The sequence below is a fragment of the Perca flavescens genome, chromosome 17 (genome assembly GCF_004354835.1).
Source record: "Perca flavescens isolate YP-PL-M2 chromosome 17, PFLA_1.0, whole genome shotgun sequence".
NCBI lineage: Eukaryota > Metazoa > Chordata > Actinopteri > Perciformes > Percidae > Perca > Perca flavescens.
The window spans coordinates 17,682,526-17,826,704 of record NC_041347.1 but is presented as its reverse complement, the minus strand read 5'-3'; the positions used below and the strand labels follow the sequence as shown (position 1 = coordinate 17,826,704).

Here is a 144,179-nt window from a genome sequence, read left to right as displayed (position 1 = left end):
GCAGTGTGGGGAAACCATATGAGCCTCACAGCCATTAGGCTCTCACTGTTTCTGACTCTGCAGGCTCTCGGGACACTGATCTGTCTCAGTAATGGTATTAGCGGGAGTCCTGAAATAAACAAACTATTTTTATAGTGTTATTTTTGCATTTGGCAACACAAGTCATAGTATAGCAATGATTTTGTATTTTTATTGTTTTTTTAATTGTTGCATTTTTAACCCATGTATAATTTTAAATACTTGCTTATTATATATTATATACATTCTTGATATTGCTTACTGAAATGCACGTGTTATACCTTATCATTAAAAACTGGTTTGTACAATATAAACTATGTTTTGCACAGATTAATAACAAGCTGTTAGCATGATTTTTATGCTGGAAAAGATTTCTATTTTTAATTTGTATTTATTGATTTATTCAACTTGAATTGATTGTAATGTGGTACTGAGCTTGTCACTTTTGTATTTTGAAAGGACATTAAAATGAAAATGTCAAGCTAACATTTTAACTTCTGTATAAGCATTAATTCAACTTCTTTAGTACTATTTACACTATTGTGGACTTGTATGTGTGCATAGCTGATTTTGTGTGTGTGTGAGTATGCTTGAATGAAGGTGTGTGTTGGAGTGGATGTATGTGCACATAGCTGCCCTACCTGGTGGCTGGGTTGCGTGGTTCCCAGTGAACTGCATGGGGATGCAGAGGTCGTTATCAATGGGAAACTTATCACAGGTCAGCATCTCTGGCCAGGGGAAGCCGTAGGTCTCCATCACCGGAGCACAGCTGTCCCTCACAGCTTCACACAGCGAGCGGCAGGGATAGATGGGCCTGTCCAGGCACACCGGTGCAAACAGCGAGCACAGGAAGACCTGGGTATCAGCATGGCAGCGTTTGGCCAGGAGGGGTACCCAGCTGCCCGCCTGCTGCTTGACCTCTGGCATGGTCTCATGGTCCAGGAGGTTGGGAAGCCTCATCTTCTTGTAGCCCACATTGTGGCACAGGCGCAGGTCAGCTGGTATGTCCACACACTGGGGCTGCTTGGTGTAGAAGCGACCATTGTGGAAGTTGTCCGACTGCCAGCTGTAGTAGTCGTACTCATCTGCAGCTGAGACGGTGAGGAGGAGGAGGAAGAGAGAGAAGAGCGACAGGCCCAGTGCCAAGCTGAAGGAGCCCTGGGTTAATGCCCACCTGGGGCTCTTTTGTCCGTGTGCCATGCCTCTCTGAGCCCAAACCAACAATTCAAGAATGTTGTATCCAAAGTCTCCAAAGTTAAGACAAAATGCAGAGAGAAGAGAGGAACAAGTGGGGCAGGCGTACAAGCTGTAATCCCTTTTTTTGTCCTGAGTATGGACGCCGTGGATTGAAAATGAAGTGTTTAATTCCCTTCTTCCCTGGAGAGTCGGCCCTCTAAGCCTCCCTGAAACAACTCCTGTGTGTGTGTGTGTGTGTGTGTGTGTGTGTGTGTGTGTGTGTGTGTGTGTGTGCGCGCCTCAGGTAGTGGAGTGGGGAGGCAGCAGTCAAAGAAGAGTGAGCGCACAAGTAGGACTGCTTAACTAACTTTCCCTGTTAATAATGTCTCACTCTCCTTCCCTCTCCCTGTCTTAGAAGTGTCTCCAGCCCTCCCCTGCTCTCTGTCTATTAGACTGCAGCTGTAATGAGGAGTACCTTAGGTTTTAAGAGGCAGTGGTGGCTGCTTTCTGCAGCTGCCTGCCCCCTAGCAGGCTCCCAGACCACTCACCTTCCTACTGGCCTCCCCTGCACTCACTCACAACAGCCTGAGCCAATCACAACCCTGGGGGAGGCTCCCACTGGCCTTCAGGACACTCCTACAACCCCTTGTCCTTGACAAAACCCCTCCTTTACAACAAGTTAACATGAGAGAGAGAGAAAGAGAGAGAAAGAGAGAGAGAGAGAAAACTAAGTCAATAATCATTTCTCTAATATGCACAAGATTCTTTTGTCAGAAACAGCCACAAACACACAGACATAACAGACACTGTCACCCTCTTAATCATGCTGTTTTTGTCATACATTAATAAACTTTCTACCCCTATTACATTTACTCATCAAAGGCTCAACAAGCTCCCTGCACATGTCTGCTTGCCATTCAGGCCTACTCACTTCATTACCTCAAAACAGTCTGGCGTAACGGGATTCTGCTGGCATCAACAGTGTGAAAACGTTCACACACACACACACACACACACACACACACACACACACACACACACACACACAAACACACACATATACTCGAGCACAAATCTAAGTGCAAGAAATCCAGGAGAAGCAAGTGAATGAAGTGGGTGGGAAGGAGCTGCAATGAGGTTACTGAGTGTGGGTTGTGCAGCTACAGGTGGCTAGGTGGTTTACCCGTGCTATGGGAGTTATGCTAATGTGTATGTTGGCTGTGAATAGAGGCTCGCTGCCCCTCTGTCTCTTTCGATCAGTGCCACTGACACAGTGAGGGCCTTTGCCTTGGCAGCAAATTCACTAGAAGGGTCACATTCAGATTCAAAGGGCTGTAGCTGTGTGAGCAGGATGTGGGATCGGTGGCTCACATGGAGGGTGTTCTTGCATCTTGCATTTGATCTAGGTCACGCATTAATGCTTCTCCTCATTGGGCTGTATATGCAGGTTCATGCAAATGATTGGAACGAGTTTGTTTGTCGGTGCAAGCTGACATTTTATCATGATATAGAAGGACCGTCAGGACAAAATTTGCAGCTGAATACTGCTGACACTGATATGAAGTAATAGGACATGAGATTTTGGAATATTATTATTATCTGTATGTGGCAGTACAAACAAGGACAGTAGGAATGCATGTGTGAGTGTGTGTTTTGCAAACAGTCGGAGGTGTACTTGGATGAGAATCAGGGACAGTATTGTTCTTCGCCTGTAGCGTAGAAGATAAAATTCCAGAAACAGCAGTCAGTCCATAAAATCTAATTCAATGAGATGAAATCAAATAGATAAAAACGTGGCTCAATATCAGGCGACCAGGCACATCAATAAAACCCTCCACATTATCAAAGCACCCATATAGTTTTACCGTATCTTGACCACATTTGTTTCCAAAGCCAGGGGATTGTGAATAAGATTACTGCACCATCTAATCATTTTTTTTTACTTGAAAATGGAGTCTAACATGTTTCAACCTTATCTTCCCGAGCTACATTTCAAATCCCTGTCTGTTGACTCTTATTGGTGGGTTGCAGACACTGTGGAGTGATTTTTCTGGGAATCGAAAAGCTGCCAGCAGAAAAATACAAGCTCAATCTTCTCTTGGAGCACTTCTCATAACCGGCAATGTGGAAATGATGAAATGATATGGCAGTGAGCTGAAGTCACCCCTAAAATATCGTCATCATTACTAAAAGCATCGTTGAGTAGATATAAAGAGCTGTTGTAGTTTGATAAGTCAATAGCCAAGGCTTATTGACTACATTTCCTCACCTCTTCTCTTCCATCACTCTGCTCCTGCGTTTATTCTGTTATGTTATTCATGGATAGAAACTACACTGCTAACCTTTGCACTACAGCTAATCAATTTTACTCACAGCTAATAATCTGTGTGAACCTTACTCTTTCATGAAGGGGTGTTGAGATTGTCTTGTGCACACCTTACTATCTCTGTGACATATTTTGTATACACGTTTGTTCAATAGTGACCTATTTTAAGACTGCTAGCGTTTCCTCTTGATACAGGCACAATGTGCTGCCTTTAAGTCTGTAACAAAAGTGTCTTTCATGGTAATCAATCAACAATGGTTGTCTCCTCTTGTTCTCCTTCCCCTAACTGGCCCCTGTGGCCACCGGCCAATCAATTCCACTCTTCGGTTTCCAGCCCTCTGATTGGGCAAGGGCTATAAGATTAGGACCAGCCTGTATTGTTGGGCCTAAAGGTTTAGCATGGTTTGAAAAGGGTGTCTCAGCAATTGTCTGTGTGTGTGTGTGTGTGTGTGTGTGTGTGTGTGTGTGTGTGTGTGTGTGTGTGTGTGTGTGTGTGTGTGTGTGTGTGTGTGTGTGTGTGTGTTAGGAGATGGTGGTGGTGGGTACAGGCAGTTGTGTGTGTGTGTCAGAGAGATTCTAAAGAGGAAAGGCTGGAGGGTGTGGGTGAGGTGGCCAGACGCCCAGATATGTCCTCCAAGCAGAGTTTGAATTCCAAACCACACAAGAAGATGGAGGGGATGATGTGAACGACAACAGACACATCCACATGTTGCACGCTTTCTCTGACTGAACTCGTACACAAACAGCAAAGTGCAGAAAAATTTACTTTATTGTACTAGAACAATATACATATGACCTACTGTGTATTCGCGGCAGCTCAGTATTTCTTCTTTTTTAATCAAGTCTGAGTAAATAAAACCAGATCACTGAAATGTTTCTTAGATGCAGTGAATTCCAGCTGCTTTTTAAATAAATTAATTGTATTCATTGCAATGAGCAGAAAGTAGACACATTTAAAAGTCAAAGTAGACGCATCTATGCAAATTTATTTAACTATAGTGTACAACAAGGAAATGGATCAGTTGTGTAGGAGGTAAAAGGTTTTCTCCAAGAGGAAACCCCTACCTCCTCACCACACACAAACACACACACACACACACACACACACACACACACACACACATACACACTCCTCCCAAAGCAACAATAGGGATTAGTTTGCAGAACTTTCAAAACATGTGTGAAACACATAGAACAGTGTCTCCCACAAATACTTTTTCTTTCTTTTTCTATTCATCTGTCTTTCTCTTGCGCGCCATGAGACATAACTATGATTTGTAGAGACAGAATCGCTGAACAAGACACTGCAGTAGTGTAGTTGAGAGACGTTGATACTTGCGTGGTTCTCGACCTGGGGGGCGGGCTCTAACTTACGCAATGGCATGCAAATTACCCAATCCAAAATGAAAGAAACAAAATCTCTTCACTGGTGAATCGAAGCCCAGACTCCTGGGGCCATAGCTCACTGTTCTAAACACTCATCTAGCAGTTGTTGTGGAATGTCATACAACCGTTGACCACTTGGTGTCTTTAAGCCTATGATGCTAGGTAACCATATACCAAAAATATGTACTAACAAACTTGTATGCTTTCACTGAAGACAGAAAGCACAACTGTAGTATCCATTTTCCGCTAGAAATTCAATTGGTGTAAACTTTCTTAATATGCCAGTTTCTGCTGTCAAGTAAGATGAATGTCGGCCATGATTTTGGTGCAATTGTTACGTCACAGGGTGTGAATAGCTCAGCTGTGTGGCCTATGTTATTTGTACCGGGGATGAAAATAGACACTCTGAATTTGGTATGCAATCCATGAGCGATTAAGGCTTGTTCGTAATCTGCCACCTTATCCTGCTTGTTTGCAAACAATGTTAGCAGGGTCAGTCGGTGCACAGACCAGAGTGGATAAAGATCCTACACATGCAGACACACAAACAAACAAAATAAATCAGCAGACAGCTTTACAGCAGTTCTCCAAGAATGTCACATACTTACACAAAAACTGGCAGCTAGAGTGCCACCAGGAAATATCAGGATTATACGCTATGACGGATTTCTGCCTCAGCTCAGCTTGTTCACTGAGCCTTGGGCCAGGAATGACTTCGTCAGTGGGGACTATTGCACATAGTTGCTGAAATGTGATGACTTTAGCACCACAGTCACATAGTGTTAAACCCGTAGATGCCTGTCACAGCGGGCAGTGGTGAAGAGATATGCTGACAAGTGTTTGCTCTCTCCTGTCTTTGACCCTCACTATCACCTCAAGTATTTTTTTGCTTGATACTTTGCTCGTGTTCTGTTTCCATCTTCACTCCTGCTTCTGTTGTTCTTGTTCCCGCCATGTGTGCTTCTCCTTTAGATGTCAAGGACAGCACACGGGGTCAGAAGGTACATTCAGTCACACAATGTGACAATTTCTCCTCCCTCTGCCTGCCCGCCACACACACTCAGGCCCAGAGACAGACAGACAGACAGACAGACAGACACACACACACACACACACACACACACACACACACACACACACACACACCTCCTTTCAATGTCAACTTAAACCTTTACAACTGGCTTCAGCTTCCCCCAATCCCTTCCCCCAGTCTTTGTAAAGGCGCTTTGACCAGATCACGGTCATGGAACCCAATGTAAAGAGACAGAGAGGAGAAAGGGATACCCAAGGGCGGAGGTTTTTTTTTCAGTGTGTGGCCAATATCTAGTCAGTTTCCAGTAAAAAACCTTTGAGTGATGGGAGACCCTCTCTTAATCTTGTGACATACACGTACATGTACTTATAAACACAAGCAGCAGCAGACTGGACTTCCAACAGACCAGGTATAATGGCTCTCGTCAGCATTTTGGGTAAAACTTGCTACCACTAGGTGCTAGAATTCACACGATTGGTACATGTGTGTAAGCGTGAGCATGCTTGCATATCCAGTTAAATATCTCTATATGGGAAAAATGTGTTTCCTCCAACTGGGGTATGTAAGTATCGGCTTTAGTCTCGTCAGTCAGCACATCTCAAGCAGCACATCGACGAATGTTTGATCCTGGGATCTCGATTACATCCACGTGTGTGACAGGAAATGAGATGGTGAAAAACGTTAAAAGAACAATGGCGAAGTAAGTACATCCCCCTAAAGAAAATAATTTTTCACAGACAAAGCACAGCATGTGGCACATTTAGTCCACTTTACCTGTCAAAAAGCAGAAACTTATTGTTTTATTGATTTATCTTATTTCACTAACTTCATTACAAGCTGGACAACGTTGATAGTAACCTTTCCCCTGTGACGTTTTTTACTATTTGATCTGTGTATTTTTAAGAAAATGGGAAGGGATTGCTTTAAAGTCGAGATTTAATTTAGTTTTAAAGATTCAACACAGGCTCGGTGAGTGCCAGGCAGTAAAACCTCACTGTAGGAGGGGAGTGAACCTAAAGTTAAATGCTCAAAGCAACCACAGGTCAGGCTGAGCCCCAGCAATTCCAGCTACATTCACATAATTGGATATGTAGAATAAATAAATGTGGGGCTTTTTGAAACGCTGATTTATTTAAATAAAGGATGTTGACTATTTTGAAGCTCTCCAGGTTCCTCTTTGACCCCATCCATTTGACTCACAACCTGTATGTGAGCTACTGTATGGCTGAGTATTTTAGCACAGCTCTTAGTTGTTGGTGGTGTTCCAAGTGTTACTGTTCGTAATGTGAACCCAAGTGTGTGTGAGTTTTGCATTTTGGCCATTAGTGCACAATCTGCTGTGATTTATGAGCTGTGCACTTCCTGGTTAAACACTTTCTTGTCACTTGATCTGTTTATGTGTATGTGCGTGTTTATCGCTCCATCTGCTTGTCTTTCAACATATAATCCCAAATATGTCAGCGAGGACAGTGGGAACCCATTTCTCCTTTTCACACTATCTCTTCATCTTTTTCTGTGTGTGTGTGTGTGTGTGTGTGTGTGTGTGTGTGTGTTTTTATGTGTGTCCACATGCCCTCTCTGCTCATCTCTGTAATGGCTGGGGTCATCAGTTAAGGATCGGACCTCACCTCTGTTGAGAAATAGAGAGATAGGAGTTTCAACAAACAGGGAAGGATTTTCACATATCTTAGTGAAAGATCGCATGATAACATTTTTGGCTGATGAGAGAAAACATCTTGGCATTAATGTTAGCCTTCAGCAGTCATTATTTTGAAACTTTTAAAAAGGTCTCCATCCAACTCACTGGCCTACTAAAAGCCTAACACACATGACAGTTTAGAGAGAGATAGGTTTTTTATTGTGTAATATATTTGTTGATTGTCCAGAGATGTATAGTCGTCTGTGCACCTGGAGCCTGACATTCCACGGCAAGGAAGTTCAAAAGGGTCGCTCTCTTAAATGAGCTGTAACAAGAGACACCATCTAAATGTAACTGATATAACAAATACGTTTCATGAGGTTTAACAAACTTGGCTCAAACTTTAGCATCACTATCCAAGTATCTATTGTAATAGATTTCTGTGACATCTTGAAAGTTGTTTGATACATTGCTCAGGCCAGCAACATTGTGTATCCTGCACTGTTTTATGAGTAGTTTGTAATTTAAATTGTCATCTGCAGAAGAGCCATTCACAAGGTTTTTTTCACAAACCTTCCACATTTATCAATGTGATCAATTCTGACACAAATATCAAAACAAGTGTGTAAGGGCTCCTTTTATGGTGCCATCGCAATAAAACATTCTGGATGTTCTCCAGTAATCAATTTTATGAACACAGTGACAGCACTCAGGGTCATTCTAGTTAAAGATAACAATGAAATGAATCTCATTAAAAAAACGAGTCATTTGTAACTCAGGCAGACAAAACAGCAAGTTTAAAAGGTTACTTTATATTATAATACTTTATTTTAATCCCCTCTTGTTTACCATTTACAAGCAGCATATAAACCATTAATAAACTACATTACATGTATTTGGCAGATGCTTTTGTCCAAAAATAACAAGTTCCTTCAAACTCAAAAGGAGCGATAGCTGGATGTAATTTTCTTTGTAAATGCAGTGTTTATTGTCTTTGTTAGCAACTATAACCTATGAAGCATTTATAAGTGGTGTATAAACAGTTAAGGAATGTTTCATAACACCCTCACACTATAATATAATTGTAAATATATAGTCATACTGTATGTCTTCAGTATTTTTAGATACATTTATAAATGTTTTAAATCAACCTGTGAATGTTTTTGTACACTTGTATAAACAGTTAATACATATGATACCAACTTTGTAATATTACAGAAGTCTAATGGGTGGGTAGTAAAAATAATATGCACATTATTTAGACAGTGGGCAACGTAGACTGGGATTAATCCATTACTTATGTTTTTCCATAGCAACTACTGTATATTTTAGCGGTTCTTGAGCAAAGCACATAATTGGAGCAGTTAGAGGCCAGCAGCAGTAGACGACTGAAGTACAAGTGAACTGGGCATAACTGAAAGAATGTGACATATTGCGTAAGACCATGTGTCCTGAACAAACTCTGCCCAGATAAATGAAGGTAAGAACAAACTAGTTAATTGTTAAGTACAATGGTGCTTTTCACTAATCCAGTGGGCAGACATGCTACTGTACTGTGTTAATGGAAGGACAGCAGTCTCATATTGGCAGCGAGACCGCTGTTCCAAACCACTTCATCTGTCCTCTTCCAGTCTGGTTACCATACACCTATGCTAGTTTTGGACAATACAAACTTTGGAATAGGAAAAGCATAATTCTCTCCTCTCTCTCTCACTTACTCACTGTGTCTCTCTCTCATGCACATTTACCCCACACATACCAATTTGCACAGATGAAAAATGTCAAGGGCAGACCACCTGGCTATTCCATGCCTGGTCAAAGGAAAATCTTCCCGTCTTCATCAATGAGGCACAGTGTGCAGAGCGTGCTCTGTCCCACTCACATATCACCGCCATTAGACAGGCATGTGTTGGGCTGGCTCCAGGGCACTGCCTGCTGCTCTGCTCACTGAAGTCCCATTCAAGGTAATCTACACCAACCCAACCAATTTCACAGGTGCAAAAATGTGTAATAAGGAGAACTTGAAACATTATTGCACTGTTCAGATGATCTTTGGGTAAATTCAGCAGCGCGGAAAGGTCTATTTGTGTCGAGTGTGTAAAAGCAATAAAGTTCATCATGGGTTCTGAAACTTTTCCACTCAATGACCTGACACCCCGCCTCATTCAGATATACGACTGTCATATAGGCCCCTACAGGAAACTACATAGAAACTACAAATGAAGTTTATTTTGCCATGACCAAAACAATTCCCAAACCATAACCAAATTATTACAAAAATATTGATAGCCACTTTAAGTTAACATTTTAGCAATAACAACAATGTATGAAAAGTCAATGTGTCAGTGTGAATGGGGTTGTTCATAGTGATGAACAGAGAAATATCTGAATCTGCAGCTCCCCTGTGGCTTTAGCTTTGGACTCCAAATACTGCTGGATATGTAAATAAGCAACTTTTTGCTAACATAGCAACTTTAAAGGTGATACGTATGTCAATGGTGTGTTTACAACTTAGTTTCACTGCCCCCAAGCAGGCAACAAAGAAACCTTTAACTAGAGGTTTGTTGTTGTCAAAATTGCCTAAACTTAAACATAAATCAACACAAATCTGCATATCATATTAGAGTTTATTTCAGTAAATTTGACAAGATCTTGATTTTTATGATGCCCTCCATGTCTTCACCCAGTTTAAGAATTATCGCTACACTAAACTTTCTTGACATATTGCATTCACATTTATTTATTTATTTTTATTGTATATGTTGGTAACAAGGATTTGATACTGTAATGTGTCCTGTGACTCATACTGCCCGCTGTCAGGGTATGATTCCTTTTTTTGTGGGCAAGCACAGATACTCATACAGACAGACACACTAACATTTTCCTTTCCCCCACTCATTTGAATCTACATCATGGGTGACCTGAATAAGTCAGGAACACAAAGAATAATGAAAACAATTTATCTTGGTAAGAAAGTCTGTGTTTTTGATTGCATGAAAATCTTTCTGTGTGCATGTACTGTATGTGCGTTGATTTAACGATGACCCCCACACTGTATGGTGTTCTGTCCCTACAGTCACAAAAGTCACCACAGTGTGCCCATAGAGAACAGAGTGTGTAGATGTAGAGAAAGACCTGCTGGCTGTAATGTGTGTGAGCCAGAAGTCCTGGTTGTAAACAGACCTGTCTCAGCGAGGTGAGAAAACAACCTGAGCAGCTGTGGTTTCTTCTACAGTAGAAACAGACCCTTTAAAGTGCCAATGATCATACAAAATGAGCTGTTTTTGGATGGAATTACAATATAGCTTTTGTTGTGGCAATGTTGGCATTTCCCAGACAAAAGTTTAAGAATTCCTTTCTCTCTCTCTGTGCTGTGTCATTTTAGATTAGCAGGCTAAACTCCGTACTTACTATAATTAATCTAAATCCATCCAGATGGGGAATGGTTTCAGTTTCATCTACTACAAGCAAGAGCTATTAGACTCTGTATCCTTTGGGTCTATTCCTTCATTCTCTCTTTCTTTTTAGTGACAGCACAATTTTCCTTCTCGTGACAGCAGTTTTGAGGACAGGCTCCTTCCTCCATTTATTCAGGTCCACTCTGGGTGCTGACAGATACTATCTCTGTCCTTTTCTTTTGTCAGGTGCTGAAGCGCTCAGTTGATCTTTCTATTCACCTTCATTCCTGACCTCATCCTTCTGTGATTGTCTCCATCTCCATGTTTGTTTCCTGGGTCACTGTTCTGATTATTGCTACAGCCTGGTTACACTTTGTGCCCTTTGACAGCTTTAATTTCCAAACAGACTCCTCCCTTCCTGTACCCGACGGCTGTAATGCTGTATGTATGTTTTTTTTATTGAACTAATTGTTTCCATTGGATGCGGTATATTATACATTAGCCATGGTACTATGGAGCTATGAACATACAGTAACAACTTTGTCCTGTCTTTACAGAATTGTAAAATGTTCAGAACCATATACAACCATTAATAAATCAAGGCTAGCATTTCTCTACCTGGAAATAAACCAGAAATACATTTGCTTGTTTTGCGTTTGCTCAAACTCAAAAAGAGGATTCTGACAACTTCATTGATTAGATCGATCATCACTGCTGGAAACGGAGGATTGGCTTCTATAAAAACTCATTCTTTCACTTTAAAGTGGAGTCTTGGCAAACGTGAACCCCTGCACAGCTACAGAACCACATTCAATAACCACTTTTCATATTCTGCAAGATCCAAGACATATTTATTAAGGACTGTCTGTGTCTGTGATTACACATGAAATGGTCTCAGTGTTGGATCGTCAAACCATCCCACAGTTTGTATGCATTATCCTGCTCCTCTTGTCCATCAAATGCAAACCATCTTTTCTGACACGTGGATGCTGACACTTTGCTGCCAAAACACAAATTGGTCTCCTCCTCACAATAGTTCCCTTTCTTTCTACTCCCACCCTCTCACTCCCTATGTGTTCTCAGCTCCCCCCCCCCGAAAACATCATATGGATTTCTGCTGATGGCTGACAAGATTGCTAGTTTGTCTCCATCACTGTCGGGAGGTGATGGGACATTTGGAGGACAGTTAGAGCTCATATTCCTTTGAGTCAGAGAACAGAAGAAGGAGTAATTTCCTGAGTCCAAGACCCAGGTGGGCTCTAAAAAAATCTGGGATTGGCGCTCTTACAGTTTGGAAAATGACTGGTTGATTAAAGGTACTTGAGCCAAGAAATTCTGTGATCTGGTCTGGGGCCACCCTGTGTAGCTCATTGGGTAGACTGTGGCAGTAAGACGGCCAAGTTTATGGATCATTATACTAGAGCCACCGCAGAAAAAAAAGAAGAATGTTAAAATACATTTCTATGATGATCCAGGAATCACAAGAAGTGACACAAGAAGACATGATATAGTGTAATTAGACTTAGCGAGGCTTGGAAATTGATGAACATACACACTTCTGTAATTAGCAGCATTCTTTTGTATTTGGCCCTTCCTTTCCAGAGCTCAGCACAGGGCAGGAAGGCTGTCTGAGTCTGGAAAGCACAAAGCACTTCAAAGCAACAGAAGACTGGCAGAGACAGCAAGATGACTGGGGAGATAGAGAGGCAGGCAGCACATGAGGAGAAACAAGGGAAGAAGAATATCTCTCCAAATTGCACTCCAGGGAGAGAAAGAAGGAAAGACAGCAGTGGAGAAAACTGAATGCACGTCTTATCATGTTTCTTTACATTTGTGCCCTGTGAGAATTGATTTCATATGATTAGGGGAAGCTTTCTGGTGAATTATTATTGTGTCTTGAAGAGGTTTTTAATGATACAAAATGACTGAAATTACCATTAATGTTAATGCATGTCTGCCTCTTTCTCTCTCACACTCACACACTTCAGCTCCTCTGATTAGGCTCAAATAAAGTAGCCAGCAGTTCTGGGAAGAAGTGGGCAGTGTTCTGCTCTGTGTGGCTGATTCCAAGTATCTGTAGAAACCCTGTGTGTGGGAGTCTTTGCAGGTGTTTATGTGTGCATTATTGTGTGCACTTATTCAATCATTCCTTTGTGTGTGTGTGTGTGTGTGTGTGTGTGTGTGTGTGTGTGTGTGTAAGGCTAATACTTTTTTCCTCATTATCTTAGATTAGAGGTGGATGAGGATTTGTCTGTTGTTTTCTCCATCCCTTTCTGACTGATTTGATAAGAGCTTTCTCTGGGCAGAGTAGTATCTCTCCATACTGGTGTACAACAGAATAAAAGTAAAACATCTACCACACCCAGGTTCCTTTCAGAACAAGTTTGATAACACAAATTTGCTCACTTGTCAAACAAAGTATTCAGTAACCCTGGCTCATATGCTCCACCATTTCCCCTCAGAACCGAGGCACTGTTTCCCTTTAATTGTTCAAAATGTATGTTTTGATTAAATCATTAACTTTCCGTTATTAGTCTCAAGTTCGCTCTTGTTGCTCATTTCCCAAATGCTAATGCATTGAAAAATAATTACATATATTGTGTATCAGATAATCAATCACTGATAAAGTTTCTCTTTTTAACAAACATGCAAACTACAGCTCTAAATTTTAGTGTTGCTCAAAGGAAAAGGCATACACTTTTCATTACTCTACCTTTAACTGTTGATGTCCACTAGAGGGGGCAGTGGACACAGTTGATCTTTGGCCTCCTTGGCTGACCTGGACCCTGGATCTGACTCTTTCCTACAATGTAAAATGACCTTGATACCTCTAAAACAGTGGAAAGGAATTACTTATTCCTGTCAGAATTAAATGATCATGCCTGGTGCTTTATGAAGCAAACAGACCTTGACTGGTATCATATGTTTTAGTGTGCATTTTTAAACACCTTAAGCTGTAAGTAAGAAGTGTCATACCTGCTACCACTAAATGACGAGGAAGTGAGTGCTTCTGATGTAGAGTTGGATGACAGGCTGTTTCATCGGCCCTCGCCATCTGCTCTACCATCTGAAGGCAGGAAACTGGCTGGCTTCATCTTACCTTCTACTATTAACTCCACCAGCCTGTTCTGTACTTCAGCCACAGCAAGAAATAAGCTTCCCAACAGCCTGAAATTCTGCTCTCATTGTGGGCTTCAACAAGGCACGCTTGGCATACGACCCAAACCCTCACTTTCATTTATGATTACAGTCATTTTCATATGGTAAGAGTGAGAGTGGTGTTACTGTCTGATTTAATGTAGGAGACGTGCATTAGTCTATTTCTCTGAAAACGGATTACTTGCAATTATGAGGCTCATTTAGTAAAATGAACATTACCGTGACAGTAATAAAAATGTCTTCTGTTCTACCAGTTCTACACCTGGTGTTTGTTGTTGTATGCTCTTAGTCCTCATTCAGAAGGAACAGGATCCTTCCACCCTGTAAACAAACAGCAGCCAGATAACTGGCAGGCTGCTTCGCTGGATGTTTGATGGAATAAATTCATTTTAATCTGTGCAGAGACTTGGCTGCGAAAAGCAGATCTACAGCCAAACAGCACATCAGAATTTTGAGGGGTGATTTTTCGGGTTTTTTTCTGTCTTTTTCTTTTCTTTCTCCTGACAAGCCCATTTTTCTTCTCTCAGTGGGACGACTGCTGGTGGTGGTATCATTACACTCCACTACATTACAGAGCACTCTATCTTGGGGCTCAATCCAACAGCTTTCACACTCGTTGCTGTCAGTATCAATGACAGAGCTTTACTGTGCAAAGTCCTGAAAGCTCATAAATTCTGTATGTTTAACAAGTCAACCTTTTGTGTCTGGTGTTTCACTGTGTGCTGTGTGCGCTGCCAATATTTTCATTGCACCATACTAAGACAGAAGGTCTATGTACACAAAATGTTTTAAAGCCATGACTGTCATCAAGCGAGTGAGAACTCTTTTATTTCAGTTTTTATGTCCTCTGCTCACCCCAGCATCCATTTAAAATGGACTGGACATGGGAGTCTCAAACCTCTTAAAATCACCTATTATGTAAGAAGAACAGAGTCTTCTCTCTTTTTCTCTCTCTCTCTCTTTCTCCACCATCTCTCCTTCCTGTCTGTGAAGACTAATGCAGTGTCATCTGGCTCCTGGCAGGACCCTCTCTCTTCATTATAGGAATAAGGCCCTTTTTCCTGTCATGTTTTCACTTCTCTGTGAGTGGAGCTTTGTGTGTGCGTGTGTGTGTGTGTGTGTGTGTGTGTGTGTGTGTGTGTGTGTGTCTTTGTGTGTTTGTGTGTCTGGATAATTGACTCACTTCCTCTTATCAATACTGCTTAGCATAATCTGGGTTAATACCAGCGGACGGAAAATGATAGATAGCGTTCATGTAAACTCAGCTCTATTGAAATTATTCATATTTGTTTTTGATCATTGTATAAAAACTAAGATATGAGGAAAACTGTTAATATTGATAAAGTAGCAGTGTATCAAGCTGTATTTTGTTGGCCTATGTATCACAAATCTTTCTCCACATTTATTTCTTTTGTTTTCTGAAACCAACTATTATGTAATAAAGTCAGTTCTCTGATCCAGAACAAATGGCACAGGAATTCAAAACAGCTTCTTCAGATTGCACGGCTTTGTAAATAAAAAGCAGATTTTTTCGACATCACCATGTAAAAAAGCTAATTTAGTGGAATCCTCAATTAGCACTTACAAGCTTAAGAATCTCCCAACCAGAGCATGAAATCACATCATTGCATTAAAGCCATTAATATGGCTTTTTGTGAGCCCATGGCTGCTGTTTAATAATCATGCACGGTAGCTTTGATGCTTGGCTCTGAGGGAGCATCTGATCAAACGGCACTATACGAGCAAAGACAGTGCAGACACAAATCATTTATTTTAGTTGTTATGCCTCAAATGAAATGGTCCTGAAAATAGTGTAACATAACAGACAAAAAGACCGAAATGTAAGGTTGCAGAGCAACACCCGAGTGAATATTTTTCTGAGAAAGTGAACTTATTGATTATTCATAAATATATTTCCACTGCAATAGGAACTATTTTTAAAAGGAAAAATCTCCTCATGCCTCAGTAATAACTTCTAGTTTCGGGACTATTTTTTACAAGACACAGTAGCAGGCACTAAGGTGAATGAAACCATGGCAACTAACCAGACATATACGTATGTAAGCGTGCTGTGCGTTCCACTAGCTCAGGGGGAAGCTATGTGAGCAGACTGGGATGTTTTCTCTGCTATTAAAGCCTTTCCACATGTGCCCATCTTAAACCTGCAGGAGCTGAGAGACCTGTCAACCATTTTACATAGCTGTTTTCTGAACATAGCTAGCGAGGTCATCATTTACAGTTTTTTTCCCAATTGATAACATACTAAAATGACATGCATAGAACAATTATTTAAACTGATACACAGAGAGCAAAACCTCTTCTCAAGTCTCCAAAAGTCTAAACACATTTTCTGCTTTACACACATGGCACTTTTTAAATGCACTGAACACGGTTCTCTGCATAAGACACAGCAATCTGATATAAAGTCACATGTTTGCCATTTCAAAACACTGCCATTCAAAATGACGCTACATGAGCTAATTGGCCGATATATGTGCCACCTGGCCAAACACCTCAATGGTTAATTGTTACCACTTCAATCAGGAAGTAAGCACTATGATGCATCTTTTTTTATATATATATATATTTTTTTTTTTTTTCTGCACATTTTTCTACAAATATTTTTTTTCAGTCCAATATAAATACTGTATATCTGCTGTCTGACTTGTTTGGTGAAAAATAAAAAAAATAATATTTGTGTGTATCTGCAAATATTTATTTGCATGTGAACAATCTGAAGAATTTTCTACAATTTGAACTATTTTAGTATTATGGCAAAGTAAGATGAGAGTGCTTTTCATTATGCCCAACAGGTTAGACAAAAATCTGGTAATATGAATGAAGTTTGTGCCATTTGGTGCAAAAGTTTGATTTTTATAATGCTATATGTAGTTTTGGTTGCAGTGCTTCATTTTGCAGGATATATAAGATATTTTGCAGTTTGGGTGTGTGGTTTTGTGAATTGTGTTAAGTATTTTGATAAAAACCAGCCTAGTATGCAAAATTGTGTTTTAGCAATTGGAAAAAACTGTAATTGGAACCTATAGTGAGACAACAAGCCTTGTGGATTTGGGGTTTTACTCTACTCTAAGCTTGTTTACAAATCTAGCTTTATGATTTTGCAAAGCTACAGATTAAAGCTGGATAAACATTAGGCGCTGAATAATGACAAGCCAAGACTTGCATGTTAACTGTGTGTGTGTGTGTGTGTGTGTGTGTGTGTGTGTGTGTGTGTGTGTGTGTGTGTGTGTGTGCGTGTGTGTGTGCCAAAGCAACTCAGCTGAGAGGGGCAGCTATTCTCTTTAAACAAAAATGAATGTGACTTTATATGGCAGTGCGGCCGTGTGCATATGAACCATCTAGGCAGGAATCTGTTGGCTCATCTCATTTCTCTCATCCCTTTCCCTCTGGCAGTGGGAATACTGAAGAACCACAGTTGTCACCACAGTATACAGTGAGAATATAAGTATTCAGTAAGACAGGGAAAAGCCTGTGAACCATCACTTTAATGGGATTGCATTTTAAAGTGGGAACAATATAAAGTGTTTGTGTCAGTCTCTATCATAATATGGAGTCATAACCATTGCTTGTCATGTGTCATTATTAAAGGGAGAATGCCGATCTTATAAACCATGCCTTCACAGTGCAATGTGCAACAAGCGCTACAGTAATATTTATATGCCTATAACTGAGGTCAGTTTGTGACAAAAGCATTTAAATCATTTTTACTCCTGATGTACTTCATTTATTCCTACAAAATTTGCATAATGTCAGTTCCTCCTGGAGCTGTAAACTACCTCGAACTGGCAGGAGATATTTCATGTCTTGCATGTTATTATCTTCCTCACTGCTAAATTAACTAGCTAAGCTAAATATTGTCACTCACAAGGGATTACGTGCACACAAATCACATCCTCTCTATCTTTCTATATTTGTGTTTTTATCTCTCTCGTACCTCATTTTTTCTTCTGTTGCAAACCCTGCCTGATAGCCCAGAGGAACTAAATCCTGCTGATGTCTCTCTCTTGATCTGAAATTTATTAGAGGAAGATCTGTTTTGCCTCCAGCGTGTCACTCTGCCATTCCAGCTGCCCTATTTAATTGCATTGTAATATTTTTAGCCAGGCTTGGAATGAATACATAGTTATAATACAGTTGGATTATTATACAGTACAGTTGGTATTTTTCTTTTTAGTGTCTAATTTCGACTTTTCAGGAGCTATTAAAGAGCAGTCATTGATTTTTACAAAGAGGAAGTTTCTGATTGTGTTTTGGCTCACGTAAGACATAACAGGGAACAGAGATGTCGGCCTTTTTGGTTTATCTGTCTGCCATAGCTGCAGCCAGCTCTTCCCTCTTATTCCTCAAACAAGCACTCAAATGTTCAATGTAACTCCTCAAACACAGGTCTTCCTCGTCTATGCAGACGTCCTACATTCCTTTCTCTTTCTAATATATCTCATAATTAGCGTCTTACTTTCTTGCCATCTATTCATCCTTTTCATCAACCCCTTTTTTTAACTGTGAATGTGGCTCTTTAGTCAGTATGAGCAGACTATTCTCTTACAAATGTCTTCTTCATTTCTTTTCAGAGGTTTCTTCCTGTAATGACATCTGAATCACAATGTTGAAGTTGCTTTGTGTCCGTAGCAAACCAATATCCCAGCTGGTATGCAAAATTTAACCAGCCAGCGATATATCAGAAAATCTAATGAGATAACGAGAACATCCGCTGGCTCTAAAATAAAAAAAAGTCTTCTACTCAGATTTGATTGCCAGCAAGAGGGACATATCAACATTCCTGCAAGACCGGACCAACTGTTTACAGGCCAACCAGACACACAAACAGACACCAAATAATCCAGCCTGTACTTATGAAAGATGGAGGATGTGTTGCAGACAGATCCAAAATGCAGATTTGAAAAAACTGGTTGAGTTTTATTTAGTTCGACTTTGGTATCCAAAATGTTAGAAGGCATTTGAGGAGATGTTTATTTGCTTTTAAAGATTCCAAGTTGATATATTTTTTGGTTCGAGAGTTCTCATTTCCAGTCATGTTGGAAGAGAACAAGATCTCTTTCAATGTGCTCCTCTGACAGTATCTGTATATTTGTGTGTGTGAGAGATTCTCAACTTGTGGTTAAGTCAATAGGAGAAGGGTGTTTGCTGTGGCACAATGCCCAGATGACTTGGAGATAGAAAACACAGTACGCATGAACGCAAATCTCATGCATCACTGCCTTGTACAGGTAGCATGTGCATGCAAAAGAAAAGCTGATGACACCATAAGACACATACAAGCTGTACTACATAAACAGATCTGCTCCAGTACTCAAATCTCATCAACAGAGATCATTTAGCCTGCGAACCTCCCAGGAAATACAATCCAAACCTCCCAGGAAATACAATCTAAACTTTTTCAGCTCTGATTTGATTTCCAAGAAGAGGGACAAGACAACATTCCAGGACGGCACAGTCACACACAAAGATAAGAGTTTTCATGACGACAACCAAACACTCAAACAAACATATTTGTGTTATTATGGGGGGATGTCAAAGATCACAGTACATTAATTTCTGAATATCTAATGCGCCAATGTGAACAAACACACATACAGATACATGAAAGGGATAGTTCAGATCTTATGAAGTGGCGTTGTATGTGTATAGTCAGTGTATTACCTATAATAGATGGCAGTCGACACGTCCCCATTTTGGAGAAGCAGAAAGAAGTATGACATGGAAGCTAAGCAATGTTCCGCTCTGGACGGGGACAGCAGCAAAACGCATTTTTATTTTTTGGGACCACCCAAAAACATCTATATCAGTTCAAGTGTACACAATATTTAGAATATTTTCGTCGCTTTACCCTGCTATCAAACAGCCCTTTACGACAGGGAACTGAAGCCGTTATGTCGCTCTCATCAAAGCCACCTGACTCCTTTGACAAAAACAGCTTACCTCACAGAACACGGGAGTCTACCGCTGCCTCAATTGTTTGTTAGTTTTGTTAGTTTCTAATTTTTTCAAAACACCAAAGTCAAACAAGAACACAAACCAACTAACCAATCCAGACCAGCAACTCCTGTTTTCTGGGAGGTAAAATTACTGTTTTTGTCTTAGGAGTCTTATGGCTTTGACGAGAGAATTGATGTATACAACGGCAAGGTTGTTTACAAGCGATGAAAATATTATTTTTTGTGATTAACTTTTTAACAACATACAAAACATACAATTCGCAACATAAACATATCCCCAACCAAAACTCCGTTAACCAAGAAACTCTGCTTATTGCTACCTTAACACTGCAAGTCTAAGAACATGAGAGCAGAGAAACCTCAGTTATAGTTGGTGTTTTCTTTGGTTCTTTTTTTACTTTTTCATTGCGGGGTCAGTATCACCATCTTTTACAGCACAAGCTTCAAATAGAAACTGGCAGTTTTGGGAGTGAAGTGGAAACCAAGAATGTTTTTTCTGAAATAAATATTTTCATGAAGTATGAAATGTAAAAAAAGGGTGTGTGTGTGTGTGTGTGTGTGTGTGTGTGTGTGTGTGTGTGTGTGGTGCTATGGGTCATTATGATAATTTAAGGCTGTGGCAAAGTTATTATTTTCTGCTGAAGTGCAGATTCAGACACACCAGACCAGAATGAGATGTAATATGAAGGCATCTTCTTTCATTACATTCTCAATATGAATAGGAATGCATATGTTCAGCCTTGATGGAAGTTTGAATGTAACAACCCAGTAATTTTCTTCAGTCTGCTTGCTTCTGCTGGAAACCGAAAAGACAATCAAACCAAAACCAAGACCCAATATCTTTCCTATTTCACTCGAATAACCATACAGTATATACATTTCTGTGTCAATCTTGTGACCAAATATAAATATCTGTGACAACCCTACACACACACACACACACACACACATACACACATACATACATACAGACTACTGTAACTAGCTGAAGCTACAGTTTTATCGCAGACCCCAGCTGCTCCTTTTCATACCACTGCCCTAAAATATACTTCCTTCTTAGCAATGCTAGCAGCGTGGCTTGGGTGATGGCGATGTCAGTCCGTTCAAATGAATGAATTATCTCAACAACTCTTGGATGGATTGGATGAAATTGGGTACAGACATTCATGGTCCCTAGTGGTAAAATCCTAATGACTTTAGGGACTTCCGTAGATGACAGGATACCTCTAAAATGAATGATTGCATTATTGTCAGATTTAGCTGCTTTGAGATTACCACGAACATAGCATGGCAAAATATTACGTTTACATTTACCTGACAAGGACCTCTCTTTGTCGTGTGAATAATTAGTCTGTCTGACAGAAGCAATGGCAGATGTAGCATGACATCATACTGCTGCAGAAAACTTAGGGATGGAGGAAGTGTGTGGCTTTCACTCGGTACACCATGCATCCCGTTTCCTACCAACAGATAACGTGGGTTTCTTTTTTCTCTAAACCCAAACCAAGTAGATCTTCTTTGACGACCATGACAGAAAAGATTTCCTAACCCTTAAACAAATAGTTTTTGTGCCTAAACCTAACTAAACCTTAACCTATGGTGACAGATCATAAACTTTCATATTAAAGGTCCCATGACATGGTCCTCTTTGGATGCTTTCATATAGGCCTTAGTGGTCCCCTAATACTGTATCTGAAGTCTCTTTCCCGAAATTCAGCCTTGGTGTAGAATTACAGCCACTAGAGTCAGTCCCACAATGAGCTTTCCTTAGTATGTACCATTTCTGTGTCTGTAGCTACTGAGGAGGAGAGGGGGGGGGCAAGGTGGAGGGTGGGGGTGTGACCTTCACCAAATGCCACTTTGCTCGTTTGAAAGCCATGATGTCTTATGACCTCATAAGGCTGGGGAAACTCATATTAATGTTAAAAAACCTCATAAAGTGAAATTTCCATGCCATGTGACCTTTAAACATTTTTATTTTCATGAGTTATTTGAAACGTTTTTGGAAGGCACTGACCAAAGAAATTTTTGCTAACCAGTGTATGATGAAGGCATGTTGGGTGGGTGAAATTAGAAAGCTAATGTTAGCTAACGAGCATCAGCCGGCCATTTGGTCGCTTCGCTCCCATTGTAGGGAGACTCATTTACCGAGAGAACAGCTGACAGCCCGGGAGAGGCACTGTCTGGTTAACACAAGTTTTTAGCTATGACGGTCCTTCCTTTGCCGTACCTGAAGTTGCTGCATTTTGGCTGCTATCTTTAGATTCTTTCATGCACATGTTTCATATGCAGATGTTTTAACAGCGACGATGTTGTGTATTGTTTAGGGTCCTTGCCACCACGAGACCAATCAGCATTGCAAAATGAACATGTAGCTCGACTTAAGTTGCCTTCTTTTGACTGAAAAGTACTGCCAAACAACACTTTTTCTGCTCACGAGTTCCATTTTCACTTTCTCACAGCCTACTGCATTGAACGCTCCACCTATGTAAACACCTCCCCGTAATCAACGGCGGGGGCAGTACGTCGACCAGTGTAGCGCGCCTAATGCAAGTGTAGGGCAGAAAACCGAATGGCATCAAAAAGCCTAATATTCAGCCGAATCCGAAGCCTGGATTCGGTGCATCCCTATCCAATAGTTTTGTTTTTTTGTATGTAATGAGCATTACAGCCTTTAGAGATTTTCAGTTCCACTTCCTATATATAATGCACAAAATCTGCTGAAGACTCAAGGTTCCTTAGGCTTAGGTTTATGTGATGTGGTGTGGGTGTATGACTCAAAGCCTTGAAGAGAAAATACACTGGAGAATGTTGATTGGGGAATAAACACACATGCATACGAAAATAAGTGATTAGATACGCATCTTTTCAAGGGATCTGGAGCAAGCAGCAGGATCCTGGCAAATAATATTAGTTCTGCATAATTCTCATTTTGTCTACATTTTGTTTGTAGAGTTGGATGCTGCCGGGTCTATGTGTATATATTTGTGCATGCATTTAAGCATCTCTTCCAGAAATGTGATCTAAGCATACCTCGGCAAATGTGTATTGTAGTGAGAGGAAAAGTGGCTAATTTCAGCACATGTCATGACTATTGATGTCAAACAAGTAACATGAGCTTTTATCTGGGCTCCAACATTCTTTTGAGCCATATTTGTGAGTTTTAAGTCAACCTTGTAAAAAATTTAAACCAAGTTAGACCTTGATCTGGTGGTGAACTGGAAGAATGTTCTATTCTTAAAATGAAAAAGTGGCAATATAGAACAGCCAAGTGGGCTCTGATAAATGTTTAATATGAGCACTTTTTCTAATGGTGCAATAAACATATGGGCTACAGTATGAGTCACCGCAGGATGACCACTTTGCACCAGAACCAAAGGATAGCAGTGTTGGCAACAGTAAACACAGGATGACTGCACAGTATTAGCCTATATGAAAACAGGCTTGAATTCATTTGAGCTTCACTGCACCCTGGCAGTAAGAAGTGATTCATGCTTTAGAATAAATTAATATTTCCCATGGGGCTCACATTATCATTGACCTGTGATTTAATAAAGATCTAATAAATGTAGCCTATTACATATTTTTATGCCTTTTCGGACATTCCATTAATCTTTTGCCTTTTAGTGAAGAAATGGCAGTTGTTATTTTGCTTGGAGTGGTCTAAACGGAAACCATATGGCACTTTATTTGAATTATTGATAATCAATGAAATTATTGATAGCCCACAAAAAGAAACACCAACCTTAATAAACAGCTAATACTTGGGAACTCACTCATTGCGTTTTGAAAGCCTGAGTTTGAGGACTAATTCTGAGCGCAAATTATTCGAACATAACCCCCCTTCCGCGATAACACTCGCAGGGTGCGCGCTCAGTCACGCACATGCACGCGCTCTCGTGCTTCCAGTCTTCCTGCCAAAGCTTTATACTCGCGTTGTCCCACACAGCACCAGCAAACGGTTGCCGTTTTCAGCACGGGACAGAACCTGCACCCTCTTACTGCAATATGGCGACAGAGGTAAGGAATTCAGCTCTTCCGCTACCTTTTGAAGAAAACCCGAAATGATTCTGTACCTCCGTTTGTTCTTTTTTCCCTAAGAAATGCAGTCTTTTAAACTGACTGCTTCTTCTGCCTCCGATTTCTGTGGTTTATTGTGAATGTTGCCTTAATTCAATCCAATCAACCGACTAGACCTGGCTTATTGTGAATTTGAAGAAGAGTAGTAGGACAGAGTCATGTCACGTTATCTTCACGCAAGAAAATATTGTTGCAGGATCTTCAATTTCATTTACTTTCATCACACTTTATACTTTATTACCATACATAATGTTTTGTTTTTTCATGCCTTGTCTAGTAAGAAACAGAAACCAATGTCATTCAGGTAGAGATATTCTGTACCCAAAGCTGAGGAGCCTAATGAGAGTAATGATGATGGAGAACTCAGCACCATGGACAGGGACAGTCTCTCTCTCTCTCTCTCTCTCTCTCTCTCTCTCTCTCTCTCTCTCTCTCTCTCTCTCTCTGTTCCTCTGTCATACTTTTAAATTAGCTTGACAAGGCTTTGTCCTTGGCCACATAGTGAATCAGCTTTCCATACTCTCATCATGCCTGTAATAAATGTAGTCAACATGATTGACAACTCTATACAGCACCAAGCAAAAGATGCACAGAGCCCATGACAGAAATGGTGTTTTTCAGGCAGTCACATAGTACAACTCATAACTCCAACTAGTGTTTTCTGATGTATATATAGCCTCGGTAATGCCAAGTAGCTGTCAGGCCAGCAGCACATCTTCCTCTCTCCTCCTTTGTGTCCTCTGTGTATGTCACCATAATGCTGAAGACATGGCTGCCTTATTTATCATAATAATGATCTCACTAGAGGAGATAGCCATTACTTTGCAAGTTTGAGCTAGCTTACACTCGACCAAGCAATACAGTATGTGCATGCATGAGTGTAGGTTTGTGTGTGTGTGTGTGTGTGTGTGTGTGTGTGTGTGTGTGTATGTATGTGTGTGTGTGTGTGTGTGTTCATATGTATTTTGGATACAGCTAAAAGCATCCAATTTATGAGTGAGTGAAGTTGTAATTCAAGCTTAATGGTGCTGCAGGTAAAGTGCAATGGACAGTAAGCTCGGCAGGATTCATGATTGTGTTTTTTCTTTTTTCTGAGCCTGCAAGACATTGGCAGAGTGACCCTGATTTCCTTTGGTGGTCTGCCAGTATCCCTGTCCAAGCCCCATCAATTACACGCAAACACACATACAGTACACGCGCGTGCACACAAACACATCCGGTGTGTACAACCAGGACCAATTTTATGTCCAAGGCCCATCAATTATCCATGGCATATTTAATGTGAACACACTGCTGCAGTTTGTAACCATCGGTGATTGGTGTTTGAGATGAGCAGCACAGTTTGCTTCCCATCCATGCTTTTATGTCTCTCTCTTTTCTCTCTCTCTCTCTCTCTCTCTCTCTCTCTCTCTCTCTCTCTCTCTCTCTCTCTCTCTCTCTCTTTCTTTCTCTCTCTCTCAATCTCACTGTCTCAAATTTTATTAGAACTCATTGATATTTATTCCAAGTCAGCAAATGACTATGTTAAGTGACTAACACTCAGCTCATACTGCAGACTGCTAGTGCTGCATGGACGGTCTCTGGATCCATTAAATCCACTACTGCCAGATCCTCATCTCAGTCTGTATCGTAGCCCTGGCTCGAGTACTACACAATGTTGACGAATAATGTGTCCAAGCACAGGAATCATCTCAGAGGCTGGCACAGGCTCAGCTTTCTACTGAAACAATGCTACACCTTTATCCACAAGAGATTTCCTCTTCCAGCTTTGGCCACAGTCACTGATCTTCCACCTAGATCTCATGGAAATTTGACTGTTTTGTCAACACTGTCTAAACTGTATATGATTTATAGACCTCTGGCTAGCCTAGCTTGGCAGCAAAAATGCTGCTTCCAATGGCAGAAAACCAGTTATATTATGAAGAGATGAAAAGAGAGAGCTGAAAGTTAGAAGAATGCTGAAAGAGCTTTGGAGCGAGACTGAAATGTCTAACTCTGAATGTATTTACTGTGTGTGCTGTAATTGTGTGTGTGTGTGTGTGTGTGTGTGTGTGTGTGTGTGTGTGTGTGTGTGTGTGTGTGTGTGTGTATGTGCGTGTGCCTTTTGCAATGTCTGCCCACTGGCAGCACTCACCCTTGCTGTCACTATGTGTTCCTTAAGTCGAAGTGACTAGACTACGAAACATGTCAAGGCAATGCCAGTAACACAGACCCTTAGATCCAAGCTGGAGGAAATAGATAGGGGGAGGCTAACAGAGTTGGAATGACAAAGAAAATATGTTAAAAGTGCTATTCTTTTTTTCATTTTAGCCACATCCTTGGTCATGAGAGGTCATTGATGCATCCTATGTCATCTTTTACTTCTGGTTTAAATTAACATTGAGTAGTTTAGTTCTTCACCTTTTATTTTTCTGGTCAACCAGTGGCTATTTCTGCACCTAAAATATGAAATGCATCATTTCTTTGTACTTTGCTGTTTTGTTCATTAGTCGCTATCTTTTGTTTGCTTAAGGAAATGTGTTTTTATGAGCCTCTTAACTGGTGACACGTCCTCCTTCTTTAACTTATCTTGTCTGTGTTTACTTCACTTCTGCATTGAATCAATGTGCAAACAAATGTAAACCAATCTAAAAGTGATAGATGTGTGGGTGGAAGGAGAAGTCAGATTGCATAGTGAAGAGCTTCTTATTAGAGTCACATGTGATCAGTATGACATTTTACCATTGCTGTCTGCTTGTGTACTATATTTAGAAACAGTAATAGGCTGGATTTGAACCCATATCTCCCACGCAGGAGAGTAAACATGAGCACTCTGCCAACAGAAAACATTTATCTTAAAGGCTTAAATGGACACAGACAAGACCGCAATGCCAGTACCATCAACACCACATGACTAAAGAAATATTTGATGGAATTCTCTTCAAAGCAGACCTACTGTTGGCGAACTTTGGCATTTTTAAGTAAATTGTTATTGGTTATTTAGGGTGAGGTCAATTAACATTGAGCTGCAGAGAAGTACACATTTGATTGAGAGGAAGGACCAAATTGAGGATCAAATTCTCACAACTGCCGCTACAACCCACGTCTACAAACCACCCAATCAGAGCATTACATGAAATGACGCAGAATACACTTGCTGGCACAACATTTTTCAGTTTTGACCTTTAACCACGACTTCCCCATTAGACCAATCCATTTTAAACTCTGAAACACAAGTTTATAAGTTCATTAAAATCAGGGGAGTGGTATGTCCTCTCAGATGCTGTGTTTGGACAAACAAATGGACTCAGTGTTTGATTGGCTGCCACAGAGACACATGACTCCTGCCTGCTTTGCTCAGCTGTGAGCTCCATGTAGCACAGAGATGTAAGACAGAGGGCAGTAGGTCAACAACAAGCCAAAACACACCGTGATGTCCCACTGTCCTGAATGCAGTGCATGTGACAGTGCAAGGCAAGCTGGCCAGTTTCACTCAGATGCCTCTGAACTTGACTCCTCTCAGGACCCCTGTCTACTAAAATATTGGCATCCTTTCTTCTTCTTTTTTCATTTTTCTTTCTACATCCTCTTACTTTGATACTTGAGTACTTTTTACAGCTAATATCTGTTAAAGTAAAAAAGGTTTAACCTACTCAAGTTGCAGGACCTCTATTTTTAATAGAGCACTTCCCCTGTGGTATGGCTGCTTAAACATATACTTCCGTATATACTGTTTATACGCACATACATTCAGCACATACACCCACACGCATTCTTACAGTAACGAACAAAGAACCTGTATAATCTTAATTAACCTGGGGGCGGGGCAGTATGTTAGAGAGATGGAGGAGGCAAAAAGAAGGATATTAAAAGCTTTGGCAGACAGAAAGATCTAGTGGCTGTGAGATGATTTTGGCTCTCGGCTGACAAAAATAGCAGCTTGGATGTTATTCTTGGTTGTGAGAGATAGAGATGAAAGGCTGACACTGTACTATGTCTGCTTACTTGGCGCTCATACAGTACATTCAGGTAACCTCATAAACAGAGGCTCTTCTTGCTTTCATTTATAGCAACACTGCAGTAGCTAGCCAAACTATCCATGGAATAAAATTAAGTGAATATAATAAGGGAACAACTGCACAGATGTTAAACACATTCTGTGAAACATGGAGTTTTTCTAAAATTATTTGAGGCTCTGAAATGAATACATGACTCTTATACTGTTTCTCACTCTATTTTCTCACCCCCTTTTTGTTCATCCCTCTCTCCCTACTGTTAAACTCCTACTGTATCTCTTATTACCATCCTCTTCTGAGGAGTCATTTAGATCGGCAGGGGGCAAGTTACACTGGCCCACTTGCTTGCTGCTGTATTCTTCCCTGAATAAAACACACCACTCAGCACCACATTGCTGTAACGGGGGTGTCTTTCATTGTGATCGTTATTACTGCTATTGGGCCTGATGATGCTGGAGGAATGCAGTGAGAGTGCTCACTGTGCCTGCACTGCTGTTTATGTTGTAGCATAGTACCATTCTCTCACTGTGTAGCCCTGTTGCACCTCTGTTGTCAGGTAAAAAATACAACTCAAAACTTGGACATTTGGATAACTTGTATTGAGATGGTTTTTGGTCAGACTGGAATTTCTGAGAATTAAGTTCTCTGTGTCTGGTCTGGAGTCACAGTATATTGCCGGATCAAAAACACTACACAGAAGAAAATCACATGCTACTCTTGCACTTGCTTGAATATAAATGTATTTATGCAGCACAAATTTAACATGTGTGTATTTCCTCCGCTCAGTTTCACAACCTTCAGGAGCTGAGGCACAGTGCATCGCTGGTAACAAAGGTGTTTGTACAGAGAGACTACAGCGAAGGAACCGTGTGCCGCTTCCAGAACAAATTCCCCTCAGAGCTCGACAACAGGGTGAGCACAAACACACACTTACACACCCAGGCTAATGTAATATGCTGGCAAAATCCCAACTCACCTGACACAACACCTACTCTCCAGCACAGAAAGGGTGATGGCTCAATATATCTTAATAACATTACTACAGTAGTGCACCCTGGATGACAGAACACGTGAATGATTTGATATTTGCTTGTGCATTAACTTAAACTTGTTAGTAAATGAACAGACACAAGTACAGTAGAATAAGTAAATATTACAACTATATTAAAACATCTGTCTGTGCTCAGAAGCCCTTAAAAAAGGCCTCATGCTGTTATGTTCAAACACTTTGGGCTCTAGGAGAGAATGTGCTGTTTATTTGCCCTTTTTACCTTGCTGTATTAGCATCTGTGAATAATGTTATGTTGGAGTATTATTGTAGATGTGTCTAGCAAATAGCATCTGAAGCAGACAGTCCACACACACAGCAAGAAAGAAACATAAACAGAGAGAGAAACACACAGGGAGTCAGTGCAAAGGGATCATTAGTAAACATTTTAAATGTAAATGTTGTCTGTCAGATGCTCAAACCACTACCCAATGCTCTAACACTTATGAGTAATTTTTAATGTTAGCCTCATGTTTCTTCTTCTTCTTCAAGTGAGGTGTGTTGATAAATTGACAAAGTAGGAGTACTTTGGGTTGAGCAGAATGCAGCTGGTATGTTTGGCAGGCTGTTTTATAGCTGAACAGCTTGCTCCCACGGTTATGCCAGAGCACTTTTCATTTTCACAGTCCTTATGTTGTGTGCATGCCTCCATATCTCTACCTGGACATTTGTTTGTGTTTGTAAGTAGATTGAGCGAACCTTGCTTGAGGAGACAGTGAAGACCCTGAACTCTTATTATGTGGAGGCCGAAAAAATTGGAGGTCAGTCGTACCTGGAAGGATGTCTGGCTTGTGCAACAGCTTATATCGTCTTCCTCTGCATGGAGACACGCTATGAGAAGGTAATAAACCTGTGCGCACCTAAATACCAGCACACAAAATGGCCAAATATACGGTGGCCGAGACGGTTCAACACAAATACAAAAGCCACGACACAAACGCAAAAGCTAAAACACAAATACAAAAGCTACAACTCAAACACAAAAGCCACAACACAAACGCAAAAGCCACAACACAAACAAAAGCTAAAACACAAATACAAAAGGCACAACACAAATACATAAGCTGGAAGCGAAAGTGAGAATGAGGAGGAAAGTTCTTGTGTATTTGAGAAGTAAATGAAACATGGTTCCTTGCTAATTATGATTACTGTCGCAACGTAATTGTCACAAATAAGCAGCGTTGTTCAATATCTTTTTTATTTTCATATGTACTCTGCCATTTAGGCTACGAAGCTACAGCTATAACGTTATCTAAATGGCGCCCAGCGTCTTTTACCCGCGGGTCCTACATTTAAAGTCTATAGTTTGTCACATTTAGTGAAGCTGTTTAAATCACACAAATATTATATCCCACTGTTACGTGCTTCTAACCGTATCTATCTGGTTAGCGATCAGATCCCAGTGGCAAATGCCCTCGGTACGGTTGGTTTGGAAAGTGTGTGTGTGTGTGTGTGTGTGGGGGGGGGTTATGTTTAGATGTTTAAAGTGAATGCTAATTGTGTTACCTTCAATATTCTGCCTATTATAGTGTTAGGGGCGTTATATGTCATACATACACACATACATGGGTTGGTCTGAATGAAATAAACCCAGCATTTTAACCATGACCTTGCTTCGTGCTTACTACTGGAAAATAAAATAAGTAAATAAATAGAATTCAGACTGTGGACTCCTGTGTTTACACTGTATTTAAAGCCATGTAAAAGGGTTTGTTCATAGACTGTATATTACCATTTGTACAGTCTATGGTTTTGTTGCATGTCCTCAGTCTTACCCCTACAAATAGGCACACACACACTTTCCTTCGTAGCCTATATGGAGAGTACATACAGTAAATACATATGAAAATACAAAGATATTGAACAACATTAGCAAGGAACCATGTTTCACATACTTCTCAAACATACAAGAACTTTCCTCCTGCTCATACGCTCACTTCTGTTGTCGCTTATGTATTTGTGTTGTAGCTTTTGCGTTTGTGTTGTGGCTTTTGCATTTGTGTTGTGGCTTTTGCGTTTGTGTTGTGGCTTTTGCATTTGTGTTGTGGCTTTTGCGTTTGTGTTGTGGCTTTTGCGTTTGTGTTGTGGCTTCTGTATTTGTGTTGTGGCTTTTGCGTTTGTGTTGTGACTTTTGCATTTGTGTTGAACCGTCTTTGCCACCGTACAAATAGCATTTGTGGACCAGAAAGATAATTAAACAAAGAGGTTTTATCAATGCAAAACAAAACAACAAACAAAGTTTTGGGAAATATGCTAATTTTCTTTCTCTCTAAGAATTAGATGAGATTATACCACTAACCAAAAAAAACAATTTCTTAAATTTTTTATTAGAATTTGTTTTGGTATAGCTACTCAGAGTTTCTGCAGCTTTCTGCAGCTAAAATACATCTATAGAAAACTCAATCATTATTCCAGAGGCCACAGTCTCATAACAGTCTGTTAGGAAGTTATGGATCGCAGAGCAAATCTGATGAAGCATGAATAGGAAGAAACAATGGACTGTTGCTGTAAATGTAGAAAAATATCCATCCTCTTTCTTTCCAGCTGTCCTGATGAGGCTAGAAGAGGGGCTATAGAGTATTTTCTAGCTTTTATTGGGGGAGAGAGTACACCCTGGACAGGTCACCAGTCTTTCACACAACCATTACATATAGACAAACAAAAATTCACACCCATAGGCAATTTACAAACCTTGCAAATATGCATGTGAGCAGGAAACCATAACACCTGGTAGAAACCCACGCAGGCCCTGCTATCTCCACAGAGAAAGGCCCCACTGTGCTGCCATGATAAATATGCAAACATTAAATAATTAATAAAAAAATTAATATAAAAAATATCAAGGTAATTGATTGGATCTGGATCCTCTTAGTGTGCGTCGTCGTAGGAATATTTCAGCTTAACCATTACTCATTCACAACGGGTTTTTATAAACTTCACTGCCCATCCATAAGACTTATTTACGGCCATATTTATCCATTTTTATGGAAGCCAGCTCTATCTCACACAAAAGCATTCCATTGTGTGTCCTAATGCACTATGGCTCTCTGATGTCAGAACACAAAGTTATTTACACCCACTGACACAGAGCAGCAGAGCCAAAAAACAGGAGATACGATCTGATTCTCTCGTGCACAATATTCCCCTCAGCTGCTAAACCGGTGTTTAAGTCCACAGCTGTGTGCCGGTGGGCACAGCATGGCACGCCAAACGCAACATGACATTTACCTTCAGCAGAACCAAGATGTCTATCTTGAGAAAGGGCAGGTGATTAAACGTCTGCGCCGCAGTGTTGCAGCTTGTCACTACGTGAGATTGAACAAGAGCGCACGCATACAGAACACAATCAAGTGACCAACCAAGTGAGTTTGATTAATCCTTTTGTGTCTGTGTAGCTACCTGCCGGTGTTTAGATGAAACTGCAGTGGCGTGAAGTCAGCATGGCTATGTGTCAACATTCATCTCCCTAGTCTTGTTGCATTTGTAAACATTTCTTTATCAAAGCAGTACAGAGGTACTGGGAGCTTGACCGAGAAACACAAAAGGACTTGTTGCCGTGTTGAAGCCATGCACAAACGGCCTGGTCTGAGGCTCCTTTCATCTCCTTGTCAGCTGGGAGCCGCTCCATTGAGACGCTGAGATGCTATCAGCCCCGCAGGAGAGTTGTTTATTTACTTCTGTAACTTAATCATCTTGGTTGAATGACGTTATGACTGCACATGATCAAATATACCCACCCAAGTTGATGCTGTTTGTGGGCGCACATGCGTGTGTGCTGATAAAGAGGCCACACACCAGTGAGCATGGATCAGTGTGCAGATTCATTGGAGCACCCAGACCCCTTGATGCTTACTTCTCACCCTATCAAAGGACACTGATTGCTCCCAGCATGTCAGAACAGATACATGTGCGCACAAGCATTCATAAAGCGTCCCTCATGCAGACAATGTGCCCTCCATCTCCTATTTTTTGTTCTTCTATTATTCACAAGAATGTGGCTGCACAAATGGGACTTACTAAGACACATGTATACACACATTATTCCTTTTATATTGCACTTGGTGACATGAACCGCTTTTATTCTAACAGAGGAATAAACACTTGCGGCATGCATGTGAAACAGACTGCGACACCTTTGCTTCTTAGGCGATATGCACACACTCACAAAGCTTTTCCCAGAATGGTTGTCACAGACATGCCAGTACAGCAGCGCCACAGCTTGTATACTAGACTGTCATATTGTTACACTGAAGAGGATTGAGCTGCCCTGAGGGCTCTCTAGCAGTGAAAGGATTGGCCTTTTCCCTTGACCACAATAAACCTATTAGTCAGGGCTCTGTGTGTCTCTTCTTTTTCTCTATGATACTTCCTTCTCTTTGATGGCATTTATAACAAAAGACAGTTTGTATTGTGTTTGTGGAGATACTATCATTGTTCCAAGCCGAATATTTATTGCGTTCTGCTTAGGTGTACTTGACATAGATGTGACTGATTTAAAGCAGCGCAATAGAGCAAACCACTGCCTTTTGATGGCTTCTTAAATGGCTTTTCACTGAGGAATTTCATGTCTTGTTTGCTCCCCGATTATAACATTTTCCAAATAATTTTATTGAAAAAATGTCTTTTTTTCTTCATCTTCTTCCAGTGGGAGACAGAAAGATGTATTTTCTGTGGTTAAGTCTCCACTAGCAGGGGTTACTATATTAGCAGCTGTGCCTGCAGCTGTAACAGGCCTCTGACATCCCAGAGGAGCGCTGCTCAGTGTGTTACTCAGTTTCTATTGTTTTAATCTCTCAAGCCCGAGTGCTGCAGTGACCTTTAGTTAACTTACAAAAGAGGAAGTGAATCTGTCATATTCAACCAATCAGACGCAAAAGTGTCCATCTCAATACAGCATACTTCTAAGGATAATTGTAACTTGTAACATGGATCCTCTTTTTGTAGTTTTGTAAGTAATTGCTAAAATGGCTGACTGGGAAAGATAAACAAGTGGTCAGACAATCCTACAGGTTTTAAACAAACACCAAGGTTAGCCAGACTTCCAGGTGCTGTCAATTTTGGTTTTACATCCTAATAAAGTTGTAAATAATATTACTTGTTTACAATTGTACAACAATTGTCTGACCACTTATGTTTCTCACCCAAATGGACTTCATTTTAGCCGTGTTCCCAGATCTCAACCATTAACTTGGTGACTAGAAACGAATTGCAAAGCTACAAAAATAAGACCAAAGTTGTAATAAACCTTTTCCTTTTGTTATACAGTAGAATATACAGTATGCAATGCTGTAATTTCTTTCTTTAAGTGATATAAATGTGTGTTGTTCTAGTACAGACACACAGATGTGCTAAAGTTTGCACCTCCTTTTTAGTAGTGGTGACAGCTCTCTCAGTGTACATGAGGCCCAGTGGAGCGCGGTTAGCTGATTGACATGTTTAAACAGAGTGTAGGAGAGGCATGGCACATCAGCATTGTTGGTGTCCGCAGAAGCATAGCTGAGGCTGAATAAGCTGCTCTAATGATGCCACTTTAGCTAATATCTGTCCATTTAGCATTACCGGGCATCAGTCAGCAGTCATTTGGTTGCTATCAGCAGCAACATGGGACTACATCACAGTGCACTCTCCTAGTCTCCAGGGCAAACTGTGTGTGTAGTTGTAATGCGTAGGAGAGTGTATACAGGCATGCCTGTTTGAATTTGTGTGCCAAGGCATGGTCTGAACTTAGTGCTCAGCTTCACTCCACTGCTGCTCTGTGGTTTTTGCACATTTGATGCAATACTCACTTGCAAAACTGAGAAATAAGTCCAGTGCCAATGCAATCCAAATAAACTGTCCACCTCACATTTGAGAGTGTTTCCAAATTGCCCCGACAGTTAACCAAGGCATGACATTTAGCCTGAGAGGGCCATCTTTGGAATTAGGAACTAAAGCTTCCAAATGGAAAACTTCAAAAAGAGAAAAGCTCATGCTCGTCAATTTTAGTAATTCAATTCATACAGCCTTGCTTAACATGAGTGGCTTGGAACTATGTATAAAAATAACTGCCGTACTTAGAGCATAATGGAATTACTTTGAGTTTAGATTATAATGTTCAGGAAAAATAAAGACGGGCAATGACTCGAGAGAGTTAGTATCGTATGCCATATGCTAACTATGCGCAGAAGGACTGCAAACTCATTTCTTCCATTTTTCATTTTTTTCCACCCAAGACAGCACAGGGGGAGGTTAAAGTTGCTGCAGTCCTGCCCTTGTTTAGCCTCTTTTAGGTACATGGTTATTACATGTAACACAGAATGCACTTGAAAAGTAATATGCAGTTAATGATCCACAGTTGTAATATCATTTTCTGCTAGATCACATGTTCTGCTTATGTTTTTAAGGTTTTCGTTATGCCTCCAATGGTTCTAAACAAATCTGGATTATCTCCAAATGTACCTCTGTCCTCCTCTCCACCCCTCTGTTTTTACTCCAGGTGCTGAAGAAGATATCAGGCTACGTCCAGGAGCAGAATGAGAAGATCTATGCTCCTAGAGGTCTGCTGCTAACAGACCCCGTAGAGAGAGGAATGAGGGTTGTATCCTTTGCTCATCTGCTGCTTTAAGTGTGCAACAAAAAGGACAGTCAGACATATAAAAGAGTCAGAGGAGCTGGAAGTAGTTTAGAGGTTGAAGAAACCAGGGTCCATGAGTGGAAGGTCTCCACTTAGAATTACTGGAACTGCTAAAAACATCTGGGTTGGATACATGAATAAGAAGTACCTTCTCCTCCTCATAAATTACCATCAAGGTGCCCTTGAACAAGGCACTTAAACTCCAGCTGCTGCAGAGGAGCTGTTCAATGGCTAACTGTCATTCCCAGGAGTAAAGCTGAAGCAGGACGGGGCTGAAAAAAGCATGGATGCTACCTTCAAATGTCCTTTTGATAAGAAATGTGAAAAAGAAAAAAGGGAATGTGATGAATCAGCAGCCTAAGGTGTATATGCACTTCTGATGTTGTGCTGATCTTGTTCTGTTTAGTCATTCCAAAATAAGGTGCTCTATTTATCACAATATTTCCTCTTCACACTCATTGTATGTTTTTTTATTGTTATTTTAAGTGGCCAGATGTGTGTATCTCTTTGTCAGCCGGAGTGTTCCTTCACAGTTCCTCATGTCAGTTCCTTATGTCCTCATCCGAGAGAATGTGTCCAGTAGACCATCACACAGACCTGGCTCAAATAACAGGCTCCAAGTCACAGGGCCAACCGATTACCAACACTTATTAGTCAATGCATTCCTATACAATATGGTCTCTGTTTATGAAGGCTAGTTAGAGACCTCATTCTCTCAACAAACTGCATAGCATGCATCTCACTTGTATCACCTTGAGATCACAATTTAAATTTAAACACATTGAGATTTGATCAGATCAGTTGTTTAAGTTGTGCACCCCCACATGGTATGAAAAGTTAGAGCAGTACAGAAACATGTAGATTTCAAAAGTCTTGCAGTCTGGTCTAGCTTTACACATCTAGTATAAGTGAGCAGAGGGTTTGGATATGAAAAGATCAAGGCCTAGAGCTGTTGTCGGGGGTTGTGGAATTGTATCCACCAGCACTTTCTCAACCCTGTATTTTAATACGTGATGATCCTTGACATTTTTCATTTCCTCAGCTAGAGATCAGTGTGTTTGAAGACCGGGGCTCGGGCAGCTCCAGTCCCAGCAGCAGCATGTCGTCGGCAGGCAGCAGCGCCCGGTGACTGGAGGGGCAGCGCCAGGATTACGGGTACCACCACAGGGGCAGCGGGACACTTACCAACATCCGCATGCTGAAACATGAGAGCACCAGGTTCTAAGACTAAGAGTGGAGAGCAAAAAGGCAAGGAGGTGATCCACAGCACTCACACTCTCCATGCTGGGGCCTACGACATACCACCACGAGAATAGGAACTGGTTTACACAAACACACTGGATAACAGAACAAACACAAGTGCAACAGAACCCACACACAGGCAGTAGACACATATACGAGCCAATATTCAGTGTCTGTGAGGGAATATCTTTCACTCTCCAACAGTTATCCAAACCAAACTAATCATGATTTCTTTTGTTCCAATTTTTCCATTCACCTTTTTTCTCATTCCATCACGTCTGTTTCCATGAGTCACAGCATCTCTGTCGTATATCTGATTCAGCAGGCTTATCCTTGATTAAACTGGATGTCAGTGCTTGATTGTTTTCAGGGGGGTCACCGTCACTATGTCTATCTGCTGACGCATTGACAGTGTAGTCTTAGGTCTGTGCTTCAGCTCTAAAATCTGGAAGTAGGAAAACTGCCGGGCTCCTGGGAGACCCAATGTTCCCCGGTCTGGCTGAATGATTGCATTCATGTCAGCTGGTTGGGGTCAAGCCACTTTGAATGCTGGCAAATTGGGCCTGCTGTGGGACTGCGCGGTTATATGCTCTGTTCATATGCGTTGGCTTCGATATCAAACAGCTAACAGAGAGCACCTTGGATTATTTATCCTTATTCACAGCAGTGGATACTAGTGAACCACATCACAGCTGTAGGTCACACTCCTACACACACCTGTGGCTAGTGACCAAGCATTCCTGCACACAGATTCTGGCAGCCGTAGAGTTGGAGTCGACCTAGCCAGTCAATATTCTCTGTGGTCTTAGCTCATTGAGAACGCGAGCAATCCCAGGCCCTGTAAGCCTGCGCTAGTGTCCCTGGTAGTGTGTACATGTATCTGGTGTGTTGTGTATGTGTCTGTTCCATTAGTCCCAGCCTCACCTACGTTGAGATGAAAGCTTGCTGATCATTAAGGAGACGTCAAAGAGGAAAGATCAGTAGCCCAAATAATAACCGAACACACAATGTATGGTAACCAGTAGGGTGTTAATGATATGTGTGTTTGGATTCAAATATAGGTGTGTGTGTAGGAGAATCAGCATGTACAGAGTTCAATACCTGATACTCTATTCTAGTCTGTCTCTGCTGCTCATGTAGATGCAGATTATTTCTAATTATAGAAAATGCAAAACAGCATTAATCAAAAAAGAACGTCTAGAACATAAAAGAACGTCTAGAACATATTTGGCATTAAGACATACACAGTAATGTTGATGCAGATACATATTTTAGATTAAAATTGTCTCAGACATCAAATGCTTTATGTTCATTGGTGTCATCTGTTAGTTATTTATTATCAGAAATGTAGGGGGCAGTTGTATGTCATTTTGCCGTAAAACACAGTTTTAGCTCCCTCTAGTGACAGACTGAGGAAGTTCTGCATTTCTGAATTAAAAAATACTACAGGAATTTTAGTGTAAAGACAAAGTCTGATTCATAGTCTTATTCAAATAATTTATAGTACTACTTATTTACTCACACTGCCCTGCAGCTTCCTTTCTTCTTATCTTCAGTACCTGAGGAGCATACAATCTGTCTCTCTTGTGGGAAATAGTGCATCCTGTCTGTCTTATTTGTGTGTGGAGGCATTATGTAGCAACAATGTTGATGTCATTAGACAGCACACCCACACAGGGTCAAACAAAACCTGAAAAAACTTAAGCAATGTTTGGGTGTCTGCATATTTTCTTTCTGTTCCCACAGTTTCTGTCTTCTTCTTTCTTTTACCATTTTCAGTTTTGTTGTCTTTAAACCCTCCTCATAACATGATCTTTAAATCAACTCTGAGAATGTAGCCCTTTGCCTCTTTTTTAGCCTCATAGTTAGTTTTGAGCAAATCCCTCAGCAGAGCCCCTGCCCTGCAACCAGCCTTGTGTACTTTTACCAGAGCAGTGTCAAGTTGTAGTTAAACCACTTGCTGGAAAGTCGTTTTGCTTCAGCCTCAGTAGATAAGATTAATTTCAACTCAATGTTTTACTGCCTGGATGAGTGAGATGAACCTACAAAGACTGTTTACCACAGCAGTTGAGTTCAGTTGTGCTTGTGTTCAGCCTCCTATTCTTTTTGATGCCTTCATGTTTCATCCCAGTGGAATGGATACCCAACCTGGGGCTGATGGACTGACCAATTAAAAACTCAGCACTCAGACTCAACACTGTCAATAAGCGAATAAAGGAGCTCATTGGAAAATGTATAAAGAAAAAAACAATGAGTGTGTATAAACTGTAAAAGAACTGCACTGTACATGTTTGTCAATGACTACTGAGTTTGTGAAGTGTAAAGAAGTGGATGGGAATGCCATTATGCTATATAATTCCAAAACATCACTGTTGCCCAGTACTAGTCCCTAAATACGTTTTTATGTTTTGGTATATCTTTAATTTGGGCATCAAGTGATAGAGCAGCTATGAAAGCACATTGTCTGTACAGCTGTGAGCTGCTTTGCAGTATCTTCTGTAAAATGAGGATTTCATTTTGTCCACAATTGTGTTGATAATGTAGCTTATGATATTGTTAGTAATATCAACAATGTCAGTTATTATTGTGGAGGTAAAAAGAGGGGTAATGATGATGACCCTCGGGGGGAAGTCTGAAATGTGCCAAATTCAAAGTATAAAGTTCCTAAAGGATTAGTTCACATTTTTAACCATGCTAACCTCTCTAGGGATGACTGCGTTGGTCTGTCAGTTGGTCTACCACTTTTTAGACTAAAAATAAAATATCTCTACAAATATTGGAGGGATTGACATTGAGCCTAGGGAATGAAAGATTCTGAATCTTAGTCCTGCTTTAAGTATCCCCTTGCCATATATACATTGAAAGAGCAGAAACAATTACAGGAGAAATGTTTACAGTAGCAAATAACTCTTTCTACGAATATATGGGCATGAGTAGTGTATACATGTAAACTAGAAAAAAATCTGAACCTATCCCTTTGCTGAGGTGAAAAAGAAGCACTGTGTGCCATATTATAAGGCATTATGTAGCTTGTTCTTTCAAGAATGACTTGATTAATGAAGACCAAGGGAGTGAAGATTATCACATAAAAAGATGTGCATTGATATACAATGACACTATCACGGAGCAGATTAAACTTTGAGTCCTTGAGCCTCTATCATACTGACTATCAAGATAACCTCTGTGCCAACACTTGTCTTTGAAGGAGAAGCGGAGATGATGTATAGTCCATATCTGTATGTAAATTCCCAAGTCATACTGTATATTTATCTTGTACTGTATGTGAGAGTGCAGCAAGTTTGTTCAGACATGTGGAGTCATCTGTATTGTATGTGTGTTATGCTGTTACAAATGAGAGAATATTCATTTCTAAAACTGTATAAGATGATGTGTAGAGTCTTGGTACTACACTCTTTGAGTTGCTTTGAGTCCTTGGGGAGACTCAAACTTCATTGATGTTTAATGCTACAAGGTGTTTGTGTGTGTGTGTGTGTGTGTGTGTGTGTGTGTGTGTGTGTGTGTGTGTAAGTACCAGATAACAGGAAGTAAAATCCCTGATCAACAAAGTCCCTTGGTTATGCTGCTAAGAGAGAGGAATTTATATTTTATCTTGATGCTATTTGTGTTTACATCTGATTGTTTTCATATTTATTGAAATGAATTTGTGTATTTTCTTCTCAAAGTTTATTATTATTCAAAGCCTGTAGAGAAGAGTTTCAACTGTCTCCAATACATGAATAAAGTGTCTGATGAAGATGATGGAAAGAGAATCATTGTGACTGCAGGCTGCTGTTGGTATCTAACAGATCAATTCAGTGTTTAGAAACTCGATCACTGCATATGTCTCTCTCTTATACAGTTCTCAGGATGTCCACAGCAGGAAACTACCAAGGCATGTCACCTTGCAGCAGGATCTCCAGGCGGTCGGTACTAGAAGGTAAACTTTTGATTTAAGGTTTGTGGTCTATTCACTCAAGTAATAAAGTGCAAATTTGAGGTACTTATACTTTACTCGAGTATTTCCAGTTTATACTACTTTATCCTTGTACTTTGGAAACCAAATAATGTACTTTTTACATTTATTTGATAACATTTGTTACTTTGCAGATTCAGATTATTAATACAAAACATAAATCAACTAATGAATTATGTTGTATTATTGTGGTTTTATGCTACCGGCAGTATCTAAAGAATGTACTACTAGTGCCAATCTCAGTGATTTCTAAGTGCATTTTTGGCCATTTATTTGCATCACAGGATATATAGCCTCGGAAAGTGTAAGTCAATCTAAAATGAAGTGTAGAATGTCAGTGTTCAGATTTGATGAGTTAGAAGAGTATAATTTGTGTGCTCCCTCTGAGCTGCCTCACTGTTGGAAAACCTCTGCTGCAGACAAACAGGGTTCAAAACTATCTTGTGAACATGGTGAAGCATTTAGCAGCTTAAGAGCCAGATATTTCCCAGAGGAGTTGGTGCCGACCAAAACAGAGTTAACAGAGAGTGAATGTTGTCTTAGATTCACCAGTGGACAGAAACACAACTCCAAATCAATAATAATAATCCTGTTTCATGTTTGCTAGATGTGTAAATGGGCAACTGTTTGCTAACACTATTGCCATATCAACTTTATAAGGTGAAAATATGTCAATGTTTTGTTTGCTGGTTGTTGCTCTGGCCCAGTGCCCAGCAATTAATTTAATGTAGGTTTAGTTTTTGCAGCGGTGACAACCCAAACTGCTTTTTGTACCTGTGTGTATGTGTGTCTGTGTGTGTAAAATAGGTGTACAGTAGATCCATCATAGCCTGCTGATAAGGCCAAAAGTGAGTGATAACTTTCTGGCAGATATTGAGGCTTAGTGTTGATCACACGAGTGGAGACAGGAGGAGCGGTGAGAGTGAACTGATATTTTCTCAAAGACAGCAGAGGACTGAAGAAACATCTCAACACCTGTGGGGAAAGGTCATTCTCACGCTAACAAGCTACTCTCTTCCTCTACACAGACCTCCTTTGTTGCTTAAAATTATTTCCCCCACCTCCTGCTACAGATTGTTGCTGCAATTGTTTTGAGTTTCCAAGTTTTAAAATTCCTCTTTCTTTGGCTGCACGACACTTTCTCTGTCCGTTCTATTTCCTCCACACCCTTCCTGCTCTTATATTCCTTGTTCTCTAAACAGGGGAAAAAAGTGGCCTGCTTTACCTTTTCCACAATTTCTTTTCAGTCTGAGTCACGGCCTCCCAGAAGGGGAAAAAGTCACTTTCTGGTATTGATTTGTTAAAATGTTTATTCCTGCAAATGACAGAAAATCAGTATCCCACCACAGCCTCTGTGTTCCAGAAATATTTTGACTGGCAGCGGTGCCTGGCAAACGCAACAGTCAATATAGTGAAGTTTACAATTGTGTGCTTGCATGTAATGCATCAAACACAAAGCCCCTCTGAGAAGCACATGGCATGAGAGAAAAGTCAGGTCTGTATTAGTCTCGCTTTGCCAGACCTTCCTCCACAAGCGCTGCGGAGCATTACGGGATGATGCTCTGGTTTATTGACATTTCTTTAAACCAATCTCAATCGTCATGGGCAGCGCTACGCTCCGCACGGAGCCGCTGCAAAATAGCCTCAGGAAGGAACTTGTTCAAAGTTTTACTCGTGCAATAGAAAACTCAGATTGGACAGCTAGTCTAGCTAGCTGTCTGGATTTAGCCTGCAGAGATCTGAGGAGCAGTTTACCATAGTCCTCATAAATCCACCGGAGTTTAAAATTACAACACAAAGAAAGCGGAAGGAAACGGACATCGGCGAAAAAGACAGGCATCCTGTTGGAATTTCCTGCAGCACCGGAGCAATCTCGGAAGTGGAACGTCAAGTATATACGTAGACTAGGTCTGTAGTGACATTAGAAGAGGGTGTTCGCTCCTATATTCTGCTCTTGATGGTCATCTCTTACTGGAATCACACACAAATACACATTTAGTTTATTCCCCTCAGCAAACACAACTAAACAACAGAAATTCAGTTAAATAGAATCATTTGTTAACTCTGGTAGTCTACCGGAGAGTCTTATGAGGCATAAAAACTCTGGCTGTGCTCACTCAGGCCGATCAAACATGTATTCACATCCTCCCAAATTCAAGATCACGGTGAGTTATGATTGTGCATTAAACCACTGTGAGGCAACAAACAGAGAGATTCAGACGCAGACATTCTGTACACAAAACCCCACCCACACACAGACCCTTACATGTGTATGGATGTTGTATCTGATTTTCAACATTTGTTTTGAACTACTGCCGTCAAAACACCTTGTGCTGAGTCGCTCAATGAAGAGACACGAAAAACGATGCAATATTGCTTACCGCTGCCCTGCCTGTTGGGTTTGGCACGACCATCTGCTCAGTTTATTTAACCTCAGCGTGATTGACAGCCTTTGTGTTGTGTTTGCCACTGACTGGACCTCCCCCAAGTGCAGCCCAGAATGCTACATAAAAACAATGTTAAACATGTGGTTCAAGTTAAAATGTCACTTCTGATCACCTTGGTTAATCGTGAAACAAAGGTTATTGTGTGTATTACGGTGGCCGACAGGGGCAAACGCCCTGCAACTTCAGAAAACACATGCAAATAGACAAAACACAAGCAAATTAAGAAAACAACTTCATTAATTTGACAACACATTCACATTCAGCAAACGCAAACTGCAAATACACACAACACAACCAAATACATAAATGCGCTGTGAATAAAAAACTATGCAAAAAGAAAAGCACACTAACCCCGAAAGAAAGCATGAGACGGGAGCATAGACTGTATATTACTAATATATTATGTTATTAATAATAATAATAATAATAATAATATGAATTTAATATACAGTCTATGGAAGGGAGGGCATGAGAATAAAAAGGCAGAGTGCTCTCTCCCCGTGGAGTCGAAAATCAAGCTGTTCCACTTAGCTGCTCCCTCTAGAGGCCTGGAGAACTTGTGTAATCTGGATGCAGTGTTTTTTTGTTGCATTTGTTTTCGGGGTTTGTGTGCTTTTCTTTTTGCATAATTTTTTATTTGCAGCGCGTTTGTGTATTTGGTTGTGTTGTGTGTATTTGCATCGCGTTTATGTATTTGGTTGTGTTGTGTGTATTTGCATCGCGTTTATGTATTTGGTTGTGTTGTGTGTATTTGCATCGCGTTTATGTATTTGGTTGTGTTGTGTGTATTTGCATCGCGTTTATGTATTTGGTTGTGTTGTGTGTATTAGCGCGTTTGCAGAATGCTGCGCATGTGTTGTCAAATTAATGAAGATGTTTTCTTAATTTGCTTGTGTTTTGTCTATTTGCATGTGTTTTCTGAAGTTGCAGGGTGTTTGCCCCTGTCGGCCACCGTATGTAGTGCATCTTAGATCTGTTGCTTGGGGCAAATAAATGGTGCTGTGTCAGTCACTGTCCTCCTAACTGCGAAAAATGTGGAACAGAAGCAGTGAGGAGATCCTGCAGAGAGCAGGGATGAAACAGGAATAAAGGCTGACTACAAATATAAGTTGAAAAACTGAACATAATTTTCTTTAAACTATACATGTATGCCCATTGCATACTGAGATTTGTTCCAGACCATGTACGTAGGGAAAGAAATAAAATGGCTTGAAATTAGCAATTGCAATAACCAACAACCTACTTAACAGCCATCTGTGTGATGCTATTCATGCTCAAGTGGTTGTTAAAGTAGTTTAATCTGTAATGTTGTTGACTTGTTTCAGTGTTTGGGCACGGTGAAATTGGTCAAATAAATTTAAATCAAATGACTTGAGATGTTTTTAGGCAGGGATGATGGAGCATTCATTTGATCCCAGGCTGCAACGAACCCCAAATGCATTAGTATAATTAGGTCTGTACTGGCCTGAAAACACACGAGTCAAGAGTTTGCACACAGCACCACTCTCCACTCTCTGAAAAGCCTGCTCGGTTGTTAGCATCAGGGACAAGCTCGTTTTCACAAAACTAAAGAAAAAGTAAACATGCATACCATCTGCAGCTAAAAATAAATGGCCACTAAAGTATATACATCCACATTTATACAGCTTTTTCTTCTGGTCTCCTTCTGCTCCTTTTTTTTCTTAACATATCCGTCTACTGTATATCTGTTCTGTCATTTTTGTGGCATGTATATATTGTGCTGTTTGTGGGGCATTCTGTGATTAGTGGTCTGAAGCACGCAAAAAAAAAAAAAAAGGCATTTGGGTTAGTTTTCCACATGGAGCACATGTCCACACACAAACACACTGGCCCAAACTCCCCTGAAACATACACATTGAGCATTGTGTTCCAGGTTTTATTTTGTACAGGGACATCTCCAATTGCAGTTCATTTCAGCAGAAAGAAACACAGCTGGAGCCTCTGGGGCGCAAAACAATGCCGTGGCAGTGACCATGCCAGGCACGCACGCACACACACACACACACACACACACACACACACACACACAGCATCCATTCTGCAGGTCGTTGGACATCTTTCAATGACACTGTTAAGGTACATTACACAGTTTAAGAATCCCAGAGTGAAAGGCTTACCTTGCTCTTAGTGGATTCTATTCTGTAATTGTAGTTACTGATGAATGTGTCATTTCGCTACCTTTTTGTAGCCATGAACTTCCAATCTAGCCCAAAAATATGTAACTCTATTTTCAGCTATGTTTGAAGTGGTAGGGCGTTGTAATCCATCACTGTGGATATTGGGCTTTCATTTATTTTCTTCAGCATTGCCTCATATTTTGAATAAACTCAAGTTTCACCTGACACAGAAAAGCTTATCTCGAGTTGAGTCTTATATAATGACCTGTGATTTCAATGGCCAGAGTAGATACAGTAAATACTGTGACTGGTATGTTTGGTTGCATATTGCATGTACATATAGTTAAGAGCTGTCAAATAGCCAACAATCGTCAGTGTTATCCTTTCTTTGTTTACAAACATCAGAATTAGCTGAAATGGCACAACCCATTTCAACACATGTATAGGAAAAGATACAAACTAGATTCACACAACCATGTCTTTGACAACAGATAACTACATTGTTATAAGGATTGTGGAGATTAAGTAGAAGAACGTGAGCAAAAGGATCAATAACACCGGTATGTCCTTTAAAAGCGTGCAATTTTGATAAACACCTGTGGATTTCATTGTTCATGCAAACTGTGAGCTTAAATATCAGTTCAAGTCTGACCCAAGAGTGTGATTCAAATTACAAAAAAGTTTCCATTCTGTCCTTACAATCACATCATTACAGCAACCTCAGTTGAACCTATTTGACATATCTGTTATTGAACATTTCTGAGCAAACATTCAAATATTTGACTTGAGTGGACATGATGTTGCTAAACCCTTGGTCTCTCTCTTCCACAGAGTCTCTGGCTTACACAGAGAGCATGACAACATTGTCGACGTGAATCCAACACAGATCAGTAGCGAGTAACTGTAATTTCTTTAACACATCCATCAGTGTTTGTTTATTAGTTTTTCATGCTCCGATGCCACTTAGTTTTCATTACAAATGTCTCTGAGAGAAATACGTTCAGTCTCTAATTCTCAGCTGAAATGTTTGATATTTACAGGTGGCTTGATCTGTGGTTTGGGTCCAGCTCATTAGCAGGCTCGGGGACTGATGTCAAGGGGCCCAGTCTGGTGCTGTTTATTAAATGGAATGTGTGAGGTTTTTTGGCCAAATATTTCCAAAATATATAACACTTGCCTCAGTGAGTGAATATGGAGAAATCCATGAATCACACATTTACACGCATACACGCACACACACACACACACACACAGTCACTACTCTGGATAACTTTACTTGCCAACACTTGATGAATCTATCCTCTGCTATGACAGTGATCATGGTCTAACTCTGGATAAGATGATTGTGTTGTGCATTTTCTGTAGTGGGATTGCTGAGGAGAGCTGATTCTTCCCTGCAGAATAATGTGGAAGCAAAAATGTGTGTCAATATCTTGTAGACGACAATGTTTTCACTTTTTGGTCAACTTTTCTGCCAAAATATTTATTCATTTCCTGTAAAGTTGCAAGAAACACATGGGAATGTGACAATAATGATGTATGTAGTGTTAAATAGAAAATGAAGGGTTCCATGTGCTTTATGCATTTTACTTCACCACAGCATTTCAAGGGCTTCACTATGAACACTACTGTGTTTACAACCTAAAAAAAAAAGATCACCTCACACACATTACAGTAATGTAGGACAAGTGAGGTTTGTTTTAATTTAATGCAGAAAATCACAGCCCCCCACATAGCCACACATCTTCCTTTAGTCTCTGCTTCTTGATATTTATTTAATTTTAATGGGAAAGGGTGCCAAGTTATCAATAACCTTAAATATTGTGAGTTGACGTTCATTTAATATTCTCAATTCAAAGGATACATCTGGTGATATTTTAGATTTTATTTACTGTCAACAAATTCCTTAAAAAGACCAAAATCAACAATGAATTGACCCTACTGACAAGTTTCTTCCTCTGTGCCACAGACCTCCATCGCTGTTCAAACATCACCAGCGCTACGTTAAATGAACTGGTAAGTTTTGTTTGAAGTATTTTTCAAGAACATTAATTTCCATGGTCCATGAAAATCCACAACCTCTTTTGTCTTCATGCTCTTGTTGAAAATGAGCAATTAGTACTAAATTAGGGATTACTATTAGCAGTAAATAATGTAGGCTGATGAAAAAGATGAAGAAAATGTGCAGTTCTGCATTATGTGAAAAATGATTACAAAATGGCTATGTAAATTATGTTTCAAGTACACCTTCCGGCTATTGTACTTACATTTTTTGAATTTGTTCCCGCCTATTCTTGTGCATACACACACATACACGTGTGTTTATTTTTCACTGTGCTGTTGTATTATTCATAGGTATAGTAACTTGATGTGACCTACCATCGAAGACAGATGGTCTGGCATATGTTCCTCACACACACAAACACACACAGAAGCCTAAAGCTTGGATACCTGGTGTTCCTACGCATCCCAGTAAGCCCATAATAAGAATGAGAGTGACATTGCAAGGATTACCATAGTGGCATTGTGGAGATACAGATGGGGTCTCAGCGTGTCTCTAATAAATGTGGTGTGTGAAGCCAGAAGATCGGTCTGCTGTAAAGTATGAGCAGTTGTTTATACGCTGCAGGTCCACTTATTGACTTGGCCTCAGTTCAGGTCCCACTAAGATAAGTGCCAGGTGATGACGTGAGGGCTCTGCGAGTTTGACACAGTCAGTCCTGAACCCCGTAGTTCCCAGCGAGCATGCTCCCTGTGTGTTTCTTTATAGTCCAGAGGGTGCTGGGAGCCAAGAGGTGACACATAGCAGCAGTGAGGAGGGGGCAAGGCTGTAAATAACTGATGGAAATAGATAGCAGACATCCACATAGGAGAAGAAGTAGTAGATGATTCAGTGAAAAGTTTGATCTGATAGGTTCTGTACATCCCCATTTACCAGTGGAGAGAGTTATGAAGGGTAGAAGACTGAGACCGCTACAGTAGTCCAGTCTGAAGATGGATAGAAACAAGTGGTAGCACAGAGACAGGGAGCATCCAGAAAGAAAGGCCCGAACGCTTGCGTTCTCCAGAAGACCGCGTCCCCCCAAAGTAAGCCACCTGGGCTGCAGAATAAGAGGCAAAAGAGAGGGCAGGGAAAAGTTAGCCAACATCTGCGTCTTTATGGCTAAAAGAGAGTTCATTCTCATGGGGGAGTTAGTCATGCAAGACAGCAGGGTGCAAAGAGGGGACAAGGTCAGAGGAATGTTAGCACCTCTAAGCCTTTACTCAAAACCAGAGTAATTAAGGCAGCTTAAGGCATCTCGTTCTCTTGCAGTGCTTCCTTTGTTCTCCTGATCTTGGTAATCCAGCTAAGTCTACCCTGACTCTGCCAGGACCACTCACCCACACAGGCTGACCCATCATCGTTGGGCTCAAAGCCCTGGTTGCATCTCCTCTTGGCACGGCACTTATAGCTGCCATAGGTGTTGGTGCAGACAGGGCGGTCAGAGGGACACACAGTGGGAAACTGGGTACACTCATCTTTATCTGAGGGAGGGGGAGGCGAGGGAAGGAAAGACACTTTGATTTTAAGCGACACAAGCATAGAGTGGTCAACAAAAACATCTTTGCAACTTACCTGTGCAACGGCCATTCTCATTCAGAGCAAACCCATGACCACACTGTAAGACACAGTCAGTCTGATTAGAAACAAGCATGTTTTTGAATGAAAAGTGTAGATGTTTGTATGTGATTATACAGGCGGGTGAGAAATAATGGAAACACCTGATAAAATAGCTCAAGACTTAACTAATGCCCTGATCCACAGGACACGAGGAGTCACTGAATGGCTTGGCATTATAGAAATTGTGTTAATGATGTTAGACAGCACTCTCAACCACCATCATCCAAATACCAAATGAGGGAATAATAAATCTACGACAACAAACATGGAAGCTGCTCTGGAGAGCCCAACACATTACTAAGACACTTTATTTTTATTTTTTTTGTTTTTCATTTCATTTGTCACCCATCTGTAGCATCTTTAAATTATTGTGATGCATACAATTTTTGATTTGTAGAAAAATTACATAATCCCAGTGAAAATGTGTGCATGGCCAGATTAACCTGGTAGGGTCCAAAAATGAGCTGCTGATCCCCCATTAACCCCATGTTCTTCCCACTTTCTGTGCATTGTGTACAGTCTTTCTATGCTAAAATACTACCTGACCTCAATGTTGCAGTGTTGTTAATTTACCAAAAACAAATTTATTGTGAAATTTGCTAAATATAAGCACACAACTTAAATAATCAAGGTGGCAAAACTAGTATTTGATTCAGGGATTCTCTTCCAAACACAAGATCAGGTAATAAAGCAGATAGTGCACTTATCATATTACTGTATGCTCCTGTTCCTAAAATACATTTTCAATTTAATTGGCACAAACCAGGTAACACATTGTTAGCCTAGAGTCTATGTGTTCTTTTGAGCCCTCTCATCCTAGAGCAATTCTTAAAATACTTGTTTGACATTACCACTGGGAGCGCCAGCCAATTCTACAAATCTTAACAACTTTTGAGATGATGCGAATTGAGGATTATTATGAAGCACTGTTGTACCTCTATTTCCACAGTAGGAGTGACTTCTTCCTCATCTCTTGGATAGTGGATCTCCAGCACTGTATTGACGTCTGAAGGCTCCAGGGGTCGGGCCGCTGAACGACCATCTGGCCAGTACACCTCAACATTGGTGGCAACATCCTTACCTGGTCAGACGTACAACACACAGAGGAACATTTGTAAGTCCTTTAGTGATTCTTGAGGGCTCATAAAGCTTTCTCCTTTTTCTCTTTTTCACTAGTCTCGCATTGCCAGACCTGGTTGGGCTAGTCCACACAGCATTCTGTGATGGGAGAAAACGTGCTCTGGTTTATTGCCATTTCTTTAAACCAATCACAATCATCTTAGGCGGCGCTAAGCGCCAGACGGAGCAACGATACCTTCAAAGGTTTTTTAGTAGTCCAACAGAAAACTCAAATTGGACAGATAGTCTAGCTAGCTGACTGGATTTACCCAGCAGATATCTGAGGAACAGTTAACCATAGTCCTCTTAAATTGACCGGAGTTTAAAATGCCAACAAAAAAGAAGTGGAAGGTGACGGACATCCAGCCGAAATGAGGGACATCAGGCGGAATTTCCGGCGGCACCTGAACAATCCCGGAAATGAAACGTGGTCAAAATAAGACTACTTTTTCACTGACACAGACACAGTGAGAGTCAGAGTGGCACGTGCCTCTTCTCTCTTCATTAACTATTTTAATCAGGCATATAGAAAGCCCCTCTCCAGAGGGCCTCTGCAGCCCTTAATTAAAGTGGCATTTCTAATGTAAACAGATCTTGAGTTACCTTGCCAGACAGCGATCTACTCAGCAGGTGTGCTTCCTGAGAGCCAAAGAATATTACAGTGGAGTTTAGAGGAGTATATCTCACATGTCTACCAGTAGTGAAGCTTTTGCTAATATGGAGGTATGTCCTGAAGCCACTGTGGGGTGGAAAGTTTGCATTAAAATTGAGGCCCTAGTTGATCTGTGCTTGGACAGTCCTAATACAGAACATGGTCACGAAGCAGCAGGGACTGAGCTACCAGGCCTGGGTGACCACCAGTTGATACTAAGGCAGAAGGTTACGGTGAGCTGGTTCCTTACAAACCAGGCCAGCTTCCAGCTGCAGCACCTGTCTGCTATCTCTTCCCACTTTGTCCACTTAGCTCCCTCCCACAGTCTCCCATGAGTGTCCAATCAGGCTGGAGGTATTAAAACAATGCTTTCCACATGGATCTTTCATTTCACATCTCACTGCAACAGGTTTTTTTGTCCTTTAATTGTTGAAATAAAAGCTTACCAAGGCCAAAGTGCGCAACAGGCTCCATCTCACACAAGTACCCTGAGCCACCGTCAATGATCCGTGTGTGTGGGCCACTCTTTTTAGTGTATAACACCACTTTAGCTCCTCTGGCGAAAGCACCAAACTTGGTCCGGGGAATCACTCGCAGCCAGGTGTTAGTGGTCCCCTAAGACACAGACAGAATCAGAAAAGGGAGGATTTTGGTTAACATTACACTACACAGAGTGACAAACTGATTTTGCGACTTTTAAGGTCTCACAAACACTCACCTGATTGACTTTGTAGACAGAGAGCGGCTGTGCAGCACTTTCACCATGAGATATCAGCAGTTCCAGACGGCCATCACCGTCAAAGTCTGTGGCTACAGCTCCTGTAATAATGCTCAACACTTCAGGAAACGGCCTACATAACATTTATTATCCTCATGCAGGGAAACTTAATGTTTTAACAGTCATAGAACTAAATATGTGAAAGTCTTTTTTTATTATTAATTTATAAAGTGCATGAGGAAACCCCAGTGGAGCTCTGGTGCCATCTAATGGTAAAAAGTTGGAATAGCAGATGTGAGGCTTTGTTCTTGCACTGCTCATCATCATTGTCAGACAGCCGTCTCTTCTGCCACACTCACCGGTTCCTCGTCCTTCAGGCTCTGATGCTTCCCCAACATTCAACTCTTCTATCTGGGGGTCTCCATGCTCTCTCCTGCTCACCCTATCAAATCAACATACCAGTGTTACCCATCAAAACACTGTAAAACCGCAATACCAATGCCACTATAAATATACAAGCAGTGTGTACTTACAGTTTTTTTCGATTGCTAAACGACAGTGGGCACAACTGGAGTCACATGTGCAAAACTTTAACTACAGTCTGCACAGCAGCAGTTCATGTGGACCAAACTCTAGTTCGTTTCTCATTGCTTGAACACAGTTTTCAAAACTCTACACACTTATTCCATGACTTTAACCACAACGTGCACAACACTGTAGATTTACAGCACTTTGTTCAAATGCTAACACACTGCTGTCAAAACTGTTAACCACACATTCAAAACAGAATAGATTTCAGTCTGGTGTCTATCAAACACTGCTGATTGTAATTTCAGCTGAAAGCCTAAGCAGGTGTCTTGTTTTAGACTAGTTAGTGAAAATATACGGTATTTATACAGAGAAAGCTCAGAAAGCCTTTTTTTGTATACACACACCAAATAAGAATGAAACAATTATACACTGTACCGTTTGAGAGAAACAGATACAGTTTTTTTCCGATTGCTAAACGACACTGGGCACAACTGGAGTCACATGTGCAAAACTCAAACTACAGTCTGCACTACCAACAGTCACCTGAGCTAAACAGTTCACATCACCTGCAAAACAGGCTCAGTGCAGCCAAACACTCTGCACAAGCCTCACTGAGATAACACACACTGTCACTCAGAACACACTGAGGGTAAAAACACTAGCGTCAAACACCAATACAGGAAATTACAAACTTTTTCATCTTTACAGTTTGAACAATTTGAGTGACTTGACACTACTCAATAGTTTAAAAAAATATAGATTGTATGGCATACCAATTTTTACATAAGGTAAAAAAGAAGGAATGAAAATCAGCAGTTTTCTTCAATAAAGTATTTTGTCTCTAGTAATTTATGGAATTACTGGGGAAAAAAAACTAAAAAGGTACATACGTAACAGTACCAAAGAATAGTGTGACTAATCCTGCCTCACTCCAGCATCATGTGACAAGTTTTCTTCATCACATTGGATGTCTGCATCATCTCTAAATACTAATGAATGTGGTGTTTCTATTGCTTTTACCGCCATTACTTTCTGAAAAACAGTAAGAACACAGTTTTTTTTATAGCTGTGTATATAACCTCAGACATCTTACCTGGACATATTGGTATCTTTGCTCTTTTACCTGTTTCTCTCAAACGGTACAGTGTATAATTGTTTCATTCTTATTTGGTGTTTGTATACAAAAAAAAGGCTTTCTCAGCTTTCTCTGTATAAATACCGTATATGTTCACTAACTAGTCTAAAACAAGACACCTGCTTAGGCTTTCAGCTGAAATTACAATCAGCAGTGTTTGATAGGCACCAGACTGAAATCTATTCTGTTTTGAATGTGTGGTTAACAGTTTTGACAGCAGTGTGTTAGCATTTGAACAAAGTGCTGTAAATCTACAGTGTTGTGCACGTTGTGGTTAAAGTCATGGGATAAGTGTGTAAAGTTTTGAAAACTGTGTTCAAGCAATGAGAAACGAACTAGAGTTTGGTCCACATGAACTGCTGCTGTGCAGACTGTAGTTAGCGTTTTGCACATGTGACTCCAGTTGTGCCCACTGTTGTTTAGCAATCGAAAAAAACTGTGAAAGAGCAGAGATACCAACATGTCCAGGTAAGATGTCTGAGGTTATATACACAGCTATAAAAAAAAGTGAAAAACACTATATCTTTACAATAGTAAAACTGCGTTTTTACGTTTTTTTAGAAAGTAATGGAGGTGAAAGCAATAGAAACACCACATTCATTAGTATTTAGAGATGATGCAGACATCCATTGTGATGAAGAAAACTTGTCACATGATGCTGGAGAGAGGCAGAATTAGTCACACTATCCTTTGTTACTGTTATGCACCTTTAGTTTTTTTCCCCCAGTAATTCCATAAATTACCAGAGACAAAATACTATATTGAAGAAAATTGCTGATTTTCATTCCTTCTTGTTTACCTTACGTAAAAATTGGTATATTATACAATCTATATCTTTTCCTTAAATAAACTATTCAGTAGTGTCAAGTCACTCAAATTGTTCAAACTGTAAAGATGAGAAAGTCTGTATTTTCTGTATTGGTGCTTGATGCTAGTGTTTTTACTCAGTGTGTTCTGAGTGCCAGTGTGTTATCTCAGTGAGGCTTGTGCATAGTGTTTGGCTGCACTGAGTCTGTTTTGAGACATGTGCTGAGAGATGTGTTGCTTTGAATGACTTTTGCAGGTGATGCGAACTGTTTAGCTCAGGTGACTGTTGGTAATGCAGACTGTAGTTAGAGTTTTGCACATGTGACTCCAGTTGTGCCAACTGTCATTTAGCAATCGAAAAAAAACTGTAAATACACAGTAAGTTTGAACTGAACTTGATCTTGAGTATTTCCATTTTACTTTATACTTCTACTCCACTATATTTCAGAAAGAAATATTGTACTTTTTACATTTATTTGGCTTCTGTAGTTACTAGTTACTCTACAGATTAAGATTATACACATAAAACATATAATCAGTTTATAAAATATGATAAACTGTTATAAAGTAACATTAAAATGTTGATCACATATTTTGCATCAGTGATAACACCCGAATAATGTAATATATAATAATATAATATATAGTAATATAACACCTAATAGCCCATTCAACATTAACTATTCATACTGTACTTTAAATACATTTTGCAGACAATACTTTCATACTTTTATTTGCGTAGAATGTTGTCTTTCTGTAAAGCACTTTTGGCCAAACATTTTAAAATGTGCCCTTGAGTTGAATGTCTTCAGAAAAACATTAGTTGGAAGAAATCATGCACAAATTACCTTTAGTGCCTTTACCTTTAGTGACAATGCATTTTATATCCAAGTTTCCTTAAGTTATAATTTCATTTTACAGTGCATAATGTGCTGATCCTGGCTTTTAAACCCCTTAGCTTAGCTAAATATTGATTAGTTGTATTGAATTAATTAGCTTGGGCACAATAGTTTCAGCTTTCTGTTAGTGCCAAAGAGCAGAGTTAAATTAGCTGATTTATCCTCACACTAGACGATGGCAGAGCCACAAGCTGTGGAGCAGTGACCCCTGTCGGACATCATTGTGTCCAGAAAGATAATTTCTTCTCCAATGACCAGGCCCGCAGGAATATTCTGATCCAGGAAACCTCTGGGGCTTACACTGATTATTGATATTCAGTATGAATTGACCCACCAGCTCATGGCAACATTCATCATGACGTTTGCATCCTGTTCAGAAAAATATGGCAGATCAGATTTTTATTAAGACAGGATGGGCTTATTCTACTATTAAGTCCTAACAATTGATATGTTTCATGCATTGTGAGACCTGAGTTCATTAGTATTATCTGAAGAGGAAGCCAAATGGTAGGCCAAAAAAGAGACCTAAAACTGTCTTAATGAAAGATTCAGTCATGTGTAGAAGAGGAGGCGGGATGCCAGACTAGATAAGTATCCTTGGCTTGGAATTTTAAATTCTTCTCAGCTTCCAAGCCCAGTTTTAGAATATTAAATCAAGACACAAGAGTAGTCCATTAAGCTCATGATTAAAGTGCTATTAAAACTTACTATCATACTTGTATAACATGTGTGTGTGTGTGTGTGTGTGTGTGTGTGTGTGTGTGTGTGTGTGTGTGTGTGTGTGTGTGTGTGTCTTGTGTTATTTCTGTGTGAATACCTAAAGAGCCTGTTGGCGGAGGGGCCCCTGTAGGCAATGTTATTGAAAAAGACCTCCAGCTCGTTGTCATTGTCAAAGTCAGCAGCCATGACGGTGCGAACTGGGGATGGCATAGAAAACTTCTGGGATGCTATGTCCTGAGAAAAAAAGAAAACACGTGGTACGTCAGTGAACAGACACACAGACACACACACACACACACACACACACACACTGGTGGGGGAAATGCCTTTTAATAACCAAATTGTGATCACCTGTACTGCAGGTGTATTTAATCACATATTTGTGCATATGGTTTCTCTCATATTGTGTTTTTTATTTTTTTATTTTGATTGGATGCTGTTGTAATTTAATTATTTATTATTGTTGCTTTTATGTTAGATCAAGGTTCACAGGTATTTAGTAATAGTCCAAAACTTTCACAAACTTTTTGTCACTCTATATGCTGATGACAGTATGTTTTAAAATTCAAGTTTTTATTTATTTCTTTACTCTGAGAGATGAGGATGATGCACAAAGTGTAGTGCAATATAAGAACACCACAGATACTTGTGTGTATCAGAGGATTTTCACAATTACATCTTGCATCCTACATGTTTTCAGTCCAACATGACAGGTGATGTGAGCTGAACTGAAAAGAGAGACTGTTTCATAACCTGAAGGTCACAAGTTAAATTTCCACAACATCAATAATCAGTGTCCAGTCCTTGAGTTAGACTTTGATCTGTCATCTGCTCACTCACTCACTCACTCACTCACTCACTCTCACACACACACACACACACACACACACACACACACACACACACACACATCCACTCACTCACTCACTCATTGTAAAAATGTAATCTTAAGCCTAAAGATAAAAACAAAAGCCCTTTTTTACATCCGAAAAGTAAACTGCAGCTCTCCTGCCTAGAGAAAGTCTCCCCGGCAGAGGAGTTTTTGCACAAGAAAGTAACGGATATCACCTTGCTTCAGTGACACGGTTATAAGTCGGGAAGAGTTATAGAGCAGCCCTTCACTCCCTCCAGTATTTACTCCCTGTTTTAATTATAAGGCTCATAAAGTCAGGGGTGGGGAGGGCTCACAGTGACCTTCTGCTTCTCAGGTGAAGGAGAGGGGATGGCCAACTGAGGGCCACAAGGGAGGGAGGGACTTTTACTTTATAAGGAAAGATAAATTATACATTTTACAATATTAAATGAATATCATAAATTATATTATAAATGTGTGCATTTTTACTGTAATTGTGTACTTATAATATAATGAATATACTGTTTGATTAGTTGGAATTTTCATGTAAATAATAGATTATTCATGCTTTGATTTTGGTACACAATAATTGAGGAATCAAAACTTCTATTTGGGGCATTTTCCATCTCTTTAAATACATATTGAGTGTGTGTGTATGTGTGTGTGTGTGTGTGTGCGTGTGTGTGTGCATGTGAGTGCATGCGTGCGTGTGTGTGTGTGTGTGTGTGTGTGTGTGTGTGTGTGTGTGAGTGAGTGAGTGAGTTTGTGCAAGCGTGTGTGCATCCGTGCATGTTAAACCTCAGCAATAGATTTGAATTAAAGCACAAACAGGCCTAATCGGCACTTTCAACTACGCAGGCAAGCTGCTGTTTCAGCCCAATTTAATTAGCGGTTTACTGGAGTGATACAACAGCTTCATTATACATGCCAAAGGTCAACACGGCTAGTAGGAGTGTTAGCATGTGTGGGGGAAAGGGGTCTTAAATGTATTGTGGGCTTGTGATTTAACAATTGGTTAGCTAATTCAATTTGTCTTGAGTGTGTGTGTGTGTGTGTGTGTGTGTGTGTGTGTGTGTGTGTGTGTGTGTGTGTGTATATGTGTGTTCGTGCGTGCGAGTGTGTCACTGATGGAATTGTCTCTGGGCTAAGCATCACACATTAACCCCTTATTTGACCCCTATAAAGATGCCTCCTGTGACATTTATCTCTTTGGTAAAAGATGCAGTCGCAGGTGCTGACAGATAGATCACCAAGCAAGAAACCACTGCAGATTTACACGCAGCAGAGCCCGTCTCTGTCTCTGTCCGTACTACACAAACACCTGCACACTGCTGGCTGTCTCACAGGAGTAGTTTATAGTCGTTGATTGAGTAAATCACTGGCTGTCTGTCTTTAAATTCCACTCCATCCCAAAGTTGGCCAGCACTGACTGATTCGTGCTAATTCACTGGCCATGCATTAGCATTGATAACTCTCGTGATTCACAGAGTTAATAGGTGAGACTTGCTGTCTTTGTGCTGCTTGTTCATTAGACATTGATTCTGGAGAGAGAGGAAGAGAGAACCACAACCTTACTCTGAAACTCTTCTACATCATTTGCAGTGCCTGATGGGGGAATCACCAAAGACTGTAGATTATAAATAAGTGCTGATTACTCTGGATTACCGTCCGACCTACCAACAGTTTTCATTGGAACTATTTTCTACCAAAGAAATAGTACCAACCAAAACTTTTGACAAGTACCTACATGGTTAAATACCACAAGATATGTGTCAACACATGCATTTTGTAATAAAGGCCTCAGTATGCTTCAAACAAAGTGCAAAGTGTCTAATGGCATATGAATCTGATGATTTTTCTTTGCTTTCCATAACCAACAATCAGACAATCGCGCCCACTCTGCCTGGCGTGCAAAGGTGTAAAAAGTTATTAGAGTTTGAACTTTCCTCTAAAGCAAATTTTTTTCATTCTTCATACAACTACTGTCACTTTTTGCATATACAACAGAAAATGTGTTGCCATTCATTTTGTCTTGCATCTCTCTTTGATGGCAGCCTTTTTGCCTGTGTGAACATTTGGAACAGGAATATACATGTGATGCATCAAACCACCGTATTCGTTTGAAGCATACTAAGACTTTAAAGCCGATATTGATACAAGAGTTTTTTGTGTAACTGTTGCCGTTTATGTGCATTAGGAGTTGTCAAATTCCCAGGAAACACTTTGGACCCACCTTGAACTTCTGTTTGCGGTTATTCAACTGCATGTACAGGCGATGGGGTCCATTCCAGTTCCCGTAGACGATGTCTGTCTTTCCGTCACGATTGAAGTCTCCCAGAGCAACCCCTCTGCCATGCTGCATGGGGTCCTCCACACCTACAGGTACATGGTAATACACTCTATCATATGATAAAGCCTACCTTGTGTATTGTTTTTGCAAAATGTGTGTGTGTGTAGAATTACTGATCTACGCCTATGATATTTTAAACTGTATATGTTCCTCTTACCAGCCTGCTGCGCCACATCAGTAAAAGTTCCATCTCCGTTGTTCCTGAACAGGAAGTTTGGTCCGTACTCGTTGACGCAAAACACATCAGACAAGGTTTGACTGACAATGGGCCCCACCACGACACCTCGCCCTCCTGCACAAACAGAGACAGCAACGGTAAGAGAAAATGTGTCACTTTAAAAGAGGGTGAAGAGACTGTTTTAGAAAGAAAATGAAGCAGGATAGGTGAAACAACAGAGAGAATAGAGGAAGAGAGATCAGCTCCATAACAAAGGTGAACGGCAAGAGATCATTACTGTCTTTCCAGGCCATTTGCTCTAAGCAGGCAAGGTCTTTCTGCTGAGTCCTGACACTGACTCTGATGGGCTACTCACACACACACACACACACACACACACACACACACACACACACACACACAGATAAACACATATAGGTACAAGGGCAAACAAATACAAAAATGCAGATGCAACACACTGATAATATTTTGTGTTAACCAAAAGCTAACAGTAATTTCTTGATGAAAATATCTGTGTGACTGTTCAATACACTCTCAATATCACCCCAGGATTTTCCAATGACATTCTATAAAGTGATGTGTCTCACTAAAGTGTCTCATCTGAGACCAGCAGAGTCTAATTATGGAGTTGAAAGGGCTTTGATTGCCCTTCCAGTATGCAGACTGAGTGCTGTGACTCAGGCCTCACTCATGATTTACTGGCCCGCTCCATCAGCCCAGACAAATATCACTCGCCCCCTATGGCCATAAACCACTAACGTCTCTCCAGAGATATGTAACCATTAGATATACAACTTCACTGCCTGTCACTCTGCTCTGATTAACGGCAGTTTGATGACAAAGCCGCCCACCGTACATCATTCACAGCAATTCTGGGCCTGCTCAACCTGCCCCTCTGGTGGCTTAAATGACATCCTGCATGTAAAAAGATCCATGGTTGATGAAGATTGATTTTGTTATCTCCAAATAAAAAGTCGTCTCCCATTTCCAAAACTTACTTGGACATTAGCGTCAAGGACTTTTCAATGGTTACAATAAAGTATCATAGAGGCAGCACTATTATCAAAGAAACAAATCATGGCGAAATCATTCATTTTGGCATTTATTGTTCTCCTCTTCGATACCCAAACAGGTATCCATCACAGGGTTAAGTGAAGTGTTGATCCAAGCCAGGGAAGTGAGCTGAGGTGTGGTGATGAATTTCAGTGCTACTTGTGAAGTAAAAAAATCTATTTCAAGGTCATCTATTCAGTTTCAAAAGCATTTCAATGGCAGTTCAGAAAAACAATAAAAACACATTCAACATTTAAGACAATAGGAGGCATTCAAATGGTGAACACAATGCACACAATAAAAATACAACAAATGATCAATGAGATAAAATAAAATAAAATGCAACAAATAAGAATAAGATACAGTGCTTGGCTTTGGTGGGATGTGAGAGGCAGGTAATGGTATATAATGTTTGCACATGGAATAAATGAAACTGTTTCAGAAGCATGTATCTTACTTATAGATAGGATGAAGGGAAATTAAAATGGATTTGGCTTTTTGGGTGATTTATCAACTAAAAATGTCCAACAGGGAAGGCTGCTGCTCACCAGTGATTTTACTGGTCACTTAAATCCCATTACAAACCAATCAGTAGGATTCTGGAGTGATTCTATGACCAATCTCTAAAATAACACCAGTATTAAAACATTTTCACCTCTGCAGGAAATACAGTCTCTGTTTACCTTACTGGCATGTACAGTAACACTTTGATAAGACTGACTGAGCTAATTGCACATAAAACACCCTGTGCTGTAGTGACGTCCAAATCTTTGTATTCACACCTTCAGAAGTCTGGGGGAACAACACCCGGCTGTGATAGATGCCATCTCTGGGCCGTTGAGCTGGTCTGATGTATGTCTCTGTCACCCTTTGCCTTTGCTTCCCTGTGACTTTGACTGGAGTAAACAGCTGACAGGGCCAAAGAGCCCACTAACACTCTCTCTTTCTTCTCTCATGCTTACACTCATCACATTCTCTTTCATCTCATGCTTTTTTCTCACCTGGCACCTCTCCAGCTCTCCCTTACTGCCTCCCCTCTAGCACCTTCTGTGTACTGAAGTCCTATATTTCAGACTCCATAGGTACAACAAGCACATGCTCCTCTGCAGATGTCTCTGTAAATCAGACTGAAGGTCCAGTCCTGCTGGATGATGGCCTACATCTCTCCCTCACTCACACACACACACACACACACACACACACACACACACACACACACACACACACACACACACACACACACACACACACACACACACACACACACACACACATTTTTCATACCTACCTGTGAACTTGTTGACTCCAGCCTGCTCTGCCACGTTGGAGAGGGCAATGACGCCCTGTGAAAGATCACTCGCTGCCTCATCCATTTCAATGAGAGAATGAGGACCCACGTTGCCACTGGCATAGTTGGCTATGTAGATAGCGTAACGGCCTGAACCCTGGGGGAAAAACACAAATATGGTTTACATTTATTAATATACTGTACTTGTATATTTAAGATACTGAGAATGAATGCCAATGAGAAACCAGGAATGGCAATGTTAGTTGGTATATAATTTCATGATTCTGCAAAACCCTTAAATGGTCAGTTCACCCAATTTACTAAAAAACATAAGATTAGATTATTTAATACTAGACACTTGCACAAGTGTTTGAGATCTCTGGCATTTAGTGTAGATTTCTACTGCCACCCAAGTACAATGTGGGTCAATGGCTATTTGAACAATTCCAACAGCACCATTTCTTTCAGAAACAATTTCTTGGATACTCTGGATAATTTTCTTCAGAGTCACAAGTTTTTATTGAAACTCTTTTTACCACAGTTAAGAGGACACATTGATGCTGGTTATTTTTAATTTTTTCAGTACTGTCAGTCAGAAATCTCAGACCAGTGACAAAACATCTTTTTTTTTTACTTTAGGTGAATTGTCCCTTTAAACTTTAAAAATAAAAATAATAAATATAACCAGCCCTATCGGATAGGGCTGGTTATATTCAATATTTTTCTTACCCAACAATGCATTAGTCTATCTCTCAATACTACTTTCCATCTTCCCTACCTTGTCTGTCTCTCAAGCCTGGTTTATCTGGCCATAAATATATATTCTTTTTGCAATAACAGATGTTTTTGGCCTCTTAGGGCGGCAGAAACAAGTTAATATAGTGAACATAGCAAACAGATGTTTATTTACACATCCAGCAGTTTCAGAGCAACATTGTGTTTCACTTGAAGTCTTGTTTGTGTCCACCTGATGAATGTAAGTCTAAATGCTCCACTATGATTACCAGCTAGTCGCTAACTGTGTCTGCCAGCCGATGCTGAGCAGTTAGTGTAGCTACAGTGAGTTTTTAGAGCTTTTCACTGAAAACAGCTGCCTGCTGTGGCGGAAAACAACATTATGAGAGTGAACCAAAACAATAAAATTGCAGGGCCAGACAGCTAAACAATGAGCTGAAACTCGCTGATTCACTTGATAATTCTTTGTATGGTTTCTTCACTGCGAGCAACCTCTTTTTTTTTTAAATAAAAAGCAAAATAAAAGGTTGGGCACAGTCATTTTTTGCAAACTAAAACAGGATTAAATAGGCTATGTGTAAGGCTTATACTCGAGCCATTGTTTTTGTCATGCACAGTTTCAATCAAACCTTTTTTTCCCTTTTGATCTCCCTTTACCCTGTTTCCTACCCTTTACACCCTCTCTCAGTCTCTCTACCTACTCCTTCCTCTGCCTCCCTTTGGAGATTAATTTCACACTCCATTATCAGTCAGAGTCCCTGCAGACACAAACTCACAGACGGAACCACACTAATAGACTACACACTGGATTTCAATGAGCTTTCCCACCAGGCCCTAACATATTTCAATCAATACAAACACATGCGCAAATGCAAACACACACACACACACACACACACACACACACACACACACACATTTCACCATTTGTGTTAACTTTACTATATTTTTTACAAGACAAGAAAAGTAAATGAATCTTGTTGATGTAAATGCCATGAAGCATCACATTATGGCCTGCTGAGGTGGGAGGAGAGGGTTGCACTTCCTTGCTTACACACACACACACGCATGCACGCACGCACGCACACACACACACACACGCGACACAATGAGAATGAACTACAATGAAAGACCTGAAGGCCACTGGCAGTTACTTAACAAACTTAAAAGTCAACGATTTTTCAATAAGTCTTCACCCAAGGCTAATTTCTGTCACTGGAATTGGCTGCATGCCCTTTACATCCATCTTTACAGCTATCACAGAGAAGCCTGAATAAGCTACCACCTCTATATAGCGTTTTCATTTATTCATTTTCAAAGGTGCTTTTTATCGAACGTATTTCAATTATTCTGGCTATCAAAATCCACTCATTTTCAGAAGCTCCATCTTGCCTGCCAGTGCAAAGTGAACGGATCCATCAGTTCAGTTCAGACCCCTCAATATGTCACCTTTATCAGTTTGTATAAAACTAATGATGGGATGTCACTTTCAAGGAGACTGGGAGGGATGAAAGAAATGGATGACTAATTATCCCTCTTCTATTCTGAATGATAACACTTTATTCATGACCAAATAAGACCAAACACATGAGCTATCTAACCGACTATACAACATGCTTTGGTTTTGGCCTATGTAACCTTCTGCCAAATCTGTTCTAATAAAATTTGTTCAGCAATAGGAAAATCTATTCTCTCTCTCCGTCAGTCTGCTGGAACTAGCATGGAAGAACACACAGGGTTTTGGCTTCCTCTAAAAGCATTATGCCATTAACAGCAGATATCTTTCCAATCGGTTTGGCAGCTGCACAACCTATCAGTGTTCAGTGAGATGGGACTGTGGTTGAAAAAAAAATCTATTGTAATCCCTGCTGTCCTCTTCCTAGTATTACTTTCTTAATCCCTTCCCCTGATTGGAAGTGAGAACTGTATGCATGCGTGTGAGATAAGAGACATAAAGAGAGTGAGTGGGTCAGTCAGAGATTGAAAAAAAAGGGAGTAAAGGAGGTGAAAAGAGGGAAGAAAACAATGGGAACGGGATTGAGAGAAAGAGAGAAATTGCTACAGGCAGAAAGCAGGAGTGTGTAGTCATCACTCCTCCCCTCGTACGATGTTCTATAAAACAAACGAGCCCTGGCCTCTGTAATTACAGTGGTGCGATGGACAGAAGAGAGAAAATGGCACACCATTCCCCCAAATGAACTGTCATAGCACATGCTGAGTAGGGCGGCGTAGGCAGGGCATGAGTTATCACTGGTAAACAAACAGAAGCAGCCATGCATGTACGCAGAAGACACTCTGGGGAGTTTGTGTGTGGGGTGTAGTGTGGATCTGCATAGACTCTGCTTTGTGTGTGGGTGTGTTTGTGTGTGTAGTACCTTTCTGTCCACACAGGCCACTGAGCGCCCAGCCATACGGTTGGCAACATCTCTGTGTTCATTAATGTCATCGTTCAGCAGATCTTCAAAGCGTCCATTACGGAACTTAAACAGCTTGTCTGAATATGTTGCCCGCCCTTGATTCGGAGAGAAGCAGAGTTCAGGAGAGGCAAAGATTTTGCGGCGAGAAAAGTGGTGTTATGCAGTACAAGAACTGTGGGTGACTGGAAACACAAGTGGTTGTTGTGGCTGAAAGTGACCTCTATTATGTGAGGTGTTGAAGTTTTGGCAGTGGGCGCACTGTAGCTCTTGGATTGATTAATAGCAGCACAAAGCTTATCTGTTATCTGATTAAGACTCAGATGAGATAAGCTTAATATCTGCACACTGATTTTCCTTCTTTGTCTCTGCATAAGAGAACAGGCACAACCCCTATGGGAGTGTGTGCACAAAAACATTTGTCAGTGTGTTTTTGGTAAGGTGTGTCCACGTGTGTGTGAAAGCATGTACTGTACCAGAGAAAGCGTTATTGGTGTTAAGGACATAAATTTCCTCCCGGCCGTCTCCATCGATGTCACACGCTGTCACTCCGATGGCGTTGCCTTGGCGGTCTCGCAGGGCGTAGAAAGGGGAGCTACGGTTGTCAACAGCAATGTTGATGAGCCTTTTCTTCTGCTTGTCATACTTTAGCACCAGGTTTGGACCATTGTAGCTGTGAACAGGCACCAATGGCAAACTGTTAGATTTTCATTATATGAGAGTGTCAGCAGGAATTTCAAAGCCTAAATCATGGATTGCAATTTTTTTGTTCTACAATTCATGAGTAGTGACTAATGATGTTGCCTAAAACTCCTGAAAACAATGTGAATGTTTCTTCATTTGTAGATGAGCGTACTCAAATTTCTGGTTGTGCTGTATTTTGTAAAAGTGTTTTTTTAAAGCCCCTGAAAACTTAGTTTTAAATCTTAAAGGGGAACTCTGATTTTATACATCAAAGTTTATATATTGGTGAGCAGTACTAGTGCACATAGTGGTATAAAGCCTAGTACACTACAAGACTACAAGTTTGAAAATGAAAAAAATAAATCTGGGGGTGTGGAGTTAGAAAGAAGTCAGCTTACCAGACCTCTGTAGCTTGCTGCTCACTTCTGCTTGAGGCTAGCGGCTCGAGGCTACATTAGCCGCTACTAGCATAACCGCCCCGCTAAATCTTCAAACAAACTGTCAGCAGTTTAGTTGCATCACAATGTAACTTAGTGGAGTTGCATTGTGGGGTCCAACAATGTTTTAGGAGTGCCAAATCAGTGCAGTAGCCTACTCTTAAGTATGTCTCTATAACTTAAATATCCATGACTAAATATGCAACAATCTCAAGCTAAATCAAAAAAAGTTTTATTTATTAAAAGTATGTTGATCTGCTACATCAGGACAGTGTGGGTGTGGTTTGATCAGATTTGGTTGACAGTGGTCTGACAATATCAGCAGATAACCCACCAAAGCTCTTGATTACAATACACATGTGCATGAAGGATGACATCATTTACAATAAGAAGTTGGCTGAAAAATGAAGTATTCAGGGCCTTTAACATTCTGCATGTTTTACAATCAGTATAGATTTTTAGTAATAGCATCGCTATAACCTCGATTTGACAACTATTTCTAGATTTTCTTCAGGGTACTAATTCAATCTATCATTCCTTATTGCACCAGGGGAGGGTAAAGCAACAGCTTCCAGTCAAAATCTGATTTTGCCAAAATATTTACGTTCTAAAAAATTACTTAAATGTCATACACATTTGGATATATATCAAAAAGCTTTTAAAACTCTGCAGGGGATATTTGGAACATCATCTGCTAATAACAATATGAGTGACACAGAAAAGAGGACACAATCTGATCAATCAACACTTTTAACACTCATCTCTCTTCTGACTGTTAACTTGACCATACAGTCTGATTATAAGTGAAAAAAGTGGGACCACAGTGACTTCACAAACTTGTCCCCTCAGCCATTGTATAATAATAGGACTACACTTTTGCCGTGCTATAATTAAGTACTGATGGTCAGTGTAATATAAACTAAGACACTCTATCCCAAGATACTTCTAAAACCCAATGAAATGACATCCTCCATGAGGTTTTGTGATACCCTCTTGTCCAGCATACCTGCTGAATAGGGTGTCTTGGCTTAATGACATTTATTAAGCAGGGTCATTATGGTCCATCTATTTTCTGTTAAGCATTGGGAAATTCATTACTGCTTCACTGGATAGAGGCAGGCTTGCCAAACTGTTCCCATCAATGGCACTCGATCCAATCACATCCATTTTCATCAGCTAAGCAATCCTCAAGGCGCCATCTCTCGTCTTTTATTCTTTTGCCTTTTGTCTTGAACCTTTAGCTTGGAAAAGGAGAGCATACTTTTAATCTATCCTCTGATTTAGAGTTAGATATCACTCAACAGTTAATTCATTGCTCTAATTGTGTATAAATAAAAAAGAATGTAACACTGTGAGAAGAGCAAAGGGGGTATTAGGGATTCACGAAGCTTGAAAAAAAAACTAATTTTGAGTAACAAAAGTCGGTTTTACCCAACCTGCCTGCCCCTTTCTCACCCAGCTACAAACATCTCCAGGTCTCCGTCCCCGTCCACATCAGTGATGGCCACACCATAGTTGAGCTGGGTAGGGTTGTTGTCATAGTCAGGAGGAAGGACAGTGTTGGTTATAGCTGAGAACATAGGCTCTGATCGCTGAGCCAAGGAGATGGCAGGCAGGAACAAAACCAGCCACAACATCCTCACCTAAATGAAAAAACACACCGTTTGCAACAGCTGAATAGGAGGAAGGATACCGTCATGCTATTTGTCTTCTTTGCTGCTTCATAAATCTCTGCCACTTTTACTCAAATGCATTTTCCAAAGAGCTAAAGTGCAGCAATATGTCTGAACTAAAAAGTAGAACAATGCTGCTATAAATCTGTAAAAAAAAGCAACAACATCCCAATTTCCATCCAACAAATTCACACACAACACGCTTTGATTGAACTACAGCACACTTTTGTCCTGGCAGTTGAGGTAAATTATAATCAAATGTGTAAGTCATACACTTGCAAACTGCAACACATTCCCTTGTCGCTAATTCTCCAAATCCATAGTGAAGCAAACATCAGCGCATCGTTGGCAGAGCTTCCTCCTATACTCAGACATAAAGATGAAGATATACCACCACAATCAGCAGCATTCTGCAGGGCTAGATCTGAACAACCCATCACAGGCCGACGGGCTGAGGAATTGCAGGACAGAAAATCTATAAATGGAGCAGGGCATTAGCCAGAGGCCAAGTGAACATAGAGGGAACCAATATGACCTGATATAACAGACCTGAGGTGCTGTTTTCTCAGAGACACTGACCAACTCTAAATTGGAAAAGCTTTTTTTGGATAAAAGTGCTGTGTGATGTCTAATTGTCCTTTAGTGGTCAGTAGATAAAAGGTGAACATAGAGGAATTGATCCAATCGACAGGTGGGCTTTCTGATGCTCAAACTCAAAGGAGATAAGAGAAACGTGACTGAGGAGAGAGAGGAAAGCGAAAGGTCACCTCATTAAGGCTAAAATAAAACGCTCATCACCAACAGCACTGCAAGACTTTACACACACAACACACACACACACTAAATGTCTTTTACAAGCTGACAACTTGATTTGCTCTGCCTGTGGATTTATGAACACAGGCTGTCGTTCCAACTGTAATGCCATTGAGCCGTTCCCATCTCTGCTTCTATACTGCTGCAGATTCTCCCTTTCTTCTCTGAGTGTCCAGGTGATGTATGGCTCTTTAACATCTCTCTCAACAATTCAATTTAAGATAAAAACCGCATTGCTGTTTAAGTAATACTCTCAAAAGCACGTCGGCAAGGAGAGGAAGCACCTCCGCTGACACCTGCAGAAATATGGCCAGGTTTAGTGCTAGCTCTGCTGGCAGGCAGCACAATGATAACGCTGGTTGGAGAGCTGGTGCCAATGTAGACTGTGGCTGTTAGCAACAAGGGTTAATTAACAACACTGGGAGCACAAAATCAGGCAGTTTCTCCCCAATAGCGCATGATGTTATGACAAATGGGCAGAGCAGTTCCAGACTACAGAAGACAGCTTTACGAACTTGCTCATATACTCCATGTTAGATAGGGACAGCAAGCTATAAATTAAAAAAAGGAGGAAAAGGAAACTTTAAAAGTAAAAAGAAAATTGTGGTGGAAAAGGCTACACTCTTTTCAAGTATATTTTATGGGAAGGTGCACTTGGAGAATCATTTTAAAGTAGAAAATTAGAGAACAAAACAACTACTTTTAGATAACACCATCACTGGTGGGCAGCTGAACTTTAATGTCCATACGAATTAGGGTACGTTATAAGACAGGGCTTTGCTTCTATTGACACTGCAGCATATTTCAGTTCAACACCAGTGTGAAAAAGAAAAATATTCCCAATAGTTGAGCCGTACTAAGTAATAACTAAGAGGGATGTAGAAAAAATACAGATTGAAACTATGGGGACTGGCCTGATAACATGGTGGGCTACTATATTATCCATTCAAGGACAAACAGTCGCTTTGCCCCATATTCACTGCAGTAAAAACCAAGACACCCTCCTTGAGTCGTCAAGTAAAGTTGCAATGTAACTTTTCAACAATTGATGCACTCATTGGGGTTTTAGGATGTAACATATGCCGGGTCAACAACAATCTGTCCCACTAAAATAATAGCAAGCATCAAATAAAGTAATTTGTAGTAAAACAGCCATGAAATAGCCCTGGAAAAAAATATAGTTTGAAGCAGAGAAATGTTTTCGATTTGGTTATTTATGTTGGCATTAAGAGGCCATTACCACAGCGTGCAACATCAGCATGTGTTTTCTGGAGCGTTCAAGCCTAGCTCTGATCCTGATAACACTGCGACAAAGAGCCAGCAATATCTTCAGTTTCAAACACACACTTCCAGAGGCTCTTCTCTGTGAAGGACACCCTCACTGCAGAACACACACACACACACACACACACACACACACACACACACACACACACACTAAGTGTTGTACCAGGCATAGTGAATTACACTTAACAGTCACTCTGAGCAATCAACAATTGCCATTAACGTTAAGCTCCAATTCATCCATCATTTACCACCATGGATATCAGACTATAAGAGAATATAAAAAAACAGCTCATCCCAGCAAATACACAGTGCAGCAACTCACTATTAATGCCTCATCTGCCTCTGATCAACAACTGATCATTGCCTTTAAAACATTTTATATGTCATGAACAAAAGGTCATGATGAAAACTATTTTGTTAGTAGTTTTTGTAAAAAGTTAAACTCTTGAATTTATCACCAGTATGAGCATGCTACTGAATAACTTGTGAATGTATAATAATAATAATAATAATAATAATAATATCTATCTATACTCTTGTATTTTTCAAACCTGAAATTATATAAAATGCATAACTCTAAATGAATATAAGTACAAAAGCAAAAAGCAACTAATTAAAAATAAGAAACAGAGGGGAAATGACCAGAAACATGTGCAACGATTTAAAACAGTGATAGCTGCTGCATTAAATAGTCTATTTACAAAAGAAACCTGAGGGCGTCTTTCCTTTTACTATCGGCTTATCGTTTTTTTTTTTTTTTTTTTTTAGGAATCCACTTTGTGTGAAGCAGCACTTATTCCGTGGCAGTTACTGCAGGTGATGATAAAACAGAATCATGAGCTATCTGACTGAAAACTGATGAGCAAGCGTCTTAATCTGGAATTATGATTTGCTCTAGGCAGAAAGTTGCAGTCAAATCCGGACGGAGATCAACTTTCTATCGGCTCTCCGTGAGAAGATCCAGCGGAGCGCTACAGCCATCCAGCAGCTTCAGCAGCAAACAAACTCACGTACTCACAGATGCAGACGGACGCTCGAAAACTCCAACAAATCCTCCGGCGACTGACAGCCAGAAAAGAGAGAGAGAGAGAGAAAGAGAAGGAGTTACAGTCAGCTACTTGTGCGGTGGATGCCGCGGTTATCTCAAGGGTTTTTTTCCCCACTTATTCCCTTTACACAACTTCCAAAAGATTTGCTTTATGAAATCACTTGTGTGATATTTGAGCCAATCGCCGGAGACAGCCTTCGAACTATTTAAACACATAGCCAATGACAGAGCTGTGAACAGTGGGTGGGCGTGTCCCCAGGTGCTCATTATGAAATGGCAGCGCTTGGGGCTCAGCTGGGATGGGGACGCAGAGCCTCCTCGGTTCAGTTCGGACGCTCTGACTCCTGCTCCATCCACGTGCGACCATACGTTCTGTTTTTTTCCTCTATCAAAGTATTATAATTTACATCTTGTCTTCTGCAGTTTGATTAAGTCATAATTAGCTCAATTTACCACATTTCATATTAACTTGAATGATCAAGTTATGAAGATGAAGTTAATTAATCCTGAATTTTTTCCTAAAGTTTATATTCAAGCATTATATATTCATTATTTCTTAGTTTTTAAGGAGTAATGAATGCTTGAATATAAAATCTGAAGAATAAACCTAGGTGTAAGAAATAATGCCGTAAAATATTGATGCGTTATGCAGTCGTGTGGTGTAAACCTGGTTTTAGGGGGTCACTGACATGACAATTTCAACCTGTTTATATCATCAATAATAGTTGAGTAGTCACTCACTCCATATTCTATGTGCTCATATCTGACATCAAACACTGCAGCTTGTAAACAAAGCATTAACCAGAACATTATTTAAATAAAAATCAGTTCATCAACACAAATGTTTATGTCAAACCTTAAATTGTATAGGCTATGTGAACATACTTATTTATATAGACATAACACAACTTACTGGTTTTTAGTTTGATGTATCAACAACCTGACTGAAGAAGTAATTTAAGTAATTAAATGCACACTTACAAATAAAACTCTTTTACGTTATCTAAGAAGAACCAGAGTTTAATGGAAAAAAAAGCAGCATCACATTTGCATAAAGCAGAGCTACAAGCATTGGTCCTCAAAAATAATAAATAATTCTTTGTTAAAGTGATGAGCAAAAAGTTAGTGTTCTGTCTCATAACAGTCACAAGTGTGTGTGTGTGTGTGTGTGTGTGTGTGTGTGTGTGTGTGTGTGTGTGTGAGAGAAAAAGAGAGAGAGAGAGTGAGTTTGCAGGTTTACTGCTGCCAGATGTATAATTCTTATGTCATGCTCCACTGAGTCCAGCCTCCCAGGGACCCCCAATGAAATGAGTTGTGTGTGTGTGTGTGTGTGTGTGTGTGTGTGTGTGTGTGTGTGTGTGTGTGTGTGTGTGTGTGTGTGTGCGCACAGCCTGGTGAAATGAGATGTTCACATCTCAAGGACGTCTCCCACCATAATTTAAACTCACTGGTGCTGGAAGACTTCAAACTGAAAGCGCTGAAGTCATAAACCAGTGCACTTCTGTCTTTACTGTTATTGTCTGTGATCTACTGGTGTAAATCCACAGGCAGGTGGCTGTGACTCAAACAATGCAAATACTATGACTGCAATGTTAAGCGTCTCCATGCTGTATATTACGGCATATTGGCTCCAGACTATAAAATTAAGTTAAAGACCCATAGTCAATACTGCTTTTACCTATCTTGATGGCTCTTGTGTTGCACTTTATCGCATCAATTTCCGGTTGCAGAGTTCTCCAACACAAAATGTGAAGGGTTAGAGAAAGAGAAAAATCCTGTGGGCTTGACGTACTGCAGCGCTTGATACCTTCAGCTATTTACACCCTGATATACAGTCTCTCACAGCAGGGACCAAAGTGTTTTTATTTATGAGGGGACACAGCAACATCTATCAGCACTCAGCTGGAGCCAGTGACAGTGTATAGTGTGACTTTGAGGCGGAGAGTGAATTGTATTCCTTCCCTCGGGGCACACTGGGACAAATCCCAGACAAGATGTTGAGGTTTGGGACTCTCTGGTCTACACACACTCATCCAGTGCTTCTCACTACCTTATTTCACCCTCACCTGTCACCAAGGTTAAGCCACCCCTCCCTCCTTAAACGCAATGATCTTAAAATAGAGTCTTTTAGTGAAGATGAGGAATGTAAAAAGCTCAAGGGAAGAATGGGGAAGGGAGGGGTTTTTACTACAGCATGAAGAAATGTCCCCTTTCCTCTTTAAGGGCTGTTGAAAGATGTATAGTGCTACAGCATCATGATGAATCCCCGCCGTGGTGGATAGGAGAACACTTCTCATATCATTAAGCTTTAGTAATGGTCCCAATGCTGCGTCCCCTCTGGCAGGGTTGCCTGGCATTCACTCCTCTGGCTAACAGGCCTGCTGGCTACATACAGACTTACATATAGCTGAGGAAGAGTCAGCTTCCTGGAGCTGCTAGATCCAGAATGTATTATCATTGATTTGTTATTATATGTGAAGCTTGAATTCTCCACAAAGAAATGCAGTTTTTCAGATTTAATTCTTTTAAGAATATATATTTCCACACTCTCAAATAGCACAAAATTAAAGCATTTTTTTTTTGGGTTGACAAAACAACAGAAGGGACATAATTCCTGCAAAAGCTGTCTCTATTTTATTTTAGACTCCTGTATCTGCGGGAAATGTGAAATTTGGGGAGCGCCCTTTTAAATGTAACCAAAGATCCTTATAGCGAGCACTTTTAAGAAGTGGTATTCCTTTCTCTATTTGAGGTTGGCAGATTACAAAATATTGTGGAGGAAAATAGATTGTGTGAGCTGTTTGTTGTGGGAGAAATGGAAAGTGAATCCCATTTTCTATTATATTAAAGTCTGCTTTGTCTCAAAAGCAGCCGATATGGCGGCCAGGATAGCGGGGGGTTGGTAGAGCGGGGGCACATGTACAGAGGTTCATGCCTCGACGCAGAAGGTCCAGGGTTTGAGTCCGACTTGGGAGGATTTCTTGCATGTCTTCCCCCTCTCTCTCCTCCTTTCATTGCTTTCCTATCATTAAAGGTGGAAAAATGCCCCAAAAATAATCTACCCAAGATGGACTTTTTAATTAGATTTAATGGTTACAACCATTATGATTTATTAGTAATTTAGGAGTTTTTTTGTAGACATGAATGTCTGAAAATGTGGTTATGTAAGTTATGTAATCGATATTTTTGAATTGATAACCTTATTGTTGGACTTTATGTGACATGTTAACATGTATGTCCTGTATTCCGTATCTGGTTTATTAGCTTTCTTTAATATTGTGAATATTTATCCATGCATTTATTTATGATTCATGCATACTTGCCATTGCTGCAAGAAACTAAAAACGTTTTATTACATACTTTTTTTCAGAAAACTTTTTTGCAGTTGAACGGTTCATCTCTTGTTGTTTACCTAGTTTTAAATTTGTTTCATCTCATGGTAAGAATACACATTTGAAAACATTTCATTTTCTGTGTGGATAATCTTTGAACCTGTGCACTGAGACTACTCTACTATAATCACCCTCTAGGGCGTGAGCGCATGTGTTACAGTGTACGATTTTGTGGCTGCACCTATGCACTTTCCATAGTGTGCGCATACATACACACACAGACACACACACACACACACACACACACACACACACACACACACACACACACACACACACACACACACATTTCCACACGCAGGTTTTCACACACACATCTTCACATGCTGGGATATAGGTTTAGCCAACAGGGTCCTTCATAGATCAGCCTCCCCTGACAGCTCTCTTAAATGTCCTTGGCAGCCCCCCAACCCCAAGCTCTCATCCCCTCTCTCTTCCTGCACCTTTTCCTCTCTGGCCGAGCCTCTGATGGATGCTGCCATATTTCTCTGCCTCTCTTCTCTGGAATGCTCCTATAACCACTGAACCCTGTAATGCATGACACAATCTGTATATATCCCATTAAGTGTCACTTTGTGAATGAACCTGTTTCTCCACATGCAGTTCGCCCTGCAGAATGACATGTGGAGGATAGAGGCTCGAAGCTGACCAGCTCCTTTAAAGTCAAGATAAATATCTCTTGAAGTTATTCTTTTAGCTATTCTTACAGCTAATGTTTCTTTTGTGAAAACTGTTCAGTAACACTGAGTTTATATTTGAGTTTAGATGCTGATAATTATTTGCATGATCTGCTTCCGTAGCTGCAGTTTTCCCAAGTGTCAGTTTTCCCCTTTCCTAAAACCAACAACTCATCTACTGAACTTGGATGTCCTCACAAGACTGTGAAGAATTACACTTGAAAAAAACTATTTTTTTGTCTCTTCACCCTCTGCAGTCCCCAACTAATATTTGTTTTTTACATCATGAGGTTTTGTACACACTCTCTGCGTTGTTATCAATCACATTTTTAATTTAATGTATGAATATGTGATTTATGTTGCTCAGGCAGAAGATATAAATCTATTTTCCAGAGAGAGGGGGGGGGGGGGGGAATAAGAGCGCTGATGTTCTCTTATTGATTGGCTGGCTTAATAGTGTTTGTTCTTTATAGCTGATCTCAGGAAATAAAGCAAATAAATAGTTGAGAATGAGTTCAGAAACTGCGCTGCTCACGAGGATGGGGGAGAGATGGAGTGAGGAGGAAAAGCAGGAATTGAAAGCAATAGTAAAAGAATTATACAACAGGAAATCATCATGAAGGATAAATACTGTTGATTCATGTACATATTGTAAAATTTGAGCTGATACAGGGTTAATTCAATTAATCTACATAGAAATAATTACTGTAATTACTAGAATTTATCTTTTCACTTTTGTTTCCTTTGAGTCTAACTGTGAAACCAGGGCACAAGTCACATTCTGTTTTCATCACTTTTAGATTTTACTGGTGCATTGAACTATAATACGCTTTGCTTCCAGGTTTGGTTGTTCCTTGTGTGTTCAAAGTGCTAACATTTATTGACATCTTACCACAATGTCGTAAGTGACAGAACATGATGTTTCTTTGTAAACCCAGGAGCCACATTGTTAGATGTCACATCTCTTCTGCTAATGCAGACTGTCAGGCCATTATTTTCTCTACGACTGGTTTACAATTCTCAGAGGACTTGTCAAATTGATTTGAAAACCAAACTGTGGGTTATTGCCCAGCACCAGGCTCCTTGGAGGAGTTATGAATGGAATTTGTCTTGACGTGTCAAGTTAGGGGAAAAGAAAGAATTTACTTCAGGTGAAGTACTTGACCATGTTATATAAATGCATTCATGTCATATCTGGATTTAATATCAGATTTCACAGCTTATCATAGGAACTATAGCTTTAAAAAAAAAGTCTTTTAGCATATATCTTGCATCAGCTTTCTGTCCCTAAACCTTAATCATTACCTATGGAAGAAAAAACTGAAGAGATAACAGAACAGTGACTTAAGCTTCTTCAAACTTGGTCCACACTGAGAGGAGGAGAGGACAGCATAAATCCAGCCCATTAGCCCTGATGTCTCCTGATGACAGTTCCCGCCCCGTGGCTGATGTAAACCAAACTTCCTGTTCGGAGATGAAGAAGCCTGTCAAGCAGCTGCAGCCACCTCAACCCCTGTCACCCTCCCTCTGTGATGCTCTGGCATTAATAGCAAATCGATTCTAAATGAGGGACAAGGGAAACGAGTGAAAAACAAAAGGATGCGTCCATCTCCGGTGGAGTGATGTGCAGAGGTGAAGATGCTGGAAGGCAAGAAAGCTACACAAGGTATTTTAAAAGCATGACAACACTTCCCCTGATATCCCTGTGTTATCTCTCTCTCTCTCTCTAGTTCTCAGTTGCTGAGGATAAATAGCAAGTGATGGTGTGGACAAGAAATAGCAAAGTGGGCACATTGACAGTCCCCAGAACAAAGAGAGCTGCAGGTGTTGCTTTCCAAAAATACTGCAAATGTCAAGCGACTTGGGATATAAAACTCACTAGAACATGACTTCACAGAATACAGGAGGCAAATCTTTACTGCACCTTTCTATTAAACCTGCTCTCTTCCTTCTATAGTTATTATTAGCTTTCTCCTAAATATTATGTTTTTATTTAATTATTGTGTTGTTGTGTTTTTCCTAACGGTCCCGGTCTGCAGGCTTCTCCAAATGACCTGATGAAAGGAGTAATGAGCACTTTTTCATCTCATCATGCCTAATAGTGTATTGATCTGAGCCTGGAAGAAATGACTACATCATCCACTTAGTTGGCCTGTGTCATCATGAACCACACAGACTTGTTATATAACAGACACTTAATTCTAAATACTGCACAAAATCTATCTATATGGGATATTGAATCCTACCTGTGAGTCGATCATATGAGGTCAACTTATCACAGTTTGAGAATTCAGAAAATTGGTGTTTGAGGGCTTGTTTAAAAAACTTTCAACATATATGCCATGTGTTCCGTGGTCTGTAGCTGTAAAAAAAAACAGTAAAACTGTCCGCGCCCTGCCATGGCTGCCAGCCGCAGTCAAACACTATCCCTCCTGTCTCTTCAGTGGGATAATCAGCCATTCTCCTGCAAGGTAATTCCTGTGCATGCGGCCGACGCTGCGGAAATTCATTTTTTGGTTTAATTTCAGGCCTATTGATCGTGGAGTGCTTTACGGCTGCATGACATCCATAATCACAACAATGGTGTGACAGCGGAGATAAATAATATGGCAAAGGCACAGAGAGAAGGAGGGGTGTAGGGATGAAAGGGACGCAAATTGAAAAAAAGGAAGAGCCAGGTTCCATCGCTTACTGCATTCTGTATTAATTACTAAACCCCACCCTATTACACCCTCCCAACCCCAACCCCTTCACCTGATTGATCTCCCCTCAGATGCCATAGATTAGTTTTCTTCCCAAACTTATCTGAAATCTGTTTGTTTAAGCATCCATTAAAAGATAGAAGCCAGTGCTCTACAGTAATTACCAAGGATACTGTAATATCTATAATTATTATGATTAGTGGAGCAGAATTAAGTCAAAACCAAAGCATGATTATGAGGGTTTGCATATACTAATGCTGTAGTCGAGTGCAAGCTGGAGCGATGCGGCTGAAAGGAGTACAAGTTGATTCAGGCAACAGTGGATGAATACTGAAAAGCAAAAATTATCAGACCAAACATTTAATTTGTAGGAGCATGAAATGAATGGTGGTCCTGGTGGAGCACGTTGACCAATATCTACAACATGCCACTGGCTTTTGGATTTTAAATTTGATACTTTCACATTATTTGACACTTTTACATTAAGATATTTGTGGAAATATGCACACATTTCCGGCACGCTGTTGAGTCATTTTCTCCTCAATAAGCATATTTCAGAGACAGCTAGGGCCGGTGTGGTCAGTGTTTGTGTGGGCAGAAACTTTTAGCGAGCCCAGGAAGCTGGTTTAGGCCGGCAGCAGAGGCCACAGCCGGACTTCAACTAGGTACACATACAGCTGTGTTTATGTGTAACTTCACCACAACTTTGCTTAATTCTACCTGCCCCCAGCTTGAAGCCCAGGAATGGCTTTAAAGCTACATTACAAATATATCACATAATGAGATGTGATAAATTGAATTAAAAAATGTGACCTTTCGTAGTGTACATGTAGTTAAATGATAATGGTGTCCAATAAACAGTGGTGCCTGTGATGCAGCAGTGCATAAAGCATGCTTCTTCTTGTTGTTGGAGTCTGAGGGGGCTGAAGGCTCCCGCTCATAAAATGTCTCAAGTCAGAAGGGCGATAAGGATGCAGACTTAATGCGGCTTGGCACACAGTTTTATTTGTGCAGAGGCGGAGAAGTCTCGCTTCTGGAAAAGGTGTAGAGCGGAGTGGATACTGTTGCAGGACGGGAAGCAGTAGGGCGATAGAGAATGCTTAGCTGAGACAGAACAAGTAGGCGGGGGAAAGAGCAACTGACCTTTTTTAACGCGGCCATATGAGAAGTACTACACAGGTCTGAATCGATGTATGACTGAAAGCTGGTCAAATTATAATATTATATTATCAGTTATTGAAGTTTTAGTTTTATGTTTGATACATTTTATCTGATGTAATACAGTTAATTGCAGGAAACACGAGTTTGAATATTGTATAAGATTTTGCATATACAAACAAACATTTGCCATATCATAATAAAGAAAATACTCCTGAGGACTGAGGAGTACTACATAATGTCGTCTTTGGCAGCTTTCAAGTAAACATTCTCGTTGCTGGTCACGGTCTAACATTTCCTTCTACATGGATGTCTTTGCCTCTGCTGCATCGACTTTGATCTTTTTTTTTTTTTTTTTAATCTATCCATTGCAAGTCATAAAATGTCATGTAATCCAACTCTAAATCACTGGAGTATCCCTTTGATGTTGTGTTAGGGATTTAAAAAAATGCTGCCCAACCCTGGTTAAACGCGGACACATTGAAGTGCTCTTATTGGTGTAATGCAGTAAAGTTTCAGAGCAAATTACTGTTCATGAGAATTGATTTTCAGCCATGTTGCATGAAGACACTGTTAAAATATCACTTGGCTTCTTTATCCTGAGCTGCAGGAATTCTGTGCTGCTACACATGCATACATAATGAGACAAGGCTTGGTAACAAAACACTTTCTTGTTGGCGTTAGGGATGAGCGCCACTGGGAGTGAATTGTACAACAAGGCTCCACACCACTGATCAGCTATAGCTATTTGTATGTGAGTCAACACTCAGCCTGCTGTCTTTTTGGGAAGGGCCAGTGACCCTATCATGGACACGACCTGTTAAGAGAAGCAGCTTTTTCTTATCTGCATGCCCTTGGAGTACGCGCCCATTGATATGCCACCTTGACTCTATCTTCATGCCAAGATGCTTCCAATTATGCGAGCCGCTGGAGTGAGGCAGAGCGTGGGTTTCTGTACGATGAAAACTGGTCCATGGGTAATGTGATCCTGCTGCGTTCCCCCTCACAGGGTTGGTTTCTGCTCATGGAGGGGTGATTGAAAGAACAGCCAATTCTCTCCTCAACACTTCCCAGTTCACCACTTTGCCCATGGTCTCATGACCCTATTAGGTAGATTGATCTATTTAGTAAATGGCTCATCACTGGGGCCTGTGCTATGCAACAACCTGCATCTATTACATCATTACACTATATACATCATACATGGGGATTTTCGCTGTGACATCAATTCCTGTGTTATCAGTCTTTCTTTAGATGCCTTTTATCCTGATGTCACCAGACAGCCAGGACGGAGGTGACTGCATGGTCAGGGCAGCCCCGTGACTGACAGCAGGCTGTCACTCAGCTGAAGTGACAAGCTCATGTCACGTCTGCCCCGCTGTTATTGTGTTTTCTGCTCATTTTTATGGACTTCCTGTTTTATTTTGATATCCATTGTTTGTCTTCATTCACTTCACTTGTCTTCCTGCCTTTGTTTGTTTCCCGCCTTTTGTGATTACCTGTCTCCTCCCTAATGTTGTTCACCTGTGTCTAGTTGTCTTCCCCTCCCCCGTGTATTTATACTCACCTGTGTTCACTTGTTCCCTGCCAGTGTGTTGTTGAACCTTGTGTGTCTCACTCTTCAGCGTTGTTCCCAGTGTTTGTTTGTTCCAGTGTTATCGGACTTTTTGTTTGTATTTTGACCACGTCTACTGCCTGCCTATTTTGTACCTTTGTCTGGATTGTTCTCTGGACAATAAACTACTTACCTTTACTCCCTGCTCTGAGTTGTGCATTTGAGTCCGCCATTGTACCCTGACAGCTCGTGTTGGACAGCCCCTGGGAAAGAGAGAGAGATTGATAGAGAAGAGGTATAGAGACTGACTGTAGCCTGTGAAAGCGTCTTCACCTACCAGGATGTTTATGTCAAACATTACTCTCTTCTTCAATGTCTATTCTCTTGCCAGGCTTCCAGAAATCTTTCTTTATTTGCTATGTTGTCTCAGTTATCTCCAACTGTGGACAATTTATACAAGATTTCCTGAACAGCGATTTCAATCTTAACTCTTTTAGTGAGTAAAAGCTCTTCTTGTAACTTTTTTTTTCAATTTCAAGTTCTCATTCATGTTCCATGTATTTGGTTTCCCTCACTTCCAGAAGAGGGCAGCACTTCTTTACCAAATGTTATTGTTAAGTCTGCCATTTACAGTATTCTGCCATTTGTAGCTCTCCTGTGTGATTTATTGAGAAGTATGTTGACAGAGGTCATCATCTTCAAAGTCGAGAAGATGCTGCTCATTCCCTGCATGCTTCTCATCCCTTTAATCTCATCTCTCCCATTTCACTCTTTTGAAAAGGAAGCTATTCAGACTAAAACGTAGTGTGTCATATACACTGTGATTTATGAAAAGTGCACAATGCAATTTACAGCAGACTTCAGTCACTTCCACTTGTATTGCCTGTTGTCCTTCTCTCCCCTTCTCTCTCAACTCGCCTCACTTTTTTGTTTCTCCCCCCCACCCCCTCCCTCTATGCTTCTGCTCCACCCTATAATCACGCCGGTTCATGGCTCTCATTTGAAGCGGTATATATAGCAGTAATTGTCAGGGTGCAGTACAGAGACTGGGCAGAGCATGTGTACTCTCTCACAGGGCTGTTTTGCAATAAATCTCATAGTGGAGAGGAGAGAATTTGGGTTGTGGGGTACGTGCTCAAGCACATGCAGCAACACAAAGACACATTCACTCCAGTGCTGAAATAATGCATTAAAACATAGATAAAAAAAGTTAACAGCACCTAAGAAAAGGCATTGTTCTAATTTGCAAGTGTTCTCTTTGCTTCTGTAAGTCATTATATCTCACTGACTATTCATTTACTCTCTCAATGGGCCTGACATCGAAATTGAACATGTTACATAATGTGTGTTTTTCACTCAACAGAATGGGACAATTATGCAAAATGCATCGTTATTCAGGAAAGCATCTCCTTATCAGTAAATATTAACAATCCCAGGTGATGAGTTAGGGCTCATACATCTGCTTATGATCCATGAGCACACTGAAACACACTCACATACTGTAAACATGCAAAATAATAATCAATTATAAGTGAAAGAAAACACTAATGAGCATTTTCATCAGCTTCTTGGACAGTAGCAGCTCATCACACCTAATGTGATAAAATGCATGTCATCATTAAGGCAGCACGGGACCAGACAGATCCAACGGTTCTTATTATCAAAGCAGCACAAAGACATTCTTGCTCAATAATCTGAAGTTTGATCACAAAAATCCCTCTCCATGTCTGTCTGCCTTATAAACCATGGAACACCGCTTCCAAAAGAGATGACAACAAAGCATGTTATGCACTTGTGTGTGTGTGTGTGTGTGTGTGTGTGTGCGTGTGCGTGTGAAGGTGCAGGGGACTGGGTTCCTTGTTGCTTGTATGGACAGGTCTGTCATTCAGAGAGGGCACACAGTCTCCATTGTGGAGCCTTCTGTGGTCCTCATTGGGTCAGGGTGGGGTGGCAAAGGGGGCCTCCCGAATAAAAACATGTGCAGCAAACAGGAAGTGGGCCTGTAAGGATAAAACAAGATCTGCATAGCTGAGGGGTTGTGAGTGGAGTTTGGTCATATGTCCTCAATTCTTTTTTCTTTTATTTTTTTTGTCTTAAATTGCTTTCTTTCTCCTATTCTGATTCATCTTGGTCGAGTGATTCAGTTTGCTTGGATTTCACTTTGGATGTCCACGCTGTGCTGGAGATGTAATCAAGTTCTGACAAAATCCTTTTATCTTAAAGCAAGTCCTAGACACTATAGTATCTAGTGTCTGCCAGTGTGATGATAACATTTGTGTTCTTTCCAAGGTAGTGACATGTTTCCCCAGAACAAGAGAAACTGCACAAAGAGCAAGTTGATTTATCTCTAACCTGCATTTTCTCTAGTTAAAAAGTTCAACAGAATGAAAAGATTTTAAGACCTAATATTTTAAGATAATCTGTGAAGTCCACTATACTTGCTCACAGTATGTGTGTTTGTAGGAATACAGAATGCTGAAAGTGCATGAAAGGATGCTGAATGTGTGTGACTACACTCTGTGAACCCAGGTGCTCTGCTTTCAAGTATTCCTTTCCTGTTTGCCCAGCAGCTGTTTCATCCCAGTAAGTGACCACTTCACAGCTCTGCTGTTTTCTTTCTGGGTGGACTTGTCAGATGTGATCAAATCAGACTTTTGTTAAGAGTAAATTTTCTTTCCAGACATAGCTGATTACTCAACCTACTTCTACTAGATTTGATACCCTTGAATTTAGTTATTAATTCCTGGACACTTTTGTGTATTTTTGTTACTGAAATAGTTAGGCGATTTCTCGGTTCCCATGAGGAGCAGTGTTTGCAAAGGATTAAGACAGAAAATCTAACAGCTTGAAAGGGTTATCTTTGGGCAGCCTAGTCATTTTAGGGGAAACCTTGTCAAATAAAGTTCCAGTATTCCACTGGCCTATAAGTGTCTAAAAAACTAAGAACCCAGTGTGTTTGAGTAACCAGTTTGGACAGATCAGAACTTCCAACAAAATAACACATGTATCAGAGCAGGTGGATGGAAAATGAAATATAATATAGCATCTACCTTATTGATGCAGAAAAAACATACAAATCAAGCCACTTTCTCATCAACAAATATTAGCGTCATGTATTAGCAGCAAAGAGGAGGCAGAGGACAGCTTAGTATGTGATGAAGTTTTATTGATTCACAGTAATGATGAATAAATGGATTGTGATTTGGTCTTTAACTGAAATTTTCCCCTGACTCAGCCAGTGTCTACCAACAGTTATCCCAACTTATGTGGGTACAGATTACTTTTTTGTAAAAGTGTATGCTTCACAGCTAAAAGTATCCCAAATCACATCACCTGAAACAGTATTTTTTTTCTTTAGATGAGATTAAAGTCCCTGAGAGCACAGCTTTTTCTAAATATGATTGTAGATAAGCACCATGTAGCTCACACTCTCAGCTTTAAAGACAAAGTAAAAGCATAACTGGCCATGGAAATGTCCCAGTGCTATGCCAATAGCATGGGTACAACACAGTAATTTGATGAGAGTGGTGAATATGAACCAACTTAACATATGGAATGGCATATCATTTTAAATAACACACAGAACAGACCATAATATGTCAATAGCAACTGTACACAAGCACAAAACAATAGTAAAGCAAATCAGCAAACACTTATTTTAGACTTTCAGGTCTATCTTATAACATTTGTATCCCCAACAGTTTTTAGAAATAGGGCTGACTGTGTTTGACCAGATGTGCATGATTTTTAAAAATTATTCTAAAAAGCTAACTACACTTTCTAAGCCTTCCAGTGAGGAGGAAGACAATGTGCTAAAGCAATTAAGTCTACAGTTGACTTGATGAGTGACTTGTCCTTTCCACAACTTGTCCTGGAAACTGGCTATTAGAAAACCATCTTAACCCGTTTAACCACCAAGAAATCAAGCCAAAAACGCCAAACACATCAAACACATTATTGGGGTAAAACAACATGATTAACACAAGTTCCATGCTCTAAAAAAAATTAAGTTGCATCATTGTTTGGTGTGGAGCTAAATGTTAGCAAAGAAAGTATAGAGAGAAACAGTATATTTTAGCAGCCCAGCTTTAGTAAAAATAAGGCCACTGTTTACTGAGTTGAAGCGTGAATTGAGGAATTTATTTTTTCTCCCAGACAAACATGTTGTTCTCGTTGGGGATCTGAAAATGCCAGCTTGTGGTCTCTCTATGGCTGCCTACAAAAAGACAGCTCTGGTAGTAAAAACTGCACGTCTGCATAAGTCTTTCTCCAAACTTCACCCCTTTCTCTCTTTCTGTCATTCTTACTCAGTCTTTCTTTCAATCACCGTCTCCCTAACTAAATCTCTCAGAAACTCAGAATCTTTCTTGTAGTTTGTGTTAAGGTGAAAATCCAGATTGTCGCTCTTTCCGTGATTCTATAAATAACAACTCCATAGTTTTTCTTTATAAAGCACATGCTATAGCCCTAACCTTATGTCTAACCCAAACAGATGTAAATAAAAAGTTTTTTATTTGCTCTCAAAACCCAGCCTCCCTGCCTGCCTGCCACAATCAGAGAGGCTGGAAAAGAAAAAAACTGTACAGTTGTTTTAATAACTAAAATAAAATAAATAAAAATGATTTATCTGCATCATGGAAAAGTTCTAATACTATGTCCTGTATGAAATCAGTTTTCCTCCCTGGTTAATTACCAGAAACAAAACAAAAATGTATTCACTATTGTTAATTAAGCACTGGCTAACAATCTCTTTACTGAGCATGCTGTGTATGTGTGAAACCATGAATAAATAAAGTTACAGCATAAATAGTATATTGTATATGTAAACTAAACACAAACCTTATATTTCACTTTCTGAAATGTAGAACAGAAAAATACTTCACACATCTATAACAAGAGACAGGTAGGTCGGAAAGGGACAAATAGGTCAAAAGTTGCAAAGAAACTCCTGCACACTGTCTAACTTGCCAAATTAAATTTAATAGCTGACGTTGCCAGCTTTTAAAAATGTTTTGGTATTAGATCTCCCTCAGCCTGAGGAAGTTCTAGTACTGAAACGTTGCCAGCTATTACATTTATTTTTGCACGTTAGACAGTGTGTAGGAGTTTCTTTGCAACTTCCTGAAATTTCAAACACAATAAAATGTTTTTTAGATAAACACCCTAAGAAGTCAATTTGGTTGCTAATAAAAAACAAGTATTGGGGCAAAACTAGAATACTGCTGTTTAAAAAATAAAGTGCTTTGTTCCATAAAAAATCATTTGACCTCTTCTTATCTATTCTAGATGAGAAGCAAAACCTTGTAGCACGACTACACTTTTATAAAACAATGATTTTGTTAAAACCAAAGCAATGATAAAACACCTAATTAACTGTGAAAGAAAACTACCCAAAATGTTTGTACAACACTGTTCACCTGAAACATAGTAAGGTTATTATACTGACATACAGTGTTGTTAAAGAGCACCAATATTTAAGTTATGTAAAGGCGCAACAGTTACAAAATGTAATAAGTAAAGAATTTGGGTAAAATTAATGCCAACAGAGTAAATTTTAGTACTTATGCTACATGTGCATTAAATTGGCCTTTTGCAACAGAAATTATGCAAAATCACAATATTATTTTTTCTCAGATTTTCATATCTTGTAAATTGGAAATGAGATTTCTCAACAGCACGGACATCCTTTTTGTCTTTGTGACAGATTAGTTATAGCGACATTAAGGTCTTTAATACATACACGTTTTGAATAACTAATTTAAGTTACTAGTTTTCCACATTCACAAAAATCTGTATAGTTTGAATATCCAATATCTTCTTACTTTCCTAGAGTAAAAAACATGTTGAGCCGTTTGACACCTGTTCCTTTCTTGTTGTCAATAGAGTTTCTGCAATGGTCGCTGCTGTAATATGATGCGCTTAAGAATATTTTATCCACATCTGCCAAGGAGGTGAACAGGCGCCATTGTTGTTGTCTGTTACTGTGGGTCCTAAGGTCCCAAGGGCCTGGGGCCATCGACCTCAGCCCACCCTGAGTAGTCTCTGGGTCCCGCTGGAAAGCCTTCGCACTGGGCCCTGGGATGGGCTACACAAAGTTGTTGGTGATTTGCTTCTGGTGCTCAAACAGGTCCTCAATCTCTGCACTGTATGCATCACCTATTATGGAAAAGAACATAACTATCAGTGACAAAGGGGAGAAATAAAGATGAAGTGAGAGAGAGGAGGGCTGTCTGTCCTCACCTGCATGACATCCATACATGTAAGCTCTGTGGCCATCATATTTGCACCGACATCTCATGACATTGTTCATAAAGTCAGACTCAGCCATGTCCATTGAGGGGTTGATTTCCACCTACAAAACAACAAAATCATACAAAACCTATGTTAACAACAATATCACGGGGCGACCTCTAGCTCACCCAGTAGAGTGTGCGCCCCATGCAGGCTGAGCCTGACCAGCGGCCCCAGTTTGAATTTGACCCGACGCCTTTTGCTGCATGCGTCCCCCCTCTCTCTACCCTTTCCCGACTTCATGCTACCCTATTAATTAAAGGCCATAAAAGCTCCCCTCCACACATTTTATCATTGCAACAAACATTTATGAAGAAACAGCGAGAATTTATCACGTTGTTATTCTCACTTTCATCTAATACTGTATCCCCAGCTGGCCAGGCACATGGTCGAAAACAAGGAATACGTCTCCTCTCACTACACACTGAGAAAGCCATTTGAAATAAAGAGCAGTTGGATGTAAAATTGTTAGAGGGCCTGTTATTAAACAGCACTCATGGCTGGTATTGTTTTTTATAGTCAATCCCTTTCTCATCTATAAAAAACTGGATGACTTTCCATACAGTATTCCTATTTGGAAAGATAAATACCCTATACACACTACTTTCTCATGGACTTAATGGTGAATGATGTTGACTTGGTTGTCTATAGACTGAGGTTGACATGGACTGAATAACGTGGCGGTAAAACACTCACTTTTACCATGTGTTATGCAAAGCACAAAACATACTGGCCGATCTTTAAGATGAGCTTATCATAAAAATACTTTATAACTTGTATGAAAACATGTAACAAAGACACATCTGCCCACACAAAACATGACATGGGTATGCAATAATGAGGACTGAAGTAGCCTGAAATTGAAGTCTGTTGCAGACTTCAATTGACTGAGTAGTTATGCATAAGCATGTTTATATGTCTGAAATCGGTCTTACGCTGAGTGCTGCCATACACTGTACTAATAGTCTGTCATTTGCAGAGCAGCTCCATAACTGCTGATACAACCATTCTCTTAATCTGGTTGGGTGATAATACTGAGAAGTCATTTACTCTAATAGCTGCTCTGTAAACTGTTACACCCACTTTAAGTACATGTTACAAACAGCTACAGGGAGAACGAAGGCAAACTACACTAAAAAAAGGCAGACAACTTTAAAAAACTTGTCAATGCACAAAATCTGTCTCTTAATTTTTCAGGGTAAATTACAGTGTTGGACCAGAGTGTACGAGGCTTTTGAAGAGGGCCGGTTCAGTGGCAGAATATGTTGCTCACTGAGAAAGTGGCAATACAAATAAAAACAGGGCAGAGGAATTCCTTGGTGGCAAATTAGCCGTTTCTAATGGAAGGGGGGACTAGCTGTTTGACTAAAGAGATGCAATAGTTAATTTGGGTAATTGGTGCGTTTCATTAGCAATTGGTGGTTCTAGGGTAGGCCTGCTGAATCTATCTGTAGGATCAGAAAAGTCAGGCATCTTCTGCAATTTACTAGATAAATGAAAGAACAGAGTCACGAGAAGGAGAGCTGATGTAAAAGATATTTGTATTTTTCCAATTCTGCAGCCTTGGTTAATAACTAACTCCCTGCTTGGCTTACTTTCCTCTTTTTAGGGCTTTTTCTCCTTAAATGACCCTGACCTTTTCACCTCAAGTAGTTCTGCCAATTTCTTTCTCCCATTTATCTCCACTTCATTCCTGTCCTTTCTCATTCATTCCTTCTTTCCGCCTCCACATTGTGCTGTAGCAATGTTCCACTTTATAATTATACCTCGCTCAACATGCTTAAAATACATTCAGTCTGCACATGTGTTTATATATATTTGTCACGTCTATTACAAGTAAATTAAATTAATCGATCTTCAACAGAGAGTAAGTGTAATTACAAAGATTGAGAGTGTCCTATCAGACAAACTGGGTGACAGCAGTAATTATCAGACAGTTACACTGTAACCAATCTGCCACAGCTCGGAGTTAATTGGCAGCATGAGATCTGAGGACTGCTGCGTACATGGTGGGATCAGTAGTCTGAACTGGAAATGGAGCATAATAGGAGATGGAGTCCTTGATGTGTTTTAGGCTAGTAGCCACAATGACTTGAATGATTGACCTGGCTCAAAGTAATGACAGGCAGAGGAATAGTTGAGGTGATGACTGTTATGAGGTTGAGAGGTTTTACTGAAATAGACAGAAACCCCAACTAATCATGAGGAAGCCCACCTTTTGGTGCTGTAAACCTCTTTCTCATTAACTAGCTAAATGTCTGGCATTAAACAAATAATTTAGGAAATATCTTATATATTTACTGTATATTCAATTTAAATTTCTCGTATTTTATATACCTGTACGCTAAATATAAAGCTACAGCCAGCATCTTAGCTTGGCACAAATACTGAAAATAGCCTGGCTCTGTCTAAAAGGTAACAAAATTCACCTACCAGCACCTTTAAAGTTCACTAATTAGAATATTATATATTGTTTGCTTATAGACCATTTTGGTGTTTCTAAACAATAATTATGTTTTTGTGGGCGGGGCTTAACTGGTGGCAGAAAAGTGACAGTTGAAAGTGTGTTTTGGATGAGTTAAGGTGATTAATCTAGTCTTTGTTAGGTGAAGGAGGAAACTTGAATTCAGAAGGTGTAGGCAATGTTGCGGTGTTATTGCTCACCCCGCGGTCTCCCCGCCGCCAGTAGACTACTACGCTGGGAGGAGAGCTAAGGGCAGCTCCTCCGAAGATAGATAAGCTAACATTAGGGCTGGCTAGTTAGCTAGCTACCTTATCCGTCTATGGAGCCAGCGGTGCTGCTGTTCACCAGTCAGCTGTTTGGCTCATTTTCTGTAACCAACGTAGCATTAAAACATGGCGGAATGATCAAGCTAGCTAAGAAACTAGCCAGCTATCCCCAGGGATGTATTATAAGAAAGTCGTCCCTGAAAAACCATGGATGTATTGTGATATACACTATATTCATCATTGTTTCAACTGTTTTTCTGCCACCACAATGCATGCGCAACTACTGTGACGTAACCGTGACGTCAACTCCAAATTGGTCTATAGTTCGTTCCATTTACCTTGGAACTCGGAAGCTGGAGCTGGGAATGACGTCACACCCGAGTTGAATTTGTTCCATTTACAAGTCCAATTTTTCATTGTGGAGTTAGCTCTAGCCAGGTTAGTCATTGTTAGCAATACCAGTTGATTACAGCACATTACGCAGTTTTTTGTGCATACAAACAGCATAACAACATGTACACAGATAGAAGTTTGACAGGCCTGTGTGAGACACAAATAAGACAGAAGTGCTAATAACTGCATGTTACTACAGCTTTTACTACTGTTGATGCAAGGGGCAGCCATGTTGGATTTTTAGCTTGGGCTAACTGTGGGGCTGTCCGAGATCCGAGCTCGTAAATCCGAGGTCAGGGGGTGTGTTTCCGACTTTGACCTCGGAAAATCTGACTGAGTACATATGGAACGCACTATTAATCTGTACAAAAACATAAGTGTTTTTACACAAGGTTATCCGTCAGACTATTTCTTGACTTGATTTCTGGGTGCAGTTGGAGTAACCAGTGGAGACTTCAGAAGACAAGACTCCAGACTCCTTATTGCACCTACTGTAAGCTGTTAAGAAGTTGTTGGTCATGCTAAGCTAAGCTAACTGGCTTCTGGCAGTAGCTTCATATTTACCGTACAGAGTGGCATATATCTTCTAATCAAACTCTTGGCAAGACAACAAAATGAACTGTGATGGAAATTTCTTGCAGCAGCAGAGTTTAGTAAATATCAGTGATAAAAATGAATACGAATAAAGACTGTTTGAGAATCAAACCAAAATCTGGTCTTTGAGCATTTATTATATTTTGCAAAATATGAGAATACAGATTCACAGGTACACGCAGTACAACTGAATGAGCATTTCTAAACTAAAATCTAAACATCACATCATCATATAGTCAAAACCTCTCTTTAGCCACCCCTCTCACTTTATCTTTTAGCATGGCCATAGTTCAAAAGAGGACATCATTAAAAGTCAAACTATCCTTACCTTCCCCTCTGCTCCTGTTCTTTTCATTAGCCTAAACAATAGTTAATCTCAGGAGGTAGAAGCCTACGTAGTTCTCACTGTTGTAAACAGTCATCGGCCTTCTCTACTTCTATCTAAGCAAAACTTAAACAAATGAGAAGGTTCAGGCTAGTAGAACTAAATAACTCTACTGGGCTATAGTTCACGGTTGCAGCTGTCCCTCTCTAGTCTTTAAGAGTCTAAGAGGAATGAACAGCTTTCTATGGAGGTTTTAAACAATCTTTAAGCAAATGGTTAAAATCATTAATCAATAATGGTTAAAATAAAATTTGCCACCACAGAGCATATTTCCCAAAATGTCGAACTATTCATTTAAACAAAAAGTAATTGGTGTGCAAAAAGGAGAAGTATAAAATTACTTCTGACCTGGAAGATGTAGTCTCCTGGCCGTACATCTGTCACGTCAATCCACTGACAGTCGATATCGTGGCGATACGTATCCCAGCAGCCCACAGAGATACCCTGATCACCCATGTTATAGCAGGAGAACCGCTTCTGGAGTCCTAACACACACACACACACACACACACACACACACACACACACACACACACACACACACACACACACACACACACACACACACACACACACACACACACACACACACCAACAGCATTATCAATCACAACATCAAAGCTCATTTAATGCTTGGCACTCCCTGTTATTTTTAAGAGCCTTTAGCTTCATGAATTGCATCAGACTACATGTGAACTGTTTTTCATATGAGCTATTTCATCCATGATATAATAAATAAATGGAGAGTGAACAAACAACAACAGCAGTGATCTAACACATTAACCACAAAGTAAAAATGGAAATAGCTGTATCTGAAATTAATTTCCTGTCACTAATGGGGAAGAGAATTTTACTGGGACTCATAAATAGTGGTGAACATTACCATCAGGGCAATATGTGTCTTCTAAACAGAAACTGGCCTTGTGTCCCTCTGCAACCCTCGTGCCATTCAGAGTCAGCAGGTCGTAATGTGTGAACACCTCGATACTGTGGTAGTGCCTGTGACAACAGAAAAGGAAAGTACAGGTGAGAGTGTGTATGTGTGTGTGTCTGTACATCTATGAGTGTGTGCATTTACGCTAAATGAACACTGGCTCCCTATGGCTTGTAGCCTAATGACCTCACTGCTAGAACATGAGTGTGGGTGTCACCGTAACACCTCTCACAGAAGCTTGTTTAAGCAACAGCTTGGTTGAGCTGTTTACTCATTCTGAGTGAATGGAGGGCTTTGAAACACACATCCATAGCTCTGATGTGTTGTTGTAACAAACTGAAATGGACCTGACCGTGCATGGGCTACCCTGTCCTTTGTATTACACCCGACCTGTGCTGACTGGATTGGTTCAGCCCTCATTTCCACAGACACGTGCTGCAGGGCAGCTAATGAATCTGGAGAGATGACAACACTGTTTCAGGCCACCCGTAACTTACTGGGACACATGTCACACAGCCAACACTGTGAGCTTCAAATGGCTCCTTCTTCTCTCATGACGACAGGCCTGAAAGTGCTCTCGTCATTTGACAAGAAACTAACTCGCTGAGGGGAGCAAAGTGAGATGTAGAGTGGAATTTGTTAAGAGTAGACCTGAGGATAATATTTTTTCTATTTACAACTAACAGACAAAATGCTGCTGAGGCTCAGTGGAGGACAAAGGCTCTTGTGTTTAATGCCCAGGTTGCATGCTACCTGCAGCCACCTCGTCAACCATATGTGTACTCGAACAGAGATCACACTTCAGTATGTTTTCTTTTCTGGTAGCAATTTGAATGCAATTAAATGAAATATAACTCAAATAACTTAACATGGAGGAAGTTATGTCATATTGCACATAAAAGCAATTTTATACGAGTAACAGGTGTTTGTCAGAATATTTTTGACAGCCTCTAAAAACCACACCTCACCAGTATCCAGGACACTCTAAGCCACAGTTTCCCCAAAAAAACACTTACCACAAGGGCAACCACAACATCCCATATATAGTAAGTATTTAAACAGTTCTTTCCATTGCAACACCTAAGCAATGTAACCCCTCAATAAACTACTCAGAGATGTTCTACCTGTGACACTGGTGCCATGTCCAGCTCTCTCTTGTTGCTTTGGGTCTGAAATCGGACCGACCCATGTTCATGATGCGGGAGGAGAAGCGCAGCAAGCGTCGGTGGCCATAAGGCCAATTCATCCTGGCAGCAGACGAGGACAGACAGTTCTCCTCATTGGCACAGGTCAGCAGGTGGAGGGGTCGGTCTTCCAGGTAGGCTGTCTCCTGGACCAGCTGGGCATCCAGAACGAGGTCAGGTGCCGCTGAAGCAGATCAGACGTGAGAGGTTTTGTTAGGATTCAACCAGATTTAGAACCAGTGAAGAAGACGGGGAGCTACAGGAAGACGACTCAACCTACTGTCTGAACAGCTGACCCCAGCTGCCTTAACTCCACCTCCTCGAGGACAATGGACATGGTTGTTGCGGCGACACTGTTGAATTGAAAACTCTGTGCCCACACAGTGAGTTCCACTGAGAATCACATCAGCTGCATTTGGGTCACCAGGCCAGTACCAGGTCTCCTGGCAAAGGAAGGGTGTGGTGGTGGGATCGCAGGACATAGAAAGCTTGTCAGGTTTTCTATCAATAAGTAATATCATAGCTCATTGTCCACCACTGTGAATACAAGGTCTGTGAATATGGATTCGCCTCCATGGGTTCATTTGTTTAAACATCTGTTTGTTTGTTCCTTCATCAATAACTCAGACACTGCTGATAGGATTTTGACAAATCTTGGAGGAAGGATTCCACTGAACAATTGCTTTAGAGATTAGTGTTACATTGTTTGTTCATTCAGGACATAATGCCCATCATTTTAGACACTGATAATCAGACTTCAACAAAAGTTGAATAAATTACTCAGGTTAATGGGTGGCATTTAACTGCTGCCACCTCGTCAAATATGGATGTAGTGTTGGTCAGGAAGGTTGTTATGTACCTGATGAGCACTGGCAGCGAAGCCCAGGCCGAGCTGTCTGCATAACACCATGGCCTCGTTGATGCCCCAATTCTCACTACAGACAGAGCCCCAACGCTTACGACCTCCAACCTCCATCAACACTTCCACACGGCCTTCTGATGGGACTCTACCACCAACAAGTCGCACCTGAAAATCCATTAGATTAAAGGGATTAAATGGGTGATGCTTTATCAGTGAAAGCTGATAAGTATATGTCTTGTGATGATTTTTATACCGTGTTCTCCATTCCGGTCTTTGGGACGTTACAGCGTACTGAGGCATCCTGGCTGTGTTTGAAAGTCCACGGTTGGACTTCCTGAAAGTAGCAGTCTAGGATGGAGCGCTCTGACCCCATACACTGGACACTATTCATATGGATAGGTCCTGTACCTGAAAAAGGGAGGAGGACATGAGGTAGATTCAAATACAATAGCCCTATTCGCACAGGATAAGTATTACCTGGTGACCTCCAGTCATTTGTAATAATTGCAGAGTTTGTCTGTGATCTTAATCCCGTGCGAATCGGTCATGTCTGTAATTTGTAAAGTAATAATTCCCCCGCAAATGACCTACCATATTTCGCCGAAAACAGAGGTCCTGTGATAATATTAGTCCCGTGCGAATCGGCATCTCTGATTTGTCCAGGATTTGGCGGGGCTTTTTTGTTTTTTCAAGGTACCTATTTCCTTCTTTTGCGCCTTTTTATCCATCTTTCGCGAAGAATGGAGTGTGCGTTTTTTACAGTGTTTTGGGTGCTGGGTCATGTCGCTATACATCATATACAATTTGCAGAAAGAGAAAGATGAAAACCACCACAAGTGCGAAGACAAAAAGAATGATTAGATGGCAATGGATGACATGTATAGCAGCATGCGGTAAGTATATTTTTTATGTTTGTATCATATATCTAGAGATAACGACAAGACATCTCCAAGCAATAGCTTATCAAAAATAATGCACAATCAAGCGAGGTAGCTCACTTCATAATTAGAGGTTAATGTTACAAATAAATCAAGCATAAAGCTTGAGCTAATAGATTTTAACCTGGTGAAATGTTTTGTTTTATCCATCTAACCGGACCCTGCTTGACACCACCCGGAGAAAAAAGTGAGAGAAAGAAAAAGGAGAGGTCGCAGTTCGGACGATGACTGACTACCCGGTTGAGATTGTGTGCGTGTGTGTCCTCGAGATCTGACCACACACAAACACACATAGCAGAGCTACCCACACCCATGTTTCTACGGTTGCTTAATGTCAGTAAATTCGAGTAAAATCACAGGCTTTGCTTATCCCGTTCGAATGCGCCAGATGAAAATCAGACGTGGGTGGGTAATTTATAATTCACATGAGGTCCCTAGATAATACTTATCCCGTGCGAATAGGGCTAAGGTTGACAACAACAAAGCAGGGAAATACGGTAGCCAGAAGAGCATGGACATAACTGAAGGGCAATATTTATTGTGCCTTGTTTTGGGCCACCCAATGTAGACACAAAGGCATGTGCAGACTTAGCTAGCACACTTATGCAAGGCTCTGTATTCCTTTCACATGAATGGGCTTTCTCTATTTTAGCTTTAAACCAACACTGAAAAGTTCCTATCTGTCATGATAAAATGCTCCTGCAAGCCAAGCAGCACCAACATCTACTTTAGGGATCTGTCACACCTCATTACCACCATTCTGTTGCTTCAGGCACAACAACAATAACATTGTGTGTAGTCCACCACCCTGGGTGAGCAAACAAGGCCAAATCCGTGGCAACAAAATAAAAGACTTTCACTAGCATTTTGTCGTTTAAAACCAAATAATCTCTAAACAACATAGAACATGGTGGACAAAAAATCTTAAGATTCGGATTTTGTGAAAGCAAACAGCGGCTTTCATAATGATGGCTGTATATTATGAAAACACAGAACAAACTATGGCTTCTGTGTTTTCTTAAAACAAAAGGCACAAACTGCAAATTTTGAAATGAGGCAGCATTGAAATAAACAACCAAAACCACAGAAACCGGGGGAAAAAGAGAAAAACCAAAGGGCGAGAAGGAAGATGACTGAAATGGTAAGGACCAGATTGCAGCCTAACCCAATCTGTCTCTGTGTTGGTTTTGGTAGATTGTAGGCCTGCTTTCATACTGGTCACCATGTGTGGGTTCATACGTATAAAAAAGACACATCTAAACCACTTCCGCCTCTATCTGCATGGTAAAGGCCACAAGCTAGATCCAAACTCCCACTGTTTAAGTTATCAAGACAAACACGGGGCCCAGTCATGGGATCCTCAAAATGAACGTGCTGAATGACATGCTGTATTTAAACCTTAGTTTGGGAAATCCACGAAAACCCGAAATAAATTCCAAGAAACTGGCCACACACACTTTACATGCACACATACATGTACATGTACACACAGGCAGTCAAAGTGTTTTACTCCCTTATGTACATATAGTACTCTATATGTATATGTACTTCACGGGCAAAATAACAGTAAAATAACAATGTCTTTGATTCAGTTTTTGCTTTGACTAGCGTGATTATCTTTTTTTTATACATATGAGCATGGTTGGAGGGTGCCTGAGGCCTAACATTTTCATTGCCAATGCTTCTCTGTAATTGTTGCGCAAATGATCAGAAGAAATAACTAAAACTTAGAAAGGAAATGAAAACCTTGTCCCTGTATTTGAACTCACTAATGGTGATGATACATGTAATGATGATGGTAGTTAAAGAGTTGGCAGATGGAGTCTGAACAGAGCTAAGAATATTTTCTTCACTTTCTTTCTCCCTGACATCAATTTCAGAAATTATCAAACCAAATAAAAATGTCAACGATTGACAGCAGATATAGCTATGAGAGAAACATTCAGGCAAATATAAATGTTGTAGCTTAATTTTAGTATTTACTAGAAACAGATTTAACTTAATTACCATATAATTAGAATTGGCAGATGCCACAGATAATTTGGACAGATTAGAAAATGTATTTAAGGGGATGGAAACAGCATAACATCGGCCACGTTCTTGTTGAGAATAGCATAAATAGTTGGTTAGTGGTTGCAAGGGAAACCCTGTTCTTTTCCTCTCTGTAATTAGGTTTTTAGGCACATTAATTTAGTGTGTGTAGTTTTTCTTTCCATGAAACGTCTCTTTCTATGCCTCTAACAAAAACTTTCTGTCACCAGTTAAATCTGTTTCTTAACCAAGAGCTAAAATCATGTAAGTTAGATTTGCCTCCATGTGAACTTTTAGATGGTAGAAGCCAACCAGCATCAAAATAATGTTTCCTTTTCCTCTGTCAAGAAGTTATAATGTGACTACTTCACTTATCCCAGAGGGGGATACTCTGAGCTTGTGTGTTGCCTGTATACCACCCGTATATCACAGGTAAGTGTTTATGTGCAAGCAAGTGTTTAACAAATCTGATAAGTGAGACCACATTTGAAGCCAGAATCTCTGACTGGCAAACTGTCGACCGCAAACTTTATCACATTGTCACATTTGATAATCATAAATACTCCAACCATCTCCTGGGGGGACTTGTTGCTACAAACTGCTGATTGAAAGATTGGATAGAAGAGATTTACTTTCTGACAGAAAACAAGTGTATTTGTATGTAATGTAGCGTGATGTGAAGAATGTATTGTCATCTATCTCAAAGTGTTAATGCTTTTTGAGATATAATTATTTTACCAGGAAATGAACTGTATGCACAACTTAAACATTAGGACAAAACTATATTTTAACAATTCCCTCTTTTAGGAAGTATTTCACAGTGAGGGGTTTGTTCTATGAAAGAGTCTTATTTAGGCTTTTTCCAATGAGATATAGTCATGTGTTTATGTGGCCTTCAAGCACATGGAAAATTATATGTCCCAGTGAAATGTACAGTAAAAAACAGGCGGCATGTTATAGAAAGAAAGCTGGGAGAGGACTTTGAAGTCCAATCATCCTGTAATGGCAGTGTTTATGTAAGTGTAAGACAGAAACAGACAAAAAAGGAAAGTACTACACTGTAGCTTATAGTCTTACATTTTGTGTGTGTGTGTGCGTGCGTGTGTGTGCGTGCACATGTGTGAGTGTCTGAGAGAAAAGAGAGTATGTACGTAAATGTATGTGAAGTGTGTGTACTTGGCCCTATTTAAATTGTGCAAGCACAACGACAAATGCAAACCAGTAGGTCTTGGACGTAAAGCCTGTGTCTCCAAGCACAACTGCTATTTTGGTTCATGTATGTGCTGGGTGAGGCTGAGTATATATCAGAGGGTCTGATGATTATTAAATACAATCTCAGCCAGTCATACCACTGGTCTCATCGCTCTAAAACAGCTGAGCCAAAGTGACACATAGCTCAACAAACAGAAAAACACCTCTCCAGGAAACCATATTGTACAGCACTACAAATCCACCACAATCAACATATCCTTCTTGATGCCTTCATATGGCTGCAGGGATTTAATGAACTGAAAGAGAAGCAGTATAAACAGATACTGTAAAAATCACTCATAATAATGACATAAATGTGTTTATAGATAAGAAGGGAACCAAAATACCACACAGACGGTCAAAGCCAATTTCAAGTTCAAGAAAATACCAAACAGTCGGAGCACTACCTGCTCCTTAGGGTGTGAGAGAGTGAATCACCAACTCAAGAAACATGGAATAAGAAACCTGCATTTCCAGGAGCGAGACAGGAGTAATATGAGTTAATAGTAGAGAGTAAACCTGCCATTTGTCAAACCAGAGCCACATCTTAATATTATAATTCTGATACTGATTTTATTACATACACACAACCATGCAAGATACATGTTAGCATTTGCACATACAAAAATTAAACTTCATGGTTAGATCAGGGAAACCTATTTTACGTAAAGAATTTAAAGCTTTTTGTCCACTCCTGATGATAAACCTCTGCCTCAGACTGCTGGAACTACGATGAACCTGAATTCCGGCCTAACGACTAAAAGTGGTGATTGAAACCAGACCACAATGGGTGGGAGGCCTGGTGCAATATAAACATCCTTAGAGGAGCCAACTAAACCAGTTTTAATTGTGTTAGACTCATCAAAAAGAAAGGTATCATAAATTACATCATCTACAGAAAACCCAATTTAAGAAGTTAAAAGGTAAATGGGACTAATCCAACATATATAAAAATACTCTATGTATGATCAACTAAACAGCTAAACCAGCAGACTTTCATCCCACATTTCATCTCGATCAGCACGATTAGAGACTAGACCCTAGCCTGTGGTATGGGGAAGCCGTTCTCACATCTCGTAAGGGTGGGGACACCACTGGTGCAGCTGGATAGGGACTGAATCTGTGCATCACAAAAGCTGTAAAATTGAAAACGAAGGAAAAAGACCACAGCACAGTGAGTGAATGAAAAGTGTGCTTGAAGCTAGCAGGATTATTTCTGTGGCTTTAGTTACCAAATGCCAACGTAAACCACCATGGCTTGTAGTCTTACATTTTGTGTGTGTGTGTGTGTGTGTGTGTGTGTGTTTGTGTGTGTGTGCACATGTGCACAGTGTTAGGGCAGCTGGTAGCCCTGGCATAGGACTAATTTAATCACAGCTAGAGATACTGCAATCAACACATTTGCAGCTTCACAAGGTACCAGACAGACAAACACACATGCCCATGCATTATCTGATCAGTCAGGGCAGACGGGTGCGGCGTCTAAGATAAGCAAAAGACTGCAAAAGCCTCCCTGCCTTCCCTGGAATACCATGACGCATGATAAACACATTCAAACATCCAAATTGCAGACTCAAAACAACAAGAATAAAGGTGGAGTTTTCCAGAATTTCCAGTCTACGTTATGTGAAAGCCTTTGCTCTGAGCAACAGCAGTTCTCTCTCTCACCTTGACCCATAAAGGCTCCATGCAGGGCATCCTTGGCAGAACCAAAGCCCAGTTCTCTGCACACCACACTGGCTGCAGGTCTATCCCACATGTGGTCCACGATGGTCCCCCATTTTCCATCTCGGAGCACCTCCACACGACCCTCACCAAGCCTGGGGCCAGCCTTCAGACGCACAGGCTGTGCAGGGCAGGGATGGGAATATAACTGAGTTTACGCTTATGTGCAGTTCATAAACACAATGTATGATTGTGCCAGTGTAGGCGTAACTGTATTCATCTTACCACAACTGGATAAGGGGCTTGGGGTCTTCCTGAGGAGATGCGAGCAAACTGAGGTCCTGGCACACACTTGACCACTGCATGTCTCCCATTCTTACAAGGAGTGGGACTACGGGGGACTGACAGCTTAGAATGGCACTCTGAAAGGCTGTTCTCAGTGCCCAGACAGTGAATTTTTTCTACCCAGAATCCCTTCTTCTTTGACATGATGCTCAATCTAGATAAAAGAGGAAATCTTTTGGTCATAAAATCTTTAAGCCCCTTGGATGAATAAAAAGACTGATGCACAAAATGTGTTCTTGTAGGACCCCATCATTCATAGTAAGAAGCCTTTAAATGAAGTTCAACTCATTAGGTCTTCTGGTATCTCAGCTATAAAGCTAAGAAACATGAGGAATGGTGCTTTTATTACCTTGTTGAAGGATCTGCAACCTTGGTATCCCATATTTTCCTGTAAAAGAACCAAAGAACAGATGTTAGTTCTTTCATATCTGTATATTTGCTGAGGTTACCAACACACATACACAACACCCTGTGAGGTGACCTAGGTCACCAATTTCTCATGCAAAGAGGAAGTGACTGTAGGATATACTGTAGCATCTGCTGTTTGTTTTATATGTAACCTGGCCACACAGGAGGGATTTCTGCCACAGCAAGTAGCAGCAAAAACACATACACACCGACTTGCTTATTACTAGAAACATAGTCTTACTGGAGTACTTGGTGATGACTTAAAATAGTTAGAGCTCAGACACTGACCTTATCAAAAGGATGAATCATACAGCTCCATATCTTCTGTATATAAAACCAGAATGTGCTATGCCTATGGCTTTGTGGCGAGTGTAAAGTTAGACATATTGATCCAGATGACGAAGAATGAATAATGCAATCTTCTTCTTTTCTTTAGGCAACTTCACTTCCCATCTCTAGTAGCATACATTTCCATCTGGAATGTGGGCTGCTTGCTATTTCCTGTGTTTCTGTTTAGAGTATTTGGCCAGTGTATCATTTGTTGTGACGGATAAGTGTTCAACAGGAATGTGCTGCTGGGTAAGTTTTATCTAAATTACCCACCTTTACGTAAAAAAAAAAAAAATGACTTGCCTTTTAAACTAAATAGACTCTTTGAATATAAGACTTTAGCATTCAATGATGCAATATAACACAGATTTGTACATAACTACAAAATGTAAGAACTATAAACGGATAAAAAGAAAACACAAAATATTTTGAACTATGTCGTTAACCTCCAAAGCAACATTCAGTTAAAAAAATCATGACATTCAACATCAGTGATGTACAACATTTCTGGGAAAACAGGGTTTGACCAAGCACGATATACAAACAAAAACTCTGGCACGCTGCATGTCCGAGAAATGCCAGAGCCAAATAGAGATTTATGCACCAAGTAGGCTGGCTGACTCGGGAGAGCGGTGGTGAGGAAAGCCTTCTGTTCTCTTGGCAGACACGCAGAGCAGACATGCCACAGTCACAGGCCAGGACAGCCTCAAACCACTGCAAAGTGCATGCACCATCACAGACATTCACATCAATTACACTAAAACACTCAGAGATATACACGCTACAGCTAAGGGCTGGGCAATATGGCCAAAATCTTCCATCCAGATGTAGTTCATTTCATATCTAGACAATGATGTATCACAATATAGCATGATTTCTGGTAATTCAATAAATACATAGTCTAAAATAACCACTTTTTTATATATATATGTGTAAATTAAATACTTGACAAATGAAAAGTACTAAGTCTTTCTCATTTTGTTAAGAACTTCAGCAAAATGTAAAGCACAGAACGTAAAGCGTCGTCCAAATGACGTGAATATTGCAGTAACAAAATTTAGCCGCTGATTTTTCAACATCATGATAGCAACAATATAAAAAAATAGACATACATTTATAAAGCACATTTATCCAAAATGCTGATCACAAAGGGTCATTCAACCATTCACACTCACATTTAGATGGCAGCCACTCTAACTCCTGAGCCATAGCTGCCATATTGTCCACAAATTATCCAGGATATATAGCCTGTTTACTGGGCTAAAAAAATGTGACCACACAACTGGCATTCATCATGGTTCATTAATGAGCTGGAGATGTGTAGTTTCCATTATATACATTGTACAGCAAAGTACACACATCTTTTCGAGTTTAATCTCTGTAGAGCTGTATATCAGCATGGCATCACAAGTGTGAGAGGCTTAAATGGTTTCCCATTTTTGGTGGCTACTGACACAGTAAAACAAACTTAATTAGAAAATACTCCAATGTGGGTTATAGTGGCATTCCCTTTTATAGAAACAAACATGTCTAAGAATATTTGTATAAAAGCACAGGTAGATAAATATTTGAACTTTAAACATTCCCGTAGGTAAAGGTAAAGCAAAAAAAAAAAAAAAAAAAACGTTAAAAAGAAACTGAGGATGTTGGACTCAAGAGAAGCATTGTCTTTGACATGATGTTATGTAGATGGTTGTGTGAAGTCATGGACTGCTGACTGAACACTTTCCAAAATCATATAACAACCTGTTTCCTGATGCTGTAAGGAGTCAATGGGACAGACAAGATCTCTCAAAAACATTAGCATATGGTTAAGGGAAAAAAGTGCATACTTTCATTTCAGCAATCATTTAGCAAATAGAGGTGTTTGCAAATTACAGATGCTATTTTTGAACATCACTCTTCAAATGGACTTTAAGTCGTTTCTCAGGCCGATTTGAAACACAAATGCAGCTCTGAGGAGCTTAAATTATGAACATCTGTAAATGAAATCTCAGCAGCTTAAATAACATTGCTTGCTACCTTTCAAAGCTATATCAAAAATTTGACTTGATGAGGCAGAAAATTCCCCTCATTTTAAATCACGTGAAGGGCTCTAAATAAAGCTGTATGTGAGGTCACGAGACCGGCTGTAAATTGCGACTGACACATTGTATAGAATTTAACACTTATTCTTTACAGTGTCTTGAATTACACTTGTAAAATGTCCTAAATGTGTCTACCATGTGGCTTTGCAGTAACATGTCATCAGGGACAAACAGTGAGGAGCACACACACACTAACACACACACACACACACACACACACACACACACCCACACAGACACACACACACACACACACACACACACACACACATATTTTCCCATGAGGCAAGCATGTCTGTGACTTGTTTGTGACCTTACCACAAACCAATCAGCTAACCATTTTCCCTCTTCAGAAACCAACAGGACTACTACACACACAGGCTATAAATGATACCTTCAGCCTTCAGGTCTTTAATTTGACTGAATTACAGCACTGTTTGTTGATGTTGAACTTCATTCAAGCGAGATAAAATGCATAAATGTCACTTTTTTAATATATAAAATCAAATAATTAACAATGAGGTCTATACAAATACATTTAAATGTAATAGGTAGTATGAGCAGTAAGACAGCATTTTACTACATGCTGTGTGCTGATGCAATGAACAGACAGACTCAGTGTTAGTTTGTTTTCCACCTCCATAGCATTCATCAGCCTTGCTTAGAGACAAGAGAACAGAGGCTAATGATAGGGAGTCCCACCCGCCTGTTAAAAGACGAGCATTACACCACTGTTTGGGTTTTATCACCCTTACACTGCTTACTGGCTTTATTTCTAGGTTTTGTGGTTTTAATATTAAAAACAAAATCAGTTTCTTTTTATGCTTGAAAAAAAATCACTAATACAAAAATCAGGGGGCAAATCAGATTTGAATAATATAATTTGCATTACAAACACAAACCTTTTATTTTTTCATAATTTAGAAAAACTGTTGAGCTTTTCTTGTCGTGGTGAAAAGTATCTTCATGCAGGAGTATAATCCTTAGCTTTAGTATATTACTTTAGTTTATTCTGCTCCTTTTAAAAATCTTGCTATTTATTGCTGTGAAAATTGGCATTGACCATTTTGTACCCTATACTATGAGTACTAAGAATGCTAATATAGCCATGGATTACAGGATGCTGATTCTGTTCATAAGGTGGCATTAAGACGCTTGAAAATATAATTTGCAGTACACATCAAGAAGTTATACTAAGAGTGGACCTAACACTCAGCTAAAGAAAAATGAAAAAAGCACACTGTTGCCAATATGAAATAATTTGCCCTATTTTAAATATCTAAAGGATACTGCATGTCAAATAGTTGCTAAATACTTTCATGCAGACCAGAGTAAGGTGATAAAAATCCCTATGCTTAAACTCAGTTTTGAAAGCCGGCTTCCAGTCTGTTCCAGATCACAAAAACAGCCACGACATGCATACAGAAATTAAAAGATGCTAAAATAAATTAGAGAGGAGGTCATTGAGGAAAATCACACAGACATCAGACAGGAAAGCCAGACTCGGTCACTTCAAATGTCACACTAAAGTCTGAAAATGATACCCTCATCATAAGAAAATTTCAGCTGAAACATAATTAAAAAATAAAATGCTGGTTAAGTCCCTAAATCACTACGGTGACAGAAGAAGACAGACAGCTGCTGACACAGCGGGCCCCGCAGCAAACTCCAGCTGTAATTGGACATATTTCACACAAGCAAGCGAAAATCTGGCTCGTCTGACTGCTGCTCCTTTATTTTCTCTCAATCTCCTCTTTCTCGTGTTACTCTCTTCCTCCTTCGCCAACTATGTCTTACTCTCTCTCACACACACAGCTATAATTGGGGGTGCTTTTTTTCACTCTCAGCAGAAACCCCGGAGAGCCTTGGTTGTGATCAACCTTTAATTACAGCATCTTCAGAGTCTCATCCAAGAGACACAGGGAGTCGTGAGACATGGCATGGTCCGGGATTTCTAAGAATGGATTGAGAGGCTTGGAGCAAGGTGGAGAAACAGGGGGAGTGTCACTGGCTAAATTTGGTCAAACCATGTAATACAATCCTAAGCTTTCTGGCAACCATTTAGATGGAAGATGTTACATGAAAACTGAACATCATATTGTCTCCCACCCAATTGTTTCTCCATGATTCTGCTCACATTTTGTGCAGTAATTATCATTACAGTGGCAAATTCAGTCAGAGGGCAATCCTTACAATTACCCATAAGTAAACTCTAGTACTCTTCTGATTCTAACTGTCAGTTGTATATAAACATCCCAATACAATAACAATATGGTTTCATCCTGGAAACCAAATACTGTAAAACAACTTGAGTATATCACTATCGAAATAATGTGTCACTGGCAGCTAAGACATTGAGCCATGTGTACACATTTAACCAGTTTGAAGTCAAAAACACATATTGAGAGGGAACCGGTACAGATTTGGAAACAAACACATCATCGTGGTTCAGACCAGTATAGCAGCTGAGACTACAGAAAAAACACCAGGTCAAATCCAGGACAGGCAGACGTAGATGTATCAAGTCACGACCACTTCCATGCCAGAGCCTTATAGTTTACATGCACAATAAAACAATCAACATAATGGCATACGTCTGCCCAAACTTGTCACTGTACATTTAGAAGCATATACGTATGTTGGATAAGCAGTATTATCCACTTTGTTGTGGCATAGGTAAAAGACTAAAAGAGTCCATGGAGTGCTTTTGTTTAAGTTTCTTTTCCTCAACCTCAAAGGGAGATTAAAAAACTACACCCTGAAACAGCCACTGAGCAGATTCCCTGCAGGCTTCAGTCCAAGCCCTTCAAGCTACAGCAGCCCTGTCCTCTGCCATATCTCTCTTCTTGGTGAGCAGCCAAAAATCCTATGTTGCAGCCATACAAATATACCCATCTAATTTCTCACTAAACTATTAATTGTACTTCTCTATTTTTTGCATGAAGTGGCAAATGTGCCGCAATAGAAAATTAAAGAGAGACATGAAAAGCATCACACATGCAATGCGGGGAAGCAGTGCTCTAATACTGGTAAATGATCCTGTACAGATCGTGTACAGACTCAGCTTCTCCTGCAACAATAGAATCCAGTTGTAGTGTCACTGCGTTCCAAATAACAGAGTTCAGCAGAAATAGCTTAGTTCAAGGGCAATGCAGAAATACTTTCAGTGAGTGAGTGTGCTCCAATAGGGATGTTTGTAAAGTCAATAAAATGTTGAAAAGTCTATAAAACAAATTAGTTACCCCCCTCAATAGTTACAGCTTTTTAGTAGAAAGAGGAATCTAACACCTACAGTACAGAGCAGATGTTGCGGTCTGTCACCAGTTGAGTCAGAATAACCCCGGCCAAGGGAGGGAAGGAATAGCTAAACTGTGAATCACCTAGAGCCGGCAGCTCTCCAGGAACCAGTTCCAACTGGGTCCCCTTTACTCTGAGGACGGCAAATGGTCAGACACTATTCATTCTTATAGTAGCAATTGAGTAATCCTCTTCAAATGTGTGGTCCATGTGGTTTAGGAGTAGAACCTTCCCAAAAACCACTGCCAATGGGTTGTTTTTTTTTAGCTGGAGGAGAGGAAATGTAGATCAGTGTCAAAAGGGGAAAAAGGAGACACCTAAATAAAATGAATTTAAGTACATGTTTCATTGGAACACTGTTTGGATGAGAGTATGCACATGTACATGCTGAGGCTTGGTATTGAACCTTAACTCTTTGGAAAATGAAGAGTTTGATATTTTGGGAAATTCACTTTCTTGACGAGAGATGAGAAGAATGATACCACTCTCACATCTGTCAGTCAAAAATGTAGCTGGACCTAGCAGCCGCCTAGCTTAGCTTAGCATAAAGACTGAAAACAAAAGGAAACATTTAGCCTGGCCAAAGATGAAAAAAAAAACTACCTACCAAAACCCCTTGTAAAATGTTCCTTTTTTGTTTTACTTATTAAACAAACAAAATATGACATTACAGGTTGTGGTTTGGACAGAGCCAGGCTTACTGCTTCCTCCTCTTTCCAGTCTTTATGCTATGCTAAGCTAATGGCTGCTGGCTCAAGCTATACATTTACAGAGTGGTATCTTCTCATTTAACTCTTGGCAGGAAAGCCAATACGCATATTTTCCAAAATGTCAAACTATTCCTTTAAGTAGTGACCAAAATGTGCCAAAAGTGCCAACACTGAATGCTTGGTCATTGTTGTTAAATTATCCTTTGAGATATTTTCTGATTTAATCATATTTTTTTCTAATTTTAGAGTATGCTTTATTTAGTGAAGCACAGGAAATGCCAAATTAAACACTTTGAATTGAATGAATTTGAGAAGTTTAGCTTACTTTGTTAAATACACATTAAACACATTTCCCTGAAGTAACGTATTGAAAAAAGTATTGTTTTGGTATTGGTACCACTACTAAAGTATTATACTGGCACAACAGTATCAAAAAAATGTCCAATGATACCCAGCCCTAGTACACACACACACACACACACACACACACACACACACACACACACACACACACACACACACACACACACACTGTCAACATCTCACACATTCTGTTGAAGTGGGATGTAAAAGTGAAGAGATGGCTGGCTGACTCAAGCCTGCAGAGGCTGCCCTGCCAATAAGACAACTTGCTTCACAATCTCCAATAGCCACCTCTGTCCCACACATGGTATCGATGGGACAGTTAAAGCACAATCAGCAGTGATATTACACCTCAGCATGGGAATCTAAAAGTTAAAGTGGGGCTGTTAGTCTGAGAGCTGCAGGCTGAAGATAGCATGTGTGAGAGAGAGGCAATGAGGTGAGCAGAGGTGATTTGCCTTGGGAGAGGAGTAGAGAAAGGGCAGTACAGAGGGGACAGGGATTCCTTTATCATCATCCTGAGGCTGAGGAAGGGAGGGGAGGCGGGGGGGGGACACAGGGCAGAAGTGGCTGGGGGAGGAAGATAAGCCCAACAAAAGGCCTTTACTCAAAGTGGCTCTAAACAGGATGCCACTGTTGTTGTTTTTATTCTTCAAGATGAGTTTTTATTCATTTGGGATGAATGGCATAGCATGTTGCCTTTCTGAACTACAGTCAACAGCCCAGTGTAATGTAATCTAATAACTTGAGTTCATAAAGTTGAAATGTGTTGTTGTCAGTGCAGCTAGCAGAAAAGATTCATACTCACTTGTATGTTTTGACATTGTGCTGAGTAGCCTCTGGAAAGCCGAGCATCCCACACACAACTAGGCTGCTGTTGAGACTCCAACCCAGGTCACAAACCTGCCTCCATCTCCCAGCATGCTTCACTTCCACCACACCCTCTGTGATCAGGCTCTTCTTCTTGGTAGCCATGAGGATGGGACGAAGACGGACTTCCTCGATTTGCACCTTACTGTGACCCTTAGGGAAAATGCACATCACATCAACAGTTACATGCCTATCTAAGAATAACATAGAAATTCATCAGACGTAAACTGCTGTACCTGGTGATGTCTTTGGAACCTGGGGATCTCTTGATGTCCATTTCCATAATAGACATATCCTGGATGCCTGCGGGTGACCACAGGGCCCTGCCACTGAGGTGCGGCGCCGCCATTGGGCCTGGTGGCAGTGTAGCCTCTACTTGCTGTTTGATCCAGCCTGCGCTCAGGGGTGCACACCACCCCCAAGTCTTCAGAGTGTTTACAGTCATTCACGCCCCAACCGTTGTGTTTGCAGTCCTTCAAGGACTTCTCTGAGCCGTCACAGCGCACATTATCCATCCATATTGGGCCTTGTGAATAGAAAGGATAAACAATTAATTACTTAAATGTGTTTAATTTATTGTTCAATAGACATACTGTGCATTTCATCTACACAAGGGCCCAAATCAGTTCCTAAACACCTAACACATGACATTTACTGGCACGCTGATTTAGGTTTAGGGTTGAGATACACATTATTTTACAAGGCATGGTGCTGTATATCCTGCTCCTTGAACCTCACTCAACCTTCTCTTTAATTTGGATTTAAAAGCACCCGTAAAGAATGTCCATAAACCACAGCAAGTGTTGCACAACTCTGGCAAGCGAATGCTGTCATTATTCAAAAACAAATGCCCTTTTTGGCCTATATATTGAGCCTGCCAGGCGACCTTAACGAGATTTAGACTTCAATCCCACAACAAGTTATCTTTGTCACTTTATGATGTTAGTTATTTTGGATGTCTTAATTGGTGGTCTTTTCATGAACCCTTACATTTAGTGTGTTGTGGGGTAAGCACACTGTAACATGGACATTTTGCAGGAGACAGGTTGCAATAAACCGGTTCAATATGGCCGCCAGCCATTAAGTTTTAGACATCTTAAATCTAATAAGTGACAACGATAATTTAATGGGCCTTGTTCAGATCAGACATTTTGACTTGTCATGGCAGGAAAAGAGCGGGTGTAATTAATACCATTAATGATGGCTCTGTTCCAATTAAGTGTGTCAGTAAGTCTGGTCAGTGAGCCAGCATGCACAGTGGCAGCTGGCTCTGAACTAGTAAAGCAAAATGGACTGCAGCCCTTATATCATTAATTGCACCTGTGGTTTCCCTGCTATGACATGTCAAAATGTCAAAGGCCAATCTTTTTTTGGGAATGACATGCAGCAAAGGGCCACTGGTCGAAACCGAACCCGCGGCCGCTGCAACGAGGACTAAGCCTCTGTATACCAGGTGAGCTACCCAGGGGCCCAACGTTAAAGGCCTATCGTAGCTTGTTTTATCACTCACAAACATTCAGTTTGGCTTTGGCTTTCGAGAAAATGGTCACATTTGACCTTTCTTCAGTAAAATGGCTCGTTACCAAATAACTGTAATTTTGTAGCCTACAGGAAGTGCTCTCACCCGCTCCTTCTCCATACTTAGCGCTGTGTGCCCACGTTACACCGCTCTGGAAACCGAGCTCTCGGCACACCACGTTGGCCATCTTGATGTCCACTTCATCATCGCAGACTGTCCCCCAGGTGTTGTTGTGCAGCACCTCCACGCGCCCTTCGTGCGGTTCTCGCGCAAAGTTGCCCGCCAAACGCACCTTGGCAGCTGGTGCGCGAGCCACCCTGCGCTGAGAGGACGTGGTCCGCCGAGGTTCAGCGCGAGCGGGACAGGAGAGGGACAGCAGCAGCAGCAGCAGCAGGAGGGAGCTCAAGCAGAGGGTGCGGGTCATTGTGGCTGAGAGGAGGGGGCCTGCAGGTAAAAGATGAAACGCTGCATGATTCAATTCCTTCTACATTAGTTTAATTAGACGATGTTGAAAGTTATTTTATTCATTTTTGGTAAATTGACCAGTGGAGTCTTAACTGGCTTGTCAATTAAGCAGTCCGTTTAAAGCTATAATTCTATGATTTTAAAGTTTAATTCCCTTCAAGTAAAAACAGCCAGCCAATAGGGAACATTAGAAGCCTGGTTATTAAACGGACCAATGGTGACATCCTCTGGACAAAATAGTTCAGGTAGTCTCAATGGTAGAAGAAGAAATGGTGTGCTGCTGAGACAGTAACCTTATCTTTTCACAGTCAGACATGGTAGCTAGACGTGTTTTGCAGTCCCACATTTGATTTAACTTACTAGTGCAACGTCAATTTTTTTGGTGATTTAATGCAAGCCAAAACACATAAAATGAATACCTCTTACTCAAGCCAAAACATAGGCATATAATTAGAGATACACCAATGCACTTTTGTATTACGATTCACGTGAATAAACATCCCCCAAGGCTAACTAACCAGACACAAACACCAGGCAGGTTTTAACTGGAGGTTAACAAGTGTCACCGCCAAACAAGAACGCAGTGGTGGAGACAAACATTAAATCACTGCATGCCATGAAACAACACAAAGCACAAAAAACACAAAATCTGTTTGTCTACTGTGACAATAAATTTATAAAGGAACAAGCCAACAGCAAACAAACAAACTGTGCAGACTGGCCTCAGTAAATCATAGTGGGGGGAAAGCATCTGATGTTGTATCAATACATACACTACTGTATATCTTTTGTTACTACTGCTTAATTCAGTGTAAGAACATTTTAAACAACAAATATTTTCTCTAAATTTTTTAACTGTGGCAGCATTATAGCTAACTGATATTTGAAAAGGAATCTAGTTAAAGTAAAGAATCAAGAGAGGGAATGAAGCATCTCAACCCTTAAAACACCTGTTGCACTTGCACTCAGATGCTATGTATTAAAAACAAATACAACAATAAATGAAAATTACTGATAAATCAAGTGAGAATAAAATAGGATTCTTTACCAAGAAAAAATATAAAAGGAGGAGGTAAGGTGAAAGTTCACTCACCTGGCAGGCAGCAAATGTTTGCAGTGGTGGACGTCACTGGCTAGGGGAGAGTGACTGAGTGAAGGAGTGTGTCTACTAAATGCTCCCCTTAGTCAGTCCTCCCTTCTGCCCTCCTTCTCCCTATATCCCTCCCTCCCTCCCTCCCTCACTCCTTCTGTGCTCTTTCACTCTAGGTATCTTTCTCTGACTTAGAAGTGTTGACGGATTTCAAGTGCTAAAAATGTAAAACTGGTTTATTAGATTGCAGCCTCATTGTATGCATAATGCTGCAACACTTTTCCTTTAAAATCTAAAAATATCAAAGTAGTGAGGTCCCTTTACTGATGGAGGATTTGCCATTTTAACTTATTCTGTTTCTTTGCAGACATTTGTATAATTGTGGGTGAATACTTTTAAGCACTGCTGAATGAGCTCTGAGATTAAACATTCCTCACAGATAAATGAATCTGACGCCAAACATTTTAGAAATGAGCTTCCAGCAACCACAAGACTCTTCACTTTCACGATGGAGTGTTTAGTACCTTAGCAGAAATTGACATCATACATTATGAAACTTATTTTCATAATCAAATCAAGTGTTTTTCTCCGATCAGGCTTCTTTATACCCCTCTTCTCTGTTAGGCTGACGATGCTTTACATAACTGCACACACAGAACGTTACAAAACCTTAGGCTGAAATGAAACCAACAGGAAGGACTCTGGTTCCAGAATAGTTTCAAACATCAAGCTCCAAGTGTCTTAAAGAAGCTCCCTATACCACAGGGTAGATATTTCCTTGTTGAAATGGCCGCAAACCACCAACTCTAAAATAGGCCCAGCCTCACCGTAGCCATGGTGCACGTGATGAGAATATGCCATACCACCCCTGGCCAGGAGTATGTTACTATATTCTAACCTAGTGTAGATCAGATAAAAAAAATGAATGAACAGTCCTTTGTGACTTTCTAGCCCGGGTTACTTCAGTGCTCAGTTCTGATCCAATTTAGGGTTTCTTCCAGATGTCTACTAAGGTCTTTCTACATGTTTAAATCTTGTTTATTTATTTTTTTAATCATTTCGGGAGGATTTGGGACAAATTTAGGACATGGAATTTATATCCTTAGGGTGTTGTGTTGATAAACTGTATTCCAGTTTTCAAGTAAACCTCAGTGGGCACCTTTTTCAGGCAACAAGGTTTATTCATAGACATGAAGAATTACAATCATGGGCAGGGGAGGTAGGAACCGAAACATCAACCGAGACCGTAAAAACACTTACTTGTATGAAGAGCTCTTACAGGGTGAAAAAAAAAACATACGTTACATTATATGTGTATTTGTGTGCACACGTGTAAACTTTGAAGCTGTAATTGAGATGTTTGTGTGTGCGATTGATGGTGCGACTGGGTTGCAGGATGGTGGTCCCTCCCTGGCTGGTAAACCCGAACAGGAAGAGCAGACCCCCTATTAGCGGGGCCAAATCAGAGGGATCTCCAAGGCCGACAGGGAGAGGAAAGAGAGATGTATAAAAACAAATCAAAAGGAAAGGAGGGTGCTAAGTTTAAAAATATAACTATCATTGCTGTTTGTGACATTTTTCTATTATAACTTGTGATGCACTGTTGCATATCAGACTAATTAAACTAGACTAGACAGGTGTTCCTGCCTGTGTCCCAATACTAAACGGCTGTGTGTGTGTGTGTGTGTGTGTGTGTGTGTGTGTGTGCTAGTGAGAGTGCATTATAGGGCTCACAGGGCTAAGAGTATCTGAGCGAAGCAGCTCTCTGTGGCAGAACGCTCTCGCTCTCTCTCTCTCTCTCCCTCTCCACCTCTCTAATTACGCCGACCGAGCCGGCTCTGCCCTTACCCACAATCTGTGGAGGCATGAAATAAATACATGCTCTCCAACAATAAACAAGTGCCTTTTCAAACGACAGCACCTCCTCATGCTCACCCCCACTGCCATCTCTCCAGGCTTTCATAATGCTTTTACTTGGAGCATGTAGGCACATACTGCAGAGGATATGCTGTACATGTTATAGGGCAGAGAATGCAGCTGTGCACAGAGGTTGATCTCAATGGATCTAGCATCAAAAGCCATCTTTGCCATACAGTGCCCCCCCAGACATATTTCATAGAGGTGGCCAGATGGGGCCACAGAAAATCACACCAAAACCAAAAGCCATAACTGAATTTCAGGAATTCTATTATGCTGTTGTAGTATATAGGACAGTTAAAAGCTAAATTACTGCTACCAATCTTCCTCCATAATCCCATTCAAGTTTCATACCTTATTATTTTTAATATTCAAATTATATTTCAATTTCTAATGCTCAAATTTAGCCTATAATTAATATTGACTATGCACATATACACTGTATAGCCTACATGGGCTTATGCATTGCCAATGCAATTATCAGCATGTGGTTGTTATTGTTGCATTGTGCCCTCAGGTTGCTCGTGTTCAAGTGATATCTCATTTGGACCTTGCATAATCTGCACTGATTACTACATCTTTATTTATTTTTCTTTTGTTGATGGAAATCCCCCCAAAAAGTCTATACATTGCTTATTAAATGGTCAGGTGTGGTGATCTCAGTGGGTGCATAGCTTTAAGATAGCAAGATTGTGATTTAGAAAACGTTCTTGTTCATCAGATGTGACAAAAGCATTTTATTCTCACCTGCATGTAAGGCCAAGGCGAGGAGGGCGAGATTTGCTAACGTTAGCCAATGCATTTATAAAAAACGGTGGTCGCTTTAAACACGTGACCGCTGTGGAAGTTTTAATGTAATGGTCGCAGTTTAAAACCTTTTAATCACATAGTTAATGTTGCAAAATGGAAATAGTTTATTTTGGGCAACAAAAATACTTAGGGTTAGGAAAACATCAGGGTTATTTTTATTTTTTTTTTAAAGTGACTGTTGACTTATGGTTTCCACATGGGGACATGAACCCCAGTGAACGTCCTGTTTGTTTGAGCCATCCTCCACCCCAACCTGCCTTAGCACTCCTATACCTCGTTATCTTACCTCGGACATACCATCCCGATGAATACGGTCTGAATTTTAAAAAGGGTAAGCAGAGGCCAAGATATCTTTATTTTAGTCCCTTCTATGACAATAACACTCAATAATGCAACTCAATAGTGTATTTCATTACACTACCCCTATCTCCTTTGCGAATGCCCACCTCTTTTAAACCCAACACCTCATTCTGTTATTTGGTTATTTTAAACTTTGGAAGGCATTATACAACTGTTTTCACAGGCTGTGTAGTACTTAATTTGAGTACTCTTCATGTGAAGATCTGTGGAGTGCCCTTTTAATTTTGCAGCATCTTGCACCGTCACACATGCATGAACAGGTGGTATAAGGCTTTAGTTACACTCTCTCTATACATCTGTGGGATAATGGTTGCTTTTCCCACACATTCTCACGTCTCCATCTCCCACTGGTCTGGGTGGTTACGGATTCCCTAATGCATCTTTTATGCTGGCCACAATAGTGATGACAGGGTTACCATATTCCCCCTACACCAGCTTGGCCTGCTTTGATTTACTTCTTCAGGGTTTTGAGCATCAGGAATGACTTATAGCAATGTCTTGGTTCCTGGAGATAAAAAAAGATGAAGGTGTATGCATTGCATAGGCTGGTTAATTTGGTGACATATTTCAGTACAAACCTTACATGTACAACACTGCCACCATGCGGAAGGCAGGAAAACCACTGCCAGACAATTCATGATTACAACATATCAGCAGATTACTGCATACCTGAGACATTTTTTCCCCAGTTTGTGCCATTGCTCGTGTAGAGTCTTAGAAATAGATGGTTGAAATACATTTATTAAATATAAAACACTCTTTTTTGCAGTGCAGTAACGATAATACAAAATATTTGGAAGATTAACAGTTGCAGTGCTCTGGTTATCAATGTGTACATCATAATTAAAAATGCATTTTCCTGAAATAGTTTCAAACAAGGTACAAAAGACTAAAAACATACCAAATAGCTAAAATTAAACCTAAATCATTTGTCCAATTTTGAAATATGTATAAGATGAAATCAAAATATGCTATGGTAACATATAACACATTTTGTTAGTCAGCAAAATTAAATGCACTGTGCAACCCAGTCACAAAAATAACAAGCAAGTTTCTTAAATCAACAGGTGTCCAATTCCTATTTTACAAGTGTTAGCCACAAGACAGAAAGTAAATATGTGAAAAGCAGAAGTGCAGCATGTGACAGTGTTGGCACCAAATGGTTTTTAATAATGCTTGCCTCTCAAGCTAGAAAGAAACAGCCGAGGGGACTTCTAGAAATACTAAACGGCCAATAAATGAAGCTCCCAAGGTATGTGTAAAAAAGAAATAGAAATAAAACATTGGTATAAATAGGAAAATAAATACTCTTACTATGCTGTACATAGTTTACTAGTGAATGTAGTGTGGACTAAAACCAGGTGTTTTAGCTGTGATTGTTATCTAGTGGATGATACAGACACAGCCAATGGGTTTTAATGCACTGTCTAGTGTTGAAACTCATTAAAGAAAGCGGCTGATTTCAGTGCAGAGCCATCAGATAAAGCATTCTTTGGTTCACTGAAATACTGAAATGGAGCCCCTTAGGTCAAAAACACTGCTTTTTCTGCAGTGTGCACATGACTGAACATGGATTGTTATAAGGCACAAGCCTGTTATCCATGTTTACAAGTCAGTGTCCATGTTTATCCATGATATTGCCATGCCACAGACATTAACAACCTACATAAACAGGCTACTTCTGTCAGAGGTGGTAGTTGTGTGTATGTCTGACACAGAACTGACAATTCATTTCTTTTGCATATACTTAAGCACTGAGATGTTTACTATGCAAATGTTTATTCTAATGCTGTATAAAAATGTACATGGGTTATTCTTTTGCATTAGGCACACTGATCAACTGATCAGTGCCTCAACTAGCTCTCTATAGTCCTCAAAACAGGGAGAAGTCCAAAGAACTTCACGTGACATTTAAATGCAATCCAATCCAACTAAACCAAAAACTATGGCCTTAAATTGCCATAAAATTATACCGCTCTGTTACGATCTCACCAAAAACTGAACACTACAGCACTACTTCATAAAAGGTAGTATTTACTTCTAGTGGATTGCATGACATTATCAGGTGTTTCTATTACTTCTTCCAGTCCATAACTAGTCAAGACAACTGAACAGGAATGCAGTGTGTATTCAATCTTTCAACAAAAGGGCACCTAATAGATAAAGTGAAATATACACCTAATCCATGCATTAATAGATACAATTTGAAATCCCTCAAGTTAAATTTGTGGTTCTTATGTCCATGTTCATCTTAACTAAGGCTACATAGCACAGTATAAAAGGCACCTCTCTGGGTCTCTTTAGTGTATTAGCTCAAAGAAAACCTCATCTGCATAAAGGAGGTACTGAAATGTCAAGTACATTTGTTGGTAGGTCTTTGGTCTGGTGGACAACGTGCTGATATTGGAACAGGAACAAAGAGAGGGAAATGGAGCCCCAGTATAAACCGGACTGATTCATCCAAACTGTTGAAAATCAGGTTCACAAACTGCAAGTTAAAGTATTGGTCAAGTTGCTGTACTTCACAAATAGAGAGGAACACTGATTTGTGATGGAATTTCTATAGAAAAAAGGTCCCCAGGATTATCACTAAAGAACCTTGGCCTAAAAAACAAAAATCCATACTGAGTCCTTTCATTACTGCTGTACATGTACAAAGTAGACCAAAGCAGTTTCACTTCCTCCTTATGTTGTATGCCTTTGAGGTGAGGTTGTATCCCTTAAAGCTGGAATATGACATCATGTGCCACGAAGGGCTGCAAATGTGAACATTTTCATTTAAAATAAAGACTACGCCAGGTCATTGTGTTGCTCCCCTCTGGTTAATGTACCATTGAGCAATACTGTTCTGTACAGTCTTTGGTTGAAATAAAAACCTTCATACCCCCAGTCCTATGGTGGCACATGTGTGACTATCCCTGCCTTGAGCCCGAGTGCTGGCTCTGATCCTGCGACTATTCTGGTCCATTCTGCTACAGTAAATATTTTTAGCCCAGAGAACCTGGTCCAGTAATTACCGGCTCCTTTGGCTCAGTCGGTGCATCTCAGTTTCCTGCACACTACTGAGGCAGAAAGTAAACTGAGTTCAAGGCTGCCAGGGCTTCCTGTCCTTGCCTTTCTGATCAGGAATGTGTTTGTAGCGACATTTGTCCCCAAAATGGCAGCCGGTGGTTCTCCAGAAGTAACACTCGTCTCCGTTCACTGGGCCATGTCGCCGAGGTCTGGGCAGAGAGGAAGATGACACAAATAGAGACAAAAGACAGAGAAAGCACATTAGGTATACAAGCAAATAAAAGTGCAGTCCTTTTGTATGATTTCAGTGACCAAGAGTTTCTAAAGTGAGGCTGAAGTGCTTCTTACCCAGCAGCTGCCCCTGCCTGCTGTGTAACAGGGAGACAGGGCTTAAGTGGAAAGGGAAGGACCCTCTGAGTGCGACGGTCAGGATAGCGCACCACTAAACGTGTGTTCTCAATACAATAACCCTGTGAGAGGAAGCATATACACAACTCCAAGTCTGTAACAATGTTCTTCAAACATCAGACACAATATTGAAAGAGGGGAACCAAATAAGTTCTCACATTTAGTTTTTCCATGGCCCGAGCTGCCATGTTTGCATTCTTGAAGTTGACAAAGGCGCAGAATCTCTCATGCAGAACACGGATACTATCGATCTCACCATACCTACAATACACACACAGACACACAGACACACACGTTTGCTGAAATGTCTTTCCAATTATTGAATTATGAATAGGATGTTTCAACTCATGAATTAGGTTAGTATATCCTATAATATTGTACTGGGCAAGGGTCATACACTTTAAAAAGGTCCCATAGGTGTTTCTCAGTTAGCTGAGTGGTCACATTTCCCACCCACAGAGATGGACAAGGGCTTCTGAAGGAAATACAAAGAGAAAGAAAGAATGTGACTGAAAGAAATAAAATCACACTTCAGACACATAATTTGTTGAAACCTCTCCAAAAAATACTAAAGGTGTGATAACCTATAAAGACAAAGGAGTGAAAGAAATTAATTTAGCCACAAGAACCCTTCCGACCCTAAGCTTTGATTGGACAAACAAATGGTCACCTACCCAGGTTGCGCAACTAATGGATCTTGGCTCCCAGCTGCGAAACAAAAAAAGCTTAATCAATAGAAAAATAACGCTGTAGGATTTTAACATATAGCCTATTACTGCTTACATTACTGCTCTCCAGTGTTACATAGAGACAATGCAAGCTGTTTATTTTATAAAATACAGTATGTACATGTGATCATACCCCTGACAGCATCAGAACAAGACGCCAGAACAGCCTGCACAGTTGAAAATCTCTCCAGCAGTAGGACACTTTGCATTTCTTCAAAACCAAACTCCTGAGGAAAGAATAGAAAAACATTAATAACCAGTCATGAACATAGAACAAAGGAATTCAATTTCAAATCAAGATAACTCATTTAAAAACAAAATGTTGCTTCTAAAAAAGGAAAATTCAAAAGAAGCAGCAGCTCTGGTTATTTACAGCTGCCTGGCTTACAGGAAACACCTTTGCAACTTTGTTTGGGGTTGTATTTACCATTAACTGCAGCACTTTGCAGTTAAAGAGGTCATTGACAGCCTCCTCACAGTCTTTGTCGAGTTTCAGCACCTGCTCCATGGCCTTCTCTGCCTCACTGTACCGCTACAAAACACGCAAAGACCCACACATATTAGTTGGTAAAGGCTAATCTTATTACACTATACAGTAGTGTGTAGCTATTCAGCAGATATTTCTTTGATTTTATATATATATATATATATATATATATATATATATATATATATATATATATATATATATATATATATATATATATATATATATATATATATATATATATATACACACACACACACACACACACACACACACACCTTCATGCCCATGAGAGCACTGCCCTTGCGGAAGTGCCCTTTGGGCCAGTCTGGGTCCAGCTGAATGGAGCGTTCAGCATCTGCCAGGGCCTGAGGGTACTGCTCCAAGCAGTAATAGCAATAGGAACGATTCCCAAAGAACCTACAGGACGTAATTTAATGTAAAAGGAATACGTTACATGTTTCTAAAATGTATGTACTCCCTTTGTCATAAACTAGTCATGACCTCAGATGATGTACCTGTAATCCTTTGGATCACATTTGATGGCTTCTGTAAACATACTGACAGCTTGTGCATACTGCCCCTCTTGCACCAGCTTAATGCCTTTTTCTGCAAGAAGGAAAAAATGCTTGTAAATAATTATCAGGTGATTCGGCAGCCCAAGGCCTCAACTCACCTCAGTGCTGCATGCTGACATGCTTGCATGCTTGGCTCTTTTTAAAGAGGCGCTCATAAGTTTATGAACCCATGCTTAAGTTGACTAAAAAAAAAAATTTACAAAAGATGATTTTTTTTCATTCCTCTTTTTAGTCAACTTTAGCATGGGTTCATAAACTTATGAGCGCCTCTGTAAAAACAGCCGAAGCCTTCAAGGAAATTATTGAGTACACATTTCCTTTGTGCAAGCATGTCAGCATGCAGCACTGAGGTGAGTTGAGGCCACCACTGTTTATATTATAAGGCTGGTAAGCTACCCTGCTATGCAAAAAACATGTCTTACCTGTCAGTGACGCGCTTTTCTTAGTCGTGGTGTCAGTTCCATTTGTCTGTAAGAATTTTTTTTTTTTTATCAGTTCATATTCACAGCTGTGAAAATGTACTTTATCACCACGTTCTGAACATCTTCAACAGAAGTGCTTTAATTTGCCTTTTCAAATTGGATGCACACAATATGCATAAATACTATAAACTGCTGACAAAAGAATACATATGTAGATATATTGTTTTTTTAAACAGCAGAAACAATAAAAACACAACTTTTAAGTGTTTTAGTTCAAGTTTGTTTGTGTAAGAGTCCACTTTTCCACACATCAGACTTTGGAACTTACTGCTGCCACAACAAAAATAGTGCACATGAGTTTTTGCTATAACTTCTTATCTTGCATTATCTATCAGCATTGACTCACCTCTCTCCTGGCCTCATTCTCCTTGTTTTCTTTGGACTTGCGACTTGATCCTTTTGGTTTGATATGGCTAGCAGCATTAGCAACAAAGGCACTGCTCACATCCCACTCTGGCTCCTGTGGGACACAGAAAGTCAGACACTGGTGTTCAATCGGGTGCCATCCAGGCAAGCCAACAAGCATGCAGGCTTTTTATATCAAACACATACTACCTCCAACTGATTCGCTGACTTTAACTTGAGATGTGGCAATTATTGGTCATATTTTTATGGTGGTGTTTGGCTGGAGTTAAAACCTGCATACTCTTCAGAATCAATGGCTTATAATTAAAAATGATAGCAACAGAAAATTCATACATGCATCATACTCAAGTTTATTTTCCCTACCTCTTCAGTGGATCTGGCTTGGTTTTTCAGATGTCCTTTGATTCCTGAAGGAGCGGCGACGTGGTTGTGTGAGGCAGCTAAGTTTGCCTCCTTTTTCTCCTCTTTTTGCACTCCTTGTTTCTCCTCTTCATCACCAACGTCTGCTTCTGATTCGCTCTCATCAAGTTCAGACTCTGCACCTCCATCCTCGTCTTCATCATCCTAATGTGAAGGACCATATAAATATCCAGTTAATTACAGTAAAGGCACATGTTGAGTGCATTCCTAAAAGGAATAATGTGATTATTACCCGTTCAGCACTCTCATTTTGCTTAACCAGCTCTTGCTTCTTACGTTTTCGTCGCCGCTGAAACAGATGCAGTACTCAACACATCAGAAAATGCATGACTTTACCCATCACACCTAGCATCATAGACTTTACTTTAAGGGGTTCAAGGATTTGTGTGCTCACCTTCCTCTTGGCTTTACGTCGCTCTGCCCTCCGTCTGACCTTCTCCTCCTCACTCAAATCCTCCTCTCCATTTAATGCATCCTAAACGCACACACACAGTTGAACGTTGCACATTTTACCTTCACGTTTGCTGTCCTGACTCCTGACAATGCCCTGTCAGTCTGACACCATTTGTTTACCTGAGACAAAATGGCATCTTCACTTGGGTCAGGGGTTGCGGCATCACAGTCCATCTGCTCCTCCTGCTCCTGGACAGGGGGGCCTGTTGGGAAATACACAGCACATCAACTCCTTAGAACCTGATAACACTGTCCTCATTTTTGTCAACGTTTAGGAACCAGATAGGTTGTCAATTGTATTGTATTAACACCAGTAAATATAGAGCTAGGTGACCGTAGGAGATATTCGCTGAATTTGACAAAAAGTGTATTGGATTAACATCACTTACTAGGCTATACCTTTAAGCACATTATGTTCTATCAGATAGTAACGATGTAGCCATCAGCTAGACATGCCTTAATACTAACATGTGATGTGATGCTTTGCAATAATGTCGCTCTGTAAAAGATGTAAGTGACTGTATATTTACACATCCACAAGCAGACAGCATAATCTTTGTAAATTCCTAATCTGACTGCCAAAAGATGGCAAATAAACATGTTCCTCCTTCCTCATTCACATTAAAGTCTAACCACATTGAGCTTTGATAACAAAATGTAAAACTCCACTTTGGTGGAGACAGGAAAGATGATGCAATGCTTTCTTTTTTAAAAAAAAAAAAAAAAAAAAAAAAAAGCCAGAAAAGCTCAACATGAGACAAGAATGCACTCAGTTTTTGATTCAAATGGTTTCTTTTTGGTCCTTAAGAGAGAGACGTTTGCTCAAACTTTTTCACTGCCACAGGCCCAACATGCAACACACAGCTGCCTCGGGCACTGCTGTTTGAGAACAGAGCTGATTTCGGCAGCAGACAAATGAAAAGACAAAAGGAAGAAAAACACTGGACCATGCAGATGTTCTGTGGTGTCAGATTTCCATTTGTTCAGCAAAGAGTTCCAGAGTAATTACAAATTTATACTTGGTCTGTGACTCATGTTGTGACTCAGGAGGCATTGATGTGAGTGATGGCAACTATCCTAGTACTGCTCAATACTGTTTTGCCATTTAAGCATACTACATTTCTTGTGGGGAAAAAGAAGACAAGCAGCCACTGGACTTCCTCATTCTGTATATTCTTTATGGTACTGGGGATCTGGTCAACATTTTAGACAGTGATGATAAATGTAACAAAAAGTCACTGCCTTAACCATCCTTCCATGTGCATTCCAGCACTTTTGTTTTTGCATCTGTAGCACCAAGTGTCATTGGCTTTGGTAAAGAGTCTACCATTCCATCATCACAAGAAGTTAATGTCTCGAAACATACACAGAAAGCAGAAGGAATTTTAGCTGTCCGTGTCTGGCTCACTACTCAAATGTCAAGAAACAAACTGCTAACGCGCAGCGCCATCCCCATTAGCTGAATCAGTTTTTTTGTTAAATTCTAACTATTATGGAATGTCCTCTTAACAAATAAAAGACCCAAGATCAGTGGACAAAAGCAACAAAAGTCTCTGTTTCTCCCCTTCAAGGAGACTGCTTAAAGGGGAACTATGCAGTTTTTAGCTTAATTTAACTTAACTGAACAGCTTCGGAGTCATTGCAATGGTTAGATTACTTTTTTCGGGTTGAATGGTGGCCGTCTCGCTTGCCCCTAGCGCCTGTGAATGGAAAAACCACCCTTGCAACTTTGGGCCAGCGGAACAGAGAAAGAGGAAAACGGCAGACTGACCGAGCGAGGAGTCAGACACGAGTAAACATCAGACCTGCGTTTTCAGAATGGCGAGAACTGAGACAAACAGAAGCCTGCAAATCCGATGCTGACCTGGGGTTCTTGCTGTTGCACTTGCAAGTATCTTTGATCAGAAACGTTATCTGCCACAGAGTTTCTTGTCAGCTTGATGTTGGCAAAGGCAAGTTGCTTCTGCTCTGACAGCGTTCTAAGGCCATTGTAGGAAAAAAGAATAATGTTACGGACCCGGGAGAGAAGGGTAATATTTTGAGATCGCACCCCCAACCGGCCCGTCAGACACCGCCTACCAAGAGCCTGGGTCTGTCTGAGGTTTCTTCCCAAGAGGGAGTTTTTCCTCGCCACTGTCGCACTGCTTGCTCTTGAGGGAATTACTGTAATTGTTGGGGCTTTGTAAATTATAGAGTGTGGTCTAGACCTACTCTATCTGTAAAGTGTCTCGAGATAACCTATGTTATGATTTGATACTATAAATAAAATTGAATTTAATTGAAAAACCTCAGTGGACATGGCTCCGTGCGTTCGCCGGTTTCTTTGAAAACAAATGCACTTGACCAGAGGGAGAAGATGGGAGGGGGGGGAGGGGAGGGGAAGAGTCGCCAACAAGTTTTTACGACAGCGTTGCCAAATATCTATTCCGAAGCTGTAGGTGGCGCTCCATAGAGAAACCTGCGAGCAAAAAGCGAAACTGCATAGCGCCCCTTTAAATTAGTGTTGAGTTGAAAGGCGAGCTCTTTCAACAGGAATGTAAATAAGTGTGTCATCATGGAATGGAGCTTTAACCTGGAAATCAGTTTCACGGTTTTATTTTCTTTACAGGGCATTACAGAGAGGGAGAGAGAAAGCGCATAGCCTTATCTTTAACATAATCACTAAATCAGGTGTCAGTGGTTTTAAGTGATTTTGTAAACTGACTCAGTGACTCACCTCGTTGTTTTGGATGGAGATGAGTCTTTACAAAGCTGACATGGCATGGACAGTTTGTGACATGACAGAGCTCTCTTCATCATAAAGAACCACCAAAACATTCAGTCTGCTCTCTGGTGTGACCCCTTAAATGTCTTTTACGTGAAAATGTGACATTTGAATACGCAGATTTAGGTTCACATTCATAGATTATATAATCACATAATTATATCATGAACATCAAGTGATGCTGAGCCGCCTCTAATGTGGCTTTATAACAGTTAACGTTAAGTCAGTAAACTAACTCGCTCTACAGCCTGCACTACATGGAAACCAAACACATACGGAGAAGCAAGAAGAGGAACATGACATAAGTGTGAGCACATAACATATAAAGACACATAACGTGATTCTCAACCATACTACTGTAAATGTTCCATTGCGCAAGTTCTGGGCTACAGGGCATTTGTCACTTATCTGAGGCATTGTTATCATACCAACATGCACCGTGGAATGTACTTTTAATCTGTAGTAGTTTAGGCCTTTTACGCACATCTCCTGCTATATAAGGCATACTTAGACTTGTAAGTTATGTTATTATTGGCGTCGTGAATGTAAAAGTTTGTGTAAAGTGTTTTAGATACGTTATTACAACAACTTTATGGCACCGACTGCGCAAACTTGGAAGTGGTGCAAGCAAGGGTGTAACTGGCAAGAGGGGAACTTTCATTGTTTAACCAAGAAGTACATTTGAACTTCACGACAAAGACAACTGGGGAATACTATTACAAATAAACGGTTTAATAAACCGTGTGTTAGATAATATCCACCGTTTCATTGTCACACGAGTTTCGTTAACGCTTACGGGATATATTTTTACTTGTGGTTGAGTTTAGAAAGTTTTGAAAAAGTGGGACGTTTCTTACCGCTCCCGAGTCCCAACAGCCTGCATATATCTCTGGTGAATTTCATGAGTGCAACCATCCAGCATTATCGTCTCAAATATCCCATAAAAAGTATTTAAACAATTGTTTTGGTCAGTATGAACACGTTTGTAACATTGGGACAATCGTTATCGAATCTGCGGGAATCTTTTGGTGGTTTAGTCCACTTCCTGAGCGTCAAACGTCGACGCTGGATCCACCCTGAGCGGCGTCTTAAAGAGACAGGACACCGTTATCGATTATTGAACGGTTTTGGTCTAATAATATATTATTCAATTATTAATTAACTTACTATATTATATAGTGAGTTAATAACATTGACTGTAAAATGAACAGTCTACGGTTAATACCAACAGATAATTACATTTATATATGCCTTGTTCTATCGCTAATTAAGAATGATAATAATATTAATAAAAAACAATAATATCATTATTAATTAAATTGATATACAGTTTATTGTCATAATATGATATTAATAATTGTGATACCAGATGTTTATTACAAGTGTAGCTGGGTGGCGAATTTGATGGAACACCCCCATCATATTTATTCTGGGTACCTACAGTATGTATTTTCTATTCTTTTATTTAATTCAAATATTCTGAACATATAAAAGAAATGTGCATATGTTTGTTTGTTTGTTTGCTGGCAGAAGGTTCATTTTCAGTTCAATATTTTAGCCACTAGGTGGCAATGTTGTGCGTCACGTAGCGGTGCCGTTTGGTTGCTCTTTAGACATCAGTGTGACAAGTGTGTGAAGCTGTCAAGGGGGTAGCAAAATTATGACTCCCACTATGGCCACGCCAAGACCCGCCCTACGAAGCAGCTCGATAGGTTGGGGTTAGGCATTTCACCTCGAGTGGTTAAGGTTAGGGTCAGGGGATTGGTCAGGGGATAGGACCTGTACATGTAAGCATGGACGCCTGGCCAATAGTAGTGTGTGAACGCTATTGAAGGGCGGGTCTTGGCGTGGCCATAGTGGGATTCGTAATATCGCAACCCCTTGCGATATTACTTACCCCCGTAAGCCTCTCTTCAGAACTCGAACCTCCTATGGCACCATTTTGATGCTACCAAACGCTCAGCCGGCGTTAGCATTCCCTTGACTGCCATTAATTTTGACGTCACTTGGACAGCGAATAACTTTACATCTGCAGCGTTTAAAGACTTTATTTGTCCATTGTTTATTTCTAAAGAAACACTACAATGTATAAAAGCTTCTATTACCTTGTATCTCACGTTATGGCTCCGTAGCAGACATGTTTGTAAAAATAGGCTAACGATTGTGTCACATAGTAGAGGAATTACTGTATAGTACAGGAGAAGCTCGCAGGCAGTTTCGACTTACATTAGCTGTTTAAATTTAATTATTAATGTTAACTAGCATTTTAGTTAGCAATAATTAGCCTGTGTCCATGTTATCTCCTTACATATACCTACGCTCTCCATCTCTGCAAGATTGGAAATGATTGAGATTTCTCTTGGCACAGCTACCAGAAGACTTACAACTTTCAGACAGGTTCACGTCACATTTATGTTGTCTCTCTCAGTTGGAGGCTGCACAGTAATGCTCACCACTCACCGGAAAAGTGCTTCTAATATCCTTCACTGGTCTCCGTCCAGAGCAACGGGATCTGTTGGTCCAATTTATATACTGTCTATGGAAGTTGTGTAAGTAACTTTTCCCACTTCGATCTTACTACAGGTTGGAAGCAGAATTGTCCATTAGATTACATTGTCCAGTTCATTCGAACTACAGATCCGCTATCCGATCTGGCAAACTTGCATAATATAATGTAATGGACAGTTCCAGTCCAACCTGTAGGGGGACGGAAGTGGGAAAAGTTACCTAGTTTTGCTTTAACGTGTTTTCTAAATCAGACTGTACATTTCAGAATTAGCCCACATTTACTATGAAGATAGTCTATATTGACGACGTTCCACAGTCAGGTATGCCGGACATCCGTTACCTTTCACTTTTTTTGTGTTGGCATTCTAAACTCTGGTCAATTTATGAGGACTATGGTTAACTGCTCCTCAAATCTCTGCAGGGTAAAACTAGACAACTAGCTAGACTATCTGTCCAATCTGAGTTTTCTGTTGCACAACTATTATTTTTTGGGCTTTTCCGCCTTTAATTTGACAGGACAGCTAGGTGAGAAAGGGGAGAGAGAGGGGGAAGACATGCAGGAAATTATCACAGGTTGGATTTGAACCCTGGACCTCTGAGTCAAGGCATAAACCTCTCAGTATATGTGCCCTGCTCAACCCACTGAGCCAACCCAGCCACCTAAAACAACTTTTGAACGACTCTAACAAGTTCTTTCCCAAGGCTATTTTGCAGAGGCACAGTCCTTGTGTCCGGGACTTAGCACCACCCAAGACGATTGTGATTGGTTTAAAGAAATGCCAATAAACCAGAGCACGTTTTTCTCCCATCCCAGAATGCTGTGTGGACTAGCCAGATCCTCCGCAGCACTGTGGCGAAAGGTCTGGCAATGCGAGTATACTATGAAGGTAACGTTATATTTATACTGTTTTATTTAGTTTTCTATGTCAGTATCCTATGCCCACTGCCACTGCCGTATGTATTATGTGTAATTTTTGGTTTAATGGCTTTGTTTGACCCTCTGTGAATTTGAATATTTTATCCTGTGTGGGTCTCAGTTCAGCAGGCTACACAAGTAACACAGATGCAAGAATACGGAAATCATGCAAAGCTGGAAAATACTTCAGTACACTTGCTACAATTTGTAAGTAGGGTTTGACAAAAGATTCTTAACTCAAGGTCCACTTACTTCCTTTCCCACTTTAAGTCAGATCTTGTGTTAAAGGCTATGGAAGAAATCTAGTAAGTGGACCTTGTGTCATACTATTTGTACAAAAAATGAAGCTTGAAGCTATAATTTTTTAGGGTCTTCCAGAGGAAAACCAGTTTAATTGCCCATGTACAATTACATTGGTCCTTGAACTAACCCTATCAATTCAATTCAATTTTATCAAATCATAACAAGATTTATCTCAAGACACTTTGCAGATAGAGTAGGTCTAGACCAAACTCTATAATTTACAAAGACCCAACAATTCCAATAATTCACCAAAGAGCAAGCATTTAGTGTGACAGTGGCGAGGAAAAACTTCCTTTTAGGCAGAAACCTCGAGTGGTTAGGAAAACTTCCTTTTAGGGAGAAACCTCTGACAGACCCAGGCATCAGTAAAATAAATATAAAAGTAATGGTTTTCTGTCAAAGTATACTGAATTTGAAGAAAACCCATTAGGCAACATTCAATTTAAACAGTCACCTAACATTAACTTAATTCTAACATGAATTCGTTGTTTTCACATTTATATAAAAAAAAAAAAAAACTGAACAGTGTGCTTTTTCACAGAGGGACATTTTAACATCTCATAGTAGTAAAAGTGCAGGTGTAAATAATAAAATGAATGATGGCTGGATTCCATTTGGCTGCTTCAGTTTCAGGGTCCTGAGCCTTACTGGGACATTTCAATACAACAGAGCCATTGTTAATGTTATTAGTACCACCTGTTTTTTCCTACAATGACAAGTCAAAATATTCAGCTGTGAAAAAGACCTATGAGATTTCCACAATGAAATCCCATGTAAAACACACCAATAATCATTATGCATAGCTAAAAAAAAAAGAAGCTTGATATAATTAGAATTTATTCATACAAAGTTGTAAAAAGTCCCATTGTGCTTCATTTCCATCATTAGATTAACAGTTAATTTCATTGAGACAAGTTGTTAGGTATTCTCAAAATGGATTTGTCTTCAACATTAATGTTGTTATGTTAATATCAGTTATTTTCTACTAGCTCAGTTAGATTACTTCATAACAGGAGTTACAACAACAGTTGCATTAGTGTTTAATATCAGGAGTGAATAGTGTGACTAGTGGACTTTTGACATAGACGACCTACAGTATAAAGAGCCTAAAAGCCTCTTTTATTGAGTCTCCCCTCTTGTCTTTCATCCCATGTCAGCTGTATTATTAAATCAACTTTTTTTCTTTTCAGATACATTAATAAACATAATATGGTGGAGAGACAGCTGATGAGATAGATAGTTGGAGTGAGTTTTGAAATTATTTTCTCAAATCATTCAAATTCACACAAATCCAACAAAAGAAATTGAACACTGATTGATTATACACTGATGGCATCAGATGTTTCAGCGACGCTTCAGGTCAGCCATGACAGCGAGCGCTGCATTCCAGCCGGGAGAACCCATCACACCACCACCTAAAAAAAACAAACGTATAAAATGGACAATAATTAGTCAGTCTTGTTCTGTGTGGGGAAATCAGTCACCGTTTACTCAGCCACCTAACATCATCAAGCGACTTATTTAATTTATCATCAGCAGTTTTTCATCCAAAGGTTCATTAACTGTGCTCTTCTAACACCAGACAATTTAACATAAATGATTGTGCTTGCATTACAATATACACAACCAACAGCCACATATGCAATTCAATATTCAGCTGAGGGTTCAGCATTAAAAGCAAACCTGGATGAGAGCCACTGCCACACAGATACAGCCCTTTAATTGGTGAACGGTAGTCTGAGAGAGAGGGCAAAGGTCGTGCTAGGTAGAGCTGGTCCAGCGACATTGATCCATGGAAAATATTCTGTAAATACAAAACCAAAATGTTTAGTTTTCTTTTTGTTTCTTGATATATGTAAGATAGGTTGTTATTATGATAAAAGTAGCCTTGTTTAATGACTGCCTCATACAGTCATACGCAAAAAGCAGTGAGTTTGTGCCACTTTATGCAGCGGATATGAACTTTGATTCTCACTTATGGGTTGTGGTAAAACTGTTTGTAACCATTAACTGCTTATACAACAGGTCTGTCCCTGAGCAGATAGTGATCAACAGAACACTGCAGAGTACACAAATGACTTCCTCATCCAGTTGACAGTTGATTGTGACAAGCAAATCAGTTGTGGATCCACATTCAAATTGCTTCCCAGCTCTACAATGGCTACAGTGTATGTACCCCTCCAGTGAGCCCAAAGATCCTCTCCAGGTCAGGTGGAGCCAAGATGTCCCTGCCCACAACCGACTTTTTAAACCCTGGTGCGTATTGCTCCACCCAGTCAAATACTGAAGAGACAAACACAGGCTTTTATCACTGAAACAGGTTAAAACACTATTTATCACTTTTGGAATCTCAACATTTAAAAAAGACAGAGTGTAGCCTTAAAATATCAGTTAACTATATATATATTATAGCATGCTGTGCTTAAGGCTGATCTTATATATATATATATATATATATATATATATATATATATATATATATATATATATATATATATATATATATATATATATATCATATATATATAAATATAAATAAGATCAGCCTTAAGCACAGCATGCTAGAACTCTTGGATAATTTTGTGTTTCAAACCAGTGTCTGCATAGGCCTCCCTGTCCTGGTCAGTCCACTCCCTGCCCTCTATGTGGTAGGGGGTGAATTGGGTGAACAGTGACACCGTATGGCAGCCAGGGGGAGCCAGAGTAGGATCCAACACAGAGGGGATAGTCATCTCCAGCATGGGTCTACAGCAGAGGGGCATGATGAGACAAGATGGTGGGGGAGTGAAAGGAACACGCCACCGTTCTTTGAAATAGGGGTTATTCACCGTCTCCCCTAGATTTAGAGAGGTGGGCAAACGCATTTTTGTCTCAGTGCATGCATTGTCTTAGTCCGGCAGCGCCGCCGCTAGTTTAGCTTAGCATAGTAAATGGAATCCTTTGTTGCCGGATAGCATGTCGTGAGTAAAAGTGAGCCAACAACAACAACAACAAAAACAACATATTACATCTTGTGGCCTGCGTATTCACAACAAGTACAAATAGCAATGCAGATTAAGACTAGGCGATCTCCTAGGCAGATATTGACTTGGGACCTTATTGCGGCAAAGCACAGGCGAAGCACTGCTACTTGGGCACAGAGATATCACACAACACCTGAAACCCCCCAACTTCCATCAACATACCGCCGTGAATATTAGCTGGCTATACTTCCTACAGTAGACATAGTGAATGGCGATGAACATGGCGGATTTTGTGAGCGACGAAGAGGATGACTTCTCAGACAGTCAAGATCCAGAACCATACCTCTACAAACCAGAGTTTTCAGAAGAGGAGCTGCGTGCTTTGGAAATAGAATGACAGGAGGAGGAGGTTGCAATCGCTCAACAGCCTGTGGACGTGAGGATGAGAGCCAACACGAACTGAGGTGTGAGTGTGGGGGAATATGCCAACCCATGCCGACTGAAATAGTGTGTCTGTGCTGTGGCGAGTGGGACAAGGTACTGCCATCGATGACCAGGCTCTCCGCGCCCAAGTAGCAATGCTTCGCCTGTGCAACCCAGAGCGCTTATTTCTCCTATCTTGCAGTGTGTGTGGAGCCAGACCTTACTCTGCTGTGCTGTGGAGACAGGTCTGGCAATGCGAGACTATGTTGACATTAATGTATGTAGAAAATATCTACAAGGCACATAATATTATAGTGTCAAGATATGCTCAGCAAAAAAAGAAACGTCCTCTCACTTTCAACTGCTTTTGTTTTCAGCCAACTTAACATGTGTAAAACTTTGTATGAACATAAAAAGATTCAACTACTAAGAACTAAACTGAACAATGTTTCACAGACATGTGACTAACAGAAATGGAAAAATGGGTCCGTGAACAAAGGATGGTCAAAATCTAGCACAGCATTTTGGTCAGCTTAAGCTGTGTTTAAATGTGCTCTAGAAATAAACTGTACTTACTTTACAAGAGACAAGGTTTAGAGAGCAATTCTCAACAAAGTAAACAGAGGAGATGCACTGCAGTACTTAATGCAGCTGGTGGCCACACCAGATACCGAGTGTGACTTTTGATTTTGACCATCCTTTGTTCAGGGACACTTTTTTCCATTTCTGTTAGTCACACGTCTGCGTAACATTGTTCAGTTTAGTTCTTAGTAGTTGAATATTTTTATGTTCATACAAAGTTTTACACATGTTAAGTTGGCTGAAAATAAAAGCAGTTCAAAGTGAGAGGACGTTTCTTTTTTTGCTGAGTATATATGACGAATTGTACGGTGCTGTATATGCATGTGATATTTATCTACAATTGAATCTCTAGCATGTATAGTCAGCTAACCAGCGGGACAATTTGGTTGCTGAATGTATTGTTGAATCTTATTTTAAGAAAAAGTGTTATGTGTTAAAGTGTCCACTTGGAAGTCTGAAGATGTACCTTGCTGAGGGATGTCCATTTATGGCCTCCTTGTATGCAGTCTCCAGGAGCTCCACGCTTTCACAGTTGAGATGAATGGAGCACTGATGGTGGGGTCCAGGTTTATCATCTGGTGTGGGAGATGCTAGAAAGTTTGGTAGCTTGTCCACTGCCACTGTAAGAAAAAAAATTTAAAAATAAAACAGGTCAGGACAAATAAAATTACATGGAATCAGTGTACGCTCTTGACTTTTTTTAATTCCATTTTTATTTTCTATAGTGTGTGCTTACGTTGCAGCTTACTTAAATATTTGAATTACAATTAGGGTAGTCTATATCCTTGACGTTCCACTTCCACTTGCTCCGTTGCTGCCAGAAAATCCGCCGGATTTCACTCATTAAGGCCGGATATCCGTTGCCTTGGGCTTCCTTTGTGTTGGCATTTTAAACTCTGGTCGATTTATGAGGACTATGGTTAACCTTTTCTCAGCTCTCTGCAGGGTAAATCCAGACAGCTAGCTAGTCTCCAGTGCTTAGCACCGCCCGAGATGATTGTGATTGGTTTAAAGAAATGCCAATTAACCAGAGCACGTTTTCCTCCCATCCCCGAATGCTATGTGGAGGAGCCAGACTCTCTTCCAGTGCGCTTTGGAGGAGGGTCTGGCAAAGCGAGAGTACAATTAGGGCAACTCTCAGTGCAAGGAATATGTTGCACCTAACACTGTTGACTATCGTTAAGTCTAAGAAGCATTGCACTGTATGCACTGTAAGAGATCAGTTGGGAGTAAAGACTTCCTGAGTTAATAAAGCCCTACAGATCAGGCTCTACTGTAATTAACAAGCAGGAGCGACAAGTGGCACCACACAAGAAGCTGAAGAACAATAAACATCTTCTTAGTTTTGTATGCTTTACACTGTTTTATAATACCCCAAACTAAAGAAACTTGTGTTTAGAGTAACAAGAGCTTAGGCAACCTAATCTCACATTGTAAAAATACTGACAGTACTCAATAGTGAATGATTAAGAGCTGATCCCTCTTGATACACTACATCTGTGTGTGGCATATTGCCAAGTCTGCCTTACAATTTCCCACTTCTTTGCAGCTTTCAAAGTGTGTACGTAGTGGTTCAACACAAACAAAAACAGACCTCACAGTCTAAGTATGACTAAAGAATGTCGGGTTTCATTTAAACATCTTAAACATATGGCTAGAGGGGGGGCGCTAGTGAGCGTGCAATGGAGTAGCTGTGTTTTGCGGAGCTCTTCAGAACATTTTGTCATTTAACTGTTATTCTGGCGTAATATCGACAAAAAAACCCCACAATCCTTCATTTAAATTGCTCACTAATCCAAGGGAAACAAAACATGTCCGGTAGAAACACTAAAAGTCGAAATACTAACTCGTCAGCGACCGGGCCTGTTAAGACCAGCACGCCGTCCCCCTCCGGGGCCTCGAGTGACTCAGGTAACCCTTCTATGGAGTCTCCGACGGTGGAAAGCCCGATGGATATCACGGCCTTTAAAAGTGAACTCTTGTCATCGCTACGCGCAGACTTTGTGACTGTTTTCAAGGATGAGATTCGGGCTGTGCTTGAAAGTGAAATATCTGGCATTAAATCGGAGATACAAGGCGCCAAGATGGAGCTCTCTAACTTCAAGGCTGCTATAAAAAAACGAGGTGACCGCGATGGGGAACACCATGAAGGAGATGGAGAGGGAACTTTGTGGATGCTCAGATGACATCGCGGCTCTGCAGCGCACGGTACAACAGCTCTCAACACAGGTGACTGCCTTAGAAGATAAATGTGAGGACCTGGAAGGTAGATCCAGGCGCAATAATATACGTATCGTTGGGGTGCCGGAGGGCCGTGATTGTAGCACAACTGCAGTTTCCGTGCTGCTGAAAGAAGCTTTCCAGCTGGAAAATGTCCCTCTATTGGATAGAGCACACCGGAACTTACAACCGCCACCGAAACAAGGGGCCCCACCTAGAGCCATCGTGGCCCGACTTCATTACTTCCATGACTGCTCCAATATTCTGCGTCTTGCCAGAGAACGGCGGAGGGTGAAGGTGAACAACATAACTGTCTCGGTCTTCCCGGATTACACAGCAAGAGTTGCCCGTGCACGAGCAGCATTTAACGGCATTAGACAGCAGCTGCGTGGGATTGAGGGGCTCCGGTTCGGCATACTTCACCCGGCACGTCTTCGTATCACCCACAATGGAGTGGAGACATTCTTCACCTCAATTGATGAAGCCCAGAAGTACATTTCCCAGTACATTACAAGGCAAGAGACAACTACTGACCGTTAACTGTCTCTCTCTGAAGAGGAGGATTTTCTGACTGTACAAGCTCATAAATCAGGTGAAGTGCCATTATGATGTAAATTTAACGTCAGTGCACGCCTATTACTTCAGACGGTTTTGACACTACCTATGTCATTAAGGTGACGGTTGTGGACATATACATTCAGTGTGTTTGGACTGTGATGTTGTTCACAAACACAGGGGGCTACTTATCTCTATAGCTGAGGTGACCTTTCGTAAACTTAGGGGCCATCCACATGGAAACGTTTTTTTGTGCAAACGCACGTTTTGCATCGTTTGGGCCGACCGTCCAGACGAATCCTGCAAACGCACTGCCTGAAAACGCACTTTTTTGAAACCAGGTCTCAGGGTGAAAAAATCCGAAAACGGCTCTCGTTTGGCTTCGTATGGATGGTGAATGCGGATCCGTATCGATGATGTCATCGCCACACCCCTCTTTTACACCCTCTCCCACGGCCGCTGACGCACACAACTGCGGTGAAGCTAAGCGAGCATGTCCCATCTTCGTGGTCAAACCAGCACACTATATCTAAATACTGTGTCTCTGCTCCCTGACCCTTCCCTCTGGATTCTACACAAGATATATTGCTAACGTTATGTAGCCAACGTTAAACATCGCTAAAGTAGCTGACTGCTCCAGCAGCGAAGTAACCATTGACGTAACCTTAACGTTAGCTGCTATGGCTATCTGTTTATAAAGTGGAAGTAGATAACTTATCAACTAGCTAGCTAATCTGTCTGCTTATCAACTCCTTGAACGGATTATAGTAACTTTTACCACGGCTTATTGTAGAAAGGCTACTGCAAGAAAAACGTATAGATTATTAAAAAGACATCATTCATGGATCAATGATGTTTGTTTGACTCTGCCGATGTTAGAGCGCGCGAACGTTAGCGCGCTAACGTTAGCGCGCTGTAATCATGCAAAATAAAAAGCAATCCAAAAGCACATTATACAACGTAAGCAAAGACATTTTCTTGCGGCGGCCTTTATAAAATGAGCAGTGGTGAAAGTTATTATAGTCCACGGACGTATTAAGAGAAAATTATAATCTAGCTAGTCAAGTTATGATGGGAAGTGGAAGTGACCATGCTCTTCTTCTCCGTTTCTTGGTGAATTTCTGTAGCAGAAACAGCGCCACCTATAGGCCTGGCATATGAAGTAGCGTATTGAGTCATTTACAGGTGGATTCGTTTGGACGCATTTTTTCGTTTCAATTCTTGAAACGAATCCAGGGAAGACGGGTAAAAAAAAAGATTGTTTTGGTACGTGTGGACGGGGCCTTAATCTTTACACCCATTCGGGGTGTTAAGTGCCAAGTCAATGTCACACTGCTAAGGTGTGTGTGTGTGTGTGTGTGTGTGTGTGTGTGTGTGTGTGTGTGTGTGTGTACATCACACCTTGAATCATTTTAAATTAAGCCTACCTGGAGAGGTTTGCTGTAGTATCTAGCTGTCTCTCCCTTCCATTGATGTGTGTACATGCATAAATAACTGAAGGTTAATGTCAGTTTACCAAACCTATATGGAAGTGATTGTTTTACATTTTGATATCTACGCCTAATAGCTTTTTTGATGTTCTGCTGAGTTTAGCGTTTAGCTGGTTATAAGCACAATGTGCGGATATTCTATGTTAGGGAGAAGTTCAAACCCAGTTAAGATGGTTCAGATGGGAAGGGAAATGAGGGTCTTAGTACGTTCTGACTATTTTTTTTATTGTGTTTTCTTTCTGTACCTGTTTTTTTTGCCTTGACTTATGTAGTGATGGGGGCCTTACATGCAAATTACTATCTGGCTTTAGATATACTTATTTTTTGACATGGCACAGAATGTGACTACAGGCAGGATTGCTACATGTCCAATCTCATTTGTGAGCTGGAATGTTAAGGGGATGAACCATTCTGTGAAACGCAAGAAAGTTCTGACACATTTACAGAAGCTAAAAGTTGATATCACCTTCCTTCAGGAGACCCACTTGAGAGTACCTGACCATTCACACTTGCATGCTGGATGGGTTGGTGAAGTCTATCACTCAAAGTTTCATGCTACATCAAGAGGGGCAGCACTTCTTATTGGCAAGCATGTACCTTGTATCATATCTCAGATTGATGCAGACCCTGCGGGCGGATATGTTGTTGTCATGGGCAAATTGTATAATACCCCAGTTATTTTAGCAAGCGTTTATGCACCCAATTGGGATAACGCTGCATTCTTCACCAATCTCTTTTCCCGTCTGCCTGATTTAAACGAGCATCATTTGATAATAGGTGGAGACATGAACTGTGTGCTAGCTCCTAACCTAGACCGTAGCTCTGTTAGGAATATGCCGACCTCTAAAGCTGCCCATTCAATTCGGTTGTTTCTTGACACCTATGGTGTTGCTGATGTTTGGCGTTCTTTGAACCCTGCTGCTCGGAAGTATTCTTTTTTCTCCGCTGTCCACAAAACATTTTCACGCATTGATTACATTTTTATGGACAGGCGTCTTCTCTCCTCAGTTCAGCATTGTGATTATCATCCGATTGTAATCTCTGACCATGCTCTGCATATGATGAAGTTTAATCTACCGAACACAAAGCCTGTTTACAGACCATGGCGTCTCAACCCACTTCTGCTCTCTGATAAAAAATGTTTAGATTTTATTTTACTTTTTGGAAATCAACCAGACCCCTAATATGTCACCATCAACAGTATGGGAGGCGCTTAAACCTTATTTAAGAGGCCAGATTATCTCCTACAATGCACAGCTACGGAAAACCAGAAACACCCGTATTAATGAACTAATCAACAACATTGGTCGCCTTGACTCACGCTTAGCAGCAACAACATCAGCTAAAGACATTAAGGAACGCCTACTCCTCCAAAAAGAATTTGATCTATTAGCCACACTAAAGGCTAAGAACCTTTTGATCAGATCCCGTCATAGGTACTACAAGCATGGCGAAAAAACTGGGAGAATTCTTGCTCACCAGCTTCGCCAAAGAGCAGCAAGTCTAGCAATTTCTGAGATCCGTGACGAATCTGGTACGGTTTGTACAGACCATGTCGCCATTAACTCACGTTTTATGAGGTTCTACCGTAACTTGTATACATCTGAATCACTAGGGGATGATAACTTAATCAAGTCATTTCTCCAAAGCATTGACATCCCTCATATAGATCCTGCAAAAGCAGCCGAGTTAGAATACCCGTTTTCAGTTGGAGAAATTGAAATGGCCATTAAGAGTATGCGGTGCGGGAAATCTCCAGGTCCGGATGGATATCCATTCAAGAAATTCTCAAACCAATTGGCTCCCATACTAAACTCTGTATATAATAATTCCTTGTTGGTTGACTACCCGAAACATTACGGCAAGCGACCATATCACTTATTCTGAAAGAAGGCAAAAACAAACAGGAATGCGGTTCCTACCGCCCTATCTCTTTACTTAATGTAGACAGCAAAATCCTTGCAAAAATTGTTGCTCGCCATCTCGAAACAGTTCTCCCAACTATAATCTCACAGGACCAGACGGGTTTCATAAAGAATCGGCAGGCTTCCTTTAATATCCGCCGTCTGTATAACATAATTTACGGTCCCTCTCCAGCCGACCATCCAGAAGTTGTTATATCTTTAGATGCCGAAAAGGCTTTTGATCGGGTGGAGTGGGACTATTTATTCCATACGCTTGAGAAATTCGGATTTGGGCCAAAGTTTTTATCCTGGGTCAAAATTCTATATAGCTCACAGTCAGCGGCGGTACGCACTAATAAAAATATATCACTATCTTTTTCACTAACACGAGGGACGAGGCAGGGGTGCCCTTTGTCCCCCATACTTTTTGCAATTTCAATCGAAACGCTAGCCATAGCTTTGCGTAACAGTGAAAATGTTAAGGGTATTACAAGGGCAGGGTTGGAACATAAAACCTCATTATATGCGGATGATATGTTACTTTACTTGTCTGATCCTTCCTCATCTCTTTCCGCAGTTCTTAGTCTTCTGAATGAGTTTGGCAAAATTTCGGGTTACAAAGTAAACACTCAGAAAAGTGAGCTGATGCCCATTAATCCAGCGGCGAGGGAATATCCGTTTCTCCCTATGGTGCCGTTCAAAGTGTGCATGGATAAAATAAAATATCTGGGTGTCTGGGTCACACACAAATTTAAAGACCTTTTCCCAGCTAATTTCCCCCCTCGCCTGTCTTCTCTAAAGGTAGACATTGATCGATGGGATCTGTTACCCTCGTCTTTGGCAGGCAGAATTAACGCCATTAAAATGAACATACTACCCAAGCTTCTTTATTTGTTTCAGTGTGTGCCAGTTTTCCTAACTAAATCATTTTTTATTTCCCTAGACAAGAAGCTTTCTTCCTTTATTTGAATAAAAAGAATCCACGTGATACATAAGGCTATACTGCAGAGACCTAAGCAGCAGGGAGGTCTTGGTTTGCCAAATTTTCAGCATTACTACTGGGCAGCAAATATTAAAACGATTTCCTATTGGATGGAGAAGGACGATGCGACAGCCGTACCTGATTGGTTACTTCTAGAGAGAGACTCTTGTAAAGATACCTCATTGTTTGCTTTATTATGCTCAGGGTTGCCATTCTCTGAGCCTATAACCAAATATACTTCTAACCCAGTTGTTTTTCCTTCTTTGAAAATATGGAAACAATTCAGACTCTTTTGGGATCAGTAAAGTGTCATTACTTGCTCCCATCGTGAAAAACTTGTCATTCCTGCCGTCTATGACAGATGCCGTATTCAGTACGTGGCACAAACGGGGGGTCTGTTTGTTTAGAAGCATGTACATGAATGGCTTATTTGCCTCTTTTGACCAAGTAGTTGAGAAGTTCAACATTCCCAGTTCGCATGTTTTTAGATACCTACAGATCCGTAGCTTCTTAACCTCAAATACAGCTCACTTTCCCTCACAGCCACCAGAGACCCTACTAGATTCAATCAATGACATTACTTCATCCAGGAAGGCAAAGATAGGTGTAATATATTCCTTGATAATGTCAGAAAAAAATGACCAGCCTTAACTCCCTCAGAGACCAGTGGGAAGTAGATCTGGGTACTGAAATCTCAGACTCCCTTTGGTCAAAGATGATTGGGGGTATACATTCATCTTCAATATGTATGAAACATACTGTTATACAGTTTAAAATTATCCACCGCTTACACTGGACCAAGGTTAAGCTATCACAGTTTACTCCCAACGTAGACCCTATGTGTGATCGCTGCAAGCTACACCAAGCCACTCTAATTCACATGTTTTGGGATTGTCCTAAATTGTTGTATTATTGGAAACTGATATTTGATATGCTTTCCAGGACCACTGATGAACACTTAGAACCATCGGCTTTTCTTGCATTGTTTGGAGTGGTGTCAAAAAACTTTGTTTTAAATAATAATAAACTAAGACTTCTGTCGTTTGCCACACTGATAGCCCGACGACAAATCTTGATCAGGGGGAAAGATTGTAATCCCCCAACATTTGCGCAGTGGGTAAGGGACATGCTGTATTTTATTAAATAACAGAAAATAAGGTATTCTGTTAAGGGGTCAGCTGACAAATTTATGTTGATATGGCAACCTTTCCTTAGTCGCCTTGATGCTTTGGCCCCCGATGACTTCATGGCTGAGTGAAGATTTTGGTACGCAGCTAGCAGTGTTGGACGTGTAATACTGAACCGTCTGCTGATTATGTCATGGTATTGCTTACTGATCTTTTGTTTTTGAATCCTGTGCTGTCCATGTGCATGTTAGTGCCCTGGATATCAATGTAAATAACTTGAGTTTTGTAGATCTTGGTTTGTTTTACTTTTGTTACCTTATTTTATTTTATTCATTATTTCTTTACTGTTGTTGTTGTTTTCAATATTGTTTAAGTTGTTCTGACCATGGTGGGAAATCTGGAACTCTCTTCTTGATTTCATGTTGTTTATGGAGAAGGAGAACCAGGAAGTGAGTAGGGGGAATTGCAACGCTATCAAGCCACGGCTGAGCGACTTCCGTCGCACGTCAGACTATGGCGTAGAGTCCGTGTCTCCACATACCTACGTACGTAGCCACGGCGTACATTTAACGCAGAAGCATAAAGCACGCTTTACTGTGAAAGTAAACATAATCATGCTCTGAGGCAGCTTAAAGAGAAAAAGGTCTACTGTATCTCAGGAGTGGAAAGATTTTATATTAATTTTGCATACAATTGATATCCTCTTTTATTTTAGCAGTCAAACCATACAGTCTATGCTCAAAACACAAGAGCTACCAGCTAATGAAAGATTTGCATATAAGATCAATTAGTATGACAGAAACAGAGCAGATTTACCATTGATCTTGGTTACAGGTGAAGTGTAGTCTATTTGATCTATGGCTTTGATGAACTCTGGAGAAAGGGCAGCCTACAATAAAAACAGGAAGCCAGAATAAATCATATTGTCTGGTGCCATGATTACATGTAGTGTTTATTTCTCCATATTACCTGTGGTGTGAGGTTCTTGAAGGTAACATGTGGGGTAGCATTTGATAAAACAACTTTACTGTGGATCTCTGTGCCATCCTTTAGCACCACACCTTTGGCAGCACCATCTGAACCAATCAAGACCTGTCCTACATCCTGCCAAGGATACACGTTTATGCATAAGGACCAAAATTCAAATGCTAGAATGTAGTTTCCACAAAATATATTGCATCAAAATCAGTATATTAATCAAAACCATATTACCTTCTCAGTGAAAATGTCTACACCATAGGATTGAGCAGAGCTGGCAATGGCCTGAGACACGCCTCCCATGCCTCCCTCCACATAACCCCATGCTCCCTTCTCCTTCTCCAACTCTCCCATTACATGGTGCAAGAGCACATACCTTCAAGGCAACGTCAGTGTTTAATTCAATGCGGTTAAACCTGTAGAACTGGTAAATGTGTTTATTTTGTGCCACAGGGTATCATAAAACGTGTCTCACCCACTACCAGGATTACTTGGACTGGTCATGGCTCCTATCACAGCATCAGTAGCTAGTGTTGCTCTCAGTGGCTCCGACTCAAACCACCGATTGAGGATCTACAACCCCAAAACCGAGTTAGTCACGATGCAGTCAATAGAAAACAGCAATTAATGCCAAACTTAGTGGAAGCTGTAACAAACCTTCATTATTGGTGCAGTTATAATCTCATAAAAATCTGGAATGTTTCTGCCCAGTTTCAGACCTTTAAATTAAAAAACATAACACCATGACTTAGTTATTGTAAAACAAAATGAGAAAATATAAAAAGTCATTTCTCAAGCACACATCCACCAACGCACCACATTTGACAATAGGCATCAGTGTTTTAGCTGAAGCCAGCCTCTTCCTCAGTGATCCAGTGGTAACACCTGGAATGTCGACAGGAGAAGCATCCAAAAGAGGGTGGATAGCTCCTGCTAGCTTCTCAAGGTGGGCAACAAAATCTGGAAAGGCCTGGTACATGTCAAAGAATGGGGTGAAGATGAGGATGAGCGTAAGGATGTGGAATTGTATAAGAAAAAAGGCCGGAATAATTTAAATTTTATATTGATGGAGGTACAATGAAAAACTTTTTTCAGTTCTTTTTTTCAGTTCTACAAGAGCTTAAATCTGCACAAAAGTTTAAAATGCAGAAACATGCACAATACAGTCAATCATTTACTATGGCTATCATAATGCTAAAATCACCTTAGCGTCCTTCTGTGAGAACTTGCCAATCTCCATTTGGTTCATGGCCAGATCTGAGCCTAGGGTGAGAGACCTTGGTGGGGCACCGCTCACCCCCTCTTCCAACAAGGGGGTGAAAGCATGGGGATCCCTCAAATACACCTTTAGCCCATGTTTCTGGAAATGTAAAAAAAAAAAAATGAAGAACAACTACTTTATGCCTTCTTACAATGAGCTGAATTAAAATATTTTACAACTTTGCTATGTTTACCTTGAGCTCCAAGTCTGCACATATGTGGGGTCTTAATAAGCTTAGCAAATAGGAACACCTGGAGAAGAGGAAACCTGCACACAAGAGTAGTGTTACTCTAACAAGGACAAAATAATACATTCCTTTTGAGCATTACTTGATAAAACACATGCTAACACACCGTGTTTTTAGTTAGAAACTTGTAAAAGTAAAAATTAATAATTACAAAACAGTGTTTAACCGCTGCTGATTATGCAACATTCATTCAACCCCTTATAGCACATTTGCTAGCAGTCTACAAAAATTAAACCTCCTCCACAACCTAAGGGTTAGTTTACCCAAATTACAGAAAACCTGCATTTCTTCGGGTGGTATCTGCTGCATGTAGATAGTTTTGTGTGTGTGTGTGTGCGTTTGTGTGTGTCTCTCCAGATAATCCACAGAACACAGTGTTACCGTCTTAATGGACTACTAATTCCCTGTATACAGCGTCTGTACATTGCGATGCAACTAGGGGTGTAAAATAGTTGTTTTTGGGGTTTTTTGTAGTTACATTTGAGTGAACCGACCCTTTATGACCTGGGTCGAGCCAGGATTGTATTCCAGCCAGAGGCCGACCTACCAGGAAAGATTTCCTCTGTAACAGCTGCTCCTCCCAGCACATGTCTGCGCTCCAGCACTGCTGTCTTCAGTCCTCCCTTTTGAAGATAGGCAGCCTACACACACACACACACACACACACACACACACACACACACACACAAATGCACATCACCTTTACCCATTGTTGTTGAACCATATAATGTAGGTGTTGGGAAACATATGCATGGACTCACTGCCACCAGTCCATTGTGTCCTGCAATGAAATATAACATGTCAGACAGTTTTCTTAAGAATACAAATATCCCATAGAAATTACTGAAAATTCAAAACTTCATTGTTCAAATTTAACTTTCAATAAAATTGTTGTTGAACACTTTGTGCAAGCTGCTCTCCAGTAATTTTTACAGTCTAGTTGAATTAGTCCTAAATTGAACAATTCTGATTAAACTTGCATAACACTTATAACAAGAGACAGTGTCAAACCACTACTCTCAGAAGGGTCAAATACGTTATTACTTTTGCAAACTTAGCTAAAACGTTGTATCAATGTTGCCAGGCGTGGATCATGCTGTTATTGTTACGTAGGCTAATACTGTAGCATAGCCTCTGCATTTTCTGCACTTTTCTGCACGTTCCACAAATCTCACCTCCTCCGATGACCAGTGCGTCATACTGGGATTTTAAAGCGGTGTGACTGGATCTGGATCTAGTCACTGTCCTGACAACAGCCACAGCCCTCCGTCCTCGACCATTCCACACTGCTGCAGCCATAGCAAGAGTTTGATCTTACTCAATCCTTCACTTTTTCGTTTGCAGCTGCCTGATTAGCCTAGGCTGGATCCGATTTCAGCCTGCCGCGCTGTCCACTTGGTGGCGCAGTTGTTCCATTTAATCCAGATCCAAAGCTTCGTGTCAAGGTTTTCCACAAACATACAACATACAGCAACACGTGTGTGTGTGTGTGTGTGTGTGTGTGTGTGTGTGTGTGTGTGTGTGTGTGTGTGTGTGTGTGTGTGTGTGTGTGTGTGTGTGTGTGTGTGTGTGTGTGTGTGTGTGTGTGTGTGTGTGTGTGTGTGCGTGTGTGTGTGTAGTGTAGTGTAAAATATGACTTAAGGCAGGGGCAGTTTATGAATACAATGTGACCCAAATGTTTGCATGTGAAAAACAAAAACATCTCCTCCACAGAGCACATGGCACTTGTTTGTGAAGGCGTTTGTTTTTGGTTTTCACAGACAATATACACAAAATATCTAAAATATATATATATATGTATATATAATAATGAAAAAGTGCAGTTCAAGCTCTCTCTCAGTTGGTTTGGGGGTTGGGCTCAAGTCATCTCACAGTAAGGGCCAACCTTAAGAGTTTTAAGATGAGCTCTTAACAAATAATGGTTTCTTAGTGCTGCTGTTGAAGATGTCATATTGGCCTAGTGGTTCACTTATTGTGCATTAATAAGATAAGAGGCCATAGATCA

At 40.4% G+C, this 144,179-nt stretch overlaps 6 protein-coding genes across 7 annotated transcripts in view; 1 reads left to right on the top strand and 5 right to left on the bottom strand.

Annotated features, from left to right (window-relative positions):
* sfrp5 (secreted frizzled-related protein 5) overlaps positions 1–1,668 on the bottom strand; it is a 14,341-nt gene extending 12,673 nt beyond the window's left edge. The window contains exon 1 of the mRNA XM_028603651.1: positions 660–1,668. Within this exon, the coding sequence (XP_028459452.1) occupies positions 660–1,218 (559 nt within the window). The 5' untranslated portion in view covers positions 1,219–1,668. The remainder of the gene's footprint in view (positions 1–659) is intronic.
* Positions 1,669–24,042: 22,374 nt separating this feature from the next.
* On the top strand, positions 24,043–36,978 carry golga7bb (golgin A7 family, member Bb). Its single transcript, XM_028604213.1, has 5 exons — positions 24,043–24,133; positions 28,975–29,100; positions 29,925–30,077; positions 35,712–35,813; positions 36,892–36,978. Exons 1-5 carry the CDS (start codon positions 24,122–24,124, stop codon positions 36,976–36,978), a joined length of 480 nt encoding a protein of 159 aa, XP_028460014.1. The 5' UTR covers positions 24,043–24,121.
* A 10,781-nt stretch (positions 36,979–47,759) lies between these two features.
* Positions 47,760–70,836, bottom strand: crtac1b (cartilage acidic protein 1b). The gene is made up of 15 exons (XM_028603598.1): positions 70,675–70,836; positions 67,339–67,526; positions 65,239–65,435; positions 64,724–64,860; positions 61,614–61,770; positions 59,252–59,386; positions 58,978–59,120; positions 55,989–56,125; positions 52,159–52,241; positions 51,800–51,900; positions 51,528–51,696; positions 50,246–50,391; positions 49,266–49,308; positions 49,031–49,174; positions 47,760–48,750 (listed from the first exon to the last, which is right to left on the bottom strand). The coding sequence occupies exons 2-15, from the start codon at positions 67,518–67,520 to the stop codon at positions 48,623–48,625; spliced, it is 1,902 nt and encodes a 633-aa protein (XP_028459399.1). The 5' UTR covers positions 67,521–67,526; positions 70,675–70,836; the 3' UTR covers positions 47,760–48,622.
* A 12,501-nt stretch (positions 70,837–83,337) lies between these two features.
* On the bottom strand, positions 83,338–110,997 carry loxl4 (lysyl oxidase-like 4). The gene is made up of 15 exons (XM_028603903.1): positions 110,934–110,997; positions 109,481–109,819; positions 108,093–108,382; positions 107,795–108,009; positions 100,141–100,179; positions 99,732–99,945; positions 99,450–99,627; positions 93,815–93,969; positions 93,559–93,726; positions 92,980–93,142; positions 92,640–92,883; positions 91,465–91,580; positions 90,930–91,066; positions 86,429–86,540; positions 83,338–86,344 (listed from the first exon to the last, which is right to left on the bottom strand). The coding sequence occupies exons 2-15, from the start codon at positions 109,797–109,799 to the stop codon at positions 86,274–86,276; spliced, it is 2,421 nt and encodes an 806-aa protein (XP_028459704.1). The 5' UTR covers positions 109,800–109,819; positions 110,934–110,997; the 3' UTR covers positions 83,338–86,273.
* Positions 110,998–114,740: 3,743 nt separating this feature from the next.
* On the bottom strand, positions 114,741–124,767 carry zgc:123010 (stress-induced-phosphoprotein 1). Its single transcript, XM_028604282.1, has 16 exons — positions 124,573–124,767; positions 121,072–121,154; positions 120,893–120,973; positions 120,731–120,787; positions 120,442–120,642; positions 120,059–120,172; positions 119,653–119,698; positions 119,171–119,261; positions 118,931–119,072; positions 118,593–118,697; positions 118,299–118,392; positions 118,112–118,145; positions 117,835–117,912; positions 117,596–117,698; positions 117,378–117,499; positions 114,741–117,238 (listed from the first exon to the last, which is right to left on the bottom strand). Exons 1-16 carry the CDS (start codon positions 124,628–124,630, stop codon positions 117,103–117,105), a joined length of 1,545 nt encoding a protein of 514 aa, XP_028460083.1. The 5' UTR covers positions 124,631–124,767; the 3' UTR covers positions 114,741–117,102.
* A 3,495-nt stretch (positions 124,768–128,262) lies between these two features.
* Positions 128,263–143,552, bottom strand: pyroxd2 (pyridine nucleotide-disulphide oxidoreductase domain 2). Of its 2 annotated transcripts, XM_028604319.1 has the most exons (16): positions 143,350–143,552; positions 142,936–142,955; positions 142,722–142,815; positions 142,121–142,194; positions 141,871–142,026; positions 141,483–141,636; positions 141,324–141,385; positions 141,142–141,239; positions 140,901–141,042; positions 140,658–140,792; positions 140,505–140,577; positions 131,877–132,030; positions 130,036–130,187; positions 129,619–129,725; positions 129,126–129,246; positions 128,263–128,857 (listed from the first exon to the last, which is right to left on the bottom strand). In XM_028604319.1, exons 1-16 carry the CDS (start codon positions 143,471–143,473, stop codon positions 128,787–128,789), a joined length of 1,737 nt encoding a protein of 578 aa, XP_028460120.1. In that variant the 5' UTR covers positions 143,474–143,552; the 3' UTR covers positions 128,263–128,786. The 2 variants fall into 2 exon arrangements, with proteins under 2 accessions (XP_028460120.1, XP_028460121.1); XM_028604320.1 differs by lacking the exons at positions 128,263–128,857; positions 129,126–129,246 and having other exon boundaries at positions 129,638–129,849; positions 129,980–130,187.
* Between the last annotated feature and the right edge of the window lie 627 nt (positions 143,553–144,179).

Coding starts and splice junctions, on each gene's coding strand:
- golga7bb (XM_028604213.1), top strand. Junction 29,101..29,924: donor CCTCAGAGCTCGACAACAGG/GTGAGCACAAAC, acceptor GTTTGTAAGTAG/ATTGAGCGAACCTTGCTTGA. Junction 30,078..35,711: donor TGGAGACACGCTATGAGAAG/GTAATAAACCTG, acceptor TTTTTACTCCAG/GTGCTGAAGAAGATATCAGG.
- crtac1b (XM_028603598.1), bottom strand. CDS start 67,520: ATGTTGTGGCTGGTTTTGTTCCTGCCTGCCATCTCCTTGGCTCAGCGA. Junction 64,861..65,238: donor CACCAATAACGCTTTCTCTG/GTACAGTACATG, acceptor CTCCGAATCAAG/GGCGGGCAACATATTCAGAC. Junction 51,697..51,799: donor CTGTCTACAAAGTCAATCAG/GTGAGTGTTTGT, acceptor TCTGTGTCTTAG/GGGACCACTAACACCTGGCT.
- pyroxd2 (XM_028604319.1), bottom strand. CDS start 143,473: ATGGCTGCAGCAGTGTGGAATGGTCGAGGACGGAGGGCTGTGGCTGTT. Junction 141,637..141,870: donor TCTCACAGAAGGACGCTAAG/GTGATTTTAGCA, acceptor GACATGTACCAG/GCCTTTCCAGATTTTGTTGC. Junction 140,793..140,900: donor TAGACATTTTCACTGAGAAG/GTAATATGGTTT, acceptor TATCCTTGGCAG/GATGTAGGACAGGTCTTGAT.
- zgc:123010 (XM_028604282.1), bottom strand. CDS start 124,630: ATGGTTGCACTCATGAAATTCACCAGAGATATATGCAGGCTGTTGGGA. Junction 121,155..124,572: donor GCTGTTGGGACTCGGGAGCG/GTAAGAAACGTC, acceptor ATTTCCCAACAG/GCCCCCCTGTCCAGGAGCAG. Junction 120,788..120,892: donor GACGTAAAGCCAAGAGGAAG/GTGAGCACACAA, acceptor CATCTGTTTCAG/CGGCGACGAAAACGTAAGAA.
- loxl4 (XM_028603903.1), bottom strand. CDS start 109,799: ATGACCCGCACCCTCTGCTTGAGCTCCCTCCTGCTGCTGCTGCTGCTG. Junction 99,628..99,731: donor AAGCCCCTTATCCAGTTGTG/GTAAGATGAATA, acceptor TGCCCTGCACAG/CCTGTGCGTCTGAAGGCTGG. Junction 91,067..91,464: donor AGACACATATTGCCCTGATG/GTAATGTTCACC, acceptor TGTGTGTGTTAG/GACTCCAGAAGCGGTTCTCC.